Genomic DNA, 144,179 nt, shown 5'->3' with positions numbered 1-144,179 from the left:
TGAAGCAACTTAATTGTTTTTCTTTAAACCCCAGTGCTCTTTTAATTTAACAAGGTTTAGCTGAGAACTGGAGAATGAAGAGAGTAGGTGAGGTTTAATGAGTAGGATGAGCAAGGAAGTTCATCCACAGATTCATGCAAAGAAGGCAGCTGCTGGGCCACTGAAGCTTGTTTTCAGTTCTTCATTGAAACAAGGAACAGAAGAGGCAAATACTCATCTTGGAAGAAGGTATTCAGCACGCATATTCCCACAATTTTCAAAGCTATGCTTACTTCTGATTAAAATGATGAACTCCACGAAGCATATGAAATCACCAAGGGCGTCTTTGAATCCATATATAGTTATTCTTCATTAAGGAAATATCTTGAAGTATCAGGGGATGAATGGCACTGCACCACTGCATCTTCCCCTTGTTAGGAGCTATGGCCCTCGGCATGGACTCTTTCCTGTTATACAGTCTAACAGACACAATTATAGATGGTTAAAGAATCCCACAGATTTTTACTTTGTCTATAACCTCTTCCCACATTGTAACAATTTGTTACTTGAGTGTAAATCTGATACTTTTGGCTTGAAAACAAAGTGTTAGGCAATCTGCAGAAATGAGCTCATCACTTTGGGCAAGGTGAAAAGGGTGTCTGATGTGGTATACTCATTGTTGGCCCCCAGATATTAGTCAAAACTCTGAAAGGAAACCAGTTTTTAACATGGTGTCTATTTTCCTTTTTGTTAGCCTTTTTTCCATCTCTGACTCTTTCACACTTTGGTATGTAGCCACTCTTTTCTTTCTGTCTTTCGGTGTGTGTCACAATTCAGACTCCTAGCATGCATTATCAAGCAGCTGTGTCTTGTAGGGAGACTGTGGTAAACTTGAGTGAGGAGGAATTTTATGTCACCATTTCCCATACACTACCCTTGCCTTTCCCTAGCTTGAGTAGTCTTCTCTAGGAGAAAACATTTACAGATACTGCGGAAAAAGAAACAAATATGGGAGAGCGCTAGACCGCAGAAATTCCTTCCCCTACACACTACTGCAGCTACTTCATGCACTTCTGCAGTTTGTTACATCAACCAATTTATGCAATAACTTTACAGAGTGCTATATGTTAGATGTTTGCATTTCTAGATGGAAGTGGGAAGGGGATAAGCAGTTCTGAACATCCTATATGCATACAAAGGCTGCCTGCAAACACGATGCACTCTTAGTCCTTGTGGCTCTCAAGGACAGCTCTCGACATGATGAGAAGACAATCCACAATCCTCCTGGAACCAGGCTTTCCCTTTGTCAGACACAAAGCCTTAGCTCTTCATTACTCTTGCAGTCTGTGCACCTCCTGCTCTCTGCATGGCTCTGATCAGTCAGCACAGGGCTCATGATGCACTAGCCAGTGGCAGGAGAGAGCTGGCATTTAACCGCTTCACTTTTGCAAGGCATATTTTAAGTAGAAATGCTATTGCTATTCACCAATGAACTTCTTCCTGAAAACGATGAAAAACTCTCCAAAGCTAAAAAAGATATTTCCTCAAGACAAGAATTTGCTGAAACCTGTTCAAATTCTCCTTGGGTGATCTCGTAGCTCTAAAGCTTTTTTTCACACTTCAGACAGTGCAAAGTGCAATATATTCCATATCCAACTACAAACAGTCCAAGCTTTCTTAAGTTGTCCTAAGGAGACACACAGATGCACAAAATGCAGGTATCCAGACATAGCTTATGGGTTTTGATGAAAATCCTAGAGCAAAGAAACCTGTTCTTTATTCGTGGTTTCACCTGGCTATCAGTTGGGCTTTTGTATATTTATTTTCTTTTAAGAAGCAACAATCAGTCAAAAAAAAAAACCTTGACATGAGCTCTGAATTGAAAAATACTATCTCCTTTTTCTTAGTTTAACACACCTATTTCATTTTTTCCTCTGTTGAACGTTTTCCAATGAGTTCTAAAAATGAAGACATCTGAGGATTTTTCTTACAACTGGGAGAAGAAAGGCTAAATTCATTATTGAAATGCTATTAAACAGGACTACTGCCTCTCTGCAGACTTGTTACACTCAGGTTCTTCCTCACTAGACCACAGGCTTATCAGGTAGAGAGGCCAGGCTTAGGTAAACCAGTTAGCAAGACATCTTTTTGACTGACCTCCAAGCTCTTCAAGCTCAGAATGAAGTCATCATTCTGGCAAACTGGAAGAGAGAGGACCCTAGTGTCAACAGAGCTCAGTTCTTACTATGATCGGGAAAGCCTGAGATGAATTGAAAGTCAGCAAAGCCTCAGATGTCTTCCTTGGAGGCCTCTCAGTAAGGAGGATTACTGAGACAGAACTACTGCAAAAGACATGAGTTTTCCTAACCAGTTTACTGTTAAACTTGGACCAGAAGCTGGCAGCAGACACCTCTACACATGAATCATTTTCCAGCACCTTGAAGCACAATAGCATGTCACTAATAACACACATGCCCAATGTTTAGAACAGGAAAAATAGGAAACACCTGCGGTAGCTCTCTGGGACTTGGCTGCAATAAAAAGCGCTGCAATGATATAGGGGTTCCCATTAAAGTCTGAGGGATGTGGCAGTCCACTGTCTCTGCCTAAGAGTATCCCATGCTTAAAAATGTATAGTCCTGGAAGGATAGGAAGGGAAAGATAACAGAGGGAGGAGGACAGGAACTTGAACTGTGGAGCTGCCTATAAAGGACTACTAAAACAATGGGCTTAGCACTCCAAAGGAGTGTCGAAGTAGATGGAAGACTACGATGAACTGGAATTCTTTCAAATCCGAGTACAGCTTCAAGAAGAAGAGTGTGTCTATGCAAGCAGGAAATGACTCAAGACATCAGGCTAGAAAGAGATTTGGAGAGAGGTTCTCTGTGTCTGACACAGGGTCCAGACTGTGAATGGCATGGGCTCCAACTAAGAACTGGGGAAGCGAAAAGAGAAACAGATTTTAAATGAAGGCCTAAACCCTGGAAAAACTGCAAATTGTAGAAGGGAATCATCAAAGAAACGGGTTCTGGTTTGTTTCCTTTGGGATCCTTTTGTGAGACCTTTATGAGTACGGTGTTTACAGCTGCTGTATCTGCAGAGGAGCTGAAGGACGGTCGCAGTGCAGCACCACACCACAAGATGGCAAGAATCAAAAGCTGACCTCAAACCACAGTTCGGCTAGGACAATGAAATTACATTAACATTAGAAGATTCAAACTACCTTAAATATAACATTAATGAAACTGGAATTTGTTTCAGAAGATTTCTGGGTGGTGTTTTGTTATTTTTTTTTTTTTTTTTTTTGCTTTGCTCTTTGGCCTGTAGCTCTTCAGACAAAATCTAATCTTCACAACACAGCTCACTCACGCAGAAGCGATGAATACCCTCTGCAGCACGATCTCCTCTGTGTCCTCCTAATTATCTGTTTCTTTGCCTGAAGAAACATTGGGGAAATCTTTTCTCTCTCACCTCCTGTCTTCGTTTCTTTCACCTCCATTTTCCCTCTTTATTTATTTCATGCCACACTTTTTCTAGCTCTCTCCTCAATTTTAATAAATTCCCATCCTTTTTAATAGCCTTCTCAAGTCCCTCAGCATATTTACTTGCTGTGTCCCAGTATTTTCCATTTTCTCTCCAACACCAAGTGAAGGGCCACTCCCTTGGTCTTTAGGGGATGCTAAATCCAGGCTAAGGCCAGCCATTAGTTGTCAGATTAGAATCTTAGCTATGCAAATTCCAGGAACATCATCAAAAGCTACAGCTCCATTCATGGTTTCAGTTTAGGTCTTTGGGGGAAAATGTCTACATTGTAAACACTGCAAGCTCGCATATCATTAAGATTCTTGATCCTGCCTCAGGACAGTGGTTGTGTTATATCATCTCTTGCAGACTTTTTTCAGTGGGATGGTTCTCTGATAATTAGCAACTGTATTGAGAGAGTCAACACAGAGGCCAAACAGCACAGAGGAGCTGCTCTCCTCCCCAGGGGTTGTGTTGTGGCTGAAATGAATTGACAGGCCAGTGTCAGACAATCTGTGCAGTTGTACGTGTTCTATGAATAAAGACCAGGGATAATCTGCAGCTGGCAGGTTTTGCCAGCTCCACATTTACATGCAAAATACCTTAATGAGGTTGGGCTATATGGCCTCCTGAGGTGTTTTCCAGCCTCATTTATTCTATAAGCCTATGAAAATGGCATTAAAATTACATTACAAAACAACCCCAAGTATTCCACAGCAAGCTTTCATTTCACGCGAATGATGATTTCTTCTTAATAGCTTCGCTGGGGAATTTCTGAAACTTCTGGGAACAAAACTTTCCCCACGTCTGCCTTGGCAGGTGACAAACACTGCTGAAACAACCCTTGAGCAGGAATAAGCTGTGGCTCTCACCGTGCCTGACTTTGCAACCCTGAGCTCCCGCTGAGCACTGCTCTCTCCTTAGAGCCGCTATGTCGGAGCCAGTGCAAATCCAAAGTACACTGCCCACGCTGTGGGTCAGGTCTGCGTGTGCTGTGTGTAAGGGCTGAGGAATCTGGCACCCAGCACACACTATCCGCTGTACAGTCAGTCCTGAGCCCAAAACAAATACAATCGGTGCACTTTAAACATCCTGCCCACTTTGTGAGCATCTAGCGACTAACAGCCTTTATTTGTGTGCCAGCCTTTTCACATCGCCTGCAAATTTCAAACGAGTTCATAGCCATGGGAGTGCTAATTAAAACATTCATCAGTTTTACTGTCTGAGCAGTGTAAATATGATGTAAAAAGAAAATTAAAGAGCATTTACACAGATGCATACTTGTTCATTGTAGCTATAAAATCTAGCTGCAGGGACCTGGCAAGAGCAAGAGTCTCTTATTCTTCAAAACATGTTATTCAGCAAAAAAAATTAGACAACAAGCTTTAGTCTGGAAGAGTTAGTCTTTGTTAGGTTCATTTTTTATACATTCCTCCAAAGCCACGCTTCCCTACATTTTTTTTCCCCTGGTTTATAACACTGGTCACTCAATTTGCTGCTGAAATGGGTTGAGATGATTTGAAACAAAATATTTGTTTCACACTCTTGAGGTCACAGTCCACACACAAAACTTCTTTCCCTTTTACTCATGCAACGTCCTCTTTTGGACAGTGAACTCCTGTCACAGGGAATAAAATCCCCTGAAAATACGAGTGACAGGCTATGCCTAGCATAAGGAAGGCATTCTGGGGAATCTTATTTTCCAGTGCTGGTTGATGTTTCAGTCTGGGATTTCAAGAACACCGACTACAGTTGTTTACACTGCGAAGAAAGGAGCTTTTTGATCAGGGGAAGCTGAGTCACTACTCCCTGTTAGTTTTATCATTTTGCAGAGAGAGAGAGCTGATGCCTGATCTTTCTCTGACCTTTTATTCAAACTCTTTTTTTTCCCTACATTCCCGGGCTGTTATATTCTGTTTAATCATGTCTCTTTGATATCCCGAAGAATCAGATACTTTTTAGTTTGGGGTTACATGATGTCATAGTCAAAAGCAGCAAAAATCCCATGAGGTTACTCTCCGGTCAAAATGGTTCACTGAGAGGATGAGACTCAGTCCTAGAGCTTTTTTCTGGGTCCAGAGCTATTTCCAGGGCTGGGGGAAGGGGGGAGAAGGGGGGAGCTGGCTTTTTGTTTTGTTCTGTTTTGTTTTCCCACAGACATCGTAAGACAAAAAGACCACGGGTCGGGTAATGTAAGCAACAGACTGCAAAACCAGTGCCAGAAATTGTAACCACCCAATCGTCTCCGAAGGAAAAAATTCATTTAAGTGACACATGTTAATAGTATTGAATTCAAAACACTTGTTTTGACATCCAGATGTTGGAAAGTGCCATATCCTGATTAACAAAAGTATTTTCTGGTCTTTCAGATCTTCCTTCCTTATTTTGATCACAGTTCAAGTTTTGGAGAAATTCTTTCCCACTACTGTCCACTGATCACATCACTGAAGTATTTCAAAATTTTAACTTGTTTCCTATAAGGAAAAAATGGAAAGCATAACCACAAATATTTATGTTAGTGTCAGTGCTTATTATTGGAAGCTTAGTTCAGTCTGCTCAGTGCCATTGCAAGAGCATACCATCAGATATGGCATCCAGCTCCTCCAGGCATTTAAGAACAGCAGCAACAGGCATAACTTCTATAACCTGGGGAAGACAGAGTATCCCAAATGAAAAGGTGTGAGTGACATGCAGAAATGTCCCCATTCAATTGTTTCTAATTGGAAAGCTTTACAAAGGGACAGAAGCATTATCAGCAGGAATGAACTCTAGGAGTAAGTTGGCTTTGGAGTGTCTTGCTCATGGAAAAAATGAGAGAGCAAGATGTCAATGCTAACTCCTTCAAAGCAGGCACTGCCACCAGTGATGCTCTGCAGATAGGCGGTGGCTTAGCTGTCTGCTACTACATCAGGACCAAGAATTTTCCTGTCAGATGGTGGGGAGGGAGGGGGGAATTTCAGGGATAGGGAATTTCAGCCACCATACAGCAAAGCCTGCTTGGCTTTCAATACTTTCTAGGTGTAGAGCAGGTAGGCTGTGAAATTACCAAGTTTATAAAACTTTATTGACTGATAAAATGAGGACTGTCTTTTTAAGAGGAAAGTGTCACTGGTGATTGTGATGCCAATACAGAGTTCCCTTTCCACAGCAGGCAGACCATGTTTTCCTAGCTGAGTGCTGTGTGTTCTTCTTGTGGTTGTCCATCCTTGTAGGGATGGCATCGTTCCTAATAGTGATAAGAAATGAAAGACTGTTATACTACTGAATTTTACAGTAATAATGGTGAATCGAATTATCTAAGAGAAATAGTTTTGGGAGAGAAGGCTCTGCAATGTTTCCACTAGCCTGCCTACTTCCTCTTCTCTTTTAAATATGGTAGCCTAAATCCCAGTGTTACCCTATGACGAAAGATCCTCATTGTAGTCTTACTGACGAGTTGTAGTTGTACTGCTATCTGTATAAATAAAGACTTACAACAATAGTGAGGGTTTATGCAATGTTCCAGCTTGCCTTTTATTGACTGTCTCCTGCTGCTTTAAAACAAAGGCACACAATACTGCCCCACTGCAGGAAAGCCTTCTCCCACTCCTCTTTCCCAGGTGGATAATCTCTTTCCAGCTGGGAAAATAAAGGCCTTTCTTTTGTTACAGGTTCAAATCTATCAATAAATGACAGGAAGTTATCAAAATACAAGGGCAATAACAGCAACAGAGACAGGCAGCTTCTCAGTAGCCTAATCAAAAGCCAGAAGAAGTTTGGGGCATGGTCAAGAACAGAATTCAAGTTCCCCCCATCCTCAGATCAGAGCCATAACCACAACTATATTCAATTTCCCTATATAATATACTTTGGTACATTTTCACCTATCAACCAAGCAGCCTCATTTTCTGGAATTTTGAGGTTTATGGCCCATTTCAGTTTCTTCCTTTACTTTATGGGAAAGACACATTTGCAAATATTGGGCAACATCTTGCAAAGTCTTGTCCTAACCTAACACGACTGAGCAGTGTGGGAGGAGGAAGCAATGACTTCCCCCTGACCTGTGTAGCTGACATGAAGTCTGCCAAGAATCACAGCCTCTTTGCTCAGGGGAACACAGGAGCAACTCTTCAGAGAGGAGGCAGGGAAGGGGGGAGAGGAGGTGGGGGCAGAAATATGTCTCTACCCCCTCCTGTGCTCCATGTGGCAGAAGAGAGTGGCTGCACCACTTAAAAAGGAGTAGTAAATTCCTCTCCACCTTTTCCCCTCATCAGTAATTCACTTATGAAGGGTGGAGCGCTGTAGGTTTGCGCTGCCGCTTCCCGGATTGGTATGGTTTCGCAGTGCCCACAACGTGAGGTAGCATATAAAATGCAGAGTCTAGCCCATTTGGGAAAGAAACTGATTTTCCTGCATGGCCAGAAAGACAGAGCTGTGCTGTAAGGATGGAATTTCACAACAGAACAAAAATAAAGCACAGCTCTGTTCCAGGATTTCTCGATTTTTATTCTAAACAGCAATAAACCCACCTCCCAAACCCCAGGCCGGACGAAATATTAGCATTCCCTCCACTCTGGTTACAGCTCACATCCCTCTTAATACCTCTTGCTCTGCTATGAACTATTTGTATAAGAAAGGCTTATGTTTGAACTGGAATTGGCACAAATAGTTACCCATTGGATATTCTTTTTCTGCAGAAATCTGATCTCTTTCAGTGCTTCACAAATCACAGAATCCACTGAGGACAGAAGCCTGTGTTTTCTTCTTCTCCAAAGAGAATAAAAAATCATCAGTAACCCTGACAGCTTCCTGTAGTGTGGCTCTCTCAGCTTATTCCAGATGAGCTGAGCATTAAACTTGCCATAAAAATGTTATGATGGGAGGATGTATCTCTCACAGTACTCAGGAATTATTTAGTGAGTTTTACCATAATCACCCCCAGGCTCTAGCCATTTCCCAGATCTTCTAACAAGTCAAACCAGTCAGAATAAACTTAAAACCAGACCACAACAATGACAAATAATAGCAACAATTACCATAAGCAGCAAGAAATGACCAAAACTGAGCACAGAAAGGGCCATTGCTTCAGTGTGCTTTGTGAACAGCTTGACCTCTATACCTTGAGCACAGGGAAGCCACCAAGAGCAGTTTGCAAGGATTCACCCAAGCCTGTGATCAGCAGGACTGAGGGATGCAGGGCCCATGCCTTTAGCAGGCGGATATGTTTTATCCCTGCCTCCACCACATCCTCGCTGTGAGATCTTAGTGACTCAGCTGGCCCCAGGTTCCTAACTGTGTAAAGCGAGGCGCGTTCCCTTTACATGTTCTTAGCTCACTTCACAGTGGTGTATACAGAACACTCAGCAAAGAAATGGCTATTTGTAGCCTTTACTGATTGCTGTGAGTGATCAGGCACTGACATCCGTCAGGCTGCCTCTGATTTCACCAGTGATTGCCAGCTCAGGATCTGCCCCCTACGGTTTTCTCCTCACTGAGCGACTGCTGCTCCTTTATAGTCTATTTGGTTATGTCATCATTAGCTCTTTAAATACGGGTAAGAAACTTTACAAATGCTTTATGCTCTCAAGAGATTGGGAATTTCTTTAAAAATAAAAAAGGAGTTCTGATGTTTCTCAAGCCTCCCTTCCTTTCCCCTTCTAAAAAGGCTGGAATGTTGTGGGAAATTACTCAGAATGTAATAAAAATGTACATGTTAAGAAAAAAAAAATCAAATCTAACTCACAGCTTCCTTGGCTGGAGTGATGTCCCAGGGCTGGATCCAGCTCAGCAATGCTGTTTGGCCTTTCTCTAGTTTTCTCTTTCCAGGACCACATCCCTCATGTAGTCTCTGCTTCCAGGACCCTCTCTGTCACCCACACACACCACATAAATATACAGGCACATACAGCTCTGACACACACTTCTTTCTATGGCACAGGATACCCCCAAAGCTTCTTTTCTGTTTTACAGAGTTGAAGCAGCTGCTGTGCTGAGCACCTCCCTTCTCTGCTCTCTGGTCTCCAGCTAGATACAAACAGTCCAAAACACAGTTTATTTAGTGGATCTGCTTTTTTTAACCGTTTGGTTAAATTCATTTCTCCTCCAGACATATCTTACAAAAAGTAACAAAATCACTGCTCCAAAGTACCTGCTGTCCAGGTTTTCCTGTATTTTGCAATGTTATTTTATGAGTGCTCATTTTACACATTCACACTTAACAATTCACCAAAATTTCTCTGACAAATAACCATTAAAAACAAAAAGAAATTTAAAATGTGGATGTTAACTTTACGAAAGGTCTTACTGAAATTAAAAAACACTTCAATACATAACGGGGAGTTACTTCAAAGTTTTGCAAAACAAGGACAGCCCCAAATTTTACTGTTTTGTTAACAATTTGAACTTTCTGATCCAGAAGTCACATGAAAAGCGGCGGCGTTCAAACCTATACATACATGAGTCATTCTCTCCACCTCTTTTATACCCCTAAATATCTCTGCCATTACCATTTACCAAACTGCATGCTGTTTATGCCTCTTCCATGAAAAAAGGCTGAGTATTTTGTAATTGAACGATCTACTGAAGACAATAATTGCCATTCAAATTAATATTACAGACTGAAGCTTGCTGACTTGAAGCCCAGGCTGAATTAAATGACTCACATGCATTTCAGCGGTGTAGAGATGAGCTTTTCAAAGCGAGTTAAAAAGCATAAACTGAGGAAAGCATTTCATGATGAGACTCAATTCTGAACATGTAATAGGAAGTTGATTGGAGTGCTTGCATGCTTAACTACAGGCTTTAGTACCTTGCTTGGTCATGCCATAGATGAGTATAGCTTAGATACGTAAACAGTTTAGAAAACACTGTGTGCTTAAAATAACATTTTACCCTTTAAAAGTTCTTGTCCCTTTCAAATTTTCCATCTCTTAGGTGGTATTACCATTGAAGGACAGAGAGCTGAGTATGTTCAGTCCCTGGGACTTCCCAACTGGGTCACTACAGCTCCTACAGGAACTCACCTCAAGATGGCCAGTGTGCCCCTGGACTTGCTCTGAATGGGTGAGACTCTCCTACTGCTAAATTCCCAATCAGCTCTGCTCTGGGAGATTTAAGGCAGGTGTTTAAGGAAGGACCTCTGCAAAAGATGAATTTCACCAAGTGCTTCTGTCTTACCACTGCTGTTGCAAAGGCCATCTTGCCACTGCAAATGACAGGAAAGGGAGCTCTACACCTGAACACAGTAGCAAAAGCAGAAGGTCCTGCAGTCTTAAGTCTAATCATTTGCAGTCATTTATTCAAATCATGAATACACTTCTGGATACCCTCGTAAGACCCTGCAAGTCTCACGTGCTGATGCAAACTGAAAAGAAATCACCCTTTCTCTGCACTGCTAGTTTTTCCAACACTGACAGTATCCTGTTTTCCAGGATAGGTGTTCTCCAGATGAACAGCTCCCCAGTAATGCTACAAAAGCAGTTGCAAAGAGAAAAAGCTGTAGCATGACTCTGCTATTCTATCACATTAGGATGCTGATATATTTAGAGAAGTATAGTGTTATACACAAGCCCAATGTGCTTGCGTCATGCAACTGGGCTGAATTGAACTATATGCAGAAAAACAGAAGCCAGCAACTGCCTTGCATGGTGTGGTTTCAGCAGAAACCTTCTTAGCACATGGGAGCTGTCTGTGTCCAGAGCTAGGGACCAGGGCTTAGGTGGTCCAGGATCACTTCATCCTCTTCTTCTCCTGCCCTTCACATCCTGATGAGCTCTGTGCACAGATGTGGTGATGGGGAAAATCTGTCTATGTCATTGGTAAAGATATTAAATAGTCCTGGTCCCGTCTGTACCCTCTGCCACTTGTCACTGGCATCCATCCAGACATTGAGCCACTGACTCAACTGACATTGACATTGACTCATTGACATTGAGCACTGAAAAATGTTTTCATCATTTTCTGGAAAGTTCCCTTAAAAGCTCTATCTGCAGAAGTCATTTGCTGATTTTTTCTGCCAGAGCAGGGCTAGAGTTTGCACAGCAGGTTTTAGGTACCCAGCTCCTACTGCCTTCTAGGGACACTTAAGGAAGCCAAACTCCTTGAAGCATTTCTCCTCTAAGACATGACAGGGCAATTTAGCAGGGTTTGTATACTGAGTAGGAGTGGAACAAACTCTTAACACCTCTGCTCCCTGTTCTAATAGTCCCTTTCTGTATGCCATTGAGTACTCTGACATCCAGAGAACTAGACAGCTATTAGTGCCATCACCAGGAAGATGTCTTTCCTAACAACTCTTTCTAAAGTTCCTTTCAGGCTGGGAGCATGCAACAGGGCCTCATCTGTACTAGAAGTAATTTGCAGGTATACAAGGCCTTGTCTATGCTCGTTAAAAATATAGGCTATTTCTGCCTAGGCAGATTACAGTCTGAGTGAGAGATGCTTTGCAAAGCCTTTTTGTACTAAGTAGCTTTCATGTTTGTGCGGAGAAATAATTCTCCAGGAAATTGTGTTGAGGTTTGCCTGCAATGATAATTTAAATTTAATATAAATAGCATTTGCAGATGAGAAAACATGAAAGTATGCAAAGGAGTACCAACAGCCCGCTCCAGAGAGTTCTCAGAGCAGTGATCCAAAACTATTATGGTTTGCTGGTAATGCCATGCATGCTTTGGTATTACAAGTCTAAATCTGATATTGGTGGGCATTATTCATCTGCCACAGCTTGTCACCACCACAATATATGACACAGAAATCAAATTCTGTCATAACACCCAAAATTCTCATTGCTTCTTTTAAATACCAACTACATCTCAGCTACATAAAATGCTTAAAACTTCCTGGAGCAGAGCCAGGTGTGGAGGGCAGCTGTGCTCCTCTTAAAATTCCAAGTTCAGGTTTTGGAACGTGTCTGAAGGAATGACAGTAAGCAATCAAATAAAAAGGAGCATAATTCTATAGCTGATTGTACTGGAATTTCTTGGAAAAAGAAACTCGTGGAATCCCTGAAATGTCATTTTAGCGCCAGTGTGAAAATTACATCCAGATTATTTTGCTTGAACATTAATGACACTGGAGAGACAGGCAGCATTAATTGCAGATTGTGCTGCAACCTAAGAAATCAGTCAATGCACCTGCCTTGCATAGATGGCAGTGCTCTGCCTGCTATGAAATCACCTCTAAAACAAACATAGGCAACACTTCCCTATGCTGCTTGTATGTCAGAGTTCTGCTCCACATGGCACAGGGAACTGTGGCAAGCACTACTTCGTTTGAACTTTATGGTGGATGGCAGACAATCTAATGGGTAATTAAGCAAAGGGCCGTTCTGCTACTCAGCTTTAACAAGGACTGTATTCCAAGGGTTGAAAGTACGGAAAAGCATTCAGATATGATTTGCTGAGAGAGTTACAAGGAATCTCAGTGCACACATAAGGACGATGCTGAAATGGAAGAATAGCTGACCGTTTCGTCTGAGTAAACTATTACATAACAGCTAAGCTATAATAAAACCCCAATTCCAAATCAAATAAGTCTCCCAGACTGCTTAAAATGAGTCACCAACAGCTTTATAAACATACAAAATACTTGACAAGGAAGTCTCTGATAATTTTTTAGTAATTATGCCTGTGAATTGTTCTCTGCTGACATCACTATTAGGAATGGTTTCTCATAAGTTTGCACTGCCTGTTAACATCTGCTCATTAATCACTGGGGCTTTGAATATTTCTTTCATTACAAGTTTATTAGAGAGTTTACGCTGTTTGTTCAGGGACTTGTTTAATTAGCACAGAAGCAATAGTTGAAGACAATACAGTTTTGGTTTGTATGGTGTTTTTTATGGCTTCAAAAGCCTCTTGACAAGATGCGATTTCACAAGACAGTCACAGATGATGAAATATGTGTGCATCTCAGAAATTTATAAGGAACAGAAAACCATTCTTCACGGGCTTCAAGGACACTTTCAAGCCATGTCTGTGGACTGAAAAAAACAATAAGACTTGAAGTATGATTTGGAAGCAAATGCAGAGCTAAAGCTAAGAGGTCAAGCAGTGTTTTCTTAAGACAGTCCTACAGGGTTGATACAGTGAGCAGATAAAATTGGCCTAAAAATGAACACGAAAAAGGAAGGATATAATCAGGGCCCAAGGAAAGCAGATTATCCCCAGGAATATGATTTTTGAGGACAGAGGAGAGTCTAACATTTACAGCACAGCCTTTTGGAGGCAGGAAAGTCCTAAGTTCAATAGTAGCTAAAGTATCACCACAGGCAGTTCACTTGACCTCTGTGGTACCTCTGTCAGCTAAGCTGTAAGACTGACTTCCATGGAAATCCAGATGTTGCTTTTGAATTAAACTGTCCTGAGTAAATAAGTTACCAGAAGAACTGCACATCTGAAAAATGCCTTAGCCAGAGGTTACTAAAGGATATTACTAATGACAGACAAATGAGGAACATCAAAGACTGCCATATTTGTAGATACTTCAGCCAGGGATGATACTTTGTGTAATGCTTGGAGGAAAATGAATAATGAGTTTCATTATCTTTTCAGGAAGAAATAAGAAAGCCACAGTACAAATGCTACTGTTAAATAAAAGCTAAAATGCTTTCAGAAACAGCAAACCTATAGTAGTAAGTCAGCCATTTTAATAGGCTATAAAAGTGCAAATGAAATCCCACAGTCTGTCTTGCAAGACCCAACACTAGGACCACTCATGGGCAACGATTATGGGAGAAAATATTTCAGATGCTCTGTAAACTCTTATTCTGCACTACCTATGAACATACAAGTCTGCTTTCCTTGAGAAAAGGAATTGGAGAAAAGAGCCCATGAGAAGCCAGACAGGAAACAATGGTGATTGTCCTAAGGCCTTATCCCAGCCCAGCCTTGTGCTGAGAAGGTGTATGTGAAGCCTCCTAACAGAAAGGCCAGGTCCTATGCACATAACCCCAATTTGCACCTAGCATTTCAGCCTAGAAATTACAGGATGGCAGCAGCTATCTTTTGTCTAGTCATGCAGGAAAACACAAAGAAGCTTTCGAGCAAGTGTGAAGTTGGAGCTCTTTTTCCCTTCATTACCTGTAACCTGCTGAGTGGAACCAAACCCACATCACGCCACAGTAGCTGTGCTGCTCTCCTTATTAGCACATTTAAATACTCAGCTAAAGTAGATTCCTAAATAAATAAAAGAAACACAAGCTACAGGACAGCAACCAAACCAGGGTTATGTTTCTAGTGGTGAGTTCTTTGTCCTGATGTGGATGCACTGGCTTGTGGCTCTGGTAAGGGGGTGGGGAGTGGGGCTGCCAGCTGTTTGCTTCCTCTGAAGAACACTTTTGGAGTGAAAGAATGGCAGTAGAGGGTGATAGATGACAACAGCTGGATGCAAGGGACAGGTTTTAGTAAGTTATCTTCGTCTTCATCAAGACCCAACTCCTTAGTACAGTACTTTGCAAGATTAACTCCTGTGACTGTCATATTTATGCAATCTCCACAGCTGAGGACTATACGTAATATCATAGCATGACCATACGTAAGACCTTCAACATGGACTAAACCACAGAAGGAAGAAACGCAGTCAGTGGTGATTATAAGCCAAATGATAATGGGCAGATCTCTGGGTCTTGTGATGATGTTTTTCAAGTTCCTCATGCTTGCTTAATATTTATTCTATGTTTTGTTTCCTGTATATCCTTCCTTCAACAAGCAGAGTAGCGAGAGCTCCACCTAGGATGAGCTGGGATGCTGGAGTGGGATGGACTTTGATGTTTACACCTTTCTTTGACACAGGCAGCTTTGGTTTGAAAACAGTGGCTAGAAATGAACAGGGATTTTGTCACTTTTTTTATTACATGTAAAATGCTAGGAATGTTTAAAAGTAACAGTAACCAAAGTAACAGTGAATAGGAAATAAGAGTGACATTTATCCCCTTAGAAGCAGCTTTATTCCCCTTGCATTTCTACAGGAGGATAGAAGTTTTCTGTCTGCTTTGGCACAAAAAGCAACATTTTCAAACATCAGGAATTTTTTCTGCCTTTTACAACGGCTGCATATATTGACTGTGAGAGCAAGAAAATGGACCTCAGTTTTAAAGAACTTTATCACTGCTACCAGCAGGACAGTGCAACAAATACGACATTCTCTTGAATGAGACAGGCTGCTGAAGAAATATATAATTTCACAACACTCCAAAGTCTTTGTCAGATCCTCTCATCTGAAGACATCAAAGCAACTGAAAAATGTGGACCAGGCTAAGATGAATGTATGTGTCACTCTGACTCCCCTGGTCAGGAGGTAAGTACAGTTCAGCATTAGAAAACAGGCATTTTTATTGCTACAGTGATCCAGCAAAATCAGTCACAATGGAACTGATCCAAAATCCATTAACGTCCACAAAAAATTGAAAGTTTTTTTCACTGATTTAATAGGCTTTTAATCAAATCTACTGCCTCTTCTACAATATCCATCTACTCTGATCTTTCAAAGAGATTAGTACAAGGGAAAGAAAAGATGTATGCATTGTGATGAAGGTCATATTCACTGATCAGCTGTAGCATATGCCACAGACGAAAGGTTGTGTAACTCAAGTTGACGACAGGAGCAATGCAGGGTTTGAGGAGAGTATTGAATAACAGCCTTTTAAGTACAGTAATTATAAGGTCTTTGAAACAAATACTTGTGTTGTGATTTGGGAAGCCTGAGGAATTTAATTACCTATTCCTGATCTAATTGCTAGTGTGACTTTCACTCTATCAAATGTGAGCTGTAATTGATTTGGAAAAGTTTTGCATGTGATAGGCTTCTGGGTTCTCCTAACTTACTGCTTTATTTGTTTTATCAGACAATTTTCTAAGCACAATAGGTAACCTGGTTCAAAATGCACCTTTTTTCCTAGGACATAGGTGCTGCTAAGTCCAGAAGAATGAGTCTGGAAAGGGGTGAGGTTTTGATAGTTACAAAGGGCCATAAATCACTTTCTATTGACATCTAGTATTTTAATTTTAATGGAAAGAAAAATGATTCTTTGTCTGAAATCCCAAAGACAATTTCAGGAAAACGAAGGGAAATACCTCTTCCCAGAGTGGAATTCATTGCTGCAAGAAACACTGGAGTTAAATACTGCGTCTGTATTTCTACAGAACTGCAGTGGCACCATGAATAGCAACTGTAATTTCAGTGTATGGGTTCTATCCTGCATGAGTAGAGCCCTTGCAGGGTCTGGGCTTAGATCTGCAGATTCACTGAGGCAGGACCCTGTGCTGAGCATTATCCGGACATACAATGGAAAGGGATAAAGAACACAAGTGTTATGTGAGGCTCCAGCAAAAGTTAATGCCTCCTATTAAAATACCAAATGGTTTTGCTACTTGGCTTAGGTAAAAACTCTCATTCTTCAGGTGCAGAAATTGCAAACATAGTTGTAATTCAGGGGTAATGCATCCCATGGTCTTCTTTCTTCTAAATTCAGCATGGCACAGAGCATGAAAAGAGCAGTAAGCCGGTCCCGTTATTGGTGTCTGATTATGTGGCTGTCCCTCTTCCTATACAATAGAAAATGGGCAAGTGTTTTCTGTCAATGGAGGAGTGCAGAGCAGGGAACGTAAGGAGGCTGTAATGTGGTGCAACACAACCTGGGCCTGATCCAGAGCTCAGTGAAACCGATGGAAAGACTCATAATGAGCCTTGGATTCTGCTCTGGAGGGATTGTAACTGTGCTTCATGGGGAGTCCAGGACCCACCTTCCCCAGCTTCACAGCGTGCCCTTGTCTTCACACCAGGCAGAGTCAAACCATGTCGGGTTGTTTGTTATTGTTATTTGTATTGTTATTGTGGTTATTGAAAGAAGTATTTTCACAGCAGTGAAGGTCAGATACGAATGATGACTCACTTGCACCGCAGATCTACACAAATAGCATGTGCTAAGATTACCATCTGGTATAACAATCTACATCACAAGACACCACATTTCCTGTTACCCAGGGTAAGTAAATTTCAAGCATGAGGGAAAATTTTAGCAAGTTTCCCCAAGTACCTTTGCAGAAAGAATAATGTGGCTTACACAGAGAGGGGAAGAGAAAGGGAAATTATGAGGTAAACGTTATTCCCCTCCCTCCTGCCCCCTCATCTCCCAAGAAGAAAAACATATTAAGTTTGCAGCTCTCATTTCTATCATATTTAAAAAGTCAAATCTATGTAATGAATACCTGCCTGGAGGGAGGCCAGCAGGATGCTGACAGCCAGTCTTTCTGGACACTGTGTGAAATGGAGGGTGTATGTTTCACTCCCTTTCTGTCTCTTTTTCTTTCATTATTTATTTAATGTCAAGACAGCAGTGTGCATGGCAAGGGCATGGGATCTAGGTGGTGCTGACAGTGCTCCTCTTTCATACAAGGGAGCACAGTGGGGCTGGCTGCAGAGGACGCATAAATAGCTGGTCTCACTGGGGACACTACTGGGGCAGCTTCCTAACCAAGGCAGAGGCAAAAGCACAGAGATGGAGAAAACTGGCATATTTCCATGGATGCCAGTGGTTATGGCAAGAGCTGATAGTCTTGTCCCAGCCAGAATGGCACTCACTAGGGTGCATCCACACAAGTGAGCCAGGGGAAAAGAGGCTTTCTGTGACAGTGTTTCGCTAACACATGTGAGGTGCTGTGGGTCATATTTACTGCCTGGTCAGGCTTTCCAGTGCCACTGAATATCAGTTTTCCCCCTCCCTCCATCCTATCCACTCTTCTGATCATGTCCACTTCAGAGGAGGCCCCATCCCAGCTGGAAGCCCAGCCCAGGGCTGAAGCTACATCTCAGGGTGAAGCTTCCACACCATATCCTTTGTGGGTTGCCAAACAACACAGCTCCAACCTGCTATCTCACCCTCCAGCCATGGCACTGCATCCCTCTCCTCATAGGTCCCATCACTTCCCATGAGCTGGGATGCGAGCTGGCTCCTCCTCCAAAAAGACTCCCAAAACACATGGCTTTGGGATTTGGCAGGAGCTGAAAGAAAAGACCTGAGCTGCAGGAGGAGATAGATAAGTCTTTTCCAGACAAAACAGAGGTGAATAAAGCAAATAAATAAATAAATCTGGGCAAGCCACTGGATGCCAGAGGCACTGTACATGCGTGAGGTGGCTGGGAATCCCCTTTGGGATGCTGGCAAGGGTTTCTTTGGCCTGGAGGATTTAATGATGTCTTTCACCATGACTCAGTGCTGTTCAGCATCAGCTGCAGAGAGACAGGCCTCTGCAAGGATGAGAAAGATTTCATCTCTTGCTCACATTTCAGCCAAAATCTAGCACTTGGGAGAAGGCTTCTTTCTTTCTACTCATTTCTTCACATGTTAAAGGGCTGCAACCTGCACTGTGGTGGAAATATCAGGAGACAGGGAGACAACAGGGCAAGAAACACAGAAATAAAATGCAGAACCCTGAGTACTTTTCTTCTCCAGCCATGGGCACTCTTCCTGCCTGCCCTGCCCTACCCTACCCTGCCCTACCCCAGCACATCCCTTCCAAATTTCCCATCCCAAACTCTCTGTGACTCACACGTTTTAAGCCACCTCAGTGTCAATGCCGATGCCTCGCCATGAGCAGATCTTCAGCCAGGATAAACTGGTGTAGCTCTGTCAGAGAAGCCTGAGATTAATGTCATCTGGAGACAAAACCCTTTTAAGTGAGAAACTGTCTCGGTTTTCTCCACAGCTTTAGCTATCTACGTACTGCAAAGGCAAAGATCATGTCTTCCTCTACACTCTGTGTATGTCAAAGGCTACTGTCAATGCCTGCAAAATAACTGCTACATTCTAAATTAGAAAAGCAGTAAGTAATGCAAAGATCACGAGTTGAAAACCCACACAGCCTGCTTGCTTGCTTGCTATTTTAATCCATGGCATCAACATAACAAAATTAGGATCTATAGATGATGTAAGATGACAAACCTTTATATATCAGCTTCTGAATCTCCATGAAAACCGCTGCCTAGTGATGCTGAAAGGAGAAATCTCCCATTCCACACTGGTTATTCAGTTCAAACAGCCTACAAATGCAGTGACTGCACCTCAAACTAAGTCAGAAATATGCCTTCACACTAGAGAAAAGACTCAGTTATTATAAATTGGATGAAGAAGGCCTTCTTTTAGCACCATGTGATTCAAAGAACCTTTAGAGAGACTTCAGAGAGACTCTCATGAGCTACTAATAGACACCAAGCATAGTAGTGTTCCCTGTGAAATGCAGCACCCGTTGAATATATGATGAAATACTCTGGTGCCCCAAAGCTAGTACTACCCGAAGTTTTGCCAACAACACTCATTCTGGTTTATCAAGGCTTGGCTCAGACTAGCACTGACGTAAACCAGACCTTCCTTGAAACCACTGGACTGAACTAATGCAGCAAACGAAGACTCATCACGAAGGGTCGGGATACATCAGGACAGTTTGAGCTGTGATACAATTATGCGTTACTTCACCTCTTAGTGAACTGAAGCAAAAGCTCCCAAACCCACAATTACTTTTACATCATTTCTTTAAAGGATGATGCACTGGACACAACAGATTTGAAAAGTTTTGAAGCAAGTCAACAGCAGGGATACTATACTTCCCTTGAGGATGAAAACTGAGGGTGAGGACAGTATTTTTATAGATATGTTTTCAGTTTGTAAAATCATTGCCTAAAACCATCTCTGAAAAATCAGTACCAAAGTACAGATTTCATTAGCAGCCCTTCAAGTCTAAAACTGTGACTTCAGCACTTCTGAGTTATTCTTAACATATGGGCCATTTTCTGGAGAATCCAAACCTTTGATCAACTCTATGTGAAATACCTGTGACAGAAAGAAAACATTGAATGAGCCAGAGATGTCAACTATAAGCATTCAAGCCATTTTATACCCTATATAATGCACATAAACTGATATAGTTTAACAGGTATTTTATCATTCTATAAATGTCCTAAATTATCCTTTTTAATAGTTCAACTTTTTTTCATTTCTTTCAAAGCATGAAAGAGAAACTCTTCACATGTTCATGGTCTTTCGTAGCATAATCAAAACAAATTGGGAGCAAAGCAATAGGACTGCATAGAGACTGTACATTTCAAACAAATGAAACACTTCTGTATTTTCTAATCAAGGTTTGTTGAGGTGGATTTGAGTTGGGTTTGTGTTTTTCATGATTTGCTGCTCTTTTTATATTCTCCTGTCTTGACCGTTGTGCTTCAGGACCTGACCCCTCATCATCAATATTAAGGAGAAACTTACCACTGACTTTGGAGAAAACCTGTTCATTGGTCAACACCTTTGGAAAATTATTTCAGACGTCTTGATTGCTGGTCTCTATTTTTAGGTGTCTTACAGTGCCTTGGTGTTTAGAAAATGCTGAGTTCCAGTTGTGAACTGCACAGCCATTATGCGACTGGAAGTAGACTTCCCACATATCTGTTTGCATCAGTAAATCTTGCTCTTTAGTCCTGGAGCTTTGCAAAGCTGTCCATCAGCAGGCTAAGAAACTCCAACCATTGGTACAATAAAGAGTGATAAAATAGTTCTACTTCAGTCATTCAAAGCTCATGTAGACCAAATTCTACTTTTTGCTATTATCAGTACACTTTAATTGAGAAATAACAGGATGTTTCCCTTCTGCAATTAGATAAATGTCCTGCACCTAAAAGATGTTAAAACTTCCAAATCAACTTAGGTACTCAAACAGCAGACGGGCTGAATCCAGCTGCTTTAAATGTAGTTTTATTCCTTTACAGTCTCTGGGCCTATCTGTAATACCTTATGCTTCCATTTTGTGAGCTTTCTTGCAAAACATATTAGCCTCCGTAAGAAATCTTCAATTCCCACAGAGAATTACATTTCAAAATGATGCTCCGTGCTAGTAAGTAATATTTTTCCTGGGCTTCCACATATGGCAATATTTATCTTCAAAGTTTTCCTCTTTGGCTTGTAGGCTGGGTTGCAAACCAGATGGTCTTGTGTGGCCTAATTGTAAGATGATTTGTTGTGTGATTCAGTAGCATTGTTTATTTGTACAGTGGTTTGATGGAATTTGTAAACTGCATAATATTGTTTTACTGTGTTTTCTTTTATGAAAGAGCCACATCTTGCTCTGGCATTTGTGGCGGCGATTGTAATTAAACTTAGTTCTCAAGATACTTTGATCTCTGTTTGCTTGCTGCATTAAACTGGAAATATAAAAACACAATATTTCTTATTTAAGTAGGGAACCAGTGCTGGATTTGAAGGCTGAGTGAATATACAAAATTTTCTCTTGAAAAAAAAAACAGAAATACAATTATCAAACAAATCAAACAAATAGGATGTCAATTGAACAGTGGAAATTAGATGGCTTTCCAGCACTGTCAACTTTATGATTTACTTGGGGCTAATGTTTTTGTTCTGCTCCTAATAAGCCTCTTTCATACAGTTTCTGCTGAGATGTCTTTGTTTTTTTGAAACAAGAGTGGTTTTGCCCTACTTCATGAACGCATATAGTTACTTGTATTGATATGAGGATTCCTTAGCTGTGAATAAATTTAAGCTGCCAGCTCTATAAACAGATCTAAATTCTTTCTGGCTTTCCCGCTCTGTTTCCATCATGAAAGGTGCCTCCAGTAGTCTGTGTTACCCCTTTTGGAGGGGTAACTGTGACGGTGACCCTAGGAAAAACTTTGGAGAATATGACTCCAAGTTTAGGGGATTGGGAGTCTTCTGTCAGTTTGAGGAACCCAGTTTCAAGCCAACCAGCTTCACTCAAAGTCACATGCATGTCTCCTTGCTATTAATGGTCAATATGGCTAACTGATGGACAGAGTTCAATGCTGTACTGTTTCAAGAGATGCCTACATCAGATACAAGAAAATCAGCACCATTCACTTGCATTGATAAAGCCAAACCTCAGAAGACAAGCTGCAGAAGAAAGAGATACAAGAAAATGTTTTGTCCTGATTTAGCCCCTGGCAGTAGTTCCCTTAAAGCAAATGAAAAAAATGTTGGTGTGGATTAGGAATTATTTTAGTACAAAGATGCTGAGTATACAACTTCTGTTAAGTGCTTTACAACAACTTGGCAATAAAACAGAAGAATCAGAGTCTTCTAAACAAGTTCTGTAATTATCCCAGCAGGAAATGTGCAATGATGAATTATACAGGAAGAGTCTGACCGACCTTTATTTTTTTACTTTGACATTTGCTACTTTTCTTCCCTTTATACAGTCACATTCTGTGACAGATTACGCTTGAAAAGATTTCAAAGAAATAGATCAAGATAGACGCATCCCACCAACTAACCCAAGATCATGATGAATCTGAAATTAGACTGATGAAGCTGTTCTCATACAGAGCCTGGCCAGCCTAGGGGTGCATCTCTGAGGGTTTTGTGTCTTGACAGAGATAGTCACTTCTAATGCATTTTCCTAAGCAGGTCTTTGTTTGGTATAAAAGCGTCTCATTGTTTGTTTCTGGGGATGCAGCTTACAGTTCTTGTTCTTTGTGGTCATTTTTTTTTTTTTTTTGCTAAATGAGGTTCCTTCGTGCTTAGATTTTCTCTTAGGTGAGACAGTGGCTGAACATCAAGACATGTCTGAACTCAGCTTGTCTTCAGCTGAGATCTTAAAGAGCCGTCATGGCTTTATTCTCTTGTCAGATTGTCACTACCTAACCGTGAATAAAAGCCTAAATGGAACTGAGAATTGCAGCTAAACACTCCTTTGCTTTTCCTTCCCATTAGCTGGTGGAGGGTATTCACACTAAGGTGCTTTGCCCATTTATCACAGACAGGAGGGGAGTGGGTTGTTTCTGGACAGGCTTGCCATTAGGACACTTCCACAGTTCATGTTACACAGTTCGTGTTACAGTTCATGACCAGTTCATGCTACAAATATATTTATTGATTTAAAAAAAAAAAAATCCTGGAGAGAACACTGTCAAAGCTGAAAATGGTTCAGATGTTCAGATATTTCTTTTTCCTCAGATTCTTTTTTCTTCTCAGCAAGAACCTGAAAACCTGACATTTTCATTCTTGTTTCTTAAGCATCAAAGAAACAAGATCATGACTGTTTCACTTGGGAGGCTTTTTTACTGTATGTCAGAGGCCTGGGGTAGAGGCCATTCTTCTGAAAAGAGCATGTTCTTCACTGAAAATGTGCAAAGAGCACAACTTCACTCTGTTTCGTGCTCTGTTTCAGTTATTCTGCAGACTCAAGTAGATGTCACCATGTTAATTCAATACAGCTCATGGTCTCAAGCATTTCTTTCCAGTCAGGAATACAGGAAACTTGCTTTCATGTTTGAAATGAAAGCTGATATAATAATCTGACTGTATGACCCTGACAACCTAGAGTGCCAATGACCGAATTCTGCTCTTAAGCTGAGCCATGAGTGTGCAGCATTTCTGATTGGAGAGGATAAGGCAAATACACTTACCTGTTCTCTCAGAAGTCAAAGGTATTGCAACAAAATCTGATAAAACTTGCTGATAAATTTCTCTCTGGGCTGAATTCCAGCATCAAACGTTCAGCCTGAAAACTATTTGCAAAAGCTATAAGCAACTGAAAAGGGTAGTTTCCTCTAGCTCTAGATATATAATATATCCATGTAATAAACAGCACAAGAATTGAATCCAGCATTAAAGAATGCTATTTTCAATACTGTTGGATGAGACAAAAATGACAGCAACACCTTGTGAAATACACCACTTTAAGTGATAAGATCAACTTCCTTCTCCAGAAAACCATCATATTCTCCATTTTTCTAGATTTCAAATGTAAACTCACGTGTGATACAGATGCTTTCATGTAGGCTGCTGTGGCAATCAATTTTGAAACACTTTACAAACACACGGGCTTTGTGTGGAGCCACCAGTAAAATGACAAGCTGAGCCTGACTGCTCTTAGCAAAATGACTTCAAAGCCTGGTTTATGTCCCCTGTTGAAGTAGTTGTGCTGGAGTAAAGCTAAAGTAAGGCAGCTGGGAATAAGACCACTCAGTTCAACTCAGTTGCCTCCAAAAGCAATTTCCTGCATCCAGCAACACAAGCTGCAAAACCAACCTGCTATGGCTGGAGTAACCCAGAAGTGGAAGTTTCTGAAATATCCTTTTTCCCTCCTGCGAGCCATACAGTAAGACTGCTAAGAATATAACTACTGAAGCTGTCCAGAAAGTGCAAAGATACTTAGCAAATAGAGGGAGAGGTTTACAAATACAGAAAAAAAAACAACCTTGTTTTTTTGGACTGCAGTCCAAAGCAAATTTTAAAGAGGTCTTTAAATTTACATGCACCTCTTAAATCTTTGCATCCGCAGAAATGGATCAAGCATGAATCAATTCTTTCCTTTCTTGCTACGCGCATTCTTGCTTGCAGGTGTGTAAATGGGGTTTCCATATATGCAACCTGTGACACATATTTTTGCGTACACATATCCACTGGCTTCTGAGGACAGATGTACCCTGGCATGGGAGAGAATCACTGACTCATCCTGTGCTGCTTATAAGGGGAAAAAAAAAAGGTCTCATCAGTGAGGTATTGTTTGAATAAGTCCATGAGGGTCTTGTGGAGACCAAGACACAATACTTTTGCATTATTTACACAATAGCCCACTGTTGAGGGTGTCTTTGAGGTTCTGCTTTGTGCCCAGTGTGCAGAGCACCTGGGATATTACAGCACTGCTTTAAGGGATGTGGCACTAGAGGAACCTGGGTGTTTAATGCTTGAGATCTCCTCCTCGGTCCCAGGGATACTCACTGAGATTTCAGCTACTTTATAGATACCATCTGTTACCACAAAGCAGGGGAGCAACTTTTAATGCTAAGGCATGAGATAGAGGCCAGAAGAGCAGTTAGAGGTGTTTTGCTACAGGAAATGTTAATTAACGTCGTGTTAACAGCTATCCTGACTGATACTGATCTCAAAATGTATCAGCGACTTTCAGTTATTCCTAGGTAAATTTCTCCTTCCCTAAAGAAGCCCCTATTCCAAGACAAAGGATGAGGAATGGAAACAGCCCCATGGAAACATAGCCAAGCCCAAAGCAAAAAGTACAGCAAAAAACAGTCCAGTTTTCCTGTGGCTTTATGTAGGGCCTATACTTACACTGACATAAACCTTCTGCTGTATTCATCTGTCCTGCTTCACTTTCTGAGACCCAACCTTGTACACATCGATTGGCTATCTTTGAGACACAGGATCTGCAGTTATTCACCTCCTGTGTTATCCATCATAGCTGGATATCAATGAGAAAAAAATAAATTCAGCTCATATTCTTATTTACAGTCTTTTGGCTTTTTTTTTTGTAATGGAGTGTTTCATAGAAGAAGAAACAACATATTTCAGAGTTTCTCCAAATCCCGCTTTTCCTCCCAAATATTCACAAATTGATCCAGACCACCTCTTTGAGAACAGGTTACACACTGCAGAGGAATGCATAACTTGCTATGAACTGCTGCATATTTTGTCCTGTGTATTTACATTTTTCCAAAGGGGAAAAAAAGCAGTTTTTTCCGGATAAAGATATTTTCTGCTTTTGATGGATGAAATTAGTCTGCACATCCTTGGAGACTGCCAACAATTTTACACTAGCAACTGGAATGAAGCCACCAATTCGTTAAATGGGTTCCATCAGATGGCAAAAAAATCCATCACATAGTACCATAATGCTGTTCTTTTAATCACTGAAGAAGGTGACCTAAGGAGTGGTGACCTTTACTGGTTCTCTGGGAACCACTGTGACTGTAGGGACACTTTGACTGTCCCTGGCTGCAATTACTATGAATGCCAATTCCATTTATACAACTTTGTGCTTTGGAAAAAAAAGAAATACAAGGCTATTCTGTGAGGCTTGAATCTGGCATGCTCAGAGCTATTCAAGTGCAAGAAGTTCTGGCGTGTTAAGCTCAGAGCCTTACACACCCCAGCAGTGAATCTGAAGATTAAAGCTTGGTTATGAACCAGTTGCAGGGATTGGACCCAACTGAATCCTATAGAAGTGTTTCAGGTTTGAACGTGTACTCACATGTTAACATTTTGGTTTGATCCCTCCCTAGTTAGCTGGACCAAATAGTTTGTAAGAACTCCTTTCACTCATGGTGTACTTCGCTGAACAAAAAGTGAAGTACATGCATTTCATGTACACTTTGCATGCACTATAATCAGGTCCCATTTGCCATTTGTATCTTCCTTTTTCCCTTTCTTGTGGCAAATGTTGTGAGTTGCATGGATCTTTTAACTGGGACCTGCCTACAATATGTGCAAACAGTGCCAAGAGATTAGTGGCCACTGACCCTTCCTCCATTCCTGCCATCATCCTGGTTTGGCACTATTACACCGCATTCAAAGGAAATATTTGTTTCTTGGACCACCATATGTTTTAAGAAAGGTTTATACCCCAGGGATTCTGTATTAGATTCCAGCAGGTTACTTCATTAAATGAGCATATCGAATTTGATTGGGAGTTCTCATCAGCTTTCTGTTCCATTTAATTTTATTTTTATACAGATGAAGAAATTACTGTTACACCCATACCCACTGACAAGCCAACTACATTACTTCACATCTACTTTATAACCACATATAATTACATAACCTCTTGGTTTATTTTCTTCCAGAACTCATGGCTCCTCATAGAATCTGTTCCGTCTGATCTAAGAGGCAGAATTTGGCCTAAAAAAGGGTTTTCAAGACATTTACATGGTTTGGGCTTTTTCCTATATATTCCACATTTATTAACCACAATTTGATTCAAACAGAGCAGCAAGGGCTTCACTGATACAAGTCGGGAGAGGCTGTGTTAGCAAAAGGAAAGGGCGAGCCCAGCATCAAAATATTCTGCATAAATCTCATTATTGTGGGAGAGCTTCCATCTTTTCAGCCCCACGCTATAAAACCTCTCTTAGCACACTATGTTCCCTCCACTTTTTTCCTCTTTAGTTACAAGGCACCACAGCCACTTTCCCATATAGAATTTCCTATCAACATTCCTCCTCAAACCCTCCTGGTCTTCATGAAATTTCAGAAATTAAGCAGAAATTAGTACTGCAAAGTATTCTCACCTCACTGCATAAGGGCTACCTGGGATAAGAATGGGGCTGGCATATTACATCCATGCCAAAGCACATGCCTGGGTATACAAAATAGATAGGATGAAAACTGGCATCTGGCAATTTTTATAGGACCATAGTTTTGTGCTAGTATAACCTCACTGAAATCAATTAAGGCAGGTTACTGCAAAGCTGGAGTGTATCTTATCTGTATTCATCACAGATAAGATTGGTTTTAATGCTTATCACAACTTGCATCCTTAAAACATATTCACAGGACATGTAGTCCATTTGTTATAATTTATCACAATAACATTAAACAATCTGGCATAAACATATTCTTTCATTTATGCCAAGAAATGGTATGCACCCCTTAGAATCCAGAGAAGGCACCAGAAAGTGCAGATGTTCACTCCTTTTTATCATCAGTCCCTGATCTGGAAGCATTTTCATGTATAATTTTATTAACTTTTAAAGTGACGTTTCAATCCTGCACACCTTCCTCCCATCAGTTTTGCTTGTTTAAGTGACCTGAGATGCAGAAAGTCTGATAAGGAAAAGCTGCAATACCAGGTTGCTCCAAGCCCTGTCCAGCCTGGCCTTGAACACTGCCAGGGATGGGGCAGCCACAGCTTCTCTGAGTAACCTGTGCCACTGTTTCACCACCCTCATAGTGAAGAATTTCTTCCTTATGCCTAATCTGAATCTACCCAGTCAGGTTAAAGCCATTTCCCCTTGTCCTGTCACTACATGCCCTTGTACAAAGTCCCTCTCCAGATTTCTTGTAGGCCCCCTTTAGGTATTGGAAGGCTGCTATGAGGTCATGAAACATACAAGCTTCTCATTTCCCAGAGCACTACAGACATGAGGAAGAAGATCCTCTACCAGAGAGGAAAGACCCCCAAACTGGTGCCTACAGCACCTGGGCCATGCCAGCATGGTTCTGGTGAGAGATCAGGCACAGTAGGGCAGTGGGGTAACATCACTCCTGCCCAGGGCAATAACCAGTCCTGCACACACATGGGACAGCGGGGGCTGCTCAGATCAGTCAAGCAGAAGCCACTTCTTGCCTATAGACCAACCCATATACTGCAGTGGCTAAGGGGGAAGCAATCCTTAGAGCAGTTGCGATTCACGCTCACCCTGGATGACTGTTCTTCATCTCAGCCTGAGCTGGACCACGCCAAGGTCGCACACACTAAAATCACACACTTAATCAGGCTTTGCAGGGATTAAACTGAGCCAGAGCTGCGGAATCGCCTATGCCAGAACACTACCATATGAAAGCAACACCAGCATGTAATTGAAATAATTTATTTACCACTAGAGCACCACAAAAACAGACATACAATGTGTTAAAATACAGAGTAATCGATCACCAAAGTACAACACAGCTGTCCTTTAAGTTCCTTGTTTTTTTTCTCCTTTAAACCATGCCAACCATACAATTATATTCATGCTAAACACATAAAAAAGGCTGTCCTACCCCACCCAGCTAAGTGCTAAGATTCCCTCTCAGCCCTAGCCAAGCCCTTGGATCCCATCTTTCCAGGTACTGAACATTTCCCACCAGCTCTCAGGGACTTTGCTTAGACAGTGGCAATTCTTCATGGTAAAGCCCCTACCACAAAGCCCTGTTGCAGATCCATCTCAGTATCGTCCAAGGGGAGTAACATCAGACCTGAGTGGTGCTTAGGACTCACATTAACCAACTCTGTAGAAGGGAGTTTCACCCATGAGTTCTGCACATTGTAGGATCAGGCCTAACATCCTTGGTAATTAAAGGGAAATATATGCCTAATGAACAAAAAAAAATCAAACAAAAAGTAGGAGCTTTATAACAGAGTATTTCAAATACCATCAGTGCATTTTGAGGAAAAAAAAAGAAGTAAAAAGTATTTGCTCTTGGGGTAATGACTTGGAGAAATAAAGTTTTATACTTAAATTTAGAGCAAAACTCTAAACCCAAACCGAAATTTTCAGCTGCGTCCAGCGCATAGTGAGTATAGTTGGACAACTACGCTATCTCCTGTTCCACTTTTTCAAGCTTCAAAACTTGTTTCGAGCTGCATTCCCACCACAGGGAATTGCAAAAACGTCTTTATGTTCTGTAAAACGCGTTCATCCTTGTCTCCTTTCCTGTCCAACAAAAATACAGTTCTCGTACTGAACCTGATAAAACTAATTTTGCTGCCGTATCCAGCAAAATCCAGAGTATTTCCTACCCTGAGGAGTTTCACTGAGTTCAGTGCATCTTCTCACTGGAGTAAGTTTGGCTCAAGCAAGTGTTAGCAGGACAGATTTTTTCACTTGTTCATCTCAACTCACTAAATAAATCAGAAGTCTAACATACCTCCTCCTCTGCGCTGAGTCAACGGGTGGGATTAGATCATCTGTGGGGCTATGTTTCCATCTAAGCCATAAGCACAGGCTCTCCTGAAGTCCCGAGGAGCTGCGTGTATGCAAGCTACTGCGGTCCTTCAGCTTTGCATCAGTGCTCTGCTGAAGCCAAAGAACATTGCACTTCTCAAAACTGGAGCTGACAACACCAAGCTCAGGAATGTCCTCCTGACACCACTCGGGTCAATGACAGAAAAAGTCCTTCTCATCCAAGTAGTATGTTTCTAACGTGGTTTTCCAGCTCTGCTGTGCAAAAACCATTTGTCATGTGAAATGAACTGGATGTGCCTTTTTCAAGATGTTTTGTGCTAATTTAGGTTGGAGCTTTTTTTAAATGAACTATAAACATGGAACTTTTCATTTCTTGGTTTTTTTTTTTTTTTTTACTCCTATAATATTTAAACCTGCGTAAAAACCAAATCCTGGGAACCCCAAGTTCCTTTTTTATTATTTTTTAAAAGAAGCTTTAATGTGAACTCAATTGAAAAACAAAAATCGGCAAACTTGCAAAAATCACGGGTCTGATCCTGCAAATCCTCACACACACACACCAATAGCCTATAGGGGCCTGCCGTGCCAAGTTAAAGGCAAATCTCTGTTCCCTGCAGCAGAAGCGGGATCAGTCCCACAGACTAACTGCAGGGACAAGTCCCTGCTGTGTGCAAGGCCAAGGACACAGCCTCTGACCACAAACTGATCCCACTCGCAGCATAGCTGCGCCAAGACACTTCCTACCAGCCTTCTGTACAGTGGTGAATGTCATTCCCTGCAAGGTTTCACCTCGCTTCAGCCAGGCTGGGACATCTCTTCTTGCAACATCTCGCTCCCTGCCCATCTGTTTGAATGTCTACAGCCGAAATGAAATAAGAAGGTCAAGGAATCCAAACCACATTGTGATTCCAAGTGTTATAAATGGGAACAACTGAGGAAGGAGAGGAAGGGGGGAGAGGGGAGAGATTGCTTTAATCCATCCTTTTTATAGAACAGAAAAACAAATGGAGTCAGGTAGCTTATGTCATAATGATGAACAATATACAAAGCACATGGATAGCAATTATTATAAAACATGTATTTGTAGTGCAAGTCAAAATATAGGGACTCTACTCATACTGGCCAGCTAGAGGGAAACACATGATTCTGAGTGATCAAAAAGAGCCCCAAATTCAAATTCAAACTCATGAGAGCTGACAGTATTACAGAGTACAAAAATACGGTGAAAATTTACACATTACACATACTTATTTTTTTAATAGTTTACAAATAGAGATCTACAGATATGTTTCCAATTAAGCTGGCTTTTACTACCCACCTATTGTAATACTCTAGGTATGGTTACATATACCAAAAGAACAAAAAAATCCCATAGCATAGCTATACAGCAACATATTAAGGTCTGAAGATTAGACCAGTACATGTTAAATATTTCACTGGTTTACTAAACTGACATTTTAAATCATTTACAGTAAAAAAAAATCTTATAGACTTGTTTTTGAGACTGAAACAGAGTGTCCTTTATTAGTAAATTATTCAGTATTTAAAACAAAGGTTCGAGACCTTACAAGAAGCCTCTCTAGGCAGCTGGCATGGAAAATAATTATTTTAAAGGCAGAGTTTCGCAATAATGTAATAACTGATTTCTATTTTAATGGAACTAAACTAACCATTACTTTTCTGATTTGTTTGAGCTCATGTTCCTTTAGGCTTTAATATGCATTTCTGGCAGTTTATTTGGTCTCCACTTTGTCCTCATTGGCTGGTTTTCTTTTTTTCCAATGGTGATACTGAAATGTTCATTTGATAGTTTTTACACACAAATAAATAATTCACTGTTAACTCTACAACTAAGAGGAATGGGTAGGATGCCTATTGCGTAACAATACAGAGAGATCAAGTAAGGCACGGGACAGATACAGCAACTCCACTTCATGGGATTTTCCTGTTTTTTTTTCCTTTCACATAGTAACACTAACAAATTTCTTCCAGTGTTTATTTTTTGAAGGTTTCTTTTTTTTTTCTTTGACTTTGCTTCTTGTCTATCTCACACTATGTGTAGGTGAAATGTCGGATAAAGGCCTTCAATGTTTTGCTTCGGATGCCAGTTTAAAAACAAAAACAAAACAAACTTTCAAACAGTTCAGTCTAGTACCACTTTTTTTCTTCCTTTTTTGTTTTTTCTTTTTAACACTGATGAACCTGGGTTTTCGTTTGTCTTTCTTTCCTTCTCGCTCCCTCTTTCTTTTTTCCTTGGTTATAATACACACACGTCACACTGTTTCAGGGGTATTCTTTAGCTGCACTTGCAAGACTTTACGATCATGTTGGACAGCTGTTCGATTTTGGGTGTCTTGCCAATGTAGTAGAGGATGGTAAGGGGCTCCAAATCCTGGGACACACAACATGGAGAGGCAGAAGCTTCTGGATTTATGGTGTTATATAAGCTGAGTACCTAGGAGAAAGGAAAACAGATTTAAAACAGCCACCTCATGCCTTCCCGCCACTGAGGAGCAAATTCCTTTCTGCATCGCTTCCTCCGACAGTGCGTGAGAGAAATCCCAGTGGAAGCAGTATGAAGATTCCCGGATATTAACATATTTTATGATTCTTCTGTTCAATCTGATGTCATGACCTGCCTGAGTTTCCTAAGGTTTTATCCATAGTCTTAAACCTCATGCCTGGAGCCTGCCTTGAAAGCATAGCCCTCTGAATAAACACGCACACTGTAATGATATGGAAAGAAGAAACTGAATGGTTTTTATCTGTGTCTTCAGACTGTCATTTGCTGTTACAGGATTTTGGCTTTAGAAGTGCAGCAAAGAGAAAAGAGAGCCCATCAGAGCAGAAGCTCTGCTCTTCCTTTCTGACTTCATGTAATGCCACCCTGCAAGCACCAGGACTCAAACTGCAGTTACTCCTGTTGAGATCCAGCTGTGGTGAAGTTAGCAGCGCTGGTGCTTTATGTCACGTTGGATTCATATACATGGTTCTCTGCAAGGGAAGTATGTGGGGCTACCCACTGATGATGCATAGGCATTTCTGAGGATGCCATTAATGTGTTTGCCAAACACCAAGTGACCTTTTCCTAGAACTTCAACACAACATTTGCAGCTTAGAGAGACAGAAGATCTGTTCAGGACAGCAACACTAACTACTTTATTAAGCAACTTCTGACTCCTTGGGCAGCTATCCAAACCACGTATTTGTGACCATGACAGTTATTCTTCCTCTTTCCTTTAAAAACAAGTGCTGCTCCAAAATGTGTACACTACTATTCCACATCAGCACGGAAACATACTTAATTTACACCTCTGCCTGCTGACATTGCTAATAGTACAATGCCACAGCCACTGACAGCTACAAAAGATATCTATACCCGAGTCTGTAAGCTCAGGATGAACATGCTATCATAGCTTTATAGCACAACGGGAAAACAAACTGCCCCTTGGACACGAAGAGCTCTCCCTGCTGGCTGACTTTCATCTGGTGTTTTAAGGGAGGCTCGAAAAAGGAAGACATCATTCTTAATGTGGACCTGAGGGTGAAATTCTTGCTTTATGACAACTATGGTGTGTATGTCTGCCTCTTGCATTTACTGTCTAAACTTTCTTATTGACAGTTGAGAGAAAAAAGCACTTCTCAGCAGAGTACTACTCATCCTAAGGTAGTTGGCTAAAATACCACATCTAATCCCTAAAATAAGAAGTCCCATTTCAGATGACTATGACAGCATCTCAGATACAAGGTTCCTCCTTTGCATATAGGTTTTCAAAGTCCAAAAATGAATATGTATTTTGGAGTAAAAAATGTCCATCTATCAGTACATTTTTATGAAATTCAACTAAAAGTCATAGTAGGTGGTAACCAGGTAGTGTGACTCAGCCCTTTTGTTACTCTAATAATGCTTCCCTCAGTGTCTTTGCTGACCAAACTTACTGTGTCATCTTCCACTCATTCTCCATCATGAAAGCTCCCTTCTCAGGCAGCCTCCTAAAGCTACAGCAACCTCATGCTTCCCAGAAGCATCCAATCCACCTGCATGTTGTACCAATGAATACATTAAGAACACAAAAACTCAAGGCCAATACATTCCTACTGCTTCAACGCTAGCTCGAGGTCATCTGAAGTCACTCTAAAGGGCCACGTTTCATCATCCTTGGCTGCTGACACAATAAATACAAGCTTTGGGCACTGGTGTTGATGTCAGTCCCAGAAACATAGTTCACCCTGCAGTTATAAAATAGAAGCTAAAATACGGAAAAAATATTACTTACTCTGCTGTGCTGAGTATCTGAACTCCATAAATATGGGCAGGCTCCTGCACAGAAATTAGCATGATATCCTTTAGGTTCATGAATCCATTTCCAGCCAAGATCCCTCTTGAAGTCAATATAAAGTGGGCGCAGACAGCAATTATCCTGCACGTTCCTGGGAAATAAAACACAGACAAACACATCAGTCATAACAAAGACAACACAGGGAATAAAGATAATCCACTTGCTTGCTCTCTGAATGATGCTTTGCAGGCAGGCAGGTAGGTCTGAGTCCCAGGAACTCACAAACAAATCACAAAAACAGTAGCTTATGTAACTGAAATTGAATGCTTAGACATGGCAGGACTTGTTTATACAGACATAGCTAATGGTTTCCCTGGAGGACCAGTGTTTTTCTCCGGGACCTACTGAGTGGCCTCTTTTAAGTAGGTGAGCAGAACAGAGGCGATAATTTGTCTGTCATTATGGGGCTGATGAGTCTGGGAATCATCCCAGATAGAACTCAGCTTCTGCTTTCTAAGGCCACAACCTTCCCCATCTGCCACTGTCTCTGTGAGACTGGAGACTGCTGGGCAGATACCTGCTGCACATAGACCCCGTGAGTCCACAATGAGGATGCAAGCTCTGTATACATGCCAACCGTAAAGAAACATGATAAGCAACAGCATTACACCTCACAGACTGGTACTACTGAGTAAGTATATGGAATATAGTTGCATAGTTACCTAAAACAATAGGCAGCATCTAGAGCACGCTTCTTCCGCCGACTGGGCTGTTGCGACTCAAGTCTGTAGGAGGGTAATAACATTAGCAGAAGATGTGGGGTCTTCCCACTGTATTTTTTCCTATTGGACTTTAAAGCTTTCACATCACCACTGGAATATGTGTAGTCATCAATACCTTCAAAAAATACATTTTGGTGATAAACATTGTGTTGCTTTTTCTTCACAAATTAAATAAACCATCTCTTAAAAAAAAAGTCTCTCAGAAATGCTGACATCAGCATGTTCACTGGGCAAGTGGGGGTAAAATTCAACCCAAGATCCCTAAGATATTCACAGTTCTCATGTTATCTATTGTTCAGCCCTCCCACATTTGGTTAGCCATTTAATGGCCTTTCAGCACGTTTACCAGAACTGTTGAAATGAGTAACAGATTATTTCAATCACTGCATCTGCATTGCTTAGTTTCAAATGGCCCAAAGCAATGATGCTTGTGCAACTTCACTTAGGGCAGTATTCCCATCTTTTTAACAGCTATGCACCCTTGAAAACCTTGTAACACCATTAAAGCTGCTCTGGATACTTCACCTGCATTTCCCATTGCTCAGTTCCGTCCATCAGATTTCTCAATCTCACTTGTAAATTCCCCGTCTCCTATTGCCAGGTTATATAAATGTGCTAATTTTCCCCAGAAAGTTATTCTAGCCCCTTCGTTTGTATGGGTATGGCAAGAACATTGATCAAAATATTTCTTCTTAAAGTGTCAGTGCATGACCTCACATTTTGTATTTTCTCTTGAAACACTAACTGCCTTACTAGCTTCTTGAACATGGCAATAGCACAGGCAAAAGCTCACAGCTCACGTTATGCCTGTTGTTAAGACCCTTTTGAAAATTAATCTCCTAAACCAGATGTTATTTAAAAAGATACACTTTTGGTTTTGTAACTTTTGCAATTACAGTGACTAAATATAATACTAAAAAGTTTTTAAATACACATGATGGCTTTAATCATACATTCATGTATTTACTTAAGAGAAAAATTCCAATACAGTGAAACAATGGTTAGAAAAGCTTAATACTTGATGAACAATATAGCCAAATCATTGGAAAACAAATGAACCAAATCATGATATACTTAATGAGAACTGCATAAACAGAATTTGGGCTCTAATATTGCCGTAGTTTTATATGTACTGGTGGATGGTTAACTACAGCATGGTCAATTAAATAACATTTCCCTTTTGAAACTGAAACGTTAATGGCTTAAAAACACAAGGGAGCTTATGTGAACTTGATATATTTACTCTATATCACCTTGTCTGCTGTCCATAAGAAGCACTTATAACCATAACCCTAACCACACACTGTTTACTTTTTAATGCCCACTCAATCCAATTTTTTTACCAAGCTGTCGGCATAAAAATATACTGTGTATAACTAACATACTGATATCTTGCAATAAATTCTACACACCAATATAGATATATAGAGATAATCAATATTAACTAACGTAGTTCTGTTGACTTCACATGAAAATCAGACTTCCACTACTGGAAGTAGGAGCACACAGACAGGCATACCATTGCTGTTTCTTCAACCCCACAATGCAGTAGAATGGCAGTAGAACACTGTAGGACATTTATACACATCTAGAACCTACTGTTCAGCTCTTCCCAAAGTGACTGATGCCATTGCTCAGAGTAATTTAAAATATTACTTCTATGATCAGAGAAAAGCCCAAACCAACAAACCCAAGAGCAGCTACAGATAGTGGGAGAGCTGCAAGTACATATGCAGGTACTCACAAAGACTGTGACCCCCTATACTCAGTGAGGACAAAGGAGGGTGCTTTGTAAACAAAGCAGCCAGCTGCTGCCCTATCTGTACTTTGGAAACTTGCCACACAAGGAGTACTATTTAACACTCAAATTCACTCAATTGCGTTTAACACTCAAATTAACACTTAACTCTCACACAGCTATCTACTGCAAGCAGTTACATGAGTGCTAAACACCATCCTAACTCTACTTTCCAGCAACAGCCTTCTGTCCTAAGCTTGGACCACTACAGTGCTAGGATGGACAGCAGTCAAAGTGTTTATCTTGAAAGGATTCAGCAAGTTTTCTCATGACTAGCCAACAGCGGATTGTTTACTGTGTAACAGCCTTCCCCTACACCCCACAGTGCATCTGGTGTGCATGCTGCAAACTGTAACACAGACACTTAAGGACACAGAAGATGCATTCATGGAAGGCGATGGCTTATTCATGCCACCTGGTTTTGGAATAGTTCAGTTGCTGGTTTTACCCTTGTGCCTTCAATACCATTTCCTACCAGCTGAGAATCCAAATTCTCAAATGAACAAGTTTTCAATCAGCTGAATGCTATATGGAAAGGCAGTAATGGCTGTTTCCCTCCTCATTAGTAAGTACCACAACATTTAAAAAAAATTTTTTTTTCTTTCATTACCTGCAAATCTTGCTTCAAGCTCCTCACTTTTATTTGGGATGATATAATTATTGGAAGGCACGAAGGTGCAGCATGGACAATGCAAGCTAATCTTAAATCCAAGGTTCCTGTCTGCAAAACATAAAAGTAAGTTGCTTTTTTAGATATGGAATGACCCTGAAATACTGCTGAGTTAATGGAGGAGCAGTTAGGGCAGGAGTGAAGGCAAAGAGCACTTGTCACCTCTGTGATGCAGCCATTCATGTACAGCCTCAGTGACATCAAAAGACAACCATTCTCCTTCAGCTCTTGTTTTAACTACTTTGCTGTCGATGTAGCGCTGTCCTGGTGATGATAATTCTTTAGATTTTAGAACCTGCAAGAAACAACAAATATGATGGCCTATGGGTTAACATTTACCTGATTTTTATTAAAATGGACTACCCACATTATAAAATAGCAGAAGAAACTATTACAGCTCAAACCTCTATGGAACAGATGTACATTTGGGCACATTTTCAGAAAGAATTTTCTTAGGGTGAATGGGGAAAGGTAAGTGATATAAAAACACCCTAATGAAATCAGCTTATGCTCCCGAGCAAACATTCCACCACATTCCTTTCTTAGAGAAACCACATAGAAAGACTGCCACAAAAACTTGCCCTGCAACACCAGTGGTCAAGAGATCATAGTAAGTGGAACATCAGAAGAGGCTATTTCACCTTCTTCAGTAATAGCATAGTATCATATGCTAAAGTAAAGCCTGTACAATGTATCTGTACTCTGAAGATACTGATCACCCGTAGCTCATCTGTATGGCATTGCTTTACTCATGCTCCCAGCCTTCCTTCTGATTCAGGTACTAGTCATACAGTAAACAGATGAAAACTTATTGTCCGTCCAGGCAACCTGGGGGTGTGCAGGGCCAGCCTGGCGTGAACTGTGGCCACACATGGGTTTGTACAACAAGGTGATGCTGCTTTTATCCAAACACTGATGCCAGCTGTATTTGTGTCAAGTTTCAGCCAAGCTTCCTACTGATCATACAGTAAAATAAATATCTGTGCAAAAGGAACCCAAGACACAGCACTGTGAGCCTAGAATTTCGTATGCCCACAGTCCTCCCCTATCTGAACAATACACCGAGTGCCTTCACACATACAGGCATAGCCTGCTACTATTTACCCTAACTCTAGGACAAAACCAACCAGGCTGCTGGCTGCTAACAGGTTTCTGTTTTCCTGGTTATCATTATGTTGACAGTTTTGTGATGCAGGAGGCTGGAATGCCATGCAACATTAAGTCACCTCCGATCAAGATACCATATGATAACATCACTTTGTTAACTCCTGGCATGCCAGATGTTCAACTTCATATATTGGTTTGGGATCTTCCTCTCTTCAGCCATTCAAATCCATCTCCAAATGAGTAACTGACAATGTCTCATTGTTTCCTTCTGTTTTCTCAGCCCAGACCAATCTCATATCTAGCAAATGCTGGTGGAATAAAACAATGGTGAAACTGTGCAATACATGTAAAGAAAAATATTTCAAAAGAGGTGTGAAATTATGTCATCATGATAAAATTAGGCTTTTCATAATTAAGCAGAAAAGCAGACTTGAAAATGCCAGATTTTGTCCAACATGTAAAGTCTCCTTGTTTCTTTCAGTGGAGTGCTGGACCTCCCAGAGGCCAACAGTGCAGCTCCCACAATATTTGTCATATGAGAACAACAGCAGCATGGCAAGCTCTCTGACCAACACATAGCAAAAAGAGATGAGATGAGGTTGGTCCAAATCCAAAAAAAGTACTAAGTGCCCCTAGTAGGCGATGCTGAGTTCTCCAGTAGAAACTGAGGGCACGCAAACGTTGAACACTGGGACTTCTTTTTATGAGGCAACCTTCAAACAAAGTGTTTGAACAACTGTTTACAGAGCGTCTGGCAGCAGCGAGGGGACTACCATTGCTCAGAAGTGCCAGAGGGATGAGAGAATCAGTAATCAATGCTGGGAAAGTCCCACTGAAGTACAAATATAACTCTGCCTTCCCTTTGGTCTTTATCAGGTCAACTCGAGTGTTTCTGAGGATGTAATGCAGCTGTCATTATGCAAAGATGTGTTGGGGAGTGGAGGGGTGTGAGGCAAATGGGACACAAGAACTTGGCTTATTTCTCTTCCTTTCTGCACAGTCATATCTTTCCAAAGACTCCAGAAACTGCATACCTCAGTTCTGGAAGTGATCTAAGGATATAAAAGCAAATAATGTGACAAAAGCAATCTCCTGATGTTAACTATAACTGGTCTAAGATATGTTCTGAAGACTCAGCTGTGCCTTGGTATCCACAATAAAATGTCTTTATCCCAATCCCACAGCCACCAGAAGACAAAGTCAAGGGCTGGCAATGTATACCTTGCATGAAAGGCATTTGTAAATGTACAAGAAATCACCACTGCAAATATCCAGTGGTACAAAGAACATTCATCCTCACTGAAGAACAGAATGACAAGAGAAGTATTTGCAGTTTTCTCAACTGTAGGACACTGTGGATTGAAAGAGCTTGACATTATCCATACTGTGGTATCTATGATATCTGAAAGTAAGGCTTCTCTTCATGTTGTTATGCTGCATGTTCAGGAAGAAAATTATGAGGAATGAGGCTGTTAAGTGTGATGAATGCCATACATAACGAAATTAGCACCTCTGCTTCAATCTCTCCTGGGCTAAGTATCTTTACGGTATTAGGGCAATGTACTATCTTAACAACTTGATTGCATGTAAGCAAGAATGATCTAGAGTCATCACTTCTAACTTCTTTTTCTGTTACGTTGCTTCACGTGTAGAAAGCTAATGGATGATAAAATCCTATGCTGGATCCTCACAGATTACTGTTTCCCACAAAACAAACTGACTAAGGACTCTTCACTTTTTTTCCTAGACTGAATTATGTGTTTCCATCCACACTGAAGCAACTGCACTCTACACTGCGCTAAACAAAGAGTCCTCTTTGTAGGAACCCATCATAAATTTTTATAGCTACGATAGTTCTTCAAGTGAGTCTTCCAGAAACTATTACATGAGATAAGCCTTTCTGGGTTGTTCTGCCATTTCCCCCTGTTGGTTTGCATCTTTGCCCTTTGCACTACATTTCTGGTCTTAACTTCCCCATCAGCAACATACCTTTTTCTTTGAATAAACCCTCAAGCATATATTCCCACTGAAAAAACTTCTCTTCCGGTATTTCCAATACTTTCTTTCTACTAGATCAAATAGTTGCAAAAAAAAAAAAACAAACCAAAGAAGAAAAGCCTTTTCTGTGCCTTCCAGCTTTTGTGCTTGAAAGCTTGTCTACTTCTTCCAACTTCACTAATTGGTCTTAGAAGAGATATTACCTTTATCTATAAACATTGCTTTGCCTTCCTATAAACACTGCCTTACCTTTATGCTTAGCCCATTGTAGCCACATCAAACACTGTTATCAGAAATGTTGATGAACAACTTGTACCTCCAGGAGCGAAATGAAGCTTAAAAGGTCTTTGTGCAAGAGTTTTCAGCACACTAAAATATTAACTGAAGATGGGGGGGGGGGAACCCAAAACCACAGGGGAGAAGGAAGATTGAGCTAAACTTCTCCTCTCATTTCCTTCTGGCACCTTATCCATACGCTCCCCCTTAAAGAGGCGAAAATTTTTGGTGTATATATGGCTCGATGTGGATGGCTAGGGCTTTTGGGGTGGGGAGAGTACCAACACCATCTACATGTAGATATGACAGCTTCAATCACTTGTTTGAGTAGAAGGTAACACACACAGCCTCATCTCACTCACTTCTGAGTGACACATTTAAATACCTGAATGCAAAAGTAGCTGACAATGCACAACTGCATGTGTGAGTGAATGCTCAAGATCAACAAACTCAGAACTGTGGCTGTGCAAACATCTATCTGAACATGGGGATGATCTTCAAGGTACACGTGTTTATTTGGTCTCACTTTCAACATAATCCAACACTGCCTTTTCTAATAAAGGATTACACAGGGAACGTATGCATATGATCACATGTGGGAATGAGCTGAATAAACGTGCAAGTGTTACCAAAAGGTTATCCAGCAGACTTCTAGCCCAGTAAGCAGAGTGATTTTCATTCAGTAGTGACAATTTAAATTGTAAGAACAATTTGGTTTTGTCTACCCTCTTTTTTTTTACAGGATTCCTCCCTTTCACAGGAAATCAAATAGCTAAAATGCTTGTTAATCGCTTCTTGACAAAGTACCTTATACAGTTAAGACCTGCCTTCTAGATATCTTCTTCTATGGCTACTACTAATCGCCCCTTCATCAATTAATCTTCTACCTTCTAAGCAACCCTTGGGGAAAAAACTATCTCAGAAATAGCCACAAAAATCCCCTAGATATCACACACATGCACTTACTGTCAGCATATAGCATCAAGGAAAACCAAGCACAAGAACAGACAACACAGTTCATTGCAGAACAGTGCTCACAAAGCAGCCAGATGCAAACAAAGCATTGCTCTTGCTTGTATAGCTACACATGTTGAGGAAGCCCAGCCAGGGACCTCTGTGATGACAGTGCTCACATGCCACCGTCATGAGGCCTGCCAGATTTCTGGTATTGTATAAAGCTGACAGAAATCTGCTCTTCACTGGTTCTGCAAAGGCGTTCTCTTCCCTCTGAAGAGGGACACCCTCTGCTGCCAGCAGGGATCTGTCTCTGCTCCTTCTTGCCCGTTAGAGGAGGCCAGACCAGGATGCTATCTTGGGAGCATATCCCAAATCACTGCGGCCAGGGCATTCAGCAGTGAAAAGCTTTGGTTTTGTCACAAACTGGTTTCAGGAGAATGACAAGTTGAGTCTCCAGAAAATACTGGTCTTTAAATTACTTCTGCCACTTGCTATGCTTATTTTTCAGATCAACTGGAGAGCATTAACTCATAATAAGTATCAAGTAGCTGAATCTTCATTAAAATACCAGAGGATTAAATTGTTTATCCATATGTACACATTTACATTCTCAAGTAACACAGTTCTGTACATAAAATAAAGCACAAGAATTGTCCTCATTTGTATTTTATAAACTGTAAAGTACCCAGAGAACACTATATAATTCATGATAACAAACAAAGCAGAATGTTTGCAAAAGTAGCAGAAACACAGCTCCTTTAAAAAATGGGCCGTATCAGAGGCTGATATAAGCAGAGCAGCTGCATTTGGTGTCACTGTAATTATACTGGTTCAAAACAAACCCCAAAACCCTCCAAACCCCAAGACTCTGTTAATAGAAACATAATTATTTTGCTCAAATTTTCCTTTGCCTACACCCCTTCTCAAATATATAGAGGCAGCTACAGCAGCGGATAACTGAATGAACACATCAGTGTATGTATTCTAGATAATAAACACAGAGAGCAGACACCAGAACAGGCTGTTTTCATGACTCATGACACACCTAAAAGGAAAAAAACCTGAAAGACTCACTGGTTCTTTCAAATAACTAGAGCTCCAGAACAGCAACTTGCTCAGTTTATTTCAGATTCGATAGTCTGGTCAGTAAGTACTTCTGGTCTTCTATAGTTACCACAATCGGATACAGAAGAACAGAATTGGCTAATAAATTCATCAGCTCCACAGCAAGCAAGCAAGCAAGCAAACAAAAAAACAACTGAGTGTGGTTCAGCAGTGATGGCACACAGGCTGATGCATCAATGACATAGATCAGCTGCAGCCAAGAACACCCTAGGGCACATCAAAGGCCAAGCTTTAGCAACAACAAGGGCATTTTATAGCTGGGTTTGAGAATTACAGTTGCCAACTGTTAGGAAATACTTTGGGTGACTTAGAGTTTCTTAAAACAAGTTGATGAACTTTCAAAACATAGTAAGATCATATGGCCACTTAAAAAAACCTGTCCTGTCTGCTGCATTGCCTTGGAACTTGGGAGGGTCACTGCTGTCAGTCAGTGTGGGTTCTGCAACCACTGAATAGCAGTAAATATGACATTATCTTGTAAAAACCTGCTATTAATCGGTTTTTCCTTTCCATGCATTCTGATCTCCTCCCTCCAGATGCTGCTGGCTCCCTGGTAACTTCCTTCCTTCCCTTCTCTTCTCTGACATGTCAGACTCCTGTGATGTTCTTGAGTGTTACAGCATCTCGGCAGGCTCACCAATCTTTCTCCTACTTATCAGTCATTATCCATGGTTTCCATTGGAATTTCAAGCTCCTTTTAAAGTAATGGAAATAACCTGACATGTAAGCTCAAAGTAAGTGCAAACAATGAAATGCAGTGGTATATGATGTGCTAATGCTGGTTAACAGAGTAGAGGTAAGTACAGCTATCATGGCTGAAAACTGCTATTGAGGGGAACCTGAACTAGAAGAAACCTGCAGGGGACTCCAGCCTAACCATCTGCAGTGGAATAACCACAAGCAGCCACTTGAGGTTTCCAAATTCTTATGTACTATTCACCCTACTGAAAGATTCACTCACTGCCTGGTTCTAGATTACAAGTGTCTCCTCAGACAGCTCGCAGAGTCTTCATCCAGGCCTTTCTGAAGCTTCAGGTTAAAAAAAGACTATGCTAATTCCCAGTCCTTTCTCACTCCCTGGTTGAGCTTGATGTCTTTGATCCTATCTTGGACACAAGGATAAGTAAACCCTTAATTCTGTTGTAAATCTCTCCAGTTTCTTACTCATTATATGTGGAAACATACATTATAAATCGCAAAGGCTCTATATTATACGTTCTGCCAGGTAACTAGGAATCTACTGGCTATCAAAATCTTAGCTGCTTCTTATCACCACTAATGCAAGAGACTAAGTGCAAAAATCTCGGTGCAAATTTCTAAGCTCTTCTTGTAACCACTTCTGCAAAAGAGTAATTCAGATTCTGCCTTCAGTGCTATGGAGTTAAAAGGGCTTTACAGCTCCCCTGCTTATCAATGGAAGTCTTTCCATTACTTGCAAAGGTCTCTGAATAAGGCTCAAACTGAGGGCAGAATCTTTAGAGACTAGTATATGAGATGCAGAGCTCCTGCCAAAATACAAAGGTATGGAGTACTTGCCAAAGCTTTAAAAAAAACCCATAGCTCTCTGATCCATCTGCTCAGAACTTGCCAGACACGTTCTTCATGCAAACTTGCAAATAAAAAGAACATATTGCACACATAACCCAACCCGTTTTATATCTGGATGGGCTACAGCTGCAGCAGGATTCTCTTACAGTGTTGGCTGCTACTCGCTTAAAGGTAAAAGAAGGTGAAGTGCAATGGGGGATAAAGAGATGAGCAGCTAAAGCAGGTCAGAAAGGGAGGGGAAGTCAAGGATGTCATGGAATTGCTGTGACTGACTCATTGCATTGCCCTGTGGTAAGGGCTCTGGGGACAGAACAGATCCTGAGAAGGGATTTCCCCTCCATTTGTTCCCCCAGCAGGGCCTTCCTCCTGCCACTGAAGATACATGTGCAGTGTAAGTTGGGGATACAGCCCTGAGGCCGTTCAGCCTGATTTATGCTTAAGCAAGCAGGAAGACTCTGCACTGTATAAGCAGTAAACAAGAACGGAGAGTCTGGGGTCCTTCTCCTGGAAGATTCAGAAATATTGAGTGCAATTTCCTGCTGTTTAGGAGATTTTAAGATAGCTCCAAAGAAAGATTTTATATAAAATGAAGCAAAACAAAACAAAAAATCCTGTAAACTTATCTAGCATTTAGCTTTTACTTGCCAGAGGCACATTGTGTTTTATTAAAACATCAACAAAGAGGAGCCAAAGTCAACAAAAACAGAGTGGGTTCTCCTGTCTTCCAGCCAAATCCCCCAGATCCTGCAGGATACTCCTGTGTTCATCTTCCCTCCTCTTCCTCAGTTCTGCCCCTGACAGCCATATCTCATACTCACATGCATTTACTGCAACACTTTGGAATGAAATTTTCTCTGTTACCTGAATATTTGGACTTCTTTTCTTACAGGCTGTCTTCTTCCCCAGGTGACCCCTCTGTATTCCCTTTCTCTTGCCTGCATTGCTCTCCGTAAGTCATGATTCAACTTGTGGCTTTTTTCCCCACCAGTCTGACTTTCAGCACATGGGGAATGCCTGCTCCTGTACCTTTAAGATTTCATTCTTGAAGAGCATCCAGCCTACCTGGACCCCTCTGTCCATCAGTACTGTTTCCCAAGGGACTCTCTCAACCACCCTCCTAATAAACAGGCCAAAGTCATCCCTCCAGAAGGGCAAGGTAGCAGTATTGCTGACCTTCTTCCTGACCTCATTTCAGTCATTCCTGATCGCTTTGCCCAAGACGGCCTCCAACCATCACGTCACCGACCTGTCCTTCTCTGTTTGCGAACACCAAATCCAGCCACGCATCTCCCCTAGTTGGCTCACTCACCAGCTGGGTTAGGGAGTTATCTTCCACACCCTCCAAGAACCTCCTGGACTGTTTCCTCTCTGCGGTGTTGTACTTCCAGCAGACATCTGGTAGGTTGAAGCCCTCCATGAGAACAAGGGCAAGCGATTGTGAAACTTCTCCCAGTTGTCTGAGGAATGCTTCATCTGTAGCTTCATCCTGGTTGGGTGGTCTATAACAGACTCCTACCAGGATATCTGCTTGGTTGGCCTTTCCCCTGATCTTCACCCACAAAACATTCAACCTTCTCACAACATGAAATTCCAGGCAGTTGATGCAACCCCACCACCTATTTTTCCTTGCCTATCCCTTCTGAAGAGCCTGTAAGCCATCCATTGAAGCACTCCAATCATGAGAATCATCCCACCATGTTTCTCTGATGATGATCATGTCATGATTTCCCTGCTGCACAATGGCTTCCAGCTCCTCCTCTTTGTTGCCCATGCTGTGGGCATTGGTACAGACACATTTAAGCTGGCCTGTGGATCTGGCCTCCAACAGTGACATGCCATCTCCTGGCTCATTTTCCCAATGCATAAAGTATACACACTGCAAATAGCAATAAATCTATCAGCTCAGTGCCCCAGATTTCTATGCACAGCAGCACTGAGTTGGGAGTATGCACTGGCTCATGCCACTAGCTAACAGGGATATTGTATAGTTCTTTAAGTCATCTTCAATAACTGCTCTGTTCCTGGCAAGTGGTAGTTGCATCTGAGATAAGCTCTCAAATCGCAGTGAATATGACACAGCGATAAATACTTCCCCTTGTGCACGCTCACAGATTATTTGCCAAAGTACTGCACACATGGTTTCCAGCATACTGACTTTTTCTGGTAGGGAATACAGTATTTCAGCCCCCAAAAAAGGGTTCTAGAACAAGGACAAAGCAGCAATTTGATTAAATACACTGCAAATTGACTTCCTGTGGTCCTGATCTGCTGCTGAGGAGGCCAGGGAAGGAGAAGGAAGTTGGTAGAATAGAAAGTTATCAGGCCCACACTTTATACTGAGTTTGGCACTTCAAAGAGCACGGTACCGTACATCTGTCATTTAACATAACCTTGTAACCTTTCAGATCCCAAGAGTCTGGCTTCAGGACAGCAATACATGAATTGTGAGATCCAAATATACTCCTTTAGATGTGGGTCAGAGTGATGGCAGTCGATTAAAATCAAATGCCCCAGGTGATATCTGTAATACAGACTTCCTGCGCCAGCTTGCAGCCACAAATCCTGCTTCCTGCTATTTTTTTCCGTGGCATTAGAGACAGCACTTTTTTGGCAAGGAAAGAGAGCAAGGCCCCTCTGTTCCGGATTATATGGAGATCAGTCTAGAGTAGCTCTGCTGCAGTCAGTGTAAATTGCCTCAGATTTGCACCGCGGAGATTTGGCCCACATCTATAGTAGCTCGCCCTAAATGTATTCCCTAACTGAAAAACAAGACAAAACACTGTCTGAATTGAAAGTATTTGAACAACCGACTGTGGTTTAAATTTAAATCTGACTCATAATGGGGTAATATGTTCCACAGCATCTTCCTGCTCATACCTCCAAGTAGTGAGAGAGGCCCTTAAAGAAACGGGGGTTACCACTGTCTGCAAAGCAGACTGTTCTTCCTAGACCCTGAGCAAGCTCCATAGGAGCCCACAGCATGGATGAGGCCCCTTCTCAACATAGCAAGACCAAAGGTCTGCTCCTGCTTGCTCCAAATTCTTCACTGCAATCCAATGTGCCCCAACCTGGCACCTACTGCTTGCTCCAAAACTGCACTCTACTACGTTCTGTGACACATGCCCCTGACCCACAGCCTCTCAGGGACCCACACCCACAGCAGCCTCTGACAACGATCAAAACCAGCACCTCTGTTGCATGACGTTTTATGATGTGTTAACAAAACACGGCACTGCTTCTGTAAGCGGTAATGATTACTTGTTATTGCTTGACCGTCTACATAGCAAAACTACCTTAAAAAAGATACCACAATGCTCTCTGAACGATGGCTTTTTGCCCTGTGAAGGTTTCCACTCATCCAGCTTTGTGGTGGCGCCTATTTATTTTTTGAATGTTTATTCATAAAAGACAAGCTTTTCTTTTTTTTTAAGGGTGCAGGGACTTTATTCATAAATACAGAAGCACCTTAATAAAAGAAACATGTGACGAAGGCTTCAAAGCAGGCAAGAAAACTGATGAACAAAGACATTCCCATAACAACTGAGCTTTACCTGATCAAACTCCAATAAAGCCTGCATTTGGCATAAATCTTTAAAAACATAGCAAAGGCCACCAGAGGATGCTAAAACTTGTTTATTTAATATTATCCTCCTCCCTTCCCCAAAAATAGTTTATCCTTTTAATATTTTCTGAAGTCCTGGTGCACCGAGTGAACCTGGCGCAGTAGAAAGATGGGAGGAGAAACGTGGGAGAGCGCTCTCAGCATTGCTTCCTTCCTTTCTTCCCTCCAGCTTCCCACTCTCCAATGTGCTGATGATCAGCAGCACCACCAGCAGATAACCCTCACTTTCAGGCAGAAGAATCAACAAGAAAGATAGTGCCTTTAGAGGATTTAATTCTTTGTGGCTTCACTTATCCACAGCCAAGAAGAGACAGAGGTTTTTATATGAGCCTTATAGAAAAAACTTAATTTCGACCTCTATGAGATTTATTATTTTCCCTCCTAAAACTACTTAGTATGTGCACTGTGCTTCCCATCTGTGCAGGAACACACAGGATTGCTTAAATACCAAGAGAAGTATTCTGGGTGAAAACAGACATTAAAGCAACTATTTCTGCTCTCAGATATTACCACTTGTCCACTGGTGACAGACTCATCCAGGGCACCTTCATGAGAATTAATCTCCAGGACCCACTGTCTGGAGAAACCTGGGGGGCAGGAAGACCTGGCAAACAGATCCAACAGTCACTCATTCCCAGCATGAATATGATGGGGTGCTCCCTGCTCCAATCCTGCCTCTGATGTAGGAATAGGGCCCTGCTGCACTTAGGGACGGGTGTGAGGGGCCATGGCCCTGGCCTGCCATTCCAAGCAGCCCCAGACTGCTTTCCTGGAGTCAGTGCAAACAAGGGCTGCAGGAAAACACAAAGTCCTTTTCTGATGTGGTTTGGAAAAGGGAGCCAAGTATAGCCTGAGGAAAGCTCAGCTGAAAAGGTGCAGTCTTGTTCTTTTTTTTACTTTAAGGGGTAGATCTGCAAGGTCAGAGGACCACACAAAGAAAGAATCAGGAGAAGAAACAAAATATTTATGTTCTGCTTGCTTATTTTTTCCATTTACCCTGCACATCTGTCTCTGGCTGTTCCTAAAATAGCCCTTCAGAATAATACCATCCCTTCTGCACCAACGGTATACATACCACTACTGAACTGCCATGGGACTAAATCTGAGAGCTCTTGGGGAGCAGTCAGGAGACGTGCATGTGTTCAGGGATGGTTGCTTTTCTACAAACCACAAAAAGAAGGCTTCTGCCCCTCTCTTCCTGCTTGACTAAGAAAGATGAGGGGACAGGGGAACAAGCATTCCCTGAAACTACAGGTATCAGAGGAATTTCCAAAACCCTCATCAAAAGGATCTCCTCAACAAAGCAAAACACCAGGCAACCCGAAACTTGAAAAACTCCCTAATAATTAATTAAGCGTTGCTTATACAGGACAAAACCCCACATTGTTCCTTCTGGGCACAACAGCCCTGGCAAACCCTGCATGTATCTCACAAGACAGGATGTAGTGCTTACGCATGGAGGAGTGGTTGTTGCACATGCCAACTCCACTAGTAAACTCCTCTGCAAGACACACTCACCATGCATGGCTCTTCATGCTGGAAGCAAAGATATCTAGAGTGAGTCTTCAACCCTTACAGAATGTATTTGCCTCTCCCACTTCCACTGAAAAGAACATCTTCCTCATTCTCCCCTTTTACCAGCAACGTTTGTATCTTCTTCCACCGCTAGACACCCCTATCTGCACTATAAACATGTAATTACACAGCCCGGAAGCTTGTCTAGCGTCACTGTGACACTAACGCCTGCTACCCATCTTTCCTCACCTTCAGCTCCTTAGATTTTCTTCTTTCGAATCTCTAAAATTCATTACTAAGTTTTAGGATGCTTTCTATAGCACTGTCCTACATCATAAAATATCTCAAGTTGGAAGGGAATAATAAGGACTGTGGGTCCTTCCTCTTCAATTTCTCCCTGCTTTTGCTTTTCCTGTTAAACACTGCATGTGTTGTGATGGAGATTAGCTGCAGCAGTATTTAGGAACTCAGTATTTAGAGATCAGATGCTCCAGCAGTAGAGCTGCTGGCAATAAACCCGTGCACTTCAGGCTGGCCATCACAGAGCTATTCTGCCTCTGTACAAGGTTTTGGAGAAAGCTGCATACAAGATTGCAAGAAACAAGTATTCCCCAAAGCAGGGAGGAAAATAACCACCAGAAGAAGGCTTACAGGAGCTTGTAAGAAGTAAAGTAGAGAGAGGAACTAACAGGCAGCTTTTATCATTTTAATAGGTGCTCTGCAAGGGAAATGCTTCAGAGACAACTTGCCTCTCTACAGCAAAGTAACATGTCCAAAGTATGCCTGGCACAAACACACACTGAGTGCTCGCTGCCTTTGGCTTGCCTGTTGCTTGGCGGAGAAAAGAGCTAATCCTACAAAAACCTGCACTCATTACTCACCTCACACTTCACTCGGCATACCCCACTCAGCCTAAAAAAGAAACTGCCTTACTCAGAGCTATATATTTATCCAAAGACCTGAGTACCTGCCCTGGATGCAGGTGTCAGTCACTTCCATGGGCACAGGCTTGCTGGAGGCAGGCTCTCCCAAATAAACTCCAGCTGTTTCCCATCACAATGTGAAATCCCAGCCAAGCAAAGTCCCCTTCTTCTCCACCTCTGCTGAACCCTTTGTGTCCCATGTTCCTCAAACACGGAACAGAGATGAATCGACCTCAGGCAACCACAGCTGTACTCCTGGCTAGCAGGTCTCAAAAGCAGAACAACAGAAAGCCCGGAGAAGCCAGCAACTCCTTTTAGGATGTCTGAACAATAAGGTCAAGCCAGAACATATAATCATTTCAGCAGGCTTGTGTGGCAGTGTCACAGGACTCCGTTATATATAGATGACACCAGTGACTCTCATTAAAGACTCTTAGCTTTCTCTTTTAACAAATGACACGTTATTTATGCAACTTTTCTACCAGCCTGGTCTTGGGCAGGAAGGCATCCAGGTTGCAGTCATGAAACCAAGCACCCAGTAACCACTTGTGGACCTGAACAACGTTCAACTGGGAATCACACTTCTCCTACATATAAACAATGTCTAACCAGTCCTTTCCTGCTGTCATCCTCTAAGGCTGGCTTACACGGACACTTCAGCAAGAATATGAAACCAAATTCCCCCTCTGCACCAAGTCTGGCTTGTGCCTGACCAGACCAGGCAGGAAAAGGTGAACATTGAAAGTGAGGGAGAAGACAAACTCAAAGTTGCACCCACTGGATCTGAACCTGATTCTACAGTCAAATCCAGGACAGTGCTCAGGCATAGCTAATGAGGGCAGCAAGAAAAGAGCCATAGAGGGGTTCAGTACACTTTTACAAGGTGGTATTCTATCTGGCACGGGTTTCTGGAACAGTCTGGGGTGTTGAACAAGTCCCGGGTTGCTGGAACAACTGAGAGTTTTACTCCATATAAAACTGCTGGGAGCTGAGCTGTGTTTCTCAGCAAAGTGAACTATGCTTTAGATGAAATATGCTCTAGATAGTAACTGCACAAATACACAGGCTCTCTGTGAGTGACTTAAATGGATTTAAAGTCTTTAAAGACTAAATGACATTAATGTTATCAACAGGAGTGAGAAAGTCACAGCGTCATTTTCTTCCTCATGCCTCAATCCTTGCATTGTCCACTCACTTTCCTCAACCCCTGGGTTATCATACAGAAGCCAGGTCTGAAACTCCTAAGCTTTGAAACTCAATTATTAACAGTGCCATTTATACAAGGAATGGTTAACAGGCTTCTCCTGAACACAAGCCAGAGAATGGAATTTGACTTCCATTTAAACTACAGTACAGGCCAGGTGCTGGGAGACAGAGATCCAGGGAATTATTTATTTGATGCCTTGTTCTGTCCTTTATCATTACATGATGAAACTATGGAGTCCTGAGGCATAACTGCAAGGAGTTTGTACATTTCAGCTTCATACGATTTTGAATAAAGTCCTTTCTAGGAAAAGCAAGGGAAATTGAAACCGGCCTTCAAGTGTTCAAGGCCACGGTGGCAGGGGCTTTGAGCAACCTGGTCTAGTGGAAGGCATCCCTGTCCATGGCAGGGGGTTGGAACTGCATGATCTTAAGGTCCTTTCCAACCCAAACCATTCTGTGATTCTATGAAATAATAGGCTACTTTGAAAAGATGGGATTCAGCTGCTTCTCCCAATGGCTTGTTCCTCCAGCTAGATGGGTACAAGGTGGGTTTGCTACAGAAAGACAGGGAGCTCATGTGTGTGAGGTGCCAGCCTACCTGGTACAGCTCTATCCGCTGCTCTGAGACCCGTGCCTTTGAGTTCTGCAGGCGGAAGACCCTGAACTCGGCCTTCACCAAGTTGGAGGCATTCTTCTCCATCGCCGAGACGTCAAATCTGACTATTCGGAAGTAAAGGCTGTAATAGCTCGGTGGGATGGCATCTGCAAGAAAGCAGTATGATTTTAGTTTTTTATTTTATGATAAAATACACTGTTCCTTCAAACTGAAATACAAGACAGCCTCAGTAAGGGAAATATCTGTAGCACGATTCAGTTTCCAATGGACAATTTAATACTATTAACAATTTAACATAAAAAAAAACAACCCCACATGTGTTTGATTATAGGAATACCATATTAAAAGAGATTAACAACTATTTCCAACTCCATATTCAGGTCATGTGTTTAAAACTCCTGTCTTTCAACATAGGGCTGGAAAATCCCAGATGCTTATGAATTGGGAAAAATCACAGGAGTTGGCATATGGCAAATGCCTTCAGACTTGCACAGACTTCACAGGGATTTTCAAAGACAACAAGTAACAGCAACTCATCTGATCTGTGTGTTCTTTGAAAACCATTTCCCCCCAGAATATGGAGCATAAATTTGTCAGCTTCAGATTTTTTTCATATTTAGCTATTAAAGGATTTTACTGGAACAAAATATGCATTCTGATTAAGGTGACAAAGGCAGGAAAAGAATAAATAAAGGGAGGGAAGAGGCAAGCAGACACTAGACATTATGGCTTTAAACTGAAAGAGGGTACATTTAGATTTGATATTAGGAAGAAGTTCTTTACTGTGAGGGTGGTGAGGCCCTGGCACAGGGTGCCCAGAGAAGCTGCGGCTGCCCCATCCCTGGCAGTGGTCAAGGCCAGGTTGGACAGGGCTTGGAGCAACCTGCTCTAGTGGAAAGTGTCCCTGCCTGTAGCAGGAGCTTGGGACTGTATGAGCTTTAAGGTCCTTTTCAACCCAAACCATTCTGTGATTCCACTATTATAAACTCGATTACATGGATTTTCACCACTTGGAAGCAGTAAAAGCCATAAACATAAACCCCCTCACCATTTATCAGGAGGAAAGCAGAAAAAAGCAGCTAGAAAAATGGACCCAAATATCCCATAACAGTGCTGAACATATCAGTTTCAAAACTGTCTTCTTCCTCCTTTCCAGCTGTAAAACCCTGACTGAGGCTAAGCAGCAAAGCCCTTCTGCACAACATAGGTTACCTAAAGGGTTCAGGAATCTGAGGCCATTCCACGTCATGCTGGCCAGCAACACAAAAAGAAACCTCTTCTCTTACAGTGTGAAAACTGAAGTGGGTAACAGAAAAGAGGAAAACTGTATTTGGGGAGTGGGGAGGGGAATTTTCTCTGAGGAAGTGAAGCTCACAGGCCTCCCTGGGGCCACGCCAGCAGCAGGACTCCAGATCATAATTACAAAACATGAAGGCTTCCCACATTACGGCAAGATTTGTCATGCAGTAGCAGGAGATGACAGCCTCATGTTAGGGAGGTGAGCAGTTCTGAGACCATGAAAGTCCCATGTGAGTCACCTGCTCTGCTGCCTCCCTTGGCTACCCAGGCCATTAATCCAGACAGCTATCAACTGAATAAAATGCATTCTTCTGGAAGATAACCTAATTCTTAATAGATATAATACCCACACGTTATCAATTCTATGTAAAGAAATGGGGGAAGCTGGGTACAGTTCATTTACCTTTATTTCCAAATAGGAACAATTAAAGTAATAAATCCTTAATAATATTTAACCATCTCAATAAATTATTAATAACTTAAAGAACTTCTTCCAAGTATTTAATGTTTCTAGACTGGCTGCTATTACCAGAACTTCTGAGCAACACAGGGCTCCCAGCTATTCAAGGCTACACCAGTCACAGTTACACATTCAATAAAGGATTTGTTGGAGCTGTTTGAATAATTCTAAGTTTAAATTGACTACAGAATAATACCAAGTATGAGGCAGTCACACAAGAAATAAAGCAAAGTTTCTGCCTTCACAAACTTCACAGACATGCTGCCTCTACATAACTGAGCCAAACTCTATCTCTTAAATAATCAGAGGTAAAAACTCCTGAAAATAATCCTAGCGATGGGAAAATCTTTGACAATAAAGAAGTAATCTTGGCCTTGACTGAACATGTATTAGAAGTGACAGAATACAAGCTCTCAAAATACTTAACGAAGTCCTCTCTTCCAAAAGCAGACCCTCAGGATGGTCAAATGGGTAAGAGATACAAATATGAACAGGAAGTGCAGGGTTCCTTAAGATCCCATTTAATTAAAGAAGCAAAAAAAGTTCTCAAATTTTCATATCTGCTGTGCTTGAGAATAAACCCCAAAGCATCATGATCAGTATTCTCACCCACCAAGCTTATTGGCAGAAAACTGCTACAGTCTTACAATAAAAAGAAAAATGGATGCAAATTACCCCCACACCAAACTGCTCCTCTCTCCCATGAGCAACACATTAGTGCTGGTCTCTCTAAAAATACCAAATGAAGGTCTTCTGAGAAAAGCTTAACTTTATGCAAGGATGATCTTAATTTCAATACACTTTGCTAATTCTTATAAAAGCTACTTGCTTCATTTAAGAGGAATAATCTCTTCAACTTATTTTTATGCCATAGGAAACTCTAAGACTCCTACCTGCTCTTCAGCCAAACCTAATTCTACTAGGAATACAATTTGGCATAGTAACAGTTATATATAGGATTGATGCTTCCAGGATGAGTTCTAGATTGTCCTTCCCTGTCATTTATTTGAGGCATCAACCTATCATTTCATTCCCTGTGGACAAGTCAAACTAGCAGCCAGCTGCTTGCCCTGGCTCACACAAACCCTGTCCATCTTGACTTTATTTCAGATTGAAAAGTCATGTCTGTCAGTTTGATTTCTATTCAGCTTCTTACTTATTTCTAGAACTTTCTTGCGCTTTATTTGTAGTCTTTTCAGTTTCTATATTTTAGATGATATATATTACAAACCTGTGAATAGGTATCAAAACAGATTCTCCTGAACTGTTCTCTCTTTCATGTATCAATAATATAGACAGAGAAGGAATACTCTAGTAGTGTGCATGATTTAGTTTCAGTATGTGCATTTGTATATGCAATGATCAAATATTTACCTTCCACTGGAAGGCAGGTATGGGATATCCACCATGAATAAGAATGAGTTCTTGTCTTATAGAAGCTTCATCTCTCTCTTGAAAATAACTTTGAAACCCACACAGAAATCTGGTTTCTTTATTTGATCATTCATGACAGTATCCATGAGGAGTCAATTCAGGAAAAAGCATTATTTATGGACAGCTTAAAAACCTAAGGGTTTTTTACTAATCAGAACCCTTCCTTTGAAAAAGAACGGCTGACTGAAGAATTGGGGGTTATGTGAAAATTAATCAACATTAAGACCGAGAATTGATACTTGTAACTCTCCTTAAGTGAATGGGAAGAACCCTATGGAGTCTACAAGCATTTAGATTAGCCTTTAAGCGATCTCAGATGCTGCCATTTATCTCTCTTTTGTGACTCCACCTTAACCTGACAGTTCGATCAATTCAGACTCAGTTGGAGACCTCTGGACTCCCCTCTGGTTTTGGCCCAGTGACTCCAGTGGATGCCAGGATGATGCCAAGTCAGTCTGCAAACACAGTTACCCTGCTGCAGATTAGGCTCCTAAATATTCCTTGAACTATTATCATTAATGAGTGGAATTAAGTCAATATGTTCCCTGTAGCTAGAAAAACAGAGATTCCTTTTGTTTTGGAGAGAGGGAATAGTAAACGCAATGAAAGACTCCGCTTTTATCATCTTTAAATTATTCATTGATTCAACCCTCGGAAAACTGAAGACTTCCAGCTGTAATAATCATAATCACAATCATCACAGTACAGTTGAGACAAGAGTTATAAAACACAGTTGGAGGGTGAAGGCATCATCCCTCCCCCTCCCTTTAGCCTGCTGAATACCAAGCATCACAAGTTTGGGGTTTTATTCTTTTTGGTTTGGGGTTTTCTTTGTTGTTGGAGTTTCTTTGGGTGTTTTGGTGTTTTTTGGGGGGGAGTGGTGGTGTTGGGGTCTTTTTCCCTTCAATGACCTGAAACTTCATCAGCTGCTTCACACAGGACAGTCCACATTAACAGGTTAACGCATATTCTGGCATATAAGCGTTTAAGTGCATAAGGACACTGTGGTTTCTGTGTTTCCTACTTACTTTGTTCAGCATCTTCTAAGTTTCCGTGCCAGCAACTAGGACAGAAAGCACTCCTGCTCTGGCAGACCAGAAAACCACTGATGGGAGAGGTGCAGGAGACCTATCCCCAAATACTGGAGGGTCTGCAGTACTGCTCCAGGTTGGAGCATTGTCAGCAGGACAGACTGAACACATCCTCTGATTGACTGCCCAAAACAGCACACAGACCCCCAGGCAATGCGGCTACGAGGAGAGCAAGATGCAGTCAACCAAAAGTGGGAATGGAAGGAGTTTGTTTCCTGCTGGAGCTATTCCCCAAATCAGGAATCTCCTGCGCAAAAGGAATGACGCCTCTGCCTTCCACAGTTGTGTTTGCTGAACTAAGCCCTGCACCCTGCATTTCCCTCGCTAGTACTGCGTGTACTGACATTTCAGGAGAAACAAAACACTCTGACACAGCTCTGCTGAGAGTTGGGCTTTCATTCTGGCAAGGAAAAGGACCTCAATTCAATTGTATCCAAAGGAGGCTTCCCCCACCACCCCCACCCCCCCCCCCCCTTAAATTTTCATTTCTGCTATTGAAACAACAACAACAACAAAATCAATTACATGCACAGCCCAAGTCAGGAAATGTAAACAACTTCTCTTTTCTTGTTGGAAGAGGCCAGACAGGCCGACTTCACACATACACCCACACAGGAAAGGCTGAGAGCTTCAATCTAATCCTTCCATCAAGGGCTTGTAATAAATGCTCCAAAGATTTATTTTTATTCTCTTTTTTGTTTATTAAACTTTGGAGGGTTTCTTTTCCTTTTTTTCTTTTCTTCCTGGTGCTTTGCCCATTCTTTATTAGAGCAGCTACAAAACATGGAGTGCCCTTTTCTTCTTGCCCTCTCTTTTTTACCCTCCTCATCCTTCTAACTGCAGTACATGAATGACCATGTAGTAGGCTTTGAAGCAGCACATGCAAATATTTACAAGAGTAACTTGGTTGCTATTAAATGCAGTTGTTATGCTTTCCATGCTCTGGCAAGCGTCCCTAACCCCTCTAACTATTAGGACTATTTAGGCTGTTTAGATTTCAGCTGATAGCAAATCCTACAATTCTTCTTGTAACAAGCAGTATAACGTGACAGTGTTTCCCTCCCTGTGTGAATTTTACTCTCTGCTCAACAGAGAGCTGCCTTTAAGGACAAGGTAAGGGAAGCAGTACGAGCAAGACTGCTGGAAGGATGGACAGCTTGTCAGCTGTAACAGCACATCATTCCAGCAGGACTGAATCCTTCCTGTCAGGCACACTCGGGTCACAAATTCTCCCTTTTCCAGGGAAAGTCTCTCCAAGAAATTAGAAACTTGTTTAAAGCATCTGGGCTCCCAAAGCCCACAGATAATTACTTTGCTCACCCTTCCTGACCCTGACGTGGCTGCAGAATCCTGCTGCAAACTGCCTCTCTGCAATGAAATGGGATAGGCAAATACAGTGGACCAAATTACAGAGGCCTACAGCTTATATTTGTGAACTGGGATTGGTCCTCAGAGGTAAATCAGTTGTACATCAACTTTCCATTAGCTCTGAAACTCTATCCTGCTGTGGCATTATGAGCACATCCATTAAACACTTGTGCCGCTCTCTGCTCAGAGATCACTTCCAGCCTCTTGCTGCAAGGCTTCAAAGTCAGGCAGTACAGAAGCAATGTAAGAGCCTTGCTCCAAATACATTCCAGTTCTTACCTACAAAGCTGCCATGAGCTATTACTTTCATTTGTCATCAACTATTTGCTATTAAGGAGGGACACTGCATTGAATGTCAGAAAGGCCCAGTGGCTCTGGAGCAGCTCTTCTTGCAGAACAAGGCGTGCATGCACCTACAGCACAATTTAAGACATGATACCTGTTACTACACATGGCTTTGGTGGAAAACCCAAGCCAGAAACTGGCAGCTAGGAATCGTCCACTGAATAATCCCTGGATACATAATGCATCCATGCAAAAGGTGGTCACAACTGTGTGAACCATGTGCAGGGGGTTCACAATTCCACATTCCCTGGTAACTTCAATCTTGGCATTTACTGCACGTGGATATGCTGACACTTAACAAGAGGAACAGGCATACATAAAGGAAGACAGAGCTTTCTTAATCAGAAAAATGGACAGAAAGAGAACAGGTTGGGGACCCAGTTGCTGCAATGACCCTTCTGGGAATCAGAACAACTGAAGACTGAAATCAGAAGCCGCTTCCCTCTTTTGCCATAGACACCGACCTCTGGACCTGTTAGTATGCAGTCACTTCCCCTCCAGTCACATGGGTAAACCTCAGTACAACTTCACTAAGACAGTGGAATTTAGAGTCATGAGGTGATTTCCCTTGGAGAAAACCCAAAGAAATAAAGCCTCACTACTACAGGGACTCCTACTACAGCCCTTTAAGCATGACTTTCTTTTACCAATTACACTAACAGTAGCCAGTCCTGAAGGTGTGTGTGTGGTGTCCCTGCCCTTGCAGGGGGTTGGTACTGGATGATCTTAAGGTCCTTTCCAACCCAAACCATTCTATGGTTCTGTGACTGTGATTTCAGTTAACATATCTTCTGCTGCTGAACCACTTGCTATTGCTCTTTTAAAACATGCTAAGCTCTATGACAACATATGAAAAGTAAACAAGCAGCCCAGGACGTTCTCCAGACTGAAGAGACAGGTACAGTGAAGCAAAGATGGAATTTTCTGAAGATATTTTTATGAAATAATGTGTTTCTTACTTAAAATCTGACAAGGGCTTTCTGCTTCTGCTGCGACTCCCTCATTGCTTCTCAAAGCCTGAATCAAAAGATGACTAGCCAAAGCTATGACCTCCAGCACAGTGATCTGGCAGTCTGGTTGCCAGTTATCTAAGTAATTCCTTCAAGGTACTCCTGTTGCTCTGGAGTTTGATGGACTTTGATGTTATTACACATTCGTTTTTGTAATCTTGGTTTCTGTAATGGTGAAAAACATTCTGCAGTTGTCTTTGGGTCAAAATGTGACTGGCATGATAAGGGACACCGAGACTGTGATTAGCCACTGGAGAATCATAGAGATAAACTGAAGTTTAAGTTAGGTTCTCATGAAGACAGGTAGTAAAATAAAACTCAAGTCACTGGTGCTGTCATAGCAAAACTGCTGCATAGGATTCTCTATACAAAAAAAAATGGTTGTAGGCTCAGTCTGAAATACATTGTTTAGCCTGAAAAAATCCCTACCACCCACACCAGCTAGAAAGAAGGAAGGCAAAATATTTTGAATGATCACCTATGGCTTCTTTACTCCTTCCTCTCCTATGGGTGCTGTGTATGTTTGTTCACCTCCTACGAGGTGCAACATCAATGACCAAAAAGTCTATGGGAGCTATGACAGATTCCTCAGAATGAATCCTTCCTGACAAAGGTTAGCAACTATTCCATCACCCAAAAGGCAGAGGGAAGTCAAATTTAATACCAAAGAGAAAAACTGCAGGAACATCCTGTTTTATCTCTGCAGATGACCAAGAGCCTCAGGCAAAGTTAACAGGATCATTCTCCTGGGAATGACAGAGAAGCATCGCTGCCTCAAACACTGCTGCTGCAAGAGAGAGGTAACATGGGTGCAGGCTCCCACAGAATGACCCAGCTTCCCCTCCAAGACCATGCCATGAATGCTCATGTGCAGCAAGCAGAAAGTGATTAACCTCTCTTGTGCTTTAAACCAGGCTTTAAAGACTAGACTGGATTCCAAGTGTTTAGCACCCAGTATTTTGAGGCATTTTTGTTGATGCTTTTTTTTTTTTTTTAATTTTCCCAAACGTCCCAGAATGAAGCTTCCAATTGGATGTATGTGGACTGATTTTCAAAGGGCCTGGTTTTGTGAGCTTTCAAAAATCAGTTTTGGGCTTTGGGACTGCAATGGAGCTGGATCTCTTTGCCAGCCGTGGCTGCTGACACTTAGGAGAAAGCCTTCACCTGAAATCTTGCCTCCTCCTTAGCTCGCCTTGCCCAAAAACACAAAGCAAAATCTGTCAGTCTGTGTGAGCTGAAGGGTAGCCATGTACATCTGCCACTCCTCTGGACAGCCTGTTCCAGTGTTTTACCACCTTCATTGTAAAGTTTTTCCTCACATCCAGCCTGAATATCCCTTCTTTTAGTTTAAAACCATCACCCCTTGCCTTATCTCAACAGGCCCTGCTAAAAAGCCTTTTGCCATCCTACAGGCCCCCTATCGGCACTGGGAGCTGCTCTAAGGTCTCCCCGGAGTCTCCTCCAGGCTGAACAACCCCAACTCTCCCAGTTTCTTCAGCCTTCATCTAACTGGTCCATACAGTTAGATGTATGGACTGGTCCCCTGGTCTGTGCTGGGTATCAGTAGGATCAGCTCCTGGGTTTTCCTTGACTGGACCATTAAAAAACAAATACCCCACAAAAGTGATGTGCTGTAAGAGCAGAGGCAGCAAGAACAGACCAGCCTGTGATCAAAACCCAGCACTCATGGAATAACCCTCTTCACAGGGAGGCTGTAAACCCTGCAGTGCCATGCTAGTCTAACCTTCCCTCTCTACCCCTCCCGCCCCTGTTCCTCACTACTGCTCATCTGCAAAGAAGATACTTAAGAACTACTTCAGAAAAGTCCTTCCAAACAAGCTACACAAGTTATTTTGGAGAAAATCAGTTGCCTATGCAGGCTGACCTGAACAAAAAAGAAACACTTGTGAAACATACAGAAAAACACCTGAAGGTACAGCCTACAGACTGCATGTGTGAGTTTACATCCTCAAATGCAGGCTAAGATAACCCTTCACAGAGATTGCAAAAACCTGTGTTATTAATATTTTACAGTCGCAGCACAGTCCTGAGGCAATTACAAGCCACAGTCCTGGTCTCTCACAAACTTCTGTCTTGAGAGCACTTTCTGTTGAACAAGACCAAATTCTTCTAAGAAAGCACACTCTACTTCTGCAACAATAAAAGCAAGTATTGTCCAGAAGACTATTGCTGCTATAAACAAAACTGAGTATTAACTTATAAAAGAGTCAGACTGAGTACTGAACCTACAGTCAACTGGCTGGATTCAAACCTCTGAACCTGGAGCAGGATCAAAAATCAGTTGAAATCACTGAAACCTCTGTCCTGTTGCTTTCAGGAAAACAAACCCAAAACTCCAACCCAGGCAGACTTAGTATGACCACTGCCAAATGCTCCCAGTTCTTAAAAAGGAGAGTGGGGTCCCTCACAGGGGATGGCCCCTCTGGGGACAAAGCAGCACATGTAGCATAGCCCCATGCCTGACCTTTCTCCCCCAGCAAGGAACCATTTGCCTATTTGCAGATACTTTCTGACCCTGCCTTTAACATTGCTTTAATATGAATCTCCAGAAGAATTCCTTTACGTGAACTCACCAGGCCCTCCTCTCTGCTTGCCTTTAAAGCTTTCCAGGCCGTTGGCTTGTTTTCTCTCATCCATGCTGAAACGCAGAGGTTGGGTAACACGAACACCACTAAATGCATCACATGAGAGCTATTTTCAGGTCTAAGTTTTGAGCTATTGAGCAATGCTTAACTGGGGTAACCTAATTACTCGGGAGTATTCTGGAGAGCAGCAACGCTGAATTTTCCTTTCTGGACCATCTTTAAGCACACACAAATCTTTTAGCATTTTAGAAAGTCTGAAAGACCTGACCTCAACTCTTCTCTCCTCAGAGTCCCTGTTTACACATCACCCATCAAGCCAAGGAGCCAAGGGGGAATGTAAACACAACCCATACTGCCATCTTTGTTTCTCAACAAAGAAATGTTAATCTTGTGTGAGGTTTAAACATACAGGGTAAAGAAACAGAACAACAGCTTGCTCTCTCAAACATAATCCCCCTATAATCTCACTGCTGCTTATGCAACACTACAGCTTTAATAGTGAGAAAGAAAACACCGTCAACGCATCCCGTGCTCCGAGGTCGAATAACATTATAGCAAGTTTGTGTCTGCATTCCCAAGAGGAGCTGACAGATCCTCTTCTCCTCAGGAGATGCACGGCACGCTAACAGGAAAGCTACTGCATCCATCAACAGGCATTAGAACAAGTTAGAGTTACCAAAGCCTCTCCGAAACCCGAGTGAAGTCACTGACAAAACATTCCCATTGCTTTCAAACGGGCCAGGAATTTACCCCGGCACTTGTAAGCACAAAAAGGATCTTCAGCACAAGAAAACTGTCTCCAGCCTCTCTGCCTCCTGTTCTCTGTGACTTCAGTCTGCCAACAAAAGGTCCTTCAGCTTTCAGCAGTTACTTTGTGAACATTCAGGGAGGAACTCCTTTCAAATCCCCATCAGGATCCTCTGAATGAAATCCCAGGTTATCATGTATCACCACTGAAATCAAATATGTAAGTAGATGTGTGTTGTGTTTGGAAGCTTCTCAGGTATGTACTTTGCTATTCTGCTTACATTGGAATGCAAGAAAAATACTCCTAGTGTCTTTCATCTCTCTCCATGAAGGGCTGCTCCTCTTTCAGCTAGGAATCATAAGCAAGAATTGCAAGTACAATTGCCTATCTTCTAGTAAAGGGGGGGGGGGGGCAAAAGTTAAAAATGACCACAAACCTTTCTCAATGGGAAAGACCTGACTTGCTGGCACTGCTCAGCTGAGTTTTTAAAGTGAACAGACTTAAACTCAGTGACTTAAAATAGATCAACCTTCCACCATTCACAAGTCTGACAGTCTTCCTTGTAACAAGGACCTTTTTTCCTTTTTCACTGGAAGCAGTTGCTCCATCCCTGGCAGTGCTCAGTGCCAGGCTGGATGGGGCTTGGAGCACCCTGGTCTAGTGGAAGGTGTCCCTGCCCATGGCAGGGGTTTGGAACTGGATGAGCTTTAAGGCCCCTTTCAACTCAAACCAGCCGGGGATTCTATCTATGACTTCCCAACCTTCTTCTAGTTAAATGCTAGAAGTGGCATCTTCACAAGCAATCTGTTAACAGGAAGCCTCTCCACTGGTGGGCTGAGGAATCATATGTGATCACAAGCCCAGCTGTATCACTTGTATATCATGCTGCTTTACACAGAGACACAGGGCTGCTGACCGCAGTGTCTAAAAATCCCTAAGCAGCCAACATACCCCAAACCCCAAAGTAACCTAAAAATAGTTTCTATCTAAGAAAACATTCTACCTTTTCTTAACTATTCTATGATTCGTCTCAAAGCAGGTTAGGTGTAAGGTTAGGTGTATGTGCATGCCTTTGGGGAAGTCTATGTATATTTATTTATTTCTGTTTTAAAATCTTTCCTCTTCCTGGCTCCTTTCTTTTGAATTTCACTTGCACTGACAGCTTCTTTTAAGGTAAGCCTTGGTTACCCATATGTCTATGTCCGTAAAGTTTGGCCATTCACTAAACATCAGTTCAGTACAGCATCCACTTCGACAGCAAACACGTTCATCACAGGCTCTGACTTGTGCCTTTAGTGCTGGATGACTTGAGCTGTGTTTTAAACCTGTGAATATGCATCTGCATTTTCATCTTCTGTGCGGAAGGGCTTCCAGTCACAAGTATTATGAAAGCCAAGCGGATGGCTGGAAATCCCTTGTATATGTCCTAAGGATTATATCCCACCACTATGACATAACTCTATGCAAAAATCTACTTTACAAGAACTTTACAGAACAAAGCTGCACTGGAGAGAGAAACACACAACTGGAAAACATTTTGAATTATTTAAAGAACTAAGAAAACTTTCCCCAAATCCAATTTTCTCCAACAGTGTCACAACAACCACAAAGCCGTCATACATGACAAACTCAGTGGTGTTGAAATCAAGGAAATGGCAGGGAAAGGACATTCCCAGGCTATTTCACAACTCAGTTTAAGCTGTTCATTCTGCTGTGTTTATGTGTGTCTCTACCTTCACACAGAATAATCCAAGTTTCATTTCTCTTGTTCTCAAGTCAGATGTTTTGTTTCCCCCTCTTACTCATGTGCAGGGTGGTTTAACCAACTGGAAGTGAATGTATGTGAGGTAAGTGGTAAAATCATTCTGAATATGTAATAGAGTAACTAGGCAAGAAGCCTACCACTCTGTTTCAGAGAAAGAGCATAGGCATTGGCTGCACTTTAAACACAGCCCTACCAAAGTTATCCTTTTAGCTTTCCTGCACAGTCATGTGCTTAAACACCTTCCTGCCCAAAGCCCTGAGCGGAGAGAATGGGATGAATCCAGCCCTCATGAAGGCCTTCAGCTTGAGAAGAACTCACAGAACCAAATCCTTCATGCACCTCACATCTGCACAGCGATTAAATTCCAGTCTAGACAGAGCCATCCAGTATTCTCCTAAAATTTGCTTTGTAAAATTGGGAATACAGTTTTAACTGGTAGAAGTTGGATAACAGATCCCTTGCACAGGAATCAAATTAAGCAGTGTGTCCCACAAAACCCGTAGGGCAGCAGTTTATGCCCCATCATGGATGAGAGTATACTATAAACCATGTCCTAAGTTGCTTTCCCTGTTAACACAGACCTAGAAGGGATAGCATCCTACTGCCATAGGTCTGGAACACAAAGTGCTGCACATACAGTGATGAACCTTTGAACTGCTGTCTCCTAACAAACAGTGAACTATGCTTCTCCTCCCTCCATCTGCATACTTAGCCCCATGACCAAAGCTTTTAAGCACACATCTATTATTCATCACAGTTGGTGGTAGCTCTTTTACTTTTGCTGCCTCACCTCACTTGGAGCTCTCCCACCATTTCATTCCTTTAAACCACTGGGCCATTTCCCCTCTTCAATTAGTCCCTTAAAACTTTCCTTCCTCTTTAAGCTTATTATTATCTTTCATTAGAGCATTTTGTGGTGCCCTCTAAAGGAGAACAAAATGAAATACCCCCCCCCCCCAATTACACTGCCATGGGTATGGGTACAGTGGAGTAATACACAACTTGTAAGAAACCAAGCCAATGCACAGATTCATAATGAACACCATCAAGTTTCACTCTCTTCTGGAAGAGAGTAAAACTGAATACACAGTCACAAAAAATACAAAATACACAAAATAGGCCTCTGCAAATGAAAGGCCTCTGCCTGTGAAAATAGTTTCCAGGTCTATGGTTTTAATTACACATAAATGAATGGAAAACAGGATTAAAGAATTTGCACAATTGTTACACATCATATTTGGAATTGCAGCATTTTTTTTTCAGCTATAAAGGAATAATCCAATAAAGTCCAACTGAACTGGATCCAGCTTCTCCCTGATATGTCAGTTTGGTAGACAAGAATCTGAAATCATTCTCCAGCAGCACTCACAAGGGACTGAAACATGCAATACCGGGATGGTTTTGCAAAGCTTCCTCATTTCTTCTCAGGCATTGGATTTTATGATTTGCACAGATTAAAAATGTTTAGGAGTTCCAGGCATTCCAATTTGCTCATTTACCAGCTCTGTTTGTAAACAAGATTTCAAGCACTGATGGAACCACGGACCACAGTCTCTAAATGAAAAGCCCTCTGGGTACAAAAGACATCTGGGTACAAAAGCAAAGTGTGCACAGAAATAAAACTGTTAAAACTGCTCTTGTGCCCTTGTAAGAATTCATTCATGTTCACAGAAGCTTTTTATCCATGGCTAGAGTAGACCTTTCTATTTTTCCCTCCTTCCTTTTTCTGCTTTTCCTTCACTGCCATGCATGTTGATTTTAGCCTGAATAAACTGGCCATGAGTGGTTGCTCTTTACATGTCTTCATGTGTCAGTTACCCGGGAAAAATTTAGCACGCTCTACCAGCTCATTCAAGCTTTATTTCCTCCAGCTTAAAATCTCTCCAACTCTCCTCTCCTTCACAGGCCTGCTCTTCATCTCCAGCTGGACCGAAATGCGGTAAATATTACACTTACAAGGTAACAGGTCTGGAATGCGAAGCATCTAGGGCCCAGCAGAGTCTCTTCTTGGCAACTCAACATACGCACTTTGTTGCTTAGTGCCAAGCAGCATTCAACTGGCTTTATTCAATTCAAATGAAGATATTAAATCGCAGGACTGTATAAACATGGTTTACCAAACAAAACCATAGTTAAAAGAAATGCCTTCCTAAGGGAAGAGACAAGAGCTACTTGCCTTGTTAGAGCCCCCAAAAAGCAGTGTCTTGAATAAATCTTTTTTTTATCTTCCTTCATAAACAAAAGACAAGAGAAAGATGAGAAAGGCTGGTTTGTCGTGTTTTGTCCTCCTGTAGGAATTTCCCTATGACATTACCATCTGCACAACAGCAAGGACCAATGGATGCAAAGTCCTGACATTTCATAACAAGGTTTACAGAACAGCACTGAGAGCCAGCTGAAGGCCTTTCCTAGATGGAGGGTCTGGCACACATTTGACCACTGCCCTGCTTATAGATAAGTAGGCCAACAACTGAATGAACTAGGGAAGCCATCTTCTGGATGAAGGCATCTACTCAAAGCCATCATCCACAGCTACGAAGGCAGAAGAGGATGCATTTCCCTCACTTTTTCCTTGCATACTGCTGATATTGAAGAATACAAAGAGAGTCATAAAGAAACAATTAAGTTCAAATTCCTTTTATAATAAAGCATTATTGTATGGCACCACACAGCACGGCCTGGGAAGGGAAACCCCAAGCATTTCTCACCTGCTAACCTAGGGCTCTGTCCATACAGGCTCAGTCTTGACAACTGCCAACTTCCACATGCTCTGTTCAGAACTGTTAGAGCCCCTAAGGCTGGAAGAGCTCATCCGAATTTAATGTTTGCTCCTGCTAATTTAACTGCATGGATTAGATGCTTCATGTCAAGCACAAGAAGTTAGGAAGAGACAGGATTTTCAGCTTTAAAACTTCTCTTCCATGTGAACACAACGGCTGACCATGCCTATGTAACAACACGTTTTTAGTTATGAATGGTACAGCTGACTACATTGCAAAGACTTCTGAAGTGAGATGCACTGACTTGTTCAAGAAGCATTTAAAGACCAGTATGGGAAAAAATGATAATACACTGTGTAGGATTCAAATGCAGGCTAGAAAGAAACCCATCTTTCTCCTTCCAGAGCAGCCAGGGGTCTCAGAACTTTCTGTGGCACTGTAAGTATACAAAAATGGATTTTCCTCTTATTGCAAGTTACAGAACTGCCCACTCAAATGGGCTGAAGCCGTAACACTATTGAATTAGCAGTGTCTGCAAAAGAGGCAAAGACCCAACTATGACACCTACACAGTACATGGAGAATAGAGGTGTCCAATTTTTTCTGAGAGAGGAGGTGTTAATAACAAAAGCAATCTCATTCTGCGATAGAAAATTTAAAGCAAATACAAATTTACTAATTAAATATAGGCTATATGGTGCCCACATACCTTGAGGCACAAAGTTGTGCCTTGCTAACCCAATCCTCAGAAGCATGAAAGCCCACTCTCCTCCTTATACTGGCATATAAAGAGAGATTGCCGTGTGTGCAGAGAACAGTATCTTGCCATGGTCTGCCTCTGGCAGGCAAGTGCAAAAAGATTCCCACCTTCTGTTGTGAAGGAAAGAAGGCCAAGGAAACAGATAGATAACAGCTCAACATCAGATGTGAGAGAAACAGAATATTATTAACTAATTGTCAAACCTCAGCCTCTCTGTGATATCAGAACTGGAACTGTGCTGCCCTGGATCGAAATGCAGGTTTTACCTCCCAAAATACAAAGTAGAAACAAACAAAATCCCTTTGAATCTGAAGAGGGACCAATACTCACCACTGACCCAGACTAGCGTCTGGCCCCAGACAATGGGAAGACCACTGATTCCCAGACACTGCTGTTCCAGTTGAACTTTTCTTTTTTAACCCAATGCTAGAAATATTCTAGATACTGATGACTAAAAGTGACTTACTCCAACAGCCAAACCCACTCTTTTCCAGTCTGATCTGAACTGTGACCTCCAAACCTTACTGGTCCAAGTACATTAAGAGTGAGTAAATAATGCTGTTGCGAGCAAGAGAGCGCCTCCCCAGCTTGCCCCAGAACAGTGATGAGATTTTAAATAAATCAATAGGTTTTTTAAATGTATCGCAAAAAAAAAAAACATAGTGAAGAGTTTGAGTTTTTTTGAGTTCTAGTATATTACTCCTATTACAAAACTTTGCTATTTCTGATATTCTTAAAAAATAATAGTAAGAAGGAAAAAAAAAATTGTTTTTTATGAAACATTTTAGGCTAAATAGTAAGATGTCCTAGACAGCTTTCTGAGTCTTAAAACCATCCAATTTCAAATACTGGTTAATGTAAATCTGGAAAGTTGCCTTGTCTGGAGTAAAATTATATACAGATTGAAAAAGGATTAACTTTTTTGTTTCAATATATGCACTTTTTATATGTTAACCTTCCAGTGTCTGCAGTGGAAGAGGAGAGGTGGGGAATAAGGAGAACAGAGAATGGTACAGTTCACCTGCTGCAGTTACATGCCTCTTTTCGCAATACACAAGGCAACACAGGGCATTCCAGACACTCGACTGTTCATAGTGAGACTTCTCCTTGTGACAGGTTAACACATGAGGAAATGGCACAAGTTCATACCATAGTGGGCACTCAGCTCTTGTCTGTGCTATTCATAGCAAAGCGTTCAGGTTTACAAGGCTAGAATAGTTCTTCTGTGTCCAAATAAAACAGCTAGAAGGATCCAGTTGGATTTTCCAAAGCGCAAGATAAACGTCTTTCCTCAAGACACTATGAACATCCAGCACTCCAAGTATGGCCACTTGCTTCAGATTCCCCTGCAGAGGACTGGCTTCTAGATACACATCACCAAGACTGAATTTCGGATTCCTTTTTATTAGCGAGTCTTATCACACACAGATGGGACATAACAGAACCGTGGCACAGGACAGCTCTGCACCCCTGAGTGACAGGGGCTCAGACCCACACCTTGAGTAGGCTCACAGTACTGCAAAGACAATGGAACTACAACTGAGCTTAACAACAGATGACTTTTTGCCTGCTATTTCTACTGGTAATTTTTGCTCAATCAATTTAAATGTTTCACCCCTACCTGAAGTTTCACCTCTTTTGTTTTACAATTTTTGCAATAATTGCAGAAAAATTGGCTTCATATTTGCAAGCAACTTTGTGCTTTTTTGGTCAGATATCAATGTTTAAGACAACGTTCACTAGAGAAAGAGGCATGCATACACACACACATACGTACACGAAGAAACCAAAAATACAGAAGAATATGTATTTCAGACTAACAAGATGATATCCAACTAAATATTAGAAAAAGATGTTCTGACCATTTATGATTCAGAAGGATCCAAAAATAACACAGACTCAAGACAGAGATCACATTCAGTGAAAGAGCTCCACAAATTGCATCATACAACACCATGACTGTGATAATGAATATGGATAGCAATTGCAGAGTCCATGTCTGCATTTCTTAAAGATCAAAACAGACTAGGAATGCATCAATGGCTGGTTGGAATAACCTAAAGAATGATTTGAAAGCATATTAGTTCGAAGGAGCATGAAAACTATGGTGGCTCTTCACAGCAAGTTTAAACTATTCTTCTCTACATGCACTATTAGTCATATTTCCTACTGGTATTAAGCTGACCTGTGACTACAGAAGTAGGGCTCCAGAAATAGTCTTTACTGCTTCAGTCAAATGACATTGGCACAAATTACACAGGTTGTTCAAGCTTCTTAAGAACCATATTCAGAAGGAACATCACACTGGAAAATAGGTTGTGAAACTGGGAACTGCCCAGAGAGTTTGTTGTTGAGTTGGGTGTTTTGTCTGAAGTACTGGTTGTATGTACACCTTGGTGTCAGGGTCCTTCTAAATGCTGATAGAAAAGAACACCTGACAGTGAAATACTGTACGTATCTCCACAAAACACAGCATGCTTCAGGACTGTTCTAGAGCTACCCAACCCCAGCCTGACCTACTATCAAAAGGGAAAGCTCCACATCTCAGAGGTGGAACTTCAGAATTCACAATGGAGGTCTCTTCAAAAGACAGGTTTGAATTACATCTATAACCATTTTTTTTTTCCTGGCTTTGTGTATTTGACACACAGATACTGTAATACTACAGGATCACAGATTCAAATGAGAAGTATGGGACACTAGCTAACCACCTTACAGTCATGCCAAATAACAAAGAACAATTATTTGCCATTTTCAGATTTACACAACAGTAGGTTATTTCACATACACAAAAGCATTATGGAACCTAGAAAGCATTAAAACATATAATGAAGTAATTGCAAATATTAATATGACCGAGAGCCAAAAAATGATTTAACTGCAAGGCTTCAGAGTCTGATGTAGGAGAACAAAGACTGAATAGCTGTATGAATGTAACAGGTCAAAATGGAATGGGGCAAAAATTAACCAGTAATTTTTAAGGCAGTAACATCATTACATTGTAGTCCACCTTGCTCACTTAGAGAAATCACAGAACTGCTGTGTTACTTTTTTAGGCACTCCTGGCCTCAGGATGATCACAATTGAGAATGCAATTGAGTCAACCAGAAAGAGTAACATGAAGAACTGACTTCCCCCCCCCCCCCCATTAATTAGCATATTTCTTAGACTGTGATAGTCCATGTAGTTTCTCTTTGTTTTGATGTGGTTCCATAGTTCATCTGACTGTAGCTGGCAGTTAAGTGTCTATTTTAAACCAATAACCCACATGGCCTCTAAAATAGTGCAACTTCCAAAAACTTCTACACTTGACCTTTAAAGGTAGACTAAAGGAAAATGACACACCAACAGTGGTGGGAGAACAGACCACTTGCCAAGCAGATCCTTTGTAACCTCACCCTCTACCCCACCATGTATAAAGCTAAGCTCTTAATCATACTGTCTAGAAAGAAGGACTACTCAGTGAATTCTCACACAGAAACACTAGCAAGTTTTGGGGAGATTAAATATGCCATTAAATATGGTACCTACCCTATTCAGGTTTGCCACTTAGAAAAATTAAAACATTGCAGTTGACTTCAAAAAGGAATTAGAAGAAGTACAGTGAAAGCACATCAGAAGCAGACTATGCCCTCAGCTCAACTGGAATTAATCAGGGCAGGTGTTCCTTCAGTGGACACAACAGCTTCAAGTTTTGGTAGCTAGGAATCCAGATCACGTGCACATAGCTCATTCTGAAAGTAGGTTATCATAGTGCTGACCTAATGATTAGGTGAACAGCACCTACTTATGATAAACTATTCCTGGGGTTAAACTGGCACTGCTTGCCTAAAGCGAACACATAATGCCCCCTTCCCCCCTTCCCATCTATCCCAAAGGTTGAGGGAAGGACATGTGGATACAGCAAGGGAGCCACTTAGACTTGAAGCAAAAGGAAAGAGAAAGGAAAGGTAAAAAAGATTAGCTCATGTGCAAAGTAACATAATCCATGGGATCAAATATAGGCCACCGGAAAACATGGTGCACGGAAATCACTAACAATCAGAGGAGACAAAGCACCACTGTCCTAGAGACCCGGACTATGCTGGCAAGTAGTCCCTATCCAAGGAAATAAAGCCTAAAAACCCCCGAATATTATGTTTCTTATAAATATCAATTGTATGCTCTGGAATAGCAAACCTAGCCAATAATACAGCTTTGTTTTGATTTCTTGAAAAGAGTATGAAAAAGTTACTTCTGAATTCATTTGGTTATTTCAAAACAGAGGCCTGAGAGAAAATGCTTAGAAGTCATTTCTCCATTCCTTTCATAGCATCCAGTTTTTGAAATTCCATCTGAAAAAGGGAATAACAATAATGCAAAACAGGGAGGTCAGAGCTGAGTCTTCTCATTTGATTGCCTCCTGTAGGCATCTGTGGAGACTCCTGAGTAAAAGGTAAGAGAGAATGCTGCTCATGATCCCTTGGATTGGTTTTTAAAACAAAAATTAAGCTATGATCATGACACCATTGAAATTTGTCAGGTGACTTTCACACACAGTTGGCAACTCAGTTTGCTGTTTGCAATGTATTTCCAAAGAAGGGATTCCTAAGGTCTGTCCCACTTCTCCCAAGTACATCGCAAGCTACAAACAAATTAGTTGACCATGTGGTAAACAACAGCCATAACACAATGTAAAATCCCCCCAAACATAAGCCATGGTTACAGGCACAGAAGCATTCAGTCCTTCCCTCCATTCTTTTACAAGCAAAGTGGGTCTAATACACAAGCCTTGGATGCAGAGGACTGTGGACATTTGCACAGTTTTCTACACTTATCTAAACTTCTGAAAAGAGATGCCACTAAATACAACATTATTTCTTACCTACTTTACTGTTCTTTATTGCTTCTAGTAGCAGTAACACTTGTATATGAGAAAAAATAGTTTTAAATACAGCGTCAAGTACATAGTAGCAGAAGACTGGAAGAGGTTCTAACCTATACTATCTATTAAAAAAAAAAAAAGAGGGGAGTGTATGAGGAGAATAAGTAGTAGTGAGGAATTAAAGACAGAACAAGAGTGGAAAAATATTCAACCAAACTATTTGTTAGCACCTGGAAGAAAACAAGGAGTTGAGTAACAGCTCACATGGACTTGTCAGATGCAATTAGCATCCAAACAACCTGAAGTGCCTTCAGGACTGGATAACAAGCTTTGCAAATAGAGGAGAAACCACAGGTGACATTTATCTTGACTTCAGTGAGTTTGGACAGTGACATGCCCAGCAGCAAATGGAGGAGATGTGGTCTAGACAAAAAACATGCAGTAGGTAGGCTACAAGACTAGAAAACTGCCCTGAGAAAGCAGTTACCAGAGGTTTCTAGTTAAAATAGAAGCATCTACGCAACTAGGTGCTGCAGAGGAATGAGATTACTACACAGCTATAAAACACAGGCTAATGAGTAAATTTGGTTTGCTCAGACAAAGATGACTACTAAGGTGTTACATAAAAACAGCCTTCAGGTATGTAAACAGCTGCCACAAAAAGCAGGGGAATGACCCATTTTCCACATCCATGATGATTCTATGATGGATAAATCATGAGTAATTCTGAACTGCAGCAATGAAAGTTTGTGCTAGACACCACGAAAACCATCAAGGATAACAATGATGGACTAGAATAGATTGCACAGGGGGATGTGATGGTGACTGCAAGCCTTTAAGAAAAGGTTATACAAATACCTATCTGGAATATCACAGCTACAGTCTGCACCCTCTTCTAATGCAGAACCAATGCAGCAGCCTCTTGGAAGTTCCTCCAGCTCCATGTTTCTTCTGTGATAACCGGATGACTTGGAAGTCTGCTGCAACTGTACTGCAACTAGCTAATAAACCATAACAGCTCCTTACATTAGAGATAAGCCCTGTATTAAAGGAATTTATACCTTGGTATTTGAGATGTGTAATAATGCACATACAATGAGTAAATTCTCTGTGGTATTAACATCAAGTCCATGCTTAAAACAACACAGTAGATAATTATAACTGACATTCCATTCCCTGGTATTAAATTCCCCAAACGAGGACGCTAGGTTGTACAGTGCTTTCCTCCACTGCATTATCTTGGGATTGCTTGTAACATTGCTTGAAAAGTTATATCCAGTGTGAAGAGTGATTGCAAAGTTTTAGCAAAATTACTACGATATGCTGCTTTTCTTTTTTCCCCTCAGTCTTTGGCATTATTTCATGCTAAACTTTGAACTTGCTGCTTTCACTGATGTGCATTTCAAGTTTAAAGCGAAACAGTCCAATAGCTGAAGCCAAAAGTTTGACCTCCATTATAACTGTTGTAATCTTCTGGGAAAATACCCTCTTGACTCTTAATTTCTCTTTTCAGACTCACCATGCTGCTCATGAGAAATTGCAGTTATTGGGGCTCTAAGGCCAAGATTAATGTCTGGCCCTGAAAACCAAAAAAAAACCACCAATAGGACTGAATGACACATGAAGGTCTCCAACTCTCATGTATGATCACTTCCTAGATAAGCATTCTGGACTAGCACAGCAGCAAGATAATGAACACTGTCACGTGAAGAAATGTTTAAGATCACATGAAGTCTCTGGTTTTGAGCACACACGCCTTTTGTAGCGTAATTACACCACAGAGCATCATTATCTGACTTGTCATCTTAGACATGAAGGTCTGTAGCGCTGGGAGAAGTACAGCAAGATCAACAGCGCCTCATGCAACAGGGTCTTGATCTCTCACTGGGGTTTGAGCAACTACTGTAATACAAGTATTACAGCATTCTTCACAATGTCTCAGTTGGATAGTGTTGTTAGATGGATGTAGCATGTTTCTATCAAGAGATATTTGGCTGCACTTCTACTGGAGTGAAATGATCCCTGCAAATACATGGACAAATTGTGGTTGGCCCTTGGCTCCACACATCAGAAAACCTTTCTGTCAGCAGCTGCAATATGGGGTCAAAGCTGGCTGATGCACTAGCAGAACCAGAATGGGAGCAAAGAAAATGATCTCTGTTATGGGAGCTGTGGAGAGCCCTGACTCACTGAACACAGGCAGTTACAGCCTCCCCCAATTGGACTGTTCCTACCCATGGATGTTTTACTTATCACCTCCCAATAAGATGAAAAGAGGTGGCAAGAAGGACTATCCAGAGTGAACTTCTTTCTCCTTTTTCATTTTTTCCAGAACAGAACAAGACTGCTTTAACACAGATTTTTTTCTTTGGTGACACCAATAAATAGTTTAGAGTTCCTTGCCAAAAGCGATTAAAAAGTTGTAAACAACATGGAATAGGTGCCAGTGCCCTTGAATTAGGAGTGCTCACGCCTGTTTAGCTCTCGCTACCCAAAATGCTTCATAATGCTAAAAGCAAGATGGATGTTTTGATATTTACTTAAGGTTGACAAAATCTATCAGGCAAAAGGATCCCAGCTTCTCACAGGCTTTATAACTTCCAGTCAAAAACATGAATTCTTACCACTAAGACTCTGAAGGAGCAAATGCCATCTGCATAGCACATGGGATGTATTTGCTCTTGGTACTATCAGCTGCTTTTAGCCAAGTCAGCCACCAGCAATTTTTGTGTCCAACCTGAGGAGCATGAATTGCAACTATCTAAACTAGAAGTTTGTAAAGCTCATCTCACTACAGCCAGGCTTTCACAAAAGCACATAAAACAAAGCCTCTTCCATTTACCAAATGAATTATTTCTTCCACTTTGGAAAACTGCATGGGAGGATGAGAAAAGATTCATCATGACACTGAGGCTTCGTGTTGCTTTGACGTTTCCCATCACTTGTTGATGCATGTGCAGCAATTGGCTCCTCAGATGAGTTACCTTTTGTCACTGGTGATTCAGGCAGCTGTGTCTTTAGGCCAAGCCAGGGACCTCTCATCATTTGCTAACTTCATTCAAGGCTCATAGTAAAAGCTGAACCAGTCACATACAGTGAAATGTATCACTTCTGAGGGCAGCATGACAGATTCTGGCATGTCATTCTTGGGGGCAAATAACAGAAAGCCTTCTCCACAACAGTAATTTTCACACTGGGACCTCTTTTGAAACATGTCTCTGATGAAACCACGAATGAGGATAGATGCTCCCAAACTACATCTTCAGGGCTTAGAAGTCAAGTCTTCTCACTCATGAATTTCTGGTAACAGTCCCAACAATGGAGACCAAGGAATTACATTTCGTTAGATATTACCAAGAAACCTGCAAAATTTCATTTCAAAGAATACTGCACAAACAAGTTGCTGACAGCAACTTGTCTGCAGGTCTCCAGAGCCAGAATGCAATACTAAAACACTCCACCTGTCCAAAACTTCATCTCAGCAATGGGGCTTAATATTTTTGCAATGCTCAGTGCTCCAAAACCAAATCCACAAATAGAAATCTACCCAGAACAATGAAAAAAAGAGGAAAAAAAATATAATAATAAATAAAAAAAGAAAAAGACTACAGGAATCAACATTACGGTGTGTATCCAACCCTAAATCATAGAATCACAGAATGGTTTGGGTTGGAAGGGACCTTAAACATCATCCAGTTCCAACCCCCCTGCCATGGGCAGGGACACCTCGCACTAGACCATGTCACCCAAGGCTCTGTTCAACCCAGCCTTGAACACTGCCAGGGATGGAGCATTTGCCACTTCTATGGGCAACCTCTTCCAGTGCCTCACCACCCTTACAGTAAAGAACTTCTTCCATATATCTAACCTGAACTTCCACTGTTTAAACCCATCACCCCTTGTCCTATCACTACAGTCCCTAATGAAGACTCCTTCTCCAGCATCCTTGTAGGCCCCCTTCAGATACTGGAAGGCTGCTATGAGGTCTCCACGCAGCCTTCTCTTCTCCAAGATGAATAGCCCCAGCTTTCTCATCCCGTCTTCATATGGGAGCTGCTCCAGCCTCTGATCATCCTCATAGCCCTCCTCTAGATATACTATATATAATGGAACAGAATAAACCATAGACCTAGATCTTATTCCTAACAGAAGAATCAGAACTGGACCATTACACAAAAACCAGGGATTCATACAGGGTAATAGCGATGTGGCCAGGCACACAGGAGCACCCATCTTCCCCTACTGGGTATTCAAACAGCAGACACAGAGATTTGCACTGGATTGCCCAGCACAAATTAGTTTTTTTAATCTATCACTATTTTTAAAGGCAAGTTGCTTTTTTCCTGCTTTTCTTCTCTCCAATGAGTGGCCTCACTGCTCAGCTATTCTGACTGGGAGATCTAAAAGCAGTCAGGAAATGTCAAGAGTGCCTTGCAGAGAGTGGAGGAGATGAAAGCCAGTCCCACGGCACCGGCTCTGCTCTTCTTGCCCCACCTCTGCCAGGAAGCACTCCTGTATCCCTGGCAAGCAGCACGGCTGGCTGCCTCCTCCTGCTCAGCCAAGGGTCCAGGGAACAGCCTTTCCAAACCATTCCCTGGCTGGAGGAGGAAATGAAAGCAAAGCATTATCAAGAAAAGCAGATTGGATGGTCCAACCCTTCCACTCTGGGGAGGGAAAGAAAAAATAAGGAATAAAAAGGAATTGTACAAGAAGTAAAAATGCAACAGGAAAAAAGACAAAAGAAAACTGCATTTTTTTGTGCATTGCAGAGAAGTCAAGATTCACAGGCTCAAAGCACAGGTGACACAGCTTTAAATGATTAAGATAAGGACCGTGGGTAATAGGTGAGTGCTAGAGACAGAAGGAAGTGAAAGTTTTTAACCACATTAAAATCATGCGATCTCTTCTGCTTTGTAACAGGAATTACAATTAAAAATATTTGCACCCTGGTCCAGTGTAACTCAGGAACAGAAAAGTACAGAGACTGCAAACCTCTCTTTGAAGAAAACTCTTCAGCCAGTAGAAGACAGTGCCAGTGCTGCCTGCATGCAGGAAATGCACGCATGGAGGCGCTCAGCTTTCAACTCCTTTCTCTACCTTTCACCCAAACTAGTCTAGGAGGCTCCTAAAAAACTAGAGTCCTGAAGAACTTCATGGGCTTTAGCGTGGGAAATGTGGCTGCCTGGTGAGCCCAGAGACTACCACAGAGATAGACATGGAAGGATTAGGAGTCGCAGAACAAACAGTGCAGTGCAACAAAGCTTGGAGGAGCTCATCTACAGAGCTTCTTGTACAACTAACCCCAAATCATGCTATAACATCATAGCTATCACAAAGAAGATTGATGTTGAATATCTGGTCATTTCTTAAAGACATCCCTGAAGATACTCGCTAGTTAGCTCCAATTTAGCATTAAGAGGATGTACTCAATGACAGTATCAACTCTTATTATTTAGGTACAGATATTCCTAATTCCAAGGTCCTTTTACTAAGTCTCAGTTACTAGGATAAGTTAAGATCCATCATGCCCTCTATGCTATTTTTAACGTAAGTGAAATTTCTTTATAGGACGGCTCAGACCTCTGGGTGGGGTAAGAACACCTCTACTAACTACTTTGCAACATGGAGTCACCAACTGAGTCAGTAACTTGGAGGTCGCCCACGCCCTGTGCTACTGAAAAGAAACCCAACAACACTACTTTTCTTCCAAAATTATGGTTTCTGGCAAGAGATCTAACCTCACAGCAGAATGTCTGGCCCCTCACTTCTCTTAGGGATGAGTTGCCAACCAACTGTATGAGCACTATATAACCCATCACCACCTACTTCCTGCTGTGTCGCAGGGAGCTGCAGGTGACACTGTTCCTGCCAGCACAAGGGCAACCGACTCTGTCAGGCAGGGTGCTCTCAATCTCTTCATTCCCCAGCCTGCATTGATACTGAGGGTATCAATATCACCCCAATCCAGGTGCAGGACCCTGCATTTAGCCTTGGTGAACCTCATGAGGTTCACACAGGCCCACTTCTCAGGCTTGTCCAAGTTCCTCTGGATGGCATCCCTTCCCTCTAGCCTGTTAACCACACCATTCAGCTTCATGCCATTGCTGAAGGTGCACTCAATCCCACTGTCTATGTCACTAATGAAAATATTAAATAGTACTGGTCCCAATATGGACTCTGAAGGATGGCACTTGTGTCCATCCAGACATTGAGCCATGGAACACTACCCTCTGGATGCGACCATCCAGCCAATTCCTCATCTACCGAACAGTCCACCCATCAAATCCATCTCTCTCCAATTTAGAGAGAAGGATGTGAAAAACTGTGTCAAAAGCTTTACAGAAATACAGACAGACAACATCCGTAGCCCTTCCTTTGTCCACTGATGCAGTAACTTCATCATAGAAGGCCACAAGGTTGGTCAGGCAGGACTTGCCATTGATGAAGATGTGCTGGCTGCCTCAAATTGCCTACCTGGAAAGGGTACCAGATATATGCTACAAAGGACATAGTTCTACAATCAACAAGACTGCTCAGAAAATTGCCTGTGACAGAAACCAAATGAAACCATAAGAAGATAAAATTTATAAATGCAACTATGTATTACAAATTAAAAAAATAGCTGCCGAGAACTAGTACAGGAGAAATTAAGAACTGCAGGTAACAGGTCAAAAATCATAGGTGCATACCAGCTTCATGGCAAAGAAATGTAAAGATGAGATTTACTGAAGTACTAAGGAAGCTTGCTAGTGATATTCATCTATTACAAGACAAAACCGTTGAAATAATGAGAGAAATATGAAATACACTTCTGTATCCAAAATAGCCAGATAATCACAAGATGGAAAGATTTGGTTTTTTACTCCAGCAGCAACTCAGGTATTCTTGAAACAATAGGTAATACCATCAGACACTGTAAAAAAAGCAAGACCAGATAACCTGCAACAAGACTTTTTAAAGAGCTGTCCAAGGAACTACCTGAATAACTAGAACTGGCTTTCAATAAATCCCAAACACTGTTAAATCCTTAAGGATTTTAGGCAGAACATACTTGCTAATATACAGTCCCAAACAGGGCAACCTGCGCTACCTCACATATACAGTCAGCCTTACACTGATCCCAGAAAAAATTATGGAAAGCACAAGAATAAGAATCAGCTCAGAGGAGGTAAGGGATTATAACCAACATCAGCTCAAGAAAAACATATCCTGCTGGTCCAGTATCTGGTAATCCTGCTGGTAAGACAATTGTTTTAGTATCATCTGCCTGGGTACCTGCAAGACACATTTAAGCTGGTGCTACATAATGATTTCGTAAGGAAACACAAACAGCAGGACACTAACATAGCCAGGCAGTAAATGAATCAAAGCCTTGCACTTTAACGAGACTCAAAGTACAATGGAAAACAGCAAACTGTTACTGAAAGACAAGTTTCTAACTAGGTCCCATAACACTCATTTTACTGTACTGTACTATTAAATATTTTTTACTCATCACCTGGAAGGAAACTAAACCATTAGTAACCAATTGCAGATAAAATAATAATACAGATGTGACAAAGAAGATGATTCACCCTGAATACAGTGACTTGAATCTTGAATTATCAAGACATAAATGTCAGTAGAACCCACATAAAAATACAGCTCTATAGGACAGAGAAACTAGACCATACTTACAGAGTAGGGGACTCCAACCCACCCTGATTGTCAGGACCTCTGGAAAGGACTTGGGTAGGAAGGGACCCTGATGGATAACTACCCAGGCATGAATTTTACTTCTCCTTGTAGCACTCCTGGCAAAACTACAGCTGAAACTAGCTGCATGACCTGTGTAATATTGAATTAGAGCAGAGTCTACAACATGCAGATACTTGGTAACGCCAACATCTCAGCTGAAGGAGATACTCATTTCATTCCTGTTCTAACGCACCATTCACCATTTCAATTGTCAACCTTCTTGTAGGTCTGGCTGTCATTACATTAAGGCACTTTATGCCTCTGTAGTTTCCTTAGATTAAACAAGAACCAAGCCTTTTGGTTTTATGTCCTACACCAAATGGCTTGGGATCAAACCTCACTTCACCATGACATGGGAAGTACCACATAGCTAAAATACAAACCAAGGTTTTTCTTTTCTTCTAAAAAAGAAAACCCAAGCAAACAAAAGCCCAACAACCTGTGGTGGATGTTGAGTCCTCCCAGGCTTTGAAAAGTATATAGTAGCAGTACAAACATCATACAAAACAGCATCCAGGACATTTCTAATCAACAAAGCAGATTTACCTGACTCAGCCTTCATCTGAACAGAAAGTTGGGATTCTCAAAGGCTACAAAGGAACCACTCCTTGAGGTGCTGCTAAAGTCCCCAGCCGCAATGACTGCTCTGTTTGCCTAAACGATCACTGCACGGACTCTAGTATCAGGCCCACAAGTTAAAAACCTGGAGTGGCTTTACTGACTCAAATTAAATTGCTCCAGCTTTTCATCAATGCAAAAAAGCACCTCAAAAGTTAACTCAGTATTTCATGAGCCACTTTGAGACACAGCTAGTCAGAGAGGCTTTACATAAAGCCACTTGCACCTTCATGCTACAAGCATAGGTCCTGTTCCTAAACTACCTGGCTTTCCAGCTTGTAAACTCAGCATACATCATGCAGCAAACTAACTTTCAGAAGTTGTTCTCCCAGCTCCACCTCTAGAACTGACTTTTAAGACTTGACTGATAACACAAGACCACTCTATTGGCTTAGCCCTGACCTTTCCTTACAGTCCAATGCACAGAGATTTGCCACATTCTTGTTCACAGCCTCTAGATTACTCCCTGCTCCAGGCGCTGAGGTCTGATTTTGCATGTGCTCATAAGAAGCCTCTGGATGTGGTGTGATTAGCTTCTAGACAAAAACTTGCTGTAGGGAGGATGACAGAGATATATTATGGCATGTTTATTTGCCAAGACCTTTGCAGTCATAAGGTCATTTATTTTAGACAGAGGGAGATGTGGAATACCTAAGAAGTACAGAACATGAACTCATGCCTCCTTTGCATTCTGCCATTCTTGCCGTATTGCTGCCATATGCTGTTCCCAGATGACATCTGCCACCAAATGCTTCCATCAATAAGCTACGAAGGTGTTTATTTTAAAAAGTGAGCGTTTTTTTCCCTTCCAAAGCCTTATGCAGAAGAACATCCCCAGTGGCAACTCAATAAAAGGGAAAGCACCACGTCCCAATACATCTTGAAGATGTGGCCATTCCCTGAAACAAAGAACAGCACTTAATACCCGATCCAAAGGCTTTTGCAGTCAATGGAAAGACTTCCAGTGTTTCAGCAGGCTTTGGACCAGGGCCCTTAAACTAGGGAACATACTCTCAAAAAGCAGAAGAATGGAAAGGTCTGGCTGTATCACTTGTATAGCTAGCTGGCCTTGTGGCAAGTGTGCATGAGGCAGGGTCCTTTCCAGATTCTACCTCAACAAATACGCTTCGAGACAGAGAAAATTAAGTCTCCCAGTAAAGTGGGTAAATAATAGGACTCCAGCTTGGAAGGAGGTAAGTTCCTTCAGACATACGATATTGTTCTAACTCATTCTCTGGCCACCTTTATAAAGATCTCTTTTTCTAGATTCTTTTGGGGCTCTTTTCTTCCCTGATTAGCAAGGGGAATGTGAAATTTCCAAATACATGGCTCCTAGCATCTGGAAGAAATGTCAGCTGGGATGGGGGAATCCAGATTCAAAGAGGGAGAGAAAGCTCAGACACCCAACAGTCTGTTCCGAGTCCATCCTAACTGAGACAAAGCTGCTCCCTTAGCTCCCTTCTTTCCAAGATGTATATCCTGGCAGGGAGCCTTCTCAGTTCCTATCACACCACCAGATCAGAACAGCAGATTTCTTTTCAATAAAGCTGGAACTTGTTCCTCACTCACAAACCTACAGATGTATGTATAGCTGCTGTAATAGCCTGCCATTAAACACTAGGTAAATGCACAGCAAGCACAACAAGTGAAAAGTACAGGCATCTTTCAGCATACCTCAATGTTGAAATGTGGCTACTTCACTTCCAAAGCGTGCATCAAGAAAAACTTGAGTACAGAGCACTGACTGGCACAAGACATATACAGCCCCTGCACTGCCAGGAAGGCCCAGAGCCAACTACAAGAGCCAAGAAAACTGAGCTGGATCTCTCAGAGATTGGGTGAGAATGAGAACACCAAGGATCTGCATGGATCCAACACACCTCCAGGCAGTTTAAAACATCACATCATGTTGGAGAATACAATATATCGCTTATCCTTCCCTGAGGGCAAACATCCCCTGTACCCCCCTACAGGCATTTGGACAAAGAAATTAGCTGCCAGCGCTGCATGTGTCAATGGATCTGACCCCGGTACCCATAAATTTTGCTTACTAGGTATTCATTAAGTGCTGTTTCAGTATTATCCAGCCAACTGGATTGATTCCTGCATCAAACCCTCAAAGCACAAAGGCCAGGAACTGCAATACAGAGGGCAGAAATGCTCCTCCATCACCACATTCTTGGGGTACCAGAGACATCTCTCAGCTTTGCTAACCTGGGCCACCCCTGGGACCAAGCAGAGGTGGGACAAGGAACAAAAGCCTTCCACAGGCCATGGTGAATGCCAGACCCCAACATTGCTGTCCCTGGTAGCATCAAAGAGGGTACATTTGTTGCATCATTTTTACACATCACTTGTAAGACGGAAAGTTCTGCAAATGTTCCTTCTCACAGCAGACATCTGGGCAGCCCTGGAGTCTTTACAACTCTTTGCCCAAAGCCCCCAGAAGTCATTTTATATGTATTGTGCAATGTCTACTCAAATAAGCAAGGACTAATCTCTTTTCAATTTCAGATACTGGAGATCATCTGTGGGCTCAAGATTAGTATTACTGCTCAAAGTCTTCATCAAGTATGGCATTGCTAGGTACTCTCCCACCACTTCAAGAGAATCAGTGCTGCCAAGATCTATTAACTTTTCAGCCTCCTGAGTACAAAGTCTACCCACAAGGTTGGGGGGTTTTTGGTTGTTTCTTGCTTCTTTTTTCCCCACCCCAAGGAATGAAAACCAACACGTTGTGATTCCCATCTCTCACTCATTGCTATGGTAAATACAAGTTACCACCGCTATTTCAGCTGAGCTAGCTGCTGGATTGCAAATGCTATCTGTAAACAAAAACAAGTTAAGAGAAGGAACTTCAACAGGCTTAGCTCGTCTTTTAAAATTCAAGGCAAGGGTTTAAAAAAAGAGATGAAAACATTGAATACTAACACCAGCCAAACAGGGAAAAATAACAAAGTTGTAAGCCTGAAAAACTGAAATGGAAAGAATGACAGATTTACTGCTGCATTTGATGCACATAACCACTGATAGACTCTCCCCAGGAAGTGTTGAAATTGCCATCACTGAAATGAATCCAGAAGCTAAAAATTAAATTATCGTTCCCAGAACATTCCAATTTGGGCCTTGGCAACAACAGATGTTTTAATGCTCTTAAATATATGCACGCGTGTGTGTGCACACATCCACACACGCACACATATACTTTAGTACAATATCCTCTTTCAAGCAAGACCTCCCTCTTAGTTTTCACAAAGTCAGACTGAACTCACAGTCCTTCTGCAGTCTCTTCTTCAAAGTCTCTGCTCAAATGCACAACTGTCAGATTAAGCAACCCATAAGGAGTCTTACAGCAGCTCCAAGTTATGAATGAATGGTTATTTGTGGACTTGCCTGTCAAGACAGATGCGGTATTTGTCAGTGCAGTGTGGGTTAGATATGGTGGGAAGGAGCCAAACAAGCAAAGTGAAAGGTCAGCATCACAACTTCTCCCTTTCGCCTACCTCAGTTCACCTAAAAGGATGCCACAGCTTTTGCTGAAGTGTAATACAGAAGTCTATATTCATGCAACACATCATGCTTATTTGAAAAGCAATATTCTAATGTAACAGATTAGTATACATAAGTAGAAGAAAAATGGGTGCAGAGAGAAGAACAGCAGCATTCTTGTGCAAGAAAGCAAGGGACAAATCCAAAACTGACAGAAAACAACATGGATTTAGTAACCTGGTGATTCTTGAATCAAGACCACCCTGTGGAAGTTGAAACATAAGCATTGTTTTTCTTGTATTAAAATGCAGTATTACAAGGTTAATTCATGCTGGAAGGGACATCCAGTCCAACCTCCATCTCAAAGCAGGGTCAGCTATGAGGTCGCTTCATCTTTCATAAAGTTATTTATAATAACCTGAAGTCACCACCACACTGTGAAAGGTCTTGTATAACAACAAAAAGACCCCCTAAGGAGGTCCCAGTGGGGAAAGGCTCAGCTCTACAATAAGGATCCTGAATATGTCAGTGAGCATCATACATGAAATTAAAAGGAACCCCCATTGTCCAATTTAAAACCTGAAAGAGGGAGAGATGTTCTCCCCACACTCTCAGCCATTAATGTGCTGCAGGCACGCTTGTGAGGTCTATCATCTCCTGGAAACCAAACGTGGATGCCAGCGAACCCAAACGGCAACACAAGATGTACTTCATTGGAGCCAGGAGCTTTCCAAGCAGCATGCATGAACTGCCCTGCGGTTGGATCCCTTTGGAAAACCTGGCTGATTTAGACAACACTATGCTACCCACAGAGGCAGCTTTTCTACTCTGGACCAGCTTGCAGCGCACCAAAAACATGTAAAAACCTGCTCATGAGACAGGTCTAGCAAAGCCAGGTCTAGCACTTCATTTCTCCAGGGCCAATCCTGTGCCATTCAAACTAGGAGAATCGCAGTAATAAACAGGCTCATGAGTCATTCATATATTGAAAAACAACTGTTCACAGTGACAGGAGGTAAAACAACCCTCCACACTAAGGGGTTTTTTAACTCCTCATCCTCTTGCCCTGGAGAAATCTGTAAGCTCTATGTCCTGTATGGGTGGGTGTCCAGCTACAATCACTTCACAGCAGGAAGGACAGCAACAACAAGCACTGGGGAGCTTTTTTTAAGAGAAACATAGGTGCTTTGGATAAGACTACTACAGGAAGCCAACTGAGAGCGATGCTGGAGCTAGGAACCTACTAGTCAACACTGCAGATTGAAAGGGAAACGAGCAATGGCCTGTGGTTGAATGCAGGATGCAAACTTTCCCTAAACAGCAACCAAAACAAACTGTTTAGTCGTAACAAGTCAGCAGAAACACTGGTAACACAGTATTACAGCAAATAATACCTGGGGAGCGTATCATCCTCAAGCTAAAAACTGCCTGCTTGAAAACAGGCAGCATGTGGTTTCACAACAGGAGCAGAAACAGTTGTGTGTCTTCACTCATGACTTGTTTTGCCACTGTACCCTGGGGTTTCTCTCTTTATCTGTAACACAGGAGCAGTCTAGCACAGACACTGCAAAGGCAAATGAAGGCAGCTGCCCAACAGAGTCAGTGTTCTTTGGCATCACGGGAGTACTGAAGAGCTGCATCCTTCCTCTCTAAAAACCCCTGTAAAGCATTTACTTCCCACTGGCCTCTGATGCCTGAAAGACAGGTTTCAATGCAGAGAGAGGGATTTGAACTGTATGGCTTTGTTCATCCCTGCAAATGCAGCACAAACTGGGCCCTGATTTGGGAAGCTAATTAGGCAGACACACAGCCTTAATGTTAATGAGTCCATTCATGTGTGGGAAGCTCCGCACAAGTTTCAGAACCATGCTGAAGGAACTCACCAAGGATGACAGCCACAAGTTCTCATTCATCTTTGGTGCAGGGAGAAATCTCAAACTGACAGCAAAATGTTGGAAGTGGTAATTCCAAAGTAGCATAGCATCCTGATGGCCACTGCTGTTCTCAGTGCACCAAGGATGAGCAAGGCTAAAACCAGCAGCTAATGAAGATGATGCTCTGCTTTCTCACACTATCACCTACTCACATTCAGTCCTGCAGTTAAGAGGAACCAGCGAGAATGGCATGAGTTCTTGGCACACCTGCTTGTGGCTAGAAATGCACAGGAACACAAGGGCACATTGCCAGATAGGTCTCTGGACTACACAACATTCATAGTGCCAGCAGGCTGGGGCTGTGGAGCAGCAGGGGCAGTGATGCACATCTAACCTTCTCACTCACCAAATCAAAGTGACTCTTTAAAATAGACACCAGAGATAAACTTAAGGAGGGTTGTGGAAAGGACTCGGGAATATAGCCCTACATTTGTCTTGTAGGTCTGCTGACCTTGCAACATTAAAGAAGGGTGTCATGGGTGTTTTGCTTTTCTGTAGGCTTCAGGGATCACATACCATGCCAGACCAGCTTGTGGTCCTGCCCCGCTCCCAGCCTGGTGCCCTGCTGATGATTCGGGAGGCCAGCAGATCAGCAGATCACACAAGTGGTACCCCCCCCCCCCCCCCCACCTGCTCTATATGAGTGGAAGAGAGCTCTCTTTCAGCTACCCTTCATTAGCGCACCAGAGCGTGTTACTTGATTATCCCTCTTAAGAGTATAGGGGACTACTGTCCAGAAAATGACCCTGCCCTTTTTTAAAGCTATTTGCAATTTCCTGGTTTTTTTATATCACAACCCAGGAAGACTTCAGTAAGTGTTATTCATGGGCAAGGAACTATTCCTCCCACTTCTTTCCTCAGAGAAGCCTTTGCGTTGCTTCAGGTCCCCTCTGCAAACCAGACAGTAAAACTGGCAAGCACCTCCCTACAACAGGTGCTCCAGAGCATAACCATAGGGCCAGCATAGCTAGGAGGCTTTTAAATATGGTATTCCTTCAAAGACCATTTCCATATAATCAACGACATAGGAAGCCCTGACAGATTAAGGTCTGTGTTCTGCTAAATGCAAACGCACACGAGCCATCCCGGTGTTAACATCACGGTAATGACGCAGTCAGTGCCAGCAGACGTGAGCATGGCGCTCCTGAATGAGCAATTTTGGTACCCTGAAGACAAGGAGCCCAAATACGTATAACTGCTCGTAAATCGAGTCCTTGTTGATAAAGCAGAAGCATGTAATTGTGTCTGGACAGTTTATAATGTTGTCTTTCATGAGGCAAATATTCAGCAGAATGACGGGTCTATGTAAAGTAATATTCATGGTACCAAGCGCCTGAAAAGACTAATCCTACCACTCGGTGCAATCTGGAACCTATGGAAGCTCCTTCATACCGAACTATTTCAAAGCCCATGCAAACCCAGAAGAACTGTGATTTCTTGGTACTGAGTACTTAGAGACCTATCTCAAACAATGCATAAAAATTAACACTTTACCTGCATTAGCTGTTAAGACATCAGTACTGAATAGCTGTTGACCTTGATAAAAACTGCCACGAATGAAGATGACAGAACTGGGCCCCAGCCCCACATACACGTGCTGCCTGTCCTTCTCAAGTATCCCGGTTACGCATCAGCATTTGCAACCCTTAACTGTACTTGCATTAGATTCCTGTTTATTATCAGTACAATGGTGATTATCCCTCAACCTCCAATAAATAACTAGCTTCGTTACCAGGCACTAGACAGTCGAAGAAGAACTGATAAGTAACCAAGTTCTAAGGTGATACACCTTTCACAGAAATCAGCATTAAGCATCTGCTCAGGTAACTTCACCTGGGCACAAACTCACAAGATCTGTCTCTGATGTCCTCAGCTTCCATACCCCAGCCCCTTTTCAAACCACTCTATAAAACAGCTCAATTTCCAGCTGCCAACTGGACTTAGAAGATATTCAAACCTTTAGTATCTAACCCACGCTGTCGCAAGCACAACACAGGCAGGCATGCCTGACAGACAGCAGCTTTTTGGTTTCTCCAAACCCCTTTGCAGTACTTTTTTCCACCGCTACTTTTCACATCTGGTGGTTTTGGGTCTGGCAGACCCCGCCTCACTAAATTTCCATATATACTCTGACTCGATGTGTCCTTAACCTCAAGTGGACTGTCAAGCCAGATGCCCCCTTACTTCCTCAGTACAAACTATGGGTAAACCTTAGCATAACTTCACTTTGAGCCTTAAACTAACAGCATGTGAAAAGATTAATATGAATAAATTCAAAACTAATCAGATCCCTTCTTTAAATGTTGACACAGTATTATTTATATCCCATAAATACCTTCTTGACTAAAATTCATCCCAGGAGATTGGCATCTTGCCAGTTCTATTCATATTTACTGTATTTATACAGTACAGTTGGCCAAGGATAATATTTAAGACAAAATATGCCTTAGGGTATATACAATATCTCTTATAGTTTTCCTTTTAAATCTCCTCATTGCTAAAAATATTTAGCCTGAACTTTACAGAATGCCCCACAAAGACCTATCAGCGATCCGTAGTGATATATTGCTGACTATGAGTATAATTAGAGCATATTTGTAATACTTGGGTTGTAGTCAGTTACTGAATGCTAACAACTTGTGGTAAAAACTGAACCACTGCTCTTTCCCATGCCTGCCTTCCAGCAGCTTTTGACCTCCAGTGTGTTCACACCGATCCCCTTCTTCCCTTGGATGCAGCAGAATCCATAGAGTTAAAAATACTCGCTCCAAGACGTCTCAGAGAAAGCGCCTGCGGCAGCCAGAGCTGCACTTTCCATTTCTTCCTTTAGAATGTGGTGGAGCGATTCCTTTCCTTCTGTCTTTTTTGGAAAGGTTCGCTCCATCCAGCATAACTAGAGAGCAGTGGAAAAACAGTTAACCTACTTACTGTGATGTTAGCGACAGCCCCTGCACAGTAGTACTGGATCGGCGGCTTAACCGCCCCTCCGATCCCAAACGTCTGATGCACTCTGTTGGTAGATACCTGCAATCTCCTTTGCTCTTCCAAACCCTTCCTATTGATACTTCAGCACGGATCTGGCCTCTCTGACAGCGTTTTAAAAATAGATCCTCTTTTTGTCAGCACCATCCAAGTCACACACCACAGATATTTTAATTTTCTGGAAAGTATGCAGCTGCATTCTGGACTATTGGTTCTTTGCAGTTTGCTTGTGTGAGGAAACAGGACAAACATAGGGTGGGTGCATTTTACGACTCTCTGCTCTGGGGTCAACTCCAGAAGCCCAAGGCACTGCTATCGCTGCCCCTAACCTCTGCCCATAAGGGCTCATCCCTCTGCCTAGGGCACAATCTGGTAGGTCTCAGAGTGCTGACTTCCCCCAAAACCACCAGCAAAATACTACAGTATTCCAACGTGTAAAACAGGCACGATGTCTGTGTTCTCACAATGAATTACACTGAACCTCTCTGCTCATACCCACTTGGCTCCAAATAGCCTTTTTTTTTTTTACCCTTTTTAAAGTATTTCTTCCCCGAGGGTAACAAGGGTGGAGTGCATTTATCATGGCTATTAAGGATGGTGCCATAATTACAATAATAAAATGGCTCTGACTGCCAGGATGTCCTGTACCTGATGCTGTCATTTAAGAATAAAGGAAGAAAGGGGAGGCAGCTGCACTGAGCACGGGCTTTGGATACCTTGGCTGGCATCCTAGGACTATCACATGCAAGATGGAGCAAGCCCCAGAGCTACAACTTACTAAACTAAAAATAAATAAGGAGAAAATGCAATTAGAAACTCTAGGATAAAGTTACCAAGATGGCTGCATTATCTATTTAAGCAAAGAGGTATGTGCTTTTCAGAAACAGGCAGCAAAGTATATAGGGCATCAAGTGGTGGGGGAGGGAAGAGAGGGAAAAGGGAGCTAAATGAAAGGAGTAGGAACTGGTCTTTGGATATGTGAACAGTGAAGTTATTTTCTGCTTCTGGTATTTCACTTTCCTCAGTGTGGTGATGAGCTAGATTTTTTTAAGGGGGTGCAGTGCTTTTTCTGTTTTCCTCTTCTATACACTTAACCTTCACTACCAAAACAAAAAGGCACGTCATTGTGATTATCAATCATTCTAAGTGGATTTGGTCAGCATATTTAAGGGCTTTTTTCCCCCTCTTTTTTCATTTTCTCTCCTTTTTTTTTTTTTTAGCACAAAACGTGGCATGGATCAACCAGAAGGTCGTTAAAAACAGCAAAAGGCAGACGGGCTGAGACAGGTTCCAACAACCGAGGCTACCCAGAAGGGAAAACTTTGGCTGTACCTGAAGTGAAAGCGCCGATGAACTGAAAAGGGAGGCTGGCTAAAGTGGTAAGAGGGGGGAGGACCTGTATGTCCCTGTGCTCTCCAAGCACCAACCCGAACAGCGAGCAGTCTGTGGGACAACAGAAGAGGCACAGGCAGAAGAGAAGCCCGTGACTTCTTTTTTAAAGACCTCCTTTTCTTCTCAGTTATGGAGAGATGGAAACCTGCCCGATCCAGACACTCCAAAGGAAACAACAGCAGTGGAAAGATATTGGCTCTTTCTGGAGGCTGCACAGGGGGCTGCGGGGGAGCTAAACCCAGGGCTAGGGAGGGGTCGGGACCCTGCCTAGGTACATAGCGATGGAAAGCAGAAGCACTTCTGGAGTGATTTCAAAGCGGACTGGGGAGCCAGCTGACCCCCAGAGCCACCCAGGCACAGGCATACCCACCACCTAACACAACGTCATCACCTATACGACGCTAAGGACAAAAGCAACCTAAGCAAAGGTGGCACAACGCAATGCACAGAGCTGGTGCTTGAAGGCGCTGGGCACTGCCAAGCCTCGGGGGCTAAGTTAACACACACATGCACAAACACTGAGGACTTACTTTCAGGGTAAAAAGGCTGCATGTCTATTTTGTAAACTTCTTTGGCATAATACTCCTCTTCGCTCCTCTCCCTCTCGCAAGTGGCAGCTCTGTGGTTGGCTTTCTCTTGCAGCAGGTCCCTGGTGCTGTTGTAGATGGAGATGACCTCCGGGGGCACCTCCTCGGGCTCGGGGTACTCGTCCGGGGGGCTGGTGAGCTTCAGCTTGCTCAAAATCTGCCCTCGGATCGCCTCGATCCTCTTGCGCATAAACTGATCCATGTCGAGGGTGCTGCAAGTAGACAGGCTGAAAGCCACGGTGGCCAGATCCACGGTGAGAAACACGCTCAGGAGATAGCAGTGCATTTTAAGTGTTTAAATACAGCGCCCCCCCGAAAAAAAAAAAAAAAGTTACTTTAACAACGAACAACAACAACTACAGAAAAAAAATTGATTAAAAATAAAAAAGGAAGAATTGAAAAATAAAAAGGGGGGGGTGTGTGCAAACAAAGGGAAGATCTGCAGACAAAATGCAGTTCGGAACCGGACTGCAAGGGCGACTTGCAATCGCAACGCGTCAGTGAAAAAAATAGCAATAATAATTAAAATAATGAAAAAAGGGGGGGGGGGGGGGAGCAAGTTGCTACAACTCGATAAGATTCGGGGGGTGGAGTGAGCCGGGCAGCGGAAGAAAAACGGGAGGAAAAAGCCCCCAAACGGATAAAACAAACCTGTGAATCAAGTAAATGGAAAAGAGCCCGTTCCCGGCGCGCTGGCGGGGCGGCTGGAGCTAAAAACTGGAGGAAAAAGGAAAAAAAAGGAGAAAACCGAAAAACGGGAAAAGGGGGAATGGGGGGTGTGGGGTGTGTGTGCAAGCGGCGGCGCTGGGCACTCCGGGCGCTGCCCCAGCCGGCGGGTCAGGGCGTGCGGGCGCAGCGCTGAGCCCCGCCGAGCGCCCGCGGCTCCCGGCGGCAGCGGCACCGCCCCGCGCCCGGCGGCGCTCAGCGCCCGCGGTGGCGGCAGAGCAGCGCACGTGTGCGCCCGAGCGCCGGCCCCCGCGGCCGGGACAAGCGGCGGCGCCTGTGCTCGGCGGCGGCGGCAGCAGCACGGAGCGGCGGCGGCGGCGATCCCGGGTCCGGCCGCGTCCCGCAGGCTGCTGCGTGCGCCCCGCGCCGCATGCACCGACCCACCCCCGCGCCGCCGAGCTCCTTTTTCCAGCTCCCTCCTCTTCCTCCTCCTTTTCCCAAACGCCAACCCCAACGCCGCAGTCAGCGAGGAGGCAGCGCCGCCGCCCCGACAGCCTCCACCGCGGATCCGCGGCCGCAGCGCCGCTCTCCTCCTCCTCCTCCTCCTCCTCCTCCTCCTCCCCTTCTCCGCGGCGCTGCTCGGCACGGCTCCCGGCGGATCTTAGCCGTGCTCCGCTCGGCACCCCCCGCCCGCCGGCCCCTCGGCGCGCCCTGCGAGCGGCGAACGGGTGCCAGCAGATAACATCACGGCCGCGCAGGGACTGGGAGATTTATAAGGTCTCTCCCCGCCCCACGTGCTCGCCTCGCCGCGGAGTGACGGGGAGGGGCTGCGGGGAAACGGAGGGCTCCGACGGCCACCGCCCGGTTATTTATTGCCCTCCGTGAGCAGCGGAGAGGGGAGTCGGTGCAGTGCGAGTGAGGTGTTTGAGCCCAAGGTGGGGAAGGAGGAGAGAGGGGAGAAAAGAAAGCAGCTCGGACAGGCTGTTTTCCTTATTAATTTGAGGGTTTAAAGTTTCTTGCACCTATTATTCATTAGGCCAAACACCACCGTTGCCTTAAAGGAAGCATTACTCGCTTCTTGGGAATGACAGAATGATAGAATGGTTTGGGTTGGAAAGGACTTTAAGCTCATCCAGTTCCAACCCCCTGCCATGGGCAGGGACATCTTCCACTAGACGAGGTTGCTCCGAGCCCCGTTGAACCTGGCCCTGAACATTCCCAAGGATAGGGTAGTCACAGTTTCTCTGGGTAACCTGTGACAGTGCCTCACCATCCTCACAGGGAAGAGCTTCTTTATATCTAACCTGAAATTCCCATGTTTCAGTTTGAACCCATCACCCCTTGTCCTATTGTTACAGTCCCTGATGCAGAGTCCCTCTCCAGCATGCAGGGAAGCATTTGGATGTGTTTACGTGGAAGATCACAGGGCAGAGGGTGAGGATGGGCACTGCTCCATCAGCAGGATCTGGTCAGTCCCTGTGCTGCCCCTTGCCTCACTTCTGGGCTTCGCTTCCAACCCTGCTGTAGTCATTTCTCATCACTCCCCACTGATGGACATCTCCCCGCTTGGTCATCAGTGCTACCCACCAAGCAGCGACAAGGGGGAGATGAGGAGGTTTTGCTCCTTTTCCGAGGTCTCCTCTTCTGGCAGAAGTGTGCAAATGCATCTTTACTGCCCTGGACAGAAATTCTCAAGCCCCAAAGGCTTAGGCTGTGGCGCCTGTAATTCAATTTTCCAGTGCCTCTTTCGGCCACAGCAAACATCACAGGCTCCATCCGTGCCTGCTCCAATGCGTGTGTGCAAAGCTCAGGCGTTGACCTCAGCAGGACAGCTGCCCCTCTGCCCTGGAGACATCACCATCTACTGGGCATCCCTCAACCTTACGCCATACAGCTTTTCTCTCTCAGTCCATTTATCACCCCTCTACATCAATATTAACATTAGAAAGCTAGCAAATAGCCTTTCTCTTTATCCCCATCCATTTAGCCCTATATTCCCTTCTGAATTAAGTCATGTCAAGAGCTTCCAATCCCACCCTCCTAGGTGGGACACGGTTGTTTCTTGCCAGAGCAGGAACCTCTTGTCTCCAGAGATGGGGAAACACATAGAAGCAGTACTCAAAGCACCACAGGCATTTAGAAGCACAGCTGGGCCACTGCACAAACAGGCAGACACACATAGGAGAAGCGGGAGAGGATGACTGGGATCTGAGAGCACAATGCACATCACATAAGGTATAAACCAGCCAAACACCACCAAAGACTTCCTCTGGGTGACCACATCTTGGGAACTGTCTTCATTCTGCACAATGCTTGAGCATTTATAGGTATGGGTAGACACACAGACTCTGAAAGTAAACCTTCTTTGTTCTTTGGAAGTGTGTGGGGATGTACAGACACAGAGACTGCGTCCTGATGCGAGAGTTAATGGTGCTTTCCACTTCAGTGTGTGAATTCCTGCAAGGCCAGATTAAACATCTCTACCACAATATCACGCTTTTACTGCTGTACATGTCAATGTCCTGCTCCCACTGACCTCAAAAACACAGCTGCAGTGTCAGGAATGGCAATGCTTCCAAGATCATTCAAATAAACAAGCAAGCTCCATGTGTAGCCTCAGCTGGTTTCACTTCTGCAACACACCTGTACAAAACCAAGGGAACAGTTCCTCGAGCTGTTACATCTCACAGCTCCATGACTGCTCCAACCAGCTGGGGAACCGGCTCTGTTACACGAGGCACCTCAACCACAAATACTTCTGAAGAGAACAGTTATTAAATGATTTCCTCCAAAAGCTACAGCTGAAACCATGAAGAAATTCCTGACGCAGCACCTAAGGCCCTGCAACACTTGGCTGCTGTAAGCGCACTGCCCAACGCCTGCCTTGGGGGCTTTGGAGCGACCATGGGGACAGAGCTTAACACCCTCCTGTTGGAAACTTCCCACCTCCTCTTAGGAGACCTGCGCAGGTACAGCCCTGCCAGATCCCAAAGTTTGCTGCTTTTGCAGGTGTATTTGTATTGTATTCCAATTCAGAGGGAAAAAAAAACAAAACTAAGACAAAACCAACAAACTTTGCAGTGTCCTTCACAAATACTGGAGCACTAGTGATGTCCACAGAGGCTATCAACCCCCTGTGTACTCAGTGCCTGGCCGCCCACACTGGTCATACAGCCAGAGGTGCTGGAGGTCCAAGCTCCACAGGAGCCTTCCACTAAGCCAGGCTGACAGCAAACCAGTCTGACTAGATTTTGGAAGTTGCTGAGATTCCTTCCGATTTGGAAACGTTTCCTCAGACTCTTTTAGTCCAGCTAGGGAAAAAGAAAAAAAAAAAAGGAATTAAAATAAATCTTGGTTTTGTTTTTTGAGACAACCCATTTGCTTCCCTTCTGACCCTTTCAGCATGACATGGTGTCGGGCCTACCCAAGAGCAGGTCTCCACTCTGACTCCCCACTGAAACACAGCTCAATTCCCTAAAGCTTTCTGGTCTTGCCACATGGATGCTTTTGCCAGGCAGAATTCCCCAGTGCAGGAGCAGAGATGGACTTCTTGTCCTTTCCAAAAGGCCCAGCCGCTTGAGCTAAATACCCACCAGGCACAGAAGACCCACCACTCATGGCTGAGCTGCTTCAGTTCACTCCAGGAAGGGATACCTACCTGCCAACCAAATCATGCCGATACACATCCACATTCATAAGCACCAAATGGAAAATATCTGGAACCTAGACATGATTACAGGCATCAGGACTTCTAAAAGTCAATCCCCTGCACATACAAGTTTGGGGGCTTTTTGCCATGGAATTCCTGCAAACTAGACTTGAAAAGGTGATGTTCCTACCTTGTAACGCACAAGAAAGGCAACCAGAAATTGTCAGGAATGACAATGCCCAACTGTGTGCACTCTGCAAAGCTGGATAAGGAGTAACATCATCAGAATTCAGTTACCACATGCCCTTCTGCACAGGTAATCCGGTTCCCCTATTCTACCCTTAATTTCCAGGAGTGATGTATCTGTTAAACTCATCCTCATTATGGCTTTGTGTTTTAGCCTAAAAAGCTTTTTGGTTTTTTTTTTTTTTTTATTCATTCCAAAATGGTTTTAATTAACAATTACCTGTTAGTTTCAAAAGCTGCTGAGATTACCAAACACTGACATTTAACCACATTTATCCGTTCCCTGTGCCTTTATGAAATGGGTTTATCCTGCAGGGCTGCTGTCAGTGGAAGCTTTGTAAGTCAAAAAGTAGGAATGGGCCCTTAGCGTATATACGGGGAAAGAACAGAACTTAATCTGTTTTGGAGCTTTTAATTCAATACAACACTGTCTTTTTATATATATATATTTTAATAAACAGTAAGTGTTTATTAGAAAAACAGGGACACCTGGAAAGTTACTTCACTGAACGCAAAGGTTTCATGTTTCCTATTAACTTAAGAATTACATGGTCAGGATTTTACAATTTGTGGTTTCTTTTGAGATTGTTTTGGTTATAGGCAAATGCGCTCTGCGAAATACAAAGGCAATAATCTCTCTGAAACTGCTGACGACCAGGTCATTAAGTAAGGTGGCTGGCTCCGTTTCATGAACTAAAGAACACTGTTGGAAGAAGGAATAACGTTTAAAAGTTAAGAGGTGACTTTTGTAAGCGCTCACACTGATGACGAGCGCAGGATGATTGCACAATTAATTCTTTGTGGCACACATAGAAATCTGCAGCCCTAACAGTGGTCATGTAGAATCTCAGTCATTCCGGTGCAGGGCGCTAGGCAAAAACACGTTTGAATTCTCCTTTTTATACAACTAGGTGTACCGAGGTTCAACTCTTAGAGCCAAAGTGACACCTAATAAAGGTGAGGCAAAGAGGAGATGACAAATAATGGAAAGTTGTAATATATACCATAATAAAACCTCAGATTTTACTGTTTATTATCCTTAGTGAAGCAGAAGTCCGTACTCCTGCACTGCACATTTCATTAGTGTGCGCAGTAACGCCTGGATGAATTTGAGAGCAAACCCTGCTGACCTTACTCATACAAGCAGCCCTGCTGCCTCTCGGATTGTGTTTCACACAACCACAGCCCACTCCTGCAACACTCATGTTCCAGAAGATAAAGGTTGCTTTATAGAACATGCTGTTTGACATGCAAGACTGTCATGCATATTTACATATACATATGTAACTACTTGTCAACTTGCAAATCAAAGGTATGCTTCCGATTATATAGACAGAATCTCTTTGTAGGAATGAGAAATTTAATATATTTTATATATAGGAATAAATGAGAACTTATTTTTATATATATTTGTAGATATATACATTTTTACGTATTTTATGTATATTTTATATATACAGACATACGTAAGCATAAAAAAAAATTAAAGTTCTACAAATAGACCCAACAACTTCAGTGGAAACAATCACAGGAAGTGCTGAGAGATTACAGCTGTTCCCCCCAAAAATCTTATGGATAAGAGGAAAAAGAGAACATAAAGAAACATGACTATTACTTTGTATTTGAGTGCATGGGTTATTATCTACATCTTACAAGGCTTGGATTTGACAACCCAGATAATAGCTTTCCTGTAGTAAAATTGCCCTCCCTCTCTGAAGAGCACAGCTGGACATCAGGGGGTTTAGGAAAGCAATATAACAATCAGTGGGCTAAAACCATCTATCCTGAAGATATACATGTTTCCTATAAAGGCTGCACACATCAGTGCATCCAAAGAGGTTTCTGCTTCCAACAGCCAATTCCCATCTTTAAATCAGTTAAGACTGAAGTCTTGGTAAAAATTCTGTGAATGCCAGAGAAGTTCCCCCATGGTTACAACTCCCAGAGCCTGATCCCTTCATGTGCTCTTTCAAATCTGCTTGTCAGCCCCGAGGATGCCACAGTAATCTTCCCTGCATCATTCCAGTTTTAGTCTATATACCACTAAAAAACCCCAGCCTTCTTTAATCCTAGCACCTGTGGTTTTAATCACCACAGGAAATCCTGTTTCCACTAAAGTCAGTAAGACTTAAAATATCAGCAGAGGAAAATGATCAGATTCACTAACTAAAAATAAAAGTAATTTTAAAAAGGGGGAGAAATATAAGCCCAGTGGTTTATATACTAGTGTGTCTTGACATCTACTTATAGCAAGCATGACAAAGTAAAGACGGCAGAATAAAAGTCATCCCTTTAATCTCAATGTTTGAACTCCTGACCTGCATCCCTTCCTCACTGTTACAGCTGCTCCCTTCTATTTCTGAACTGCTCAGCGATGATTTGGGTTACACCTCATTAAGTAACATGTAAATAATAGCTATAAACACTGTACTGCTAACAGTGTCTATAGCAGTTTATTCAACAACTCAAAAGAACAAACAGAAAAACTCAAACACAAAACAAAACTCACAAAACAAAACTTTTGTGCTGTACTCACCAAACTAGCTCCAGAGAAGGTCTTTGTGGAACCTCTCAGCCTTACACATTTTTAAGCCCATTTTTTATGCCTAGCTACCAAAATTAATGAAACCAGTGTTCTCGAATAGCTGATCAAACCACACCTTTTCAGCTGCATGGTTTAAGCTTGATGACTCAATCTAGAGGCAGAACAGAAAGATGACAGTGATAATTCTGTGCCAGATTTAGGTTATTTTAGAGCTGGATCTAGAACAGACCACTCATATGCAGTGGTAGAAGTGTCAGTACCTACGCCTCCTAAACTGATGCTCTGTCTGGCTGTAGGCCATAGGAAGAACTAATGTAACACCCCTATTTTTAAGCTCTAAGAGCATATACGATTCTCTCCTACCTGGATGGTTTGTATTGGGAGCGTGCTTAGGAAAGTGCTCTCCAGAAGGAAGACCAACTGAGAGCACCTTCCCTACCATCCAAGGCTGGCTCTGGAGTAAGGACAAAGATCTTTAAAAGAAAAAGGAAAAAAAAGAAGTATCAAAAGAACTGTGGTGTTTTTCCACACGAATATTTCTATTTTTCTAGAAAAATGAGAGAAAGGTTTTATGCAAATAAGATTTAAGAACAACAGACACCAAGAATGGGAGAGCTGTATTAAACATATCAATGCCCAATTTGTTCTTTGGACAGTAACTACTCCATCATGGATATAGACCTACAGCTGAAATGCCTACGCTCACTAATAAAAGCGTCATTTGAACATCAACCTCATTAACAGCTAAGTCAAAGCTTAGAAAAGCCTACATATTGGCTGGGAAACGCAGACCTAATACTGATGTTATAAAAAGACACAAATGTATTTCCCTTCTTACCTGAACTATCTTCCTTACAATAAACTTATTTCACTCCTGCTTTAATTCTAAGCAATGATGCCAAAACTTGAAATAATCCTCCAGCAATTAAAAAACGGGGCACACACAGCAGATGGAGAGGACAGCAGTGGCACCAGCAGTCCTGATCTGACCTGCTGACTGGACTGGTACATCAGAAAGATGTTCAGCACCCTTCAAGGCCTGACCGGTCCCTTTGTTAACGCAGTTCACAAGAATGAATGGCAATTTATCATCCCATCAAGCTGGATTTGTTTGATCAGTTTTCTTACTGGAAGTGTATTTATACTTAGGTCTAATACATTGTTTTGGCAGAGTCACAAGCTCTTAAAGAAGCCCTTAAAGATGATCAGGTGTCTGGAGCATCTCTCTTATGCTGAGACTGCGGGAGCTGGGCTTGTTTAGTCTAGAGAAGTCTGAGAGGATCTCATCAATGCAGATCATTATCTCACAGGCAGGTGCCAGGAGGATGGTGCCAGACTCTTTTCAGTGGTGCCCAGCGACAGGACAAGGAGCAATGGCCATAAACTAAAACACAAGAAGCTGAACCTCAACAGGAGAAAGAACTTCTTTACATTGAGGGTGGCAGAGCATTGGAACAGGCTGCCCAGGAGGGTTGTGAGTTCCAAATCCACCATGGACGTGTTCCTGTGTAACCTGCTCTGGGTGACCCTGCCTTGGCAGGGGGTTGGGCTGGATGATCTACCAAGGTCCCTTCCAACCCTAATGATACTGTGAGTCTATGAAACTGAGGATCTTGCCTGATGGTTCTGAAATTCATAGTCTTTTTCTATTATGAAGTGACACCAAGAAGAAAATTTTGTGAAGCCTTTTCTTACATTTCTTAAGCACATAACAAGATACTGTCAAGCATTTCAGTCACCTAAAACCCAACTACATGCAAAACTACACTATTGTTACCAACATGTACCTGTGCAGCATCCTTTACTTATGAACCATAAGCTCTTTGGAACCTATTGGGATTGTAACTGAGGTAGCAGACCTACACAATGATGGATAAGCTATCAACATGGGTTTGGTCACCTTTCATGTCTGATGAGCATAGCGAGATGGTGAATGGATGGATGCCCAGGCAGGTATGTCAAGTCTCAAATAAGTAAGCTCACGTACTAAGCTCACGTACTGAGCCCTGTAGTAACAATTTTCATTCAGCTGCCAGACCTCAGACACTCTTCTGAAACGAAAGCAGCAAAAGGCTGCTTCAAAAGCACATTTCTAAAAATCTCTGCCACTGACAGAGCTGGCAATGAAGCCTAGGATTGTTGATACTCATATTTCTACCTGCAACTACATACCCTTGTAATACATCATTGCCTACATACAGTGTCATTTGTGGATCACTTGAAAAACAAAGAAAATCCTCTTTAGATAAAATATGCACAACCTGAAAGTTAATGCAAACATCCACATAATCAAGAAAGCTTTCCATTACCATTTTGCTTGGATCAAGCAACACTTGTTAAGTATTCCCGTTCGGAACAAGAATAGGAAAGTCCTCCTTTTCTGGGAAAGAAAAATTTCAAAGCAACAAAGTGACTGAATAGCCACAGGGTCTCAGTCACAACCTCCAAGATTACGTTCATAATGCAGTTTATAATGGGTTCATAAATGGCTAGTGGAATCTTTAAGTACCTCAATATTCAAACAAGTTTTAAAACTATGACAAACAACCATGTTCTGTTCTATTTGTGATCAAACATGCCTATAATAGACATGGTTTGAAGACCCAATTAGTACATAACATCAGCAGGCTGTATACTTAACCATTTCTAAATTACACATTAAGTTTCTGATAAGAAGTGTAACCAGCGTATCTTTTAAGTGACCTATTTCTATTATTTAGCTACTTCTGAAAACACTTATGTCTGTAAGAAATCCTAGTGCTATCAAACCTCAGTGCAGGTCTGATCCTGGTTAGCAGTTCACAATTAACACCACATATACTGAAAACAGAATTAAGAAACACTGGGAAAATGTTGCAAAATAAAGCTCCAAAAGTTCATTCACTGGCATGAGAGAATGGGCTATTAAAATCACTGAGGCACTGTGAAGAAATAATGGGTTTTGTAAGTATTCCTAAAATCACCTTCCAAAGTGCCTCTTGGAAACCATTTGTGCTCATGAGGTCACATGTGAAGACCTGACGAAAGTGTCCTAATTCATTGTACAATCTGTTATCCAGCAGATTAAACACATGGATTTAAACAAAAAGAAATCATTCCAAAGGATGAAGCATTACACAAGCACAAGCATCTTTTTTGTTGAAGCTATTCAGTTTGACTGGAGTTTTATTACAACATATCCCATAAGACAGAACAGCAATTAAACAGATGCATTTGAAAACAAAACGGTTTGTCTAAGAAATATCAACCTTCCTTATCAGTCTGAAAAAGAATGATTAAGGAAAAGCCCTTATCTGCCAGATAATCTACAGAGGCAAAACCTTTGACGCTTACATACTGACAAGAGGTTAAAAGCTGCTGCTTTAGAACAGGAGTAAATCAACAGCATTCCATAATTTGGTAGCCAAGAACTCTCCAGTGTCTACCACTGAGGTCCTAAAGTCCAAATTTAACACCTTATTTAGCACAAGGATACTATCTATTTATTAAGATCCTAAGAGTCTTCCCTTCCTCAACCCTTCTCCTGGCCTTCTTACTGCTTACCTCAGCAAGTCTTGAAGAAATCATTGAGCAATTTGCAGGGGCTGGAAGTGAACAGCATTGATGACTGCTCTGTGTGGATATTAACTATGCCAGGACTCATTTCATAAGAATGAATAGTTTGTCATTTTAAGTTGCGCAGACTGTTCTGTGCCAGATTACTTCTACTTCTGCCTTCCTCCCTGGAGACAGCTACTGAGCCAGCTCTGAACAGATGCAGCTTTACAGACCACCTTCTTCTGGAAGCATCAGATAGTCAGAACACTTTTATGGCCTCCAACCATTTCTCTCTCTAAAACAAAACACACACTCACAAAGCCATATCTCCATTAGAAAACAGTTTGTAGCTCTTTCGTTCTGAGAACCTGCCTCACAGCTGCAGAAGTGGGAGCTCTTCCCTCCACGTTTTAGCAGGGAAGATGATACGGTGCTGTACCATCAGGCACAACAAGGATACTCCACCATCACTCATCAAGTGTTTAAGGAAACAGCAGGCTGCAGAAAAGCAGACAGAAGATGGTAAGATGGTTCTCTATTTTCTCCATAGGCCAACTCATGCTTTCCTTGCTGAAAAAATACTTAGCACAATTAACATAAAGAAAAATTAGATGAGAGGATAAGAAACATGGGGGAGAGCTTGCCCTGTGCCTCCTCTTATGAAAAACCACTTTGTTGCTTTGCATGCAATCCATACAATATTAAACTCTACATTTTCTAGAGTTGGCTTGAAGCCTAACAAAACTGGAACCACCCCATCCTTATTGGCTTTATATAGATAGGTACAGAAATACACAAAGTTGAGATGATTCATGCTCTCTGGAATGAAGGGCAGCAGCACAGCTTTGCTTAAGCAGAGATATTCATGGGAGCAGGCAAAACAGACCCAGCACTCTGCTGGCTGGGAAAAGCTGATGAAGGTTGTTCTTGGTAGCTATGGAAAAGGAAGAACATTACTGGAAAAGCGGGTGGGGAGGCGGGTAGAGCCTGATCCCACAGCTGAGAAAGGAGACTGGAAGGGGTATGGGCCAAACAGGGCTTAGCTCTTCTCTTGAACTGCTAGTCCATTACAATAAAGCTCGTGAAGTAAGTCGTCCACCAAATGCCTAAAGTTAAAATACACACTTCCATCTGCCACAAAGAGCCCGGAGCTTATTTCACTTTAGGAGGTAGTTACCAATCTAAGTTACTCTAGGAGTTTTTCTGAATATGGCACAACCAAAGAACATGGCAAAGGCAAGGTACCAAAATCTAAGAAGTATTCGATATACATAGAGTATTATGCTTCTGAAAAGGTAAGAAATGCTCTCCACTTACAGGCAAAAAGTACTGCCATGAAATGGAAGCTCAAGGTATTTTTAGCAATATCAATATACTCCATGTTTTTCTTAAATACACAAGTGATACTCCATTGCTTTAATCAAAACATCACTTCAAAAATGCACAAGTAAAATTCAAACACCCAAGTATCCTAGAAGTAGTCTGAGAGCATTTTTAATGCCATAATGTCACTGTTCCTAAGAAAAACTAGATTAATTTCCAGAAGTTTGACCTCAGGCAGATACTGATGATATCAAATGAAAGAGCAAATGTAGATTTAAAGATGCTGATGTCATTTTTTCACACAAACTGAGCTCTGTAGAAAGAAAGCAATGTCAGATTAGGCTATTATGCTGCTATTCTGCTTAAGTAGCTACTTGAAATATTGTAGTCTATCTTTGTTTTGCACTAATGAGATGCCAGCTCTCACTGAACAGCAATACAGATATCTTGCCTTCAGAAGCCAGGATAACCGTATGTCAAACTTCTGTGGTTTCGCCACTTGGTATTTTGGGTGTATGCCTTCGTCTGTGATAATAAATATCAGGCCACAAACTAATGTCTCCTCAGATATCCAATATGTCTAACACTCAAAGCAGCTTGAAAATCTAAACATTTCTGCTGCTAGCTTTGAGCTCTCCTCAAAGAATTATGCTACAATATCTACACCAGATGAATAGGCTACGGATAACACAGGCATTGCCAGTTGTTAGGATAGGTTTCTCTGCCATTTTGTATGTATATTTTTTTTCTCCTGCAGTATACACAAAACTCAAACTCTCTCCCCTCCTCAGTGCCTTTGTTGGGAAAATCTAAATCCACTGTCTTACACAGATTTCAATGCTACCTTGCATATAATCAGGTACAAAGAAATGTTTGTATGCCAGACATCTATAGGAACAGACAGAATAGTACTGTGCTTTTAAAGTATCAATTAATAGGCCCCAAGGCATTTTCTTTACATAGGAAATGGGGAAATGTAATAGAAAATTTAAACAACTGACACAGCATCAGACAGCCAGTCTGGAACAGTGAAGGCAGCAGAATTCAACCTTAGCCTCTCATTTAGAACACCTTAATCATAATGCACTTTCTTCTGTATGCATATGCTTATAAAGAATATATTCTTATTATGTATGTTAATAATAACATATTCACAACTAAACAACTGATTAGGAAAAATTGCTGTGGTTTGAACAAAGACAAATAGTGTTACCCTGACAGATGTCTTCCAAAATCTGCTACTGTTACAGTATGCACCTAAGAGGAAGGGCTTTTGTTTGACCCTTTACAGACCTCAGGAATTAGCATTACAGCTGCCTAAACCCACAGGATGTATCCTGGAGGTCCAGCTCTGTGCTGAAAAAGGCCAGAACACCAGAACTGCAAATGAGGAAACACTGAACACAATTTTATGCAGTATTGCTAGAAAAGCCCTCTCTCCTCCAACAAAAATAATAGCAATGATTGTCCTTTCGTCTCTTATCAGTCTCACAGCTTATACAACTTCAGACTTGCAATGGAAAAATTCATACTTCCATATGTATAACAAAATATAAAAGCCAATCAGTAGGGTCAAGTCTCTCCTTTTACAGTTATGTTTCCAGAATTGTCTCCAATCAAATTAGTGCTCCAAGACCAGAACTATCACATTAATGGTTACTTTTCTTTATTATCTACAAAACCTTTTCTGGCCAAAGTAGTAAAGACTCTATAGGAGTCTGATAACTTTACAAGGTGACGGCATTTCTGTTTATTGTAAGCCATTTCTATTGCGAATTGCTAACAACTTTCAAAGTGCAATGCTGATTTGGAAATGCAGGCACACTAATACAACACTTGCCATGACTAATGTATAAACTTTTAATGACCTTGGCAAAATCATTCTTTCATTGGGCAGGTGCCACTATTTTGACTGTACAAAATGTTTTGGAAATATGTTGAAAATTATACATGTTTTGGAAAATATTTCAGGATTTCAGTATAGCAAATGAAGCTGTATTAAATAAAAGTTTGACATGAAGGAGAAAACACTCCAAAGTTGCGCAAGTCTTTTCCTTTTTTTCTTTAAAAAGATATTCTCCAAGTGTTGTACATTCACAGAATGCTGACTTTTTATCCAAAGAAAATAAAGATGATAAAACATTATCTTGAATGGTTTTCAGTTTCATTCAGTCACTGTCATCTTGTTTCAGACCACCTCCTTCTTCATTACTGCCCTCTCCATCGCTTTCCTTGTCCCAGTCTTTCATAGATGCTCCCATCATGAAGTCATCACGCAGTATATTCCATTCTGGCCCCTCTTCAGACTTCACTTCACCCTGAATGTTTGAGGGAAGAAGAACAGAGAAAGATGAGATCAATGTGAAAGGCAGTAAAAGATGGAAGCTCTTCATGCAATCAGAGTAACACCTCTCACATGATTTCAGTCAGTTAGCTCTTATGCAAATGGTACACAGAAATATGCAGGTCAATCATAAATGACTTGATGCTAAAAAGCAAACTTGTTTTAACCAACCAATAAAAGAAATATGGGAACAAAACAATTATTCCTCGTGGATGAAACGGTCAACCCTGGGCATGTCTTACTTTATTAAAATCTTTCTTGGCAATCAGAATGGATCCATGATATCATTTATTAACCCCCAGGTGCTGCTCCATTAGAACACTTCTTGGCACATTTTAAAAACACAAATATGGATTTAATAAAGGGCTACCCCCCCCCCCAATTTAATATTTAGCATATTCTGCGATACATGGACCAAATCCCCTTTATGTGGACTATTACCTCACTACCTGGGCTTGTCATATGGTACAAAGCTGCCTCTAAAAGAAGCAAACTTGGTCTACATTTAGCAAGCCAACACCACCTTAGTCCAAATTTCCTACCTCCTGAAAGTGGATAAACTGAAGCCACACTACATGGACTGGTGAATAATAAATAAAAGCAACAGGACTGTAGTTTTAGGTTAGCACTGAAAGTGCTTGGTTGCAGTTCTTCAAAATGACAGATCATATTTGGGCAGTGCAACAGCCCCATCCTGTGGCAACAGTTTTAAAGAACAGCTTGACACTATTCCTGCATCCTTACTGAAGGAAAACACTACGACCTGTTCAATGAACTGAATGATTTCAGTGGTTTAAGACTTAGTAGTAAAATTCTTCTGAGGAACAACGTGGCTCAGTGTCCAGCAGGTAAGCAAAGAATTGTCCTACTAAAGTGGAATCAGGGGCATGGAAAACAACTTATTTTTGCAGGCTCTTTAAAACAAAGTTAATACAGGTATCTCAGATGTGCTTTTCCCACTCCCCTGCTCAACAGGACAGACCTCAACCAACGTATATAACTATCTCCTGATACTGTCACACAGTATCACAGTATCACAGTATGTTAGAGATTGGAAGGGACCTCGAAAGATCATCTAGTCCAATCCCCCTGCCGGAGCAGGAACACCTAGATAATGTTACACAGGAATGCGTCCAGGCGGGTTTTGAATGTCTCCAGGGAAGGAGACTCCACAACCTCCCTGGGCAGCCTGTTCCAGTGTTCCGTCACCCTCACTGAGAAGAAGTTTCTTCTCAAGTTTAAGTGTCCAAGGCATGGAGGTTCTCTCTTGCAGCACCCTCTGCAGACACAGATTTAATGACTAGATGCAAAACCCATAGTGAATGTGATTGCCGTAGACATTTGTTCATGCCTCTTCTCTGCCATGCATTTGGAATACGTGATATACAGAACCATAACATATATAGGCAGACATCATGCAAGCTCTAGTAGAGAGAAGCATCCAGAGTTTAACAGCAGGAGAAATGAGGAATAGAGAATGCAGGTCCATCACTGTAAATCTAACACATCATATCACACCAACAGAAGTTGAGTACAGAAAGTCTGCCAAACGAGGTATTTTTAGTAGATAATCAAAGCAGAAATGCTAAATGTGACTTCAGCAGCTCTTCTGAAAAAGAGTACTGTCACAAAAACAGGGTAACAAGTCTTAACATTCCCCTTCCCAAAAGGAATCTCTCAGGACCCAGCCCCAAGATGGATTTTTTTTGTCTTCACAGCTGTTCTCAGTAACGCCTACTCCTAAAAGTAACTCACCCATCCCAACAACCACCCTTTTCCTCAGGCAGGGCCTTCTAACCACCTTCTATTCTTGGAGTAATTCATTTCAAATACCCAATAAATCCTGAAAACATCACAGACAGGGTAATCAATTGCCTGGAGTTAAAGAGTTACAGATAAGGTAGGTCCCTTACACAGACCTGATGGTGTTAACATGAGAATAATCTGTATTAGGGTAACACAGGTACTCTTCTGTGGGACACAATCAGACAGTAGCTTCCCTCTGACACCTTCTTAACTGTCTTTCAGTTGGTTTCTGTTTACCCCTGCAGAGTAGGGAAAAGCTGAAAGCTTTACAAAAGTCACCAAGCAGAAGCTTCATTTATCCCAGACCTTTTATAAATCACTGTTCGAACATGCCAGAATTAAATTTGAAATACCTGAATGGAAAAAAAACCTCACCTCCCTTACAAAACAATGCATTTTTCCTATTTCTTTTCAACAATAAAAATAACAGAAAATCCTTTTTTTTTTCCCCCAGATGTGCAGAACAGGGGGTTGGGGTTTTGTTTTTTGTTTCTAATAGCACAAACCAATACATTATTGTCAGCAACGACAGTGAAAGGCTGAGGGCTTGAATAGCCCAATGCTCAAATTCATCACAAGCTACTATTCAGCCTTCTTTCTGGCTACGTCAAGTGAACAACGGGACAAAAGAGGGATGCTGATCCTTCATTGCATTACCCACTATATAAGGGACTACAAAGGTTTGAATAGAGTTTTACAACAAGCCCCAAGGAGAGGTAGCATGTCCATGCCTCAAAGATGAGGATTAAATGCTTGAAGCAAATATTTGATGTATTTTAAGCCAGCCCTCCAAGTGAAGAAAACCCCCTGTTTAATATCTTCATTCCTAACTCATTTACTGCTCCATTTTCCCCTCATAATAATAATAAACAAAAACAAACAAAAAAAAACCAAAAAATAATCACAAACTAAAAAATAATCTATTGTAGCACAAAACATTCCTGCAGTCTTAAGAAAATCCACAGCAAGACTATTCGGATAACCAACAATTAGCTCAACTGTCATATCACTTCCCAACTTGCTCTGTGTAAGAATGTTGATACACTTGGATTTTCAATGCCATAATATGGTTTCATCTAAATAAAACAAAACTGATTCTTGGCACGTGGAAAATGAAACAGCTTTCATTCTACAACTTTTCAACCACTTTTGAACTTCCAGTCAGCTGCTTGTCCATCTCCCACATTTCACTACAGCCCTGAAGTCCCCTTTGAACATCCCCAAATGAAAACAAAGCAGGCTATATAAACATTAGCATGCAATGCTACATAAAGTGGGTCCTTCAGTGAGGCAAAGAGTGAAAAATTCTGGTGTTGCTTCCCCCCCCCCCCCCTTTATTATACATATATACATACATTTGAATGTTTTTTTCCTTTTTCCTTTGCCTGAGACAGCAGTTAGTAAAGTATCTCAGGAGTTACTGGTACACGACAACGCATTTGTTATCATGAACAAAGAATAAAATGCACAGCATGGTTATTCTAATGCAGATACTGGGGAAGACCAATAGTCCATTTGAAAAGAGATTACCTAAATAAAACAAACACTATCTCTCCTCCTTGGTATGCCACCTAAGCTATCACAGCATTAGCTCAAGTCTGACACAAGTAGCAGGGACATATTTCCCAAACTAATTATTTTTGAAGACATACCCTTTAAAATCTGCACGAGGAGAAGATGAATGGAAATTTGTAGCCAAGTCCTAATAAAATCACCCACCCACCCAAAACCAAAGTGTCACCTAGAACAAACAGCCATCCCTTGCAGGATCTGTGATAGAATTGCCACCTGGATGATTTTGGAGGAACTGGTCTATGAAAGCCCCATTGCACCAGCAGCAGCCACATGATCAAGATCATGTTAGAAATCCCACTGTTTCAGTTTATTTCTCTGTGGAGCTACATAACCCACTCTTGGTAAATGACATTACAGTAACTATCTTCAACTGAGACCTGCCAAACTCAGCGCCAGAGTTGTGGCAGACTGCACTGCCACTCAGGTGGGACACAGATCCTCTTTATCCCTTTCTGAAGTTGTCAGGAGCAGGAGTGGGATACTTGCAACTGCACATAGCTGCTTCAGTCTGCAACAAGTGCTTTAGCTCAAAGCCTGCTTCCTTCGAAACCTTAAGGGAATTAAGTTCAGTCTAAGTCACACTGTCATTTTCATCTGTTGCTTTACTGGCACAGCAACGTCCTAAAAGCCAGAGCTTTTCAGAACCCTACACACAAGCAAACTGAAGTCCCATAATGCTTCTTGGTAAGTAACGGCATGAAAAGCTGGATCTTGAAATCAGACTGCACAGATTAAAGACAGCATTTCACTCTGGCTCCCACCAGCTCATGTCACTTGAGCATACCAGTTTCTGCATATGGAAAGCAGCACATATACATATCACTGCAGAGACTTCACTACAGCCTGTGTTCAGATAACAGTAACTGCAGGGTATTAACAAATGGACACCTTTCAGACCTAGCAATTACAATCGGCACACTGGACTCTCCATGACTTTGCTCCAAGTACAAGATGAAATGCTAGAGCTTGCAGGGCCATCTCTCTTTACATCTCTCATGTCCCCAAGGTTGCAAGGGCATCCCTCATACAATAAACGTTTATTTGTACCTGTCAGGGAAGGAATTTCTAACATAAATATCTCTCAAGCAACAACTTTAAGCCCTGAAAAAACAATTCTAACATGTCTAATTAATTTGAAATGCCTCCCCAAGTTCCTCTGTTTTGCTCAATACAAACATCTGAGACCTTGAAATACAGGGAGGCTTTTGTCATGACAAAGTTAAAAAGCTTAACTGCCAAGACACAGTCTCACATACAGCTGACAATTACCTTCCCAGCCAGCCTGCATCTTGGTCCCAGTGACTGCTGCTATTCTGTTTCTCATCCCCACACAAGTTGGTTTATACCTAGCTCAAAAGTCCTTAGCACAGACATACACTGAGGTGTGTTAAATATCAATTTAATAAAATAAAAAATTAAAACACACTTGGTAGAAGAGAAAGGAAATTGAAAGCAAAGAATATCAGCACAATCATTTCCCCTAAATTTGTTTGCAGAGATATCCAAGCTCACAGGCTAAGAAAGTAAGATTCCCCTAGGACAGGAAGAAATAAAGAAAACTGCAACTGAAACAACTAAAGTGGCAATATAAGCAGAAAACAAATGATTTTTTAACAGAAAATTACTCGAATTTAATCATCAGTACTGTTTACAAGTTTATCTAATTTGAATTATGGTGAGATCTTAACTATAAGAAAAGTTCCTATGTAAACCCAATCCCACAGAACTGGAAAACAAGAATATGTCCTGTACTGCTACTATTTTGAACTTCTGAGCTGAAGTCTCAAAGCAAGCCACTTTGGGGAGCGTTTTTAAGCTTGCACAACATTCAAACTATACAACAGCAGTCTATTCTGCTGCAGCATAATTCTGCACAATATTTATTCCTTAGGGTGACAGTTACTCAATACCCATTTGCAGCCTCTCTCTAAATGAGAAATCAGAGTGACTGAACTAAACTGCCTTGGCATATCTGAGTTGACTGTACAATGTGGATGTCAACAGTGACATAGGAGATTTATTTACACGTCACACAGATTCTAGTGTGCACAAATCTCACAGTGTGAGATTTACGCTCAACTCTTGTGCCCACCAGAATCTGCACTGGCATTTCCAGTAATTCAGAATGAAATGTTTTTACAGTGTGTTTTGAAACCTGTTGTTCCTGTTCAAAGTCCTCTGCAAATAACACACTGGAATTATTACTACAAGCACAACAAATACTGATTTTCCTTTTGAGCATAGCCAGAAGACCACCCAGAGCTTAAAGACCCGCATGAGGAATCTCCCCATCCTCACATCACCCTCTATGATTTACTACAACTGAGGATGTGTGAATGGGAAAGAATGCTTTGGGTTGGCATGCAGATGCTTAAACATGCCCCAACCTTAGAGGGGTCAGAACTGAATTACGGAATTTCTAAAAACAAACATCCAACTGGACTTAAGAAAATTCATTAGCACTGTTATTAAATGCTCAGTTGCAAAGACGAATCAAAGAAAGCGCTTATGCGAGAACACATTTCTTTGGCCTTAGCTCATCAGAAACCTCAAAGATCAGTATTTCTGTCAGAAAAAGCAAAAATATCTTAAGAATCCAAGCACAACACAGGACCCTCCTGCACACAGGGCACTCCAGAACTCCTCAGCCTGCGCTGTGTTCCAGCTCTGATAGCAGCTGTCTCAGAAAACCTTCGTCTGCACAAGCAATTCTACCATCCTGCAGTAATGAAGACATGATGGAATTTAAAGATCAGCTCAAATATTACACAGATCCACAAAATCCTTTTTGCAAGTTGCACAGTTCCCAAACCATCAAGTTGAACCTGGAAAATATGTAGATACAACAAGACCTAGTAAAAAGCATCTGGTCAAGACCTTCAATGTGCCATACCTCAGAAGTATTAATGTCTTTCAACAGTCTACTTTAGACAAACATTTCTGACTCACAACAGACCTTTCTTAGATGTCACCCATTTACGTAAAGCACTTATGCACTATCTCAGCTGGGTACCTAAAGCCTTCTGCAGGATCCTGTAACAGCTTGCCTGCTAACACAGCACAGAAACATGCACAGCACAGAAACATGCACAGCACAGAAACATGCACAGCACAGAAACATGCACAGCACAGAAACATGCACAGCACAGAAACATGCACAGCACAGAAACATGCAGGCTCACAGCTGTTAGGAGTATATTTTGATCCTTTTTTAGGATAAATTAGCATCTTGCAGATTTTAGAATAATCTGAATGTGACTCAAGATTATTCCATACAAACAATGCTGAAATACCCACTGGTTTTCATTATGATTCAACAAGAGGCATAACAGAATGAGTCCCAGAAGGCTGTCTCTAACAACGAAGGCTACAGTAATGACCAAGTCTTTCACTTCCAGCACTTAAGAAATCATCTCACAGAGTGGCTGATGAGGAAGAAGCGGGGCTAATAAAAAACCTCCTCTTCCTGACTCAGGATTTCCACTTACATTCGAGTCCCAAAACAAATACAGGGATCCAAAAAACTATGAGGCAGGAGGGGGAGAAAATGGGGGAAAAAAAATATACAAAAGAACTAGCTTTTCTGTAATTTTACTACTAAATATGAAATACTGAAGTTTTTATGACTACTAAGCAGCTTGTCTGGCTAAACCTCCCTACACTCATTGCTCCTACTTTTACTTAAGTGACTTTTGCAACATACCCTAAATGTTTCCAAATCCAAGGCTGTTTAATTTTATATTCCTGTAATTTCCCTCACACTGTTGTGGACGAGTGGCAAACTCATTACGCAACAGACCATACCCCTCAACATTCCCAGTCTGCTTTCAAAAAGCAGTTTAAACCTGAAGAGCAAATATGTTATCTGCTCATGATTCCAGTCCCTTATCTTTAACCAACTGGCTACCCCTTCTCATCATTTCTAACCCTTCCATTTACTTCTGCATTTCTGTATAGGTTTTACAAATGCCTGCAGGTGGAGAAGAAATGGCACAGACCACATGCAGAACACCATCCAGGGTTCAGCAACAAACTCAGAAGAGATCAGGTATTTCCAAGAAGACAGCTTTAGTATCATTTGTAATAACAAGTAGGATTAAAAGGAAAAAAAAGAAGTGTATTTTCTAACGCTTTCAGTAAATTTCAGAAACATTCATTAAAAACTGGTCAGATTTTCCCATAGGAAAGAAAAAAAAAAACAGAAAACCAAACCTGAATTTGACAACCTTCTACCCACTGGAAGCTGGAAGCAGTCTGACCCACCATTCCTTAAGTCTACCAAGATAAATAGATGAGTAGGTGCCCACAGAGGTGACCTCAGGTCGTCACCTCACAAAATACAATAGGTATTTATTATCCAATTTCTCTTGAGGTATCTGTCCTCACTGATCACCTACTATCTGCACCTTAGAATACAGCACTAAACCGGATCATGTGTGACTCATGATGACAAATGGGGACCTGGTGTTTCTGTGCAAGCAGTTGTCACAGTTGCTCTCACTTTAGGCACCAGGACATGGGGCTTCATGCTTGACCCTCAGGTGCAGGGTAAGAGAATCTGGCAGGAACATAAAACATGAAGAGGATAAAAAGAGGTTGATGGGAACAGAGTGCAAAATCACAATCTTTTCCCCTTTCTGACTTCTGATCATGCATCTGAAAAAGCAGAAAGAGAAACCTGAAGCTAAAAACACAGGGAAAAGGATGAACCTAGTGAAATACAGCTGTCACACAGCCCTTAATCCTCTTATCTGGAGCTGAACTCACAGTGTCAAATACTTCACATCTATAAATCAAATACACATTTAAATATTGACAAATATCTACATTCCCATGTTAACACAAATGTGTATTACCAGCTATGGCAAAAGGTAGGGAACTGAGCTTGTACCTCCTAGAAACCTAACCCCGCTGATGACGTATAGTAGGTAAGTCAATACATCTTCCTGTACAAAGATTTAAAACAAAAAGATCACCATCAAACCACTTCTAATACTGCACAATAACCCTTTACCTTAAAGAACATAAGGAATTTAAGATATAGCAAACTGGTGTCAGGTGGCATTGCATTTATCCCTAAGGATAAATGATAAAAACCTGAATACAGCATACAATTGGGTAGTCAGCAACCTTTTGGTACAAAACCAAAACCCCCAAAATAGTGGGTGACCTTTGAGAGACTATACACACATTTGAGAAAAACAGATACAAATGCACTATATATAGAGGAATCCAAATTCACAGAACCATAAAATGGTTAGAGTTGGAAGGGATCTTAAAGCTCATCCAGTTCCAACCCCCTACCATAGGCACAGACACCTTTCACTAGAGCAGGCTGCTCCAAGCCCCATCCAGTCTGGTCTTGAACACTGCCAGGGATGGGGCAGCCACAGCTTCTCCAGGCAACTGGTGCCTCAAGACCCTTATAGGGAATAACTTCTTCCCAATGTCTAGCCTAAATCTACCCTCAGTCAATTTAAAGCCATTCTCCCTTGTCCTGTTACTACAAGCCCTTGTAAAGCTTTGCTTTTAGGCCCCCTTCAGGTATTGAAAGATTGTTATAAGGTCCAGGCTGAACAAGCCCAACTCTCAGCCTGTCTCCAAAGCAGAGGTGCTCCAGCCCTTGGAGCATCTTCATGGCCTCCTGCAGACGCACTCGCTCCATGTCCTTTTTTTGTTGGGGCCCCCAGAACTGAATCCAGGTGGGGTCTTATGAGAGTAGAGTAGATGCTCCTGTGCATGCGATGGGAAGACATTTATTAGAATTGAGAGAACACATCTACTCTGGCTGCAGCTGAACTAAATTAACACTTGGCTGCACCCTCAAATCTGCTGAAACACATGCATGCCTGGTTACTCCTTCAATTAGTTGTGTAAAGCCAGCACACAACAGCTGTAGTAATAAACTTGTTATTCTGCAATGTCATTATCACCTAAGAAAAAATGTTTCCTTACTACTGTCCCTTCAGACAGGTATATGGGTGAAAACAAGATTCCCCCCCCGCCCCCCTTTTCTACACTGTGTAAAAAAGCAGAGCAACACGGCACTGGCCAGTACTTACAAAGTTGCAAGAAGGAGGCTGTCACTCTCACAGGTTTTAAACATGTCTAATTTTAAGCTGGAAAGTACATTCATATCCCCATCTAAAATGAAAAATTGAAGTCCCTGTGCCAATTCTTGTGTCCCAGCAAGAGCAACAGTCAAAGTCAGAAGTGTAGTACACCTTCTGCCTTGAATAATCATCAAACTACTGTTTATTTATGAATATTAAAAGTCTTATGAAGAAAAAACTATAGCAAACCTGACTCTAGAGTCACTAAGTCACTAATAAGAATCATTAATTTACTGAAGTAATTATAGAATACTTCAAAAACACCAGGAGCATTTGTAAAATACACTTCAGGCAGAAGGAACATATCTGGAAAAACATTTTATTTCAAGTCCCATATGAGCAATAGCTGATATAAAATAGTACTTGTATTCTTCGACACTCATATTCCTTCCCATCAATAAATTATTTTAGAATAGGTACTATTTTGAGACTAACACACCTATTTTTTCCAGATGTCAACACAACACAGGAAGCAAATTGTACCTTCAAGACATACAGTCAGCACAGTTTACCTTGATGATTACAATTACCTTGGCACAATTTGAATCATGGTCACTGAAGCAGACCAAGAAATCCTGCACTGAAATACTCTGCCACAGATCTGCTGTAAGGAAACTTACAGGTTGAAGCAAACACAGGTGATTCAGAAAACCATGCTACAAAGGTCTAATTCAAAGGTTGATGAGTGCAGGTTACACTTGTCACAAAATATCTTTCATGCTAGTTACTTATATGTCAATGGAAAAAGTTTTACTGCCCAGTAATGCTTTACACAGAATATCACCAATGAAAAGAAATACATCAAGATGAGAGCTTCTGGTACTTGAATGACCCTGTTGTAACTGACGTAAGCAAGAGAGAAGAGCTGATGCTGCTCTAGGAATATTAACTCTGAATTTGTTTCCTTACAATGATGACTTCAAAACCTCATGTAATTCACTATATCAGTCAACATGTCTGTGCAGCTCTACGAGATCAAAAACTTCATTCAGTCTTGGAAGCAAAGATAGTTCCCTAAACCATAATCCTAAAAACACCCAGGAATTTCTTAAGCACCTAAAGAAACCAAAGGATTCCTGTAAGGAATCCTTTACTGACACTACTGTCCTGGGTTCAGCAGTAGCAGTCATTCTTCTGTTATTTCTTCTATAGACATAAAAATGGGCTCTAGGGCTGGAAAGACAGCATCTCCAACATGTACCTTTCTTAAACCTGTAGTTTAGTAATGTTTCTTATAGTATCTTAAAGGTGGGAACCTGCAAGATACACCCAACACATAGTGAAATGAAAATCTGGTCTGTAAGGATTGTACAGGACAAGATTGAATGCTCTCTTATCTCCCAGGAAATGCTTCCCCCCCACCCAAAAAAAAGCTGTGAAAAATATTAGATAAGTCAGCTGGCTCAGCAAGGACTAAGAAATACCCTGATAAACAGCTAATGATATCAAAAGCAAAGCTCTTGGCTCCAGCTCACGGAAGTAATTACTCCCATCTGGGCACACAAACCCCCAAGAAGGGCTACAGTTTCACATGGCACAGGAAAACATTCACAGCCTTACAGTCTTTCTTTCACAGCTACACTGGCTGGGTGTACACCAAGTAATACTTTGGCCAATGGCTGAAAGTATACAAGGCTATAAACATGCTCACAGGGCACAGGTTGCCTGTCCTCCTCCCCATCAGTGCATGAAGGCAACGGAAATAGAGAACAAACTTAAGTGGCTGTGCCGCTGTGAAATCCCACTGCTACAGGTAGGCCTTTGCAGAGCATTTGATTTTTTTTTCTCTAAATTGGAAAGACATCAATTTGATGGATGGACCACTTGGTGGATACAGAACTGGCTGGATGGCCGCATGCAAAGAGTTGTAATCAATGGCTCAATGTCCAGCTGGAGACCAGTAATGAGTGGTGTCTCTGAGAGATCAGTGTTGGGACTGGTCTTGATGAACATCTTGGCCGGTGACACAGACAGCGGGATTGAGTGCGCCCTCAGCAAGTTTGCCCATGACACCAAGCTGTGTGGTTTGGTTGATATGCTGGAGGGAAGGAATGCCATCCAGAGGGACCTTGACACACTTGTGAGGTGGGCTGATGCCAACCTCATGAAGTTTAACCATGACAAGTGCAAGGTCCTACACCTGGGTCACAGCAATCCCAGGCACAGCTACAGGTTGGGCAGAGAAGAGATTCAGAGTAGCCCTGCAGAGAAGGACTTGGGGGTGCTGGTCGATGAGAAAATGAACATAAGCCGGCTTCAGTGTGCGCTTGCAACCCAGAAAGCCAACCGTATCCTGGGCTGCATCAAAAGGAGCGTGACCAGCAGGTCGAAGGAGGTGATCCTGCCCCTCTATTCTGCTCTCGTGAGACCTCACTTGCAGTATTGTGTGCAGTTCTGGTGTCCTCAACATAAAAAGGGCATGGAACTATTGGAACAAGTCCAGATGAGTCCACGAGGATGATCAGGGGACTGGAGCACCTCCTGTATGAAGACAGGCTGAGGAAGTTGGCACTGTTCAGCCTGGAGAAGAGAAGGCTGCGTGGAGACCTCATAGCAGCCTTCCAGTATCTGAAGGGGGCCTATAGGGATGCTGGGGAGGGACTCTTCATTAGGGACTGTAGTGACAGGACAAGGGGTAAGGGGTTAAAAGTTAAACAGGGGAAGTTTAGACTGGATATAAGGAGGAAGTTCTTTACTGTTAGGGTGGTGAGGCACTGGAATGGGCTGCCCAGGGAGGTTGTGAATGCTCCATCCCTGGCAGTGTTCAAGACCAGGTTAGATGAAGCCTTGGGTGATATGGTTTAGTGTGAGGTGTCTCTGCCCATGACAAGGGAGCTGGAACTAGATGATCTTAAGATCCTTTCCAACCCTAACTATTCTATGATTCTCACATATACATATACCTGACTAAGCAGTCAACCACAACAGAGCTTTATAAGGGGTTTCTTCAACAACCCGTAACATTTGGAAGAAGCCACCACACTTTGAAAAACACAGCAGTGAATTGTAGAGTAAGAAAAAGCATTTGCCCATTCTCACAAGTATAGTCAGGTCTCCTTTCATAATCTCAGAAGGCTGGAGTTGAGAAAGGTTTGCTTTCATTGGTAAAACTTTATTCTGCTATTTTTCCTGCTGACTGCTTGTTTTATGTGGGTGGGGTAGTGTTTTTATTGTTCTGGACTGCATTTTAATTGATGGCAGAGTGCCTGGAGTTTGGGATTGGCATCTCTTCCGTTGCTTTTGTTGAGATAAATAAATGTATTTCCCCTATCTTTTTTTTTTTTAACGAAAAAAATAAGTACATGCCATACTCTCAACTGCTAAAAAAAAAAAATCAAAAAAGAAAAAAAAAAAACCCACACCAAAACCCACCCAAATGAACCAAACAAAAGCTTTCAGATGGCACAAACAATCTACCAAACTCCTGCTGCAAGGAATTCGCCACCCAAAGGCCTCATCCCTGCTTATTACCTTCTGAAAACCCACAAAGTCCAAGCAGCAGAGACAGACAGTGGAGACCAGCAGTACTGGTCAGCATAATTCTGAGGAGGAGACTGAAGATTAGATTTTGGCCTCAACCTCAAGTATCATCAACTACAAGGATGGGAGCCTGCTAAGTGGGTAAGATATGTTGTCAAAAGGAAATAAGGCAGATCAAGAACAGCTTGAAAATGAGTTATTAAAGAGTTTGGTTCAGTACTGAACAGAGTTACTGAAGTGAATGCAACAAGGGAGAGAGGAAGTGAGGTGGTCTATAAAACCAGACAAGGTTATTAAAAAAATATCTAAACCAAAAACCCCAGCCCCCTCCCCAAATCTGCAAGAATAGCCTGACATTCATGAAAAACTCCAAAATCCCAAGTTTTTGTAGCAGCACCTGTATCAATACTCAAAACCAACAGTAACTAGCCAGCATTTAAAGCAAATCCAGAGCACTTTAATGGAAATATGCTGTTAATGATGCTGCCAAAATAAGCTGCTTTTAAATGTACAGAAACATTTGCTATCTATGTTTTCTGACCCAGTAATTAGAAAATTGCCCTGCTACAAGCTGAGACTGAGGAAAAAAAAAAAAGTCCTTGTTTTTGCTCAGCTATTGATTCAACGCTTACTACAATAGTACTTGGCACTGCTATCACTCCGATGTCGCTCTGCTATTCCAGGGAAGGAAAAAACCCCAACCAAACCCCAACCCCAAACCACACACACGCATGCTCCCCACCCCAAACAAGCAAGCTGGAATTATTTAGAGAGAAATAAAGTGTCAGCACCAAGCTAAATTGTTCTCATTATCTGAAGAATTTTAAAAAAATACTTTAATATTACACTTGCATGAAAATTGTATGAGCTCTTCATGCCAGGCAGTGTTTCAGCGTGCTCCCCAAGTGCACACAAACAAAAAACATATGACAAACTGTTGTCTCCCAACTGATTAAAGTATTTCTTCCTGGCACAGAAAAGCACTTAGTTAACTACTGTGAGTCTGGGCCAAGACAAGTATTCCACCCACTACTGAGCACAAAGTTCAAACCTGAACACAAATACGCTTCAAAACCATGCAGCTTCTGAAATACAAGAAAGAGTATGTCAGAGCAACTTGTTTTCAACCCTAAAGCTACTTGGTGAGTTGAAAGAACTGATAAAGACTTGGGTAAGCCCAACTATACTGTGTCTGTCCTGAACATGTTTGGAAAAAGTGGAATGTGTTAAAATACTTCTTTCCAAAACACTGTAGCAGCAATAAAGCCACATCAGCCTAAGACACACATGGAATTAGGGAAATAAAAGCCTATATATAATGCTTAATATAGCTCAGTTTCTATTTTGTATTCATTTGTATGGCAAAGCCCTTCAGTTCCAGATACCCTAATTATCCAGAGAAGTGAGCCCAAAATGCTCAGTACATACAAGTAGTACAGACTAACACACCATGTAAGATGAAAAGTCCCTGTGCCTATAACAGTTTAAAAGAGTTGATAACTACGACTGGCCAAATTCCAAACATTACAATACACTAAAAATCTAGCAGTTTGTTCTATGGTTGGTGCAAAATCCATGATAAAAATCCATTTTTTCACTTTTTTTTTTTAAACACACAACTAAACCAAGTTATTTGTACACAACACTTGAAGTCTTATCAGAAGAACTTTCCATGTTTTGTGCCTTGATACTTAAAAGACAGGGAAAACACACTAAGAGCTACTTGCCCCCTTTCCATTTAGTCTCAATAAAACTCAGGCACTTGGAATACAGCTGCTCTTAAGAGCAGGTACATTAATGGACAGTAGTTAAGCTGAGAAGGGATCTCGTGTGCATTTTTTCTCCCAGACAAAGCCTACCTGTTTACTTTTTGCAGCCTTTGCAGGATTCTTGCTTCCTTTAGCACCCTCTGCATTTCTTAAGACATCAATGAAATCTTTCTTTGAAACAGATGACAGCAGTTTAGCACGCTGCCTCTCAGATCTCCCAGCTTTCTTCACCTTCTCATCAACGTTCTTTTGGTGTGTCCTGACAGCATTAAACAACTGTACAACTCCTCTAGGATGGGGAAAAAACAAAACAGTTTTTAACTCAAGTTGCCTTTATGGCTTCTAGCTCCCAAAAAAAGCCAATCAGAACCTCAATTAAGTAGTAACATTTACTACAGCATAAAAGACTTTCAATTTTCATTCTTCCTTATCACTTATTGCTAGGAATCAATAACAAATAAATCCACAAGTAACTATTCAGACCCTGAAGTAAGCAAAGTAACACAGTACTGAGATAATTTCAAGAGCATTTTCATCCCCAGACACATGTTACTTGTCCTAATTCAGCTATTAAATTCTTCAGGCAAGATCATAAGAGCAGCTGCAGTAGAGGGACAAGGCGGATAAATGAGTAAGGAGACAGATAAAGACAGTACATCAAGGTATTCAACTAGTTTTGTGACACCAAACTACCACAATGCAGAACAAGCAACTGAACTTGCGACATGGATGTGGTGAATCCTCTGTGGAGAAGGAAAAAACAGAGTAGCAGAAGCAACTGTTCTGCATTTTGAAAGCATTAAATTAACAAAATGAGGGGATTCAGCAAAGCACTTCTGTTAAGCAAACATTACATTCCCATCTAAATTTTTACTCTTTCATAAAGCTTCTGAAATCTTTTGTTGAACTTGATATTGTACAATGCAGACCTGTATATAAATCACTTGGCTCTTAGTAGGCACTTCTTAAAGAGTTCAATCTGATTGGAAACAGATTACCTGCACAGGCCTTTTCTTCCCCTTTTCCTCCTCTTTTTGTTATATATACGTATACAAGGAAAGCATTCAAAAAAACCGCTTACCTTGTGGCAATTCTCTGAAGATTTCTTTCTCTGTCTCGGTCTTTGACAACATCTGGCTTCACTCGGCACATCATTTCCCATTCCCTCTTTTTATCGAGCTGTGTTATAAATATTGTGACATGAAACAACATGGACATTTGAGAATGCAGCATATTTTGATAGAGTATGTAGCAGGAGGAAAAGAAATAAAAGATAAATCAACAAAGCTCAGTTGGGTTTGAGAGTAAGGGGAACTCCAATATGGCGCTGGACAACAGGTCTCAGGCAAGTCGCTTTTATTGACAAACCAGGGGCCACAGTCATATCTCACAGTCACTTGCTTTTTGTAACAAAAACTAGGAAAGACTCACATCAGAGTGATACCTCTGGCTCAAGGCAAGCAAAGAGTCTAAAATAACATCAAATGCTTTCACACTGACTGCTACAGACAAAGAAATTATTCAGAGGTAATTTTCAACTACAAAACTTCTCAAGCTGATCACAGATAGACTCCGGATTTTATTATGTATAGCTATCAAGACAGGCGTGTTGCATTTTGAGCCTTGGGAATTTGACTTCTCCTGCTGAATTAATCATAGTACAGCTTTGTGACGAACAGTGACACATGGCAAAGACTACAATAAGCAGAACATGAGGAAGAGCACTAAGTGCCCATTACAGCAACTGTGTACAACACTGATTTTTGCTGTGGGTTTTGTTTGGGGTTTTTTTTTGGAGTCTCTGTTTCAAAACCAAACTGATCCACTTTCCCATTTCCAGAAGCCACAATACCACCAGCTTTACTTTTGCTACAATAGGAGCACACTGTATTCCCCCAGAATCTGCCTCAGGAGTAAGGCAGTGAATTTTGGTTTTCCCCTCTTTTAAAAGTTTAACACTCTTCTAGGCCTGGTGATGTTGCACTAAATCTATTTTATGCAAGAAGTCTTTCATGCAGTTTCAGAGCCCTTGTCTTTATAATTCCAGGCAGACTACTAGAATTTGTGAGTTTATGACCATGTTTTGGCCTTTGATAAAAAGAACTGCCCTATTCTAGCTTCCATCAGCAAGAAATTAATGGGAGGCAGACTATTCTCAGGTTTTTCTAAGGGTAAACAAGTCAATTTGGGGACCAGCAACCCACCTCTGCTTTGCAGTTATCTCACATACTCAGTGGGTGAGAACAGGTATTTAGGACAACTGTAACTGAGCAGATGCTGAACTGAAACTCCCTGTATTTAAAAGGCAGGTTGTGGCATAGCCACAGCATGTCCTAAACTGTCAGATGGATAACCTGGTTATCCCAGTGAAACACAACTGGTAAGATGAGACATCAGAACTATTAATTTTAGCCTGAAGGTAAATCAATCACAGCCTTGAAATTAAAAGTTCCACTAAAGATACACAAACAAATTACTTAATTGCCAACACAGTTTTGTTTTCATCATACGAGTTTCAGAACCAGAAGCAATTTAGGGCACAGACACTATAACAGAAAACTCTAACAGGGAAATCGTTGAGGGGAGCAAACAAGGATTCACAACTACATCAGTGGTTAATGCAATTTCAACCTAGAATTTTTTGATTTCGGACACAACAGCAGACTTTAAATGAAAGCAGCTTGCTTCTCTTTCTTCCTCTCACTTTCAGTAAGAGAGAACTATTTCAACTTGTAATGCCAACAAAGTGAATTATAGCCCAAATGAACAACAGCAATTAGAAACCTAAGCTTAAAGCAGCTGGTTTCACCCTCTCAACAAGAAACACACCTGAAGTTGACAGCCTGGAACAGTGCTGCTGCCAAAGATGATCCTGCCTGATGGCCCAGAAAAAGCAGTAAGGGAAAAAGCCCTACAGCATGACTGTCTGGAAAGCAAAAAACAATCTGAAGCTACTTGAGATCACTGTGGAAGAGAGATTCCAAAACTGAGACAGTCTTAGATCATTCTCCCAGATCCCCACTGAAGGGATCTTGCATGTATCTCCATCCAACTGTGATTTAACAATGAGATACTGCCTCTTTTCCTCACCTTCATCCTCCTCTCCAGCCTTTCTTGCTTTTCCTTTGCTTTCGCTTTCTCCAGATTTTTATTCTTGGCCAAGATAATGGACTTATTTTGTGGAATCTTTTTGTTGAGCACTTTTGCCATGGCATCTGCCCAGCCTGCACTTGGGCCAGCTTTGGAGCTTGCCTCTTCAACCTCATTGCCAAGGGCTGCTGTTTCATCTTCATCATCACCATCCAGGGCTTCACCTCCTGATGAGTAGCTGTCCTCTGGAAGCCCTGAGCTTAACTCAGAATCTAGGGATAAAAAAGAGAACAGAAAAAAATGTATCAGGAGTTCTGTTTCTAGTAAGGATGCATGACTAGCATAATTTGTTCCATATGTAAATGTTATTTGAGTTCAGGGCCATGTACTGCTTGCTGTCATTGAATTAACTGAATTCCTCAAGCAAGCATACAACACCATAATGAATTTATTAGAAAGCATCCAGTACAAGTGCTCATCTCATTGATGAAGTGATTTAAGAGGTTGGGTAAAAGGGAAAAGGCAGCTTTGGATATTTATTAGATTAATGAATAATTTGATGTTTAGGAGTGGTAATTTCAAGGAAAAAATGTATTTTCTGGTTCAACAATTGTATAAATGTACACACACACATACGCACACGTACACACAAAAACTGCGACAGTGACATCTAGTGCTTAAATGCAAACAGCCACTCGGATGAACATGGCGGGGGGGGGAGGGAGGAGGGAAGAGGCATTTCTGGCACGACAGCAAAATCTGCTCACAGAAAATAATGCCAGCAACCCCCTCCTTATTACCTAAGTCTAATGAACACAGAGGGGAGACTGCTTTGTGAAATACAGAATCAAGACAGTTATCAGGTAGTTCAAAAAAACCCAGAGGCACTGAGCTTTTCTGGTCTAAATAACTGCTCAGGTTCTCGACATACAAATAAAACACCCCCAAATTTAAGTTTCTTTACCCTATGCCCCCCTCAAAACAAAACAAGAAGGTAAAATACTGAAATTTGGAATAAACAACAGCAAGACAGGAGAGAGACAGCTATTAATAATATTCCCTGTTACTCAATTGCCCTCTTAATTACTGAGCAAACAAACATACACTCTGTTGCCAGACTAATTCATTACTCTGCTTTCTCCATGTGCCTTTTCAAATCAGCAAAATACTCCAAAGTAGCATCAAAACAGTGGCGTAAACCAATTTAAAACAAAGCCTCTAATGACCAGGAACATTTACAGTTTTGGAAAGCACTTAGTTATCAAAAATGGAAATAAACAGGTTATACGCTTACCAAACAACTGCACATAAAGTAGGTACATCACCACATTCCATTTTCTACACGTGAACTAATTTGGCTAGTTCTCACCCCCACACCTTGTCCATGCTAGAATATTGCTATCTCAATTTTAAACAAGGAATTAACCCCTACTTATGACTTTTTATACATAGAGTAGCCAACAGCTACCAAAAGCCTAAACCAGAATTCCACACACTGTTTAGAATCAACTTCTGCAGTCAGCCATAAAGATCCATCAGACTTATAAAGACGAAAACTGCAAAAGCATGTGTTAAGTCTCCTTTACCTAACACTTTCTGTTAACAAAATAACAGAATAATACCAACGTTTTGTTTTCAACAATTACAGAAAGATGAACAAGGCTTCAACAACCTGCCACAACTTACTCTTTAATATGACATCATGAGATAAAGCAGAGGTATTTCAAAGTAACTTAATACTAAATTACATCTATCAGAAAGAAGACCTGGCACTCTTTCAATTGCAAAGATTGAAGCCCAGCACAGATTTACTACAGCAAGTCCTAACTGGGAGGGGGGTAAACATACATACATCCCCATACTTTATTCTTCCAACCTTGCTCAATAACTTCGGTGTTGACACACGCCGCTAAAAACAGCAGTAATTCAGAAATGAGCTGTGAAAGAAGCTCTCGTGCAAAAATTCCTCTTGGGTTCAGCTTTGACCCTCAAACCAAACAGAACCACTGCACTGGCTTGGTTCCTCCCAGAATAAAGAAAGGAAAAAACTACAATTACATTATATAATTAAGAAGCAATCACAACTAGCTAGGTATATCCCCACAACACATGGAAAGGCAAGAATGAGTGGAGAACCGTGTGATACAGGATAGAGCATGAAAGTGTTTGTGCTCTCCCGGCGGATTACTGTAGGAGGTGTATCTCAAAGCTCTCCCTTGGAGCAGAGAGCAGATCCCCACCTCGTACAGACGGAGTCAGACATACACACAGAGCTCCTCGCATCACGGAACTCGCCCAGCTCTACCCAACCGTGTCATGCTTCCTCCCCTTCAAAGAAAAGGGGTGCTACCCAAGACAAAACACGGCAGCGAAGCTATTTTGGTGGGCCCAGAGAATGAATGAGTCGCTGTTGGTATTCCCAAAGCTAAAGCAGCGAAAAGAAGCTCCGAAACACTCAGGGCAGGGCAGGGCAAGGCTAGGACCGCATACAACCCCACCAGCACGGCGGAGTCCAGCCTGCAGAGCCTCAGGGCACCCCGTTGCCTCTACCGCACCGCGAAGGGGCTTCGGCAAGCTGCTAGGCCGAGGCCTTCGCTCCCGCTTCCTGTGCCAGCACTATGCCAAGGCTCCGGAGGGGCCCTGGCCCACCAGCGGGCTCGGGAGGGACAGGGAGAAGTGTCAGCAGGGCCGAGCCCACAGCAGGGACCGGGAGGCCTCAGAAGCCCGTCCGAGCAGAGAGGGCCCCAGCCGCCCTCCCGCTGGGTTACCGCTGTCCGCCTGCTCGCCCTCAGCCGCCTCATCTCCACGTGGGGCCGCTGCGGCAGCCGCCATCTTCACCATGGTCCGCCCTCTATCGCATTCCAACCCAACCCCGCCACGACTCTGCGTTCCGGTTTCAAAGGTTCCGGGCAGGCGGGCAGCAGCGGCGGCTTCCGGTGGAGGGAGCGCTCCCGTAGGAGCGGGACAGAGCCTTAGCGGGCGGGAAGGGGTTTGGTAGCGTTTGTTGCTTAGCAAGTACAGAAATCAGTACGTGCTGAAGCGGGGGCGTCTGCCCGGGCTCCTCCTCACCGTCAGGTACGGGTAGGCGCTGGGCTGCTGCTCCTTCCAGACCCTGCGAGCCTCCTCTCTTGGAGGCTGTTCGGCCTCTGCCACGTTTTGGGGTCACCCCACCCGGGCATGGAGACGTGGCCTCTGTTTTTCATGTCATAGAATCGACTAAGTGGGAAAAGACCTTTAAGAACATCACATTCAACTGCTCCCCAGCACTACTAAGGCCACCACTAACCCATGTCACTGAGGGCCTCATCTACACGGTGTGAGAGCACTTCCAGGGACGGTGACTCCTGCACTGCCCTGGGCAGTCTGTTCCAGAGCCCGAGTACCCTTCGGATAAGAAATTGTTCCTGATCTCCATCTAAACCTCTCCGGGCACAGCTTGAGGTCATTACCTATTGCTTTATTGCTTTTTACTTGGGAGAAGATTGACTGCCACCTTGCTGTAACCTGCTTTCAGGTAGTTGTAGAGAGCAATACAGTCGTCCTTGTTTATTCTGTGGGATTTAGTCTGGAGAAGAGACTAAACCACCGCAGCTCCCTCAGCTGCTTCTCATCAGACTTGTGCTCCAGAGAAGGCTTGTGACTGTATCAGCTAAAATGTGGAGGTACTCCAGCAAAAGCTGAAACTCAGCCAAGCTCAGGCTAGTTATTCTGTTCTACTTTGGGGAGCCACTGTGAACATGCGGTGATAAAAACACATTGGTGGTGTATTTGCTGCAGTTTGAGTGGTGGGAAGAATTTGAAGTCTCACATTCATAGTGCTGATGTCCCCAAGAATACTTGGACAAGCTTTCAAACATAACTTCAGGGTACAAAAGAGGGAAGGTTTTCAACATGGGGAGGAATGAAAAAGTGAAATTATTTTTTGTTGGATTTTCACTCAGATTATAAAAAAAAAAAAGTGAACAGAACATTTACTACATCCTGATAAAGATTTACTACTGATGTCACATACTGCTTTGAATATGTGTCTTCCCTACACTAGAGACGTTCTCTGAGGTTACTCTCAATCTTTAAGGTTAGGCTGAAAAGTTAATATCTGCGAAACAGATGAGCTCAGGCCTCCCTGAACACTAAAAGGCACATGGGCTCCTGATAGGTGGGTAGGTCATGGACCTGCTGTAAACAATTCTGCTTTGCTTCTGTGTGTCCAAGAGGACATGTTCCACCACAGGATGGGCTGGGATGTTAACTTCCACATGACAATTACTCTGTCCACCTAAATTACACTGATGTGATCCTTAGCATGAGTAAAGTCCCAGAACAATGACTATGCTTTACATTCTTTTACAGATTTTTTATATTAAGAGTTTAGGATGCTAGAAATTTCTGCAAAGTCCTGTTCAATTGATGAACTGAAATCCCTTTCTGTTAATGGTAGTTGGTTTTAGCACTGGGTGTTCAGAAGAGAAAACTATCCTCCATGTATAGGGGAAAAAAAAAAAGAACAAAAGAAAAAAAAAGAAAAATCATAGAATTATAGAATAGTTAGGGTTGGAAAGGACCTTATGATCATCAAAAAAAAAAAGGAAAAAAAAATCCTAGGTTAGAGAATTTCTCATCTGTGTAACACGTTTCTGTCACTTCACAGCTATTAAGTGGACACACAGATTTTAAGGCCAGACTCTACCAGTCATCTAGTTACTCACTTTGATGCATCTGCAAGAACTACATCTTGAAAAAAACATCACCTAGAACACCAAAATTGTAAAAGAAGCAAATTTTCTTACACAACTTCTTACCTAAAAGCACTCAAATAAAACCTTAGTTATCAATAACTGCTGTTACTATATAATTAAATGTGCTGTAGACAGAAGCTCCAGGATTCCTTGGAGCCCCAAAGGTGCAGTACAAAGAACCTTGGACATTGAAATGCATGTCTATGGATATGAGTACTGCTAGTAATGTATCTGAGAAGATTTGCCCAAAATACTTCCTGGCTTAGGTCATAATCATTAAGCATGATCATATGGATGAAACACCTGACCCCTCTGTACCTTCTTTGACACCTTAGAAAGCCTGTATGCATAAACATGTATTAAAAGAAGGAATGGTGGCTCATGTTGTAAATGAGGCACAAGGCAATGCTGTACATAGGTATTAATGATCTCAGATTGGTGGTTTGAGTTTAAGTGACTTTGTTGGTTTTTATTCTCAATTATCATATGGTGGTACGTCAGGGAAAAAAAAACCAAACCAGTTCCCCCCCCAAAAAAAAAAGTAAAAACAACAAATGAAAGAAAAATAAAAACTAAAAAAGAAAAAGTAAAAAACCACCAAAAAAAAACCAAAAACCAAAACCAAACCTACAGGAGAAGAATGTTCCATGTGAGGTATTTGTCCCTATTTTGCAGGTTTTAAAATCATTATAATGCTACTTTTTACACCTGTATTTTTGTAACTAAAAACTTAATTTGTTGTTGTTACCCTGCAGTCAGTGACCTGTGTCTTTGTACTTCTGACACTCCTTTTTTTTTTGCTATCCTAAGGATAGCAAATTCCTTTTGCTACCTCAGTATCAGGTATAAAAATTAGAAGTTGCAGAAAGGTCAGAAAAGAGCCACAAATACTATCATATGGCTTTCCTGGTTTCACAAGGAAAGGAGCTATTAGGAAAGACTTTCAGTATAATTCATTGTCACAAGCAAAGAGAAAAACGTGGGACTCTGCTATGATCTGCAGAGTAAGAAGGAAACCATAAACATCCCCATGATGTTAATGGAGAAGCCTAAGCTTTACAGGAGACATAATTCCTAGTGTTTTACACTGTAAGGCTCAACTCCTAAGGTGTCTGCCAATAATAAGCACTAACCATTTGGTCAAGTCTGCTATGTGATGATACCATGATGCATCACCATTTGCTTGGCATCATTCGTCTCTGAATCACATTGCATTGGAAGAGATGTTGCTAGAAGGACTGCATAGACAAAAAAGTTCTTCCAGCATAGTAGTTACAGTCCTTGTTACCTAGTACACACACCTTATTGAATATGTCTTACTCTTGATAGCATATTTGTCTCAGAAGTATGTCAAAATCTTCAGCTTAAGTCCTGTAATGGGTTCCAATAGATGACAGTTCTGAACCTTCTTCCCTCAGACTGAATTAACAGGTTACATCTCTGATAACATACTTCTGCCCACAAGCATTATCCCAAAGCATTTGTCAGCAAATTTTTTTTTTGCCAAACCTCATTTCAAATGACTGTCATTGCCTCTCATCAATCTGTTCTGAATGTTTTTCTGTATTGAAATTATACTCTGAGGAGCGCTGGAGACAGAGCCACCCTGCAAAATCTTTCCAGTGTAGGCAAAGCAGCAGTTACCTCTCACTTTATCATTGTCAGCAGTGTCTGAAGAGCAGCAGAGGCACAAGCTGGCTTTCTGCCTGTACAGGTCTGTAGTAAAACCATGGCTAATGACACAGTGCATGAAACTTTGATCTGTGGATACAGCAGAGCCGACGTCTGAAAACCAAGCTGTGAAAAGGGTGGCACAGGAATTTGCAATCCTTTTGTTAAGTTTTTAAATGTGTTAATTCTTTATTTTTATTTTTTTTTAAATATCTACAATACTGGAACACAGCTCAGTTGAAGTGGGTTACTCATTACAAAAATAGCAGAAGCAAAATGAAGACAAAACTTTTCTTTGGTTTCTCCTTGGAGTGGTACAGCTTCTCTGTCCTGGTCTGTTCTAGAGTTACAGTTCCAATAAAGGCTGAAACCCAAGCCAGTATATAATCAAGCCAGTATATAATCTCACATCAATATGAGAAAATGAAAGAGAGATAAAAGGGCTTAGTGTACCCGGTAGCTAAATCTTAAATTCCTCTCTGTTTCTTCTTCACTAATTCCATTCATTCGTTCAGGCTCAGTAACCATTCTTAGTGCTATGTTTCATAGGAGTGAATTATGGTAGTGATTACTTGACATAATAGCATTCAAAACATGAATCAGTAACTGGAATTTTAGGAATTCATGGCAGATTTTCTCCATTTTGTCACTGTCTGAATTGCAATGTCTCCACTGCAATAGCTGCATTGCAATAGCTGAATTTATCTGAGTCTTTTTTTCCTCTTTTGCTCAGTTTCAATGAGCAAATGAGAAAAAGAGCTTAAGCCCAAATATGTGGTTTCATGTCCTGAGTAGATTTTAAATGTGTAAGGACTTGTGAAGTAGGGCACATGGGAGAACAGAACAGTCAATGAATATTTTATCCAAATCTTTCAGGCTTTAAAGATTTCGTTGTTTTGTTTTTTTTTTATTTACATTATTGTCATATTCATCGTATCTGATAATTTTATGGAATTCTCTAAAGTGGTTAGAGAAGAAAAAAAACTTGCAAAGATGAAAAAGCAGAAAAGCTTAGCAAGTTGCCTCCTGCTCTCTGAAAAGTACAGAGGAGACTGTGGCTTGAGCCTGCCTGAAACAGAAAATAATCCAAATGTGCAATACCCATATCTTAATAAAAGCTTCCAATTGTGACAAAAGTACCAGAATAGTGACTAATAAGCAGGGGCAGTTCCTCTAAATTGTGACAATGGAAACTTCTCACCAGTTATAAAGCAACAAACTGCAGAGAAAGATAATTCTTTAAGATGATTAATTAGAAGATGGGTCCTTTACTCCTATAAAAATAGTCTCAGGAAGTTTATATATGCTTTTGTTTAAAAGTTTTATCTGTTACCCACATCTTTTAGAATTATGTCAAATTATTACATCAAATTGTAAAATCTTTCTGAATCTGCTTATTTTTAACAGTCTTCACAAAATCAGGTGAAACCTCACTGCAGTGATTTCACATCAGCCATAAAAGTAATTATAAAATGGAGATGCAGAAGCACTAGTCAAAAACAGTGTTGTAGCTACAAAGCAAAAACTTCGTTGGGATAATTGATGAGGATATGATAATACTCTTGTACAATGGTGTAAGAGCTACAGAAAGATTTCACTCTAATCTAGCTTAAAAATTTCATTATGGATTTTATTTCACTGCAAAACAGGGAAATTCTGGGGCTTAGCTAGAGTTGACCTTTGCTTTCAAAGTTGTTTGCACAAGAACAGCAACTGCGTCTATTTTTACACTTCGTTTAATGCCAGATCTTGATACACCTACCTTTAATAGCACCTGGTTGCACTACTCAGGAAAAAAATAGCAACCCACCAAATCTGACTTCAAAAAGCTTCTAAATCTCTATTCAGAAAGACTTGCTCACACATGTGAACTCTCAGCGCACAAACTCTCTCCATTAGTACTCATGATCTTGAACCATGTGCTCCCTAAGCATGGGTGTAATTACCTTGATGAAGCCTGAATACATAAAGTTTTATGCACCTGAGCTGTAACTGGGATGTGCTACTTGCACCTGAGTGCTGATGAAAAGCCATGATTCTCATATCAGCAAATCTGCTGTAAAATGATTTTTTTTTTCTCCTGACAGCTGAAGAGCAATGGGAATTGTTTTACAACTGATCTGTCATACTCTCAGATTTTCAGTTAATGCTGTGTTTTTAAGAGCGTGAACTTTGCTAGTTCACTTTACCACTAGCAATGTGTTTAAAGAGCACTGTTGCGGTTTAAGCCCCTTGTCACTAGGGTTGATGTAGCTGCTGTATTTGGAGTTGGAGTAGCTGTCGTTGTCTGTTGCTTTGCCATCAGATCCAGACACATCTTTTTCCCTTTGAAGGTACTGGATAGTGTTGAACAGGGCTCTGTAAGGATAGGCCAAGCCCCAGCACGTTGCCATGATTTGTCCCTCTCTGGTATGACCAGGATGACAACACACCTCATTTAAATGTTTTACTAATTTTTCTGGATTTTGCACTTGTTCAGTGGTGAAGTTCCAAAGCACTGGTGGAACTACCAGTACACTTGGAACTGACTGCCCCAGGGGTTGAGACACAGCCCTACCATCGGGCATGGTAGGGCTGCCATGTTACAGACTGCACTGGAACAGGGGCAAGCTCCAGAACACTTGCAATGCATTGATGACATTATTGTATAAGGGTGATACAGCAGGGGAAGTTTCTGAGAAAGGGAGGAAAATAATCCAAACCCTGCTGAAAGCCGGTTTTGCCATAAAACAGAGTAAGGTCAAGGGACCTGCACAGGAGATTCAATTTTTGGGAATAAAATGGCAAGATGGACATTGCCAGATCCCCACAGATGTGATCAACAAGATAACAGCAATGTCTCCACCAACTAATAAGAAAGAAACACAAGCTTTCTTGGGTGCTGTGGGGTTCTGGAGAATGCACATCCCAAATTACAGTTCGATTGTAAGCCCTCTCTATCATGTGACCTGCAAGAAGAATGATTTTATATGGGGCCCTGAGCAGCAACAAGCCTTTGAACAAATTAAACGAGAGACAGTTCATGCAACAGCCCTTGGACCAGTCCGGACCAGGCCAGATGTAAAAAATGTACTGTACACTGCAGCTGGGGAAAACGGTCCTACCTGGAGCCTCTGGCAGAAAGCTCCAGGGGAGACTTGAGGTCGACCTGTCAGCTTTTGGAGTCGGGGATACAGAGGATCTGAGGCCAGCTGTACCCCAACTGAAAAATAGATACTGGCAGCCTATGAAGGGGTTTGAGCCGCTTCGGAAGTGATTGGCACTGAAGCACAGCTCCTCCTGGCTCCCCGGCTGCCTGTGCTGGGCTGGATGTTCAAAGACAGGGTCTCCTCTGCACATCATGGAACTGATGTTACATGGAGTAATTGGGCTGCACTAATTACACAGCGAGCTCAAATCAGAAATCCCAGTCATCCAGGAATTCTAGAAGTCATCATGGACTGGCCAGATGGCAAAGATTTCGGAATGTCACCAGAGGAGGAGGTGATGCGCGCTGAAGAGGCCCCACCATATAATAAACTGTCAGAAAGTGAGAAGCAGTATGCCTTGTTTACTGATGGGTCCTGCCGTATTGTGGGAAGGCATCGGAGGTGGAAGGCAGCTGTATGGAGTTCCCGATGACAAGCTGCAGAAACTGCTGAAGGAGAGGGTGAATCGAGTCAATTTGCCGAGGTGAAAGCCATCCAGCCGGCCCTGGACATTGCTGAACGAGAAAAGTGGCCAGTACTTTATCTCTATACTGACTCATGGATGGTGGCAAATGCCCTGTGGGGGTGGTTGCAGTAATGGAAGCGGAGCAACTGGCAACGCAGAGGTAAACCCATCTGGGCTGCTGCACTGTGGAAAGATATTGCTGCCAGGGTGCAGAACCTGGTGGTGAAGGTACGTCATGTAGATACTCATGTACCCAAGAGTCAGGCCACTGAGGAACACCAGAACAAGCAACAAGTGGATAAAGCGGCTAAGATTGAAGTGGCTCAGATGGACTTAGATTGGCAACATAAGGGTGAATTATTTTTGGCCCGGTGGGCCCATGACACTTCAGGCCATCAGGGCAGAGATGCAACATACAGATGGGCCCGTGATCGAGGGGTGGACTTAACAATGGACACTATTGCCCAGGTTATTCACAACTGTGAAACGTGCTGCAATTAAGCAAGCTAAATGGTTAAAGCCTCTTTGGTATGGAGGACAATGGTTGAAGTACAAATATGGGGAGGCCTGGCAGATTGACTATATCACACTGCCACCAACCCGCCAAGGCAAGCGCCATGTGCTTACCATGGTGGAAGCAACCACCGGGTGGCTGGAAACATACGCAGTGCCCTATGCCACTGCCCGGAACACCATCTGAGAAACAGATTTTGTGGCGACACGGCACCCCAGAGAGAACTGAGTCAGACAATGGGACTCATTTCCAGAACAGCCTTATAGACATTTGGGCCAAAGAGCATGGCATTGAGTGGGGATATCACATCCCCCACCATGCACCGGCACATGGGAAAATCGAATGGTACAATGGGCTGTTAAAAACTACGCTGAGAGCAATGGGTGGTGGGACTTTCAAACACTGGGATACACATTTACCAAAAGCCACCTGGTTGGTCAACACCAGAGGATCTGCCAACAGGGCTGGCCAGCCCAGTCAGAACTTTTACATACTGTAGAGGGGGATAAAGTTCCTGTGGTGCACATAAAGAATTTGCTGGGGAAGACAATCTGGGTTATTCCTGCTTCAGGTAAAGGCAAACCCACTTGTGGATTGCTTTTGCTCAGCAACCTGGATATACTTGTTGGGTAATGCAGGAAGATGGGGAAGTCCAATGTATACCTCAAGGGGATTTGATTTTAGGGGAAAACAGCCAATGAACTCAATTGTATGCTGTTGCCTGCTGTGTGGCACTTTTATAGCCCACCAGCTTGATGTCTTCAGGTCACCAGTGACTGGCCCTGACCTCTGATCATCATCCCAACAAAGAATGAACTTTGATGAAACCAGACGAACTCAGCAGTGACTAGACAAGTTCTGTGGTGTCATCAGCAGTCAACAATCCAACACTGTACACCGTCTCTCCTGCTCTGAAAGACTGTTACAAGAGGTGGAGCTTGACATCATGGACCGGTTGAACTCAGCAGCTTTGTAGGGATTGGTCCATGCACTAAGGAATGATATCTCTCTGTGTGGGTGTGGATGTATATATATATTTATATATACACACACATATATATATATTTATATGAGACAAGTGTGATGGTATATTGAAAAATGTGGGCTCTGAACATGATGTGAATGGTATGGAATAAGGGGTGGATACTCTCCTGGGTTCAGCAGTAGCAGTCATTTTTCTCCTTCTTAGTAGCTGGTGCAGTGATGTTTTTTTGACTTTCAGCCTGGGAACAACGCTGATAACACCGATGTTTTTTAGTTGCGGCTCAGTAATGTTTACTCTGACCAAGGACTTTGTGAGTCTCATGCTCTGCCAGGGAGGAGGGGAAGCTGGGAGGAAGCAGAGAAAGGACACCTGACCCAAACTGACCAGAGGGGAATTCCATACCATAGCACATCACGCCCAGTATATAAACTGGGGGCAGTTACCTGGAACGGATAGATTGCTGCTTGGGCCAGGCTGGGTATCGGTTGGTGGGTGGTGAGCAGCTATATTCTCTTCCCTTGTTATTTCCCTTATCATTATTATTATTGGTGGTAGCAGTAGTGGTTTGTGTTGTACCTTAGTTGCTGGACTGTTCTTATCTCAACCCGTGGGAGTTACATTCTTTCGATTCTCCTCCCCATCCCTCCGGGAGCAGAGGGGACGGAGGTGGGGGGTGAGCCAACAGCTGTGTGGGTGGGCGTAAACCACGGAAATTCTTTGTGGCTCCCAACATGGGGCACAAAGGGTTGAGGTAAGAACACTTTCAACATAGGAAACTAAATTTTGCATTTAGACGTATTGCTGCAAATTAATTTGTTTCTAAAAATCAATTCCTCCTCCTCCACCCCCTCCTCTTCACAGTGGAGATCATCTACAAATCTGGATCTAGCTAATACTCCTCCAGCTGAATGAGAACGTGGCTTACAACTTTAGTTAAGACTCAAACAAGCTGAGATCAATCAAGTCTTACCATGCCTGGACTGTATTTAGAGGCACCTAAACTCTCTAGTGAGAAGTGTGTTATATAAGTTTAGAATTGGGGAAGTAAAGAGAAAGGAAAAGGTGGTCTGTCAAGCAAGAAGCTCATACTGTTAAGTATGAGAGACTCACCGTCCAGCTTATTTTCATCAAGTTTCCTTTTCTCTATGTTCCTGCAACAGGCACCCTCCTAGGTAACATTAGGACTATTTTTCAGAATCTTTAGGAATGCCTTCATTTTTAATAGAAGTGGGTAAATTCCTCATTCCCTTGAAGTCAGGGGCAGATCTCCCACTATGTTCAGGGAAAATAAAATTTCATGGCATATATTTATATGTATGGTAGCAAAACCATAGCTACTAATGATTAAGTTTATTTTCTTGCCTGTAAACCTCCAGTGATTTACCTTGATGATGGTATTATTAATAGATAAACCTGTTATGGTAAAATTACTCTTTCAGCTTCTGTCTGAATACTGGCATTAACTAAACTTGCATCACTTGTTTATTGTTTTCCTCCAACCACAACAGAATTATTATTATTATTATTGCAAAGGAACTCCCTGAATTATTGAGCAATTATCCTGTAAATGAAGTTACTAACTGGAACAAGGGGCTTGGATGAACCTGTTTGTCATCTTTCAGAGCAAACAGTGCTTAGGTCTACTTTGCTTTTCTGAGGTGCATCTCTTACATGGTAGGCTTTGCTACTTTTACTCTCTACAAGCAACCACCCAGCTCAGCAGTGCATTGTGCACAGCAAGGACGCTTGACTTCTGTAAAACCTTTAGTGTCAGAGTTATATGGTCTTTTGGGCCATTTGCCTAAGGTTTCATTTAAGCCTTATCACTGCATTGTTTGTGAAGGTCTGTAATGTTATTCTCAAATACTTCATGTGACTCTATAGAGAAGCTGAATTGCGTGATTTAGTGTTGTTCTGTTTTGTTGCAGTGAGTGTGGATGTTTGGAATGGACCTAAGGAGATCATTGAAAGAATGCAAAGCTAGAGAATAAGCTTTCCTTTTAATTTCAACAGCGGTTAGTCCTGTAATTGTCCTTGGTTTTGCTTTGCAAGTGAGTCCTATTGAGTATATCAGGCTTACGGGGCTGCTCAGCCTCCTGCCCAAGTGAGCCTCCCCATCTCATTTGCTCAGCAGGAATGCATCTGCTGGGAGGTACCATGGTGCCAGCAGGAAAAACAGCTTGGCTTTCAATATCAGGACAAAAACATTTAGCTAGCCTGAGATTTGTAGTCTCTACTCTGAGATTAGTCATCAGAGTAGAGGGTTGGCGGTGATCTTGACCAGTAAAGAGAAAGACTGCTGCCTTTTGTGTAAGAGTAATTTTTCAGGTTGCCTGTCTTCGTTTCTGGTTTTAAATGTCTCATTGCTACCCCTTAAGAAGAAAAAGGTGGAAGGGGAAATGGGAGGAAGAGGGATATACATTCCTGTTTTGGGGGAGGAGGGAAGAGGAAGGGAGGAAGGGAGGGAGGAAGGGAGGAAGGGAGGGAGGAAGGGAGGGAGGGAGGAAGGGAGGGAGAGAGGGAGGGAGGGAGGGAGGGAAGGAGGGAAGGGTGTTGATGTTGGTTGGGTTTGGGGAAGGGGGGTTCATTGTTTGGAGATAATCTTGACTCTCTCAAACTGATTTTTGAGGCATGAAAATTCACAGTTCTAGGAAGAGTGAAAGTAGGATCTGTGTGTGCGCATTATTACTGAAAAACAGACCCAAGCATTTTACTGCTGCTGATAGCAATAAAAAAGCACACCCACGTCTGTCTGAGAAGACTAATGTGGATCCCACATGCATGTGCAAGTTTCTAGTGAAGCTCTTTCTGCCTGTAGGAGAAAATGTTTCTGTTTATCTTTAATAGAAATCCATTGCATGTAGCTGCGTAATGGAATCTCTCATTTTTTACTTGCATCTGTTAGCTTTTTATTGCAAATAGGGCTCTAAATCTTACTTTAGAAATGAGTATTGCACTATATGTCAGTGCATGTGCAAAGGAAGCCATTAATAATGTTCGTTATGAAAACCTGATCATAAGTGTTTTTAGTCCATTAGACATTCAGCTTTATTTATGTCCTCTTTCAGGAAGAATTTTAAACCAGAATTCAAAAGATGACGTTTGGAAAAAGAGCCACACATGAGATCATAAAATGCTGGCATATTCAGGATGCTAGAAAATTCTATTCTTTCTTCAAGGTTTTTGATAACCTTTAGAAAGAGGAATAAGTATTCATTGTCTACTGCTTTGCATCATTAAATTACAGTGCTTTTAGGAGATAAAATTCTGGTGACCAAACCATTAGTAGTCTGCTAATTACATGAAATTAGAATGTATCATACTTCCCCAGGCTGTTTAAATGGACTATAGGTAGCAGCTAGTAGAGAGTCCCTTCCCCTCAAGGCTTGCATAACTTTATTCTTGAGTGTTTGTCCTGACTGCCAGTATGTCCAGTGCTCTGATCGCTTTTGGGATAGAAAACTTGTAAAATAAAATACTGAAAAATGTGCAGTCAGCTTCCCATCTTCATGGACTTACTCTATGCATTTGTTACAGGTATTGCTGAAAAAAATTGGGCCCTAGCTCCAAAGTGTCGTTTGGTCCTATTTTGCAAAAGACACTCTCAGGAGTAAAACTTCGCATTAAAAAAAGAAAAAAACCCTCATATTGTGAGCTGGGTGAAAGCACAATCCTATTCAAAAAGAGTTCTTTCTGAAATAACAACTTGATTTTGCTCCTGTTTCTTTCCTTTCTAATATACTGTGGGATATGCATTATTTACAAATAGAAAACTGCTTGTAGTTGCTATTTTATCTGCAAGTAGAATCACCTCACACTAAAGAATGTTTCTTACAGCTTGCTTGGAATATAGTTACTCAGTCAGCCTCTGAGGTTTCTTGTGTATGTTTACTGTTTTAATGTATCCCTGAAGCTACAGCTTGATCCTGTTGCATTTAGAAGTGAGTCTGGGATTTGAAATGTCAGCAGAGGGGCTGCTTTCAATGCATCCCCGCTGCCATAGGTAGCAGTGGCTGTGGCAGCCACTTTCAGGAGCTGCTGCTGGTCATATTTCACAAAAGCCTCAGGAAAAGAGGCTGTGTGAGAAATAGGGCAGTGGAAGAAAGAAATGGTCTTGGCTAATCTGTCTTCATCTTTGGTTAACATAGAGGCAAGTGGATTGTGTATAATACAAATTATGTCATGATGTATAGGGAGATTCCCCCCCCCCATGATTTACATAAAAATGCAATGGTTAGTCTGATGTAATAATTTGGCATTCAGTGGTTTTTGATTGTGTAATGCTGAAAGGCTGAAGTGTTTTCTTGCATGAAGAATAGGTCGCTAACTTCTGAATTAATTTCTGTAGGAGACAATATGGGTGCAATGGTTTAAAGCTTAATTTAGTTTCAAATTAACATGAAGACAAGCTCCTTGAGTCACCTAGTCTTTCTCTGTGGAATCTTTTCTAATTGAATGTTAAGATCAAAGTTTAAGTTTATAAGAAAGAAAAACAAGTGCAGATAAATAGTTATTATCTGACATCCTTATGAAAATTCATGACCTGCCGCTTTATCAGAGACCTTTTAAGAATTCTAATTGTGAAGTATGCATAACTATTAAATGGCTCAAGTGCTTCGGTCTCTTGATAAGAAGCGAGTTAAATAATTGTCCTGTTTAACTTGTGCTTGTTAACCTTTAAGGTCAACTAGTTTGAACATACGTTTAATGAAATCCTGGAGCCAGAATTTATGATACTGCTGCTGAATGTTAAATTGGACAATTTACATAAGCAGGACATTAACCTTCTGAGCACTAAATAGCATTTTAGCACTTAGCCGCTGGGGACAATAAGGGACATGTTCTATATATTTGTGATTAGCTTGCCTGGAAACTCTCATGATGACCAATTGGCCTACCAAGTTTAGCAGCATAATTAAATGAATGGACTCAGCCTAAGTAAATTATCAGTGCTGTGTATAGTATATCATTATAGTCCTAAGGAAAAAAAAGGAAAGATATGAATAATTTAATGTTACATTACTAATTTATCAATGCTAAGAGTCTGTGAGGAGGCTCTTTGTAATTCGTTGTTTTAAATTTGATATTTGATTTACTGCCAGTGTGATTAAACTTGAACCCACTTCATTTCTTTATCAGAAATGTATGGTAACAGTAGATATTTCTTTTCTTTCTCAGGGTAATGAATGTTTTTTTCATTTTCTTCTACTTTGACGATAATAGCAAATACAAAGTATTACATATTGCCAAACTTGTAATTAAGCAGTTGTCATAACAAGGCATGTGTGCCATCTTTTGGCTGGCAGATCTTGTTTCAGATAAGGTCAGCAGACCTGGAATTGTCACTGGTCTGAGCTGGAGGAGCAGAGCAATAGCAGCTTAGGGTATGCTTTTCTTCCTGAGCTGAAAGATGGACAGAGCATGTACCCAACTGTGGCCACATATTGCAAGCAAACTGGATTTTTTGGGGTTGGTGCTGTACTTATTAGGACTATTGCAGTGTATTCTGGGATGGTGTCTCTTTGTCTTGTGTTAGGTGCTGCGTACGTGAATAAGGACTGTTTTGAAGGACAAGTTAGGACCTGAGTCACTTCCTAAGGAAACACCTGGTTGCTCTTGTTCAGATGCTTGCACTACCTGTGAAATGCCTTCACATGGGTGTTACCTGTGGTCATGGCTCCTCAGGGGATCACACCTTATAGGAGCCACGGTGTCAAGCAGCTGCCTTGTGTGTGAGTGCTGTACCTTCAGCTCAGCTCAGCATCTCTACCTGAGAGGTTAACCTCCATCAACAGAGGTAGGAATGGGACTTGTGTTCAGGGAACTGGAGCCAAACTGGAAAGGATGGAGCTGACCGACACTTGACAGTTGCGTGTACTGCCCATGGACTGGGAAAGTGTAATTTTTGTATGTATTGCCACTGGTAAAATACTTGCATTACAGCCTGATAAAAAAGGACAGTGACTTAGGGGACTCTTCACTCGTCAAAAAAATCAGGACAGTAATGGGCACATAGTAGATAACTTGGGGATATTTCTAAACAGAGAAAAAATAGCCCCAAGCTCTAGCTCTAGAATTGCCACAATAAGATTTTTTGGAAGATGTGACATCATTGCTGTCCTTCCCTTATGAGGAGTGAGGGAGGCTGCTGAGCTCCACTCTGTATGCCCCATGGACTTTGCTGAGGGTGCTGTAGAGGCTGAGTGTTGCCAACAAGCCCAGGCTGTGTATGTGTGTTGGTGATGTTGGGAAGACGCACTCAATCTGTGATTTTTCTGGCATTTCCATGTCCTACTTCAAGTTCTGTACTGACCAGTTTTATTCACCTCTAGAGAAAGAATGAGAGTATGAGTTTAGTCATCTTGTTGATGTGCCAGAGGAGTGTAAATTTAACCCAATGGTGAATTTACTGCTGGATGGCAAGGGAGGAAATCTATGAACCCTGATCTTTGAAAGAATACTTGTCCTTACAAATGTAGTTCTGGTTTCTTCATGGGCAGGAATTACTCCTAAGGATGTAATCCTGCCCTTGATATTTTTCTCGAATTTGCAAATGCTTCTTGATTTGACATAGAAGAGCTCAGACATACTGGGGAGCTTGTGGCTGGTTAGGAAATTTTAGTGCTTTATAAAGGCTTAACAAACCCCTGTGTTTTCAATAGGCTAGACAAATATATTGGTATTTTGGATGCCAGGCCTCTTAGCCCTTTCCTGGCTAGCTGATGCCTGCCAGACTTTTCAGTCTCATTGATTATGCCATAATTAGAAACAATCGTAAAACAGCTGAGCAGGAAAAAAGACTTGCAGCCATCAACAAATTTATTAATATGCCTGATCATATAATCCTGAGGATTATTCAAGGTGTGGTCTGGCAACTGTAGACACTTGGTAGACCTAAGAACCAATTTAAGTGTGTTGTGTGTTTTGAGAAGGTGGTTTGTCTGAAAAGAAAGCTCTCTCAATAGCTGATTATAGAGAAAGTTGGATGACCCAAGTTCAGGGCCCTGTTGTGGCAGAGAAGCTCATGTGCAGTTGGGCAAGTTGCTGAGTTGGAGTGCATCAGCTTCTGTGCCCAAGTCCTGTCATATACAAAATGTAGGTAATTCAAATAATTCTGTGAGGATGAATGCGCCAGGCCTGTGAGCTGCTCTGGTGCTGCAGTAATGAAAGCTTTATAAGCAATTTCCCTTTTTAGTAAGTAGTAAAACTCAATGGAAAAAAATTAACTTTGGTGACAAAGAGGTTTCTGACTGCTGCATAATAAATACACTTGCATCTGAGTTGGGAAAAAGGAAGAGGAACAAAGTTGTGCACCAGCCCTTTTTAGCTGCAGAGACTCAAGCTGTTAAAAAAAGATGCATTATTGGCACAGCATGCAGCTATTTTTCTACTCCATTTTTGTGGCATCAGTGCTTTCAATTGGCCATCACTGGGATTACAAGGTGTGAGGTCTTCAGAAACAATTTGAAATGAGCTCCTCTGTACATGACAATCATCTTTCCCCTCTCGTGATCCTCCTTCTGAATATTTATCATTTGGGACATTATACATTATCAGAACAGTTCTGTTACTTCCCAAGTGTTGCCCCTGCAGCTGCTTTTCTCTTGGTCATTTTTACTGGCCTGAAATACCAGAGAGACTGGTGAGGGCTGTTAACTGGTATTAAAACTAGGATTTTTAGTGTTGTGATCACAGACAATTGGATTACACTGGTGAGATTAAGTCTTGTTTGAATCAGGAACAGATGAAAGAAGTGGTGAGTTCAGGTAATACAGCTTGTACAGATGGAAAAAATTAAGGTGATGGTATCCCACAGGTAGCAGCAGACTAGAACAAATCCAAATGGGAAAAGATGGATCTTTAAAAAGAACTAGTGGTTATCTATTACTTAACCTCATCATCTTTATTCATGGGAAGATTAATTTATACCTTTTCTGTTTCTTTTCACATTGTTCAAATTCAGTGTAATCAGACAGCTGTGTGGGTTCGGGGTCTGATTTCCTTCCAACTGAATTTAGCCTTTCAATTTTTCTCTTTCAGTAAGCCAACAGAATCTTCTGCTTCCCCTCAGTCGTTAAATACAGTCTTATTTTAGGATGCTTTATCTTGTTTCCACTGCACTGGAAAACTTGTGTTCTGGTTCAACTGTCTTTTTACTCCCCTCTCTCAGGGAATGTTTTAATTCTTTCCAAGCAGGCAGTCCCTCTTAGGGAAGTAAACTGACACAGAACTGTGAACGTTGCAGTGGGTGGTACTGAGGATGAATAGAATAAGTACACTACCTCCCCCAACCCTTTTAATATGTGACCTGGTTAAATAGACTTTTCCATCATTCGACCACTTCCCATAAGTCATGGTGCAAACTTTTGCTTAAGCTATTTGCAAGTATTTAACTTTTATAATTTTAAAAATGCAGCAGATACATCAGTTGAGTGCATCAGGGGAGCGACTTTTCCTCACACCTTTAAAATTGCCTGCACTAATTTACACCTGCAGGAAGCTGCACATTTAAAGTTACTGGCATTACTTTGTCTTCTCTTTCATATGCATTTTAGTTTCCCTGTTTAATGATACAATAAGTTCTCTAAATATCCTTCAGCTTCTATTTAAGCATGCTAATGGCAGTATATATGCAGAAACTGATGTACATGTAGAGTTGTCCTGTGTTACTGGAAGCCATAGAGTCTGTCTCTGCATTCTTCTCTCTTCCTCTTATTTTCTGCTTAGTAAAAGATTGTATATACTATTGTAGTCAACAGCTGTATGGAATTAGATGGTTTAAGCTTAAAAAAATCTAGTCTTCTGAACTGAACTAATTGATGTAGCAGTCTGGCAGGCTGTTTGAAGAGATGTAAAAATGGTTTCAGCCTAGCTGTGAGACATCTTCCCACAAAACAGCTGTTATCTTTTGAGGAAAAAAGACATTTCTCTGGCATGTTTT

At 41.9% G+C, this 144,179-nt stretch overlaps 2 protein-coding genes across 4 annotated transcripts; both read right to left on the bottom strand.

Moving 5' to 3' along the window:
• Window positions 1-28,813: 28,813 nt before the first annotated feature.
• Window positions 28,814-92,267, bottom strand: TGFB2 (transforming growth factor beta 2). Of its 2 annotated transcripts, XM_061475587.1 has the most exons (8): window positions 92,187-92,267; window positions 91,479-91,762; window positions 52,310-52,473; window positions 37,597-37,729; window positions 37,375-37,485; window positions 34,907-35,081; window positions 34,182-34,335; window positions 28,814-32,359 (listed from the first exon to the last, which is right to left on the bottom strand). In XM_061475587.1, exons 2-8 carry the CDS (start codon window positions 91,735-91,737, stop codon window positions 32,201-32,203), a joined length of 1,155 nt encoding a protein of 384 aa, XP_061331571.1. In that variant the 5' UTR covers window positions 91,738-91,762; window positions 92,187-92,267; the 3' UTR covers window positions 28,814-32,200. The 2 variants fall into 2 exon arrangements, with proteins under 2 accessions (XP_061331571.1, XP_061331570.1); XM_061475586.1 differs by lacking the exon at window positions 92,187-92,267 and having other exon boundaries at window positions 91,479-91,904.
• A 12,143-nt stretch (window positions 92,268-104,410) lies between these two features.
• Window positions 104,411-126,605, bottom strand: RRP15 (ribosomal RNA processing 15 homolog). Of its 2 annotated transcripts, none has more exons than XM_061475559.1 (5): window positions 126,447-126,605; window positions 123,679-123,950; window positions 121,670-121,767; window positions 120,679-120,877; window positions 104,411-105,819 (listed from the first exon to the last, which is right to left on the bottom strand). In XM_061475559.1, exons 1-5 carry the CDS (start codon window positions 126,517-126,519, stop codon window positions 105,670-105,672), a joined length of 792 nt encoding a protein of 263 aa, XP_061331543.1. In that variant the 5' UTR covers window positions 126,520-126,605; the 3' UTR covers window positions 104,411-105,669. The 2 variants fall into 2 exon arrangements, with proteins under 2 accessions (XP_061331543.1, XP_061331544.1); XM_061475560.1 differs by lacking the exon at window positions 104,411-105,819 and adding an exon at window positions 119,616-119,904.
• Between the last annotated feature and the right edge of the window lie 17,574 nt (window positions 126,606-144,179).

This window comes from Pezoporus flaviventris, unplaced genomic scaffold (genome assembly GCF_033815535.1).
Source record: "Pezoporus flaviventris isolate CSIRO_AGI_PZ_B2104156 unplaced genomic scaffold, CSIRO_AGI_Pfla_v1 ptg000083l, whole genome shotgun sequence".
Classification (NCBI taxonomy): domain Eukaryota; kingdom Metazoa; phylum Chordata; class Aves; order Psittaciformes; family Psittacidae; genus Pezoporus; species Pezoporus flaviventris.
The sequence above is the reverse complement of the archived record's forward strand: the minus strand, read 5'-3'. Positions and strand labels throughout refer to the sequence as shown.

Bases quoted from the DNA above. Each gene is read 5' to 3' on its own strand.
- TGFB2 (XM_061475586.1), bottom strand. From the start codon at position 91,821: ATGCACTGCTATCTCCTGAGCGTGTTTCTCACCGTGGATCTGGCCACC. The intron at 52,474-91,478 runs GTAAGTCCTCAG...GCTTTCTTGCAG, and splicing joins GCAGCCTTTTTACCCTGAAA to ATGCCATCCCACCGAGCTAT. The intron at 35,082-37,374 runs GTAATGAAAGAA...TATTTTTTGAAG, and splicing joins GCTTGAAGCAAGATTTGCAG to GTATTGATGACTACACATAT.
- RRP15 (XM_061475559.1), bottom strand. From the start codon at position 126,519: ATGGTGAAGATGGCGGCTGCCGCAGCGGCCCCACGTGGAGATGAGGCG. The intron at 121,768-123,678 runs GTGAGGAAAAGA...TTTATAACACAG, and splicing joins GGCTGGAGAGGAGGATGAAG to CTCGATAAAAAGAGGGAATG. The intron at 120,878-121,669 runs GTAAGCGGTTTT...TCCCCATCCTAG, and splicing joins CTTCAGAGAATTGCCACAAG to AGGAGTTGTACAGTTGTTTA.